We start from the raw sequence: 142523 nt of genomic DNA, 5'->3' as shown, positions 1-142523 counted from the left end.
GGAGCAGAGAGACTTGTTCACTCTGATGAATTGGTGAGCTCCCTTCCCTTTGAAGCCCCCCTACTATCAAGCAATCTTCTCAGCTAGAGAAGAAAGCACAAACTGAATTTGAGGGAGACCTTGAGAAATAGTGCTCCCATGTGCAGTAGTGTCTCTTGCTCTCTGTCCCATAAGGGCCATTCTAAACACATCAAGGGGCATTCCTCAGCATTGCCCAAACCTCCAGTGAGTCTTCCAGCCATTGTTGTGCTGTAATCCTCAGGGTTGTGGGTAGTGAAATCCTAGGGAACCCAGGTCCCAGAAAATGCAGTGATTCTGAATGTCCTATTCAGATTTCATATTCCAAAGGGAGTTTAGCTCTCATGTTGCCAGAAATCATTCAGGACAGAGAGCCAGGTAACTTTATTTCTCATTGTTTTGGAATTTCTGGATTTTTATTATTAAATATCTACATTGGAAAACTGAACAAAAGAAAAAAATTAGGGGAAAAAAAATCACTGGAGAGGCAGCATAACATATAGTTAAAAACATGACTCTGGAGCCAAACAATCTCAGTTCCATTTCTTAATAGCTGTGTGTCCTTAGGTAGGTTTCTCAACATCTCTGCCCGTTTCTCCATTTATAAAACTGGGATAATAATGGTACCTATCTCATAGAATTAAGGAGACTGAACAAGTTAATATTTCAAAAGCATTTAAAACAAAGCCTAGCACGTGATAAGTGCTGTGTTTGTAAAACTTTAAAAAAATCTTAAATTAACCAGGTTAATTTCTCCATGGGTCCTTCCAGTCTTTACCCATATACATTTTTTAGATGTTATAATAGCTATGTATGTACGATTTTGTGTCCTTTTCATTCCTTCACATTATGTATATTGATGCAGTGTCCACAGTTATAACTTATAGTGATTGCCTAAAACAAATTACAAATGAATTGTCCAACAATGCAATCATGAGTAAACTATGGACACTAACACACTGGGACATAAACTGTCACCTCTTGTTCCAACATCAGTCTCATACTTCTAGGTAACAATCTTTCCATCATTAGTAATCTCATTTACTAATCTCTTCTAAGGTTAATCTTGATCAACAGTAAATATCCCATTCAACACATTTTTTTTCTTAAATTCAGATTTAGTATTTGATATTCTGTTCCTTAAAGGGCACCCACCTCCTCCCTTTATAACAGCAAAATCTGTATTTCCACAATTATGCCCAAGATGTTACTATAAAGCTTCCCATCCATCATTCCAGCTTGATGCAAAACAGTGTATTTTAAGTTGAAAAACTTTTCCCAGAATGAGCTTTTCCCCTTAACAATGCACTTTGATCCAAAAATAGTTGAGATCTCTTACGAAAAGTTGTCTCATTCCCTACATTCATGTTCCTTAAGTAGCATTCCTGGTGGACCACTAGGGGAGTTTGGAGTTTTCATCACTGTAATTATCTGACGTTAAATAAAGGCTACATAACTGCTGAAAGCTTTTTCCAGTCTTTTCATTCATAGGTTTCTTCTAAGAAGTTATTTTCTATTGAATAATAAGTCTTCCTGAATTCTTACTAAAAAATTTCCCCTTTTGATTTATAGGTGGTTTTTTTTTTCCTTTTTCGCTGCATTACCAAATGTACAATAAAAGAAAAATCTATCAATTCAATTCACAGTTTCTCTTCACTATGATTCCTCTGATGTTGAAGCAGGGCTGAGTGACCACTAAAGGCTTTTCCACAGTCATTGCATATAAAGCGTTTCTCTCCACTATGCATTCTCTGATGAATTATAAGAGAAGAATTCTTACAGAAAGCTTTCTCACAATGATTACATTTGTAGGGTTTTTCTCCAGTATGGTTTCTGAGATGTACAATGAGGGAAGAACTCTCATTAAATGCTTTCCCACATTCATTACATCTATATGGTTTCTCTCCAGTATGAGTTCTCCGGTGTGCAATAAGGTGAGAGCTACAGTTAAAAGATCTTTCACACTGATTACATTTATAGGGTTTCTCACCAGTGTGAATTCTCCGATGAGCAACAAGGTGACAGCTCTGGCTGAAGGATTTTCCACATTTATTACACTCATAGGGCTTTTCTCCAGTATGAGTCCTTTGATGTCTAACAAGGTGAGCCATCTGGCTGCAGGATTTTCCACATTTATTACATTCATAAGGCTTGATTCCAGAATGAATTATTTCATGTTTAGTGAGGGCTGAGCGTTCTCTGAATGCTTTGCCACATTCCTGACAGTTATAGGGTTTCTCTCCTGTGTGAGTTCTCTGATGGGCAATAAGATGGGAGCTCCAGCTGAAGGATTTTCCACATTCCGTACATTTATATGGTTTTGCTCCAGAGTGAGTTCTTTCATGTTTACTAAGGGCTGAGTAATCCCTGAAGGCTTTTTCACATTCATCACATTTAAAGGGCTTCTCTCCAGTATGCATTCTCATATGGGCAATAAGATGGGAGCTCCAGCTAAAAGATTTCCCACATTCAGTACATTCAAAAGGTTTCTCTCCGGTATGAGTTCTCTGATGTCCAATAAGATGGGAGTTCCAGTTGAAAGATTTCCCACATTCATTACACACATAAGGTTTCTCTCCCGTATGAATTCTTTTATGTACAATTAGATGAGAATTCCAGCTGAAGGCTTTTCCACATTTATTACATTCGTAGGGCTTTATTCCAGTGTGAGTCCGTTCATGTTTAGTAAGGGCTGAGCGATTCCTAAACACTTTTCCACATTTATCACATTCATAGGGTTTCTCTCCAGTATGAGTTTTCTTATGCTGGATAAGGTAAGAGCTCCAGATGAAAGATGTCCCACATTCATTATATTCATAGGGTTTCTCTGAGGTGTAAGTGCTTGTATGCTGAGTAAGGAATGAGTCATACCCGAAGACTTTCTCCCATTCATTGTATTTATACGCTTTCTCTACAGTACCAATTTTTTGATGTTCCATAAATGATGAGAAATAAAAGATATTCTCATATTCTTTGTAATCATACTGGTTTTCTCCAATATGAAGTCGTGGATGTTCATTAAATGATGGGCTCTGGTTAAAGATTTGATGGCATTCCTTATATTCATAGAGTCTTTCTCCTGTATGCATTCCCTTATGATCACCAAAATGTAGTATATGATTGAAAGATTTAACAGCATCAGTACATCTGAGAAGATTATCTCCAGTTTGCATCCTTTCAGGCTGAATAGGTTGTATGGACTGGTGGAAGGCTTTGTCATAACCGTGATCTCCACAGGTAATCTTATCTGCATACATTATGGCTGAGTTACACCGCCAGCTTTCACCATTTGTATCAGGCTTATAGAAATGTTCTATTTGAGAAACTCTCTGCGATGGAACAAAGTTTAAGTTCTGGCTATACTCTGCTCCAAGTCCACAGAATTCAGAACCTCTTTGAGACAGTACTTGCTTTTGCATGAAGACCATTTGCCTCATAGCTGTACTCTGGTTCATGTGATACATTTCTAATTGGTCTTTACATCCCAAGACTTCTAACCTGGAGAACCAAGGATCATCCCATATGTATCTTTCCAACTTCATGCTATGGGATTGTTCTTCCTCAAAAATGCTTTGTGTTGGGATCAATGCTTTGCTTTCAAGATTTCTCATCCACTCTGAAATAATCAGAAAAAAAGCCATGAGAACACAGAGAAAAAACTTCTAAAAACAGAATGGAAAACGTGAGATTTACTGTCCATATAATTGAAAAGGCAAACGTGGACTTATTTTCAAATAGATTGGTAACACACAAAGAAAGACTGTAATAGGGAAGAGAATAGTAAAAAGTAAACAAAAAAAAAGAATGTTAACCAGAGTAAGTGTGTACTAGATGCCAGTAAAAGCCATTTAGGGGTATTTTCCCATGGAAAGGAAGACCTTGTGGTAAAGAGTTAACTGCATGGGGCACCTGGGTGACCAGGTCGGTGAAGCACCTGCTTTTGCCTCAGGTCATGATCTCAGGGTTCTGGGATCGAGCCCCTCGTTGGGCTCCCTGGTCAGCGGGGAACCTGCTTCTCCCTCTCATCCCCACTCCTGCTCTCTCTCACTAGCTCTGTCTCTCTCTCTCAAATAAATAAAAACTTAAAAAAAAAAAAAGTTAACTGCATGCCTGAGTTGTTCACACTCTACACAATCCCACAGAGGCCTGTTTCATGACTAGCCTTTGGCCAACTACCAGGAACTGAGATCTCAGAATGGTCTAAGAGTGTTTTGCATGCTTGAGGTCTTGGAGCACACCGTCTCAATTTCTCTAAATAGTTTGTACAAATGTCATTTTTGGTGAACACCTGCTGTCCTTCCGGGGACCTGGAGCTTCAGTGACTGCTGTCAGTTATGCAGGCATTTTATACCCACATGTTCAATCCCCAGCAAACACCCGGCACTCCTAGGCTCAGGCAAGCTTCTCAAGTAGATGACACTTCAGACATGCTGTCACAACTCACTGCTGAAGGAAGTAAATGTGTCCTTTGCAACTCCACTGGAAAATGACTACTGAAAGCTTGCACTTGGTTTTCTCCGGATGTGCTTCATGGGCCTTTTCCCTTTGCTGATGTTGCTTTGTATCCTTTCACTGTAATAAACCATTACTCTGAATATAATGATTTTTGAGTTCTCTGAGTATTTCTAGGGAATCACTGAACCTAAGGGTAGTCTGGGGGATCCCTGACAAAGGACACAATGAATACTATCATGTTGAAAAAATAAGAAATAACTTGCTTAAAAAATAAATAAGTATCTAGGCCTTTAACTAATGTTTAAATGATTAAAGTGTCCTAATTCATTTCTGTGTTATAATATCCTGACTCCTCCCTTATTTTGACACCTGCCCCCCGCAAAAGGAGGGGGTGGGGTTAAGAGAAAGTACCACCAACAAAAGTTTTAAGCAAGGATGTTATCTATGATAATAAACTATCATATTGTTTCCTATTCAGTTCAGTCAAAATTCATCAGCTCAAAAATCACCATGCTTTAAGGATACTCCTACAGTTACAACTCTTCTAATAACTACAGAATCATTTGTAGGGGAATGACACAAGAGACAGACTTGAAAGGCAACATATTACAACGAAGACAAGGGAGGTATAGCCTGATATAATCTGTACTTAAATGCTGACTCTGTGCTATCCTTAGAGGCTGTTTCTAACGGTTCCAGGAGATTGTGAATCCGGTGAAATGTTTGGGAAATTCAATATAAAAAAGCCACCCATCATCATTGCTGAGGTAACAGTCCTCCAACTGAAGGGGTTTGTATTAGTTTCCTATTGTTGCTATAACGAATTACCACACATGTTGCAGCCTAAAATAACACAACCTTATTACTTTACAGCTCTGGAAGTCAAAAGTCCAAAATGGCTTCTACTGGGCTAAAATCAGGGTAGCTTCCCTCTAAAAGCTCTAGGAGAGAATCCTCATTATTGCCTTTTTCTGCTTTAGACGCTGCCTGCATTCTTTGGCTTACAGCTCCTTCCTCCATCTTCAAAGCCCATCATTCTATCTTCTGTTTCCATCATCACATCTTCTTTCTGTGTCTCTGACACTCCCGCCTCACTCTTACAAGGACCTTACGATTACCATGGGCCCACTCAGATAATACAAGATAATCTCTCCATCTCCAAATGTACTCACATCTGAGAAGCCCTTTTGCCATACGAAGTACCATATTCATAAGTTTAAGATATGGACATCTTTTTGCGGGTAGGAGTGGTGGGGTTGTCATTATTCACCCTACCACAGGGTCTAAAGCCACAGACACCTGACACGACCTAGACCCTTGTCCTCTTTCTCTAGGTTTTTCTTCTCTCTTCCCTATACACCATTTCCTTCCTTTTACTATCCTAGTCCATTACAAAAGGGGCTCTACTCTGCTCAGGAACTGGCATTTATTACCAATTTCAAGCTTAGCTCCTAGAAGTTAGGGAATGATCATCATATAGCTTTTGAATTCTTCCAAAAGAAACTTTAAGAAATGGTAGCTGACCAAATGAACAATTCTTGTCCAACTTTATATTCTGCACTTGTGGCCTGAGCATCCAGAACCAGAGACAAAACAACAAGTATAGTCTAACCTGAAAGTTAGAATCTCTGTGATGAGAGGACATACCAAACAGTTATGGACAATACACACAGTGCATTATTGAGAGACTGGAGAGACGTAGAAGCTGGGTGGGTGGGAGGCTGGAAAAGGAGATCAGCACTAACAGAAACAACCCAGGAAGGTTTCACACAAGAGAAATGACATAACTTGGTCTTCAAGCCTCATTTGAATACAGACAGCCTGCTCTTATACGGCATGAGCTAGTCAGAAAATGAGAAAAGTAATAGGAAAAAATTGGACAGTCTTGAAATCTAGTCAGTTATTTAAAAAGCTACTCTAATCACTATAGATTTACTGACAGAGACCTCATAATGGAAGATTTCAAGGAGATAAATCTAGAAATAACATCTGAGGTAACTAATAAGAATTTACTCATTAGGGGCGCCTGGGTGGCACAGCGGTTAAGCGTCTGCCTTCGGCTCAGGGCGTGATCCCGGCGTTATGGGATCGAGCCCCACATCAGGCTCCTCCGCTATGAGCCTGTTTCTTCCTCTCCCACTCCCCCTGCTTGTGTTCCCTCTCTCGCTGGCTGTCTCTATCTCTGTCGAAGAAATAAATAAAATCTTTAAAAAAAAAAAAAAAAGAATTTACTTATTAACTTGAGCTGGAATTTTGTAAGGAATCTGAGAGTGATGTTGGTAGAAGCTGAATGACACTGCAGAGGCAGCAAATTGTAGGAGGTAGAAGAGAGATTACTTCTTAGAGAGGAAAGAGTGGGAAGTCAGGATGACTTCTCAATTTCCAGCTTAGGGGACTCACAGAAGGCTGGTGCCAGGGATACGCATCAAGAAGAGGGGGAAACATCATCTATAAGGAAGAGATGAGATTCCTGATTTACTGAGATCAAGGAGATATTTGAGGTGGTTTCAAGATGGTAGAAGTGTGAGGATGGAGGTGGTGGAACCACCGGGCTCAGGATGGTGGCTCAGGACAGTAACTCAGAATAGTCGGCGCCAAGAATAGCAGAGTGAAAGCTACCAGAATTCATGAACCCTTGATGGAAGGTTTCGGATCTGAATGGGGGCAACTGATGAGACTCAAAAAAAACCCCAGTTCATTAGAATGGATGGGAAGACATCCACCTTCAGGACTTAAGAGCAGGCTACAGCACACTGTTAAATTGAAAACACCAAGATACATAATCTACTTTTGTAAAGGTGAAAATAATCATATCCCTATATGCTTGTAGTTGCATTAAAAAACTGGAAAAACACAATAGAAATTATTAAAACTGATTATCTGGGGCAAGATGTCAGTAAAAATGGCAAAATAAGGGCCTCTGAAATTTCGCCATTCTCTAAGAGCAACAACACTGGCAAAAACTGTCAGAATCAATTTCCTCAGAATTCTATAAATTAACCAAAGTCTTGAAGAAGCCAAGGGAAGAGTTTATTCAAGAAAAACAGCTGAATTTTTATAACAGTGACCTTGTGGCATTGTAAGTTACCCTAGTCCCATCTCTGGCTCCCCAGCTCAGTAGCAACCTTGGAAAATTACAGTCCATATTTCTGGTACTAGAGGGAACAGAATGAAGGTGGAGGTTTCCCAAAGCCTCATTCCCAAAGAACAGTCATTATTTGACCTATTTGGTGGTTCCTGGAAGACCTCCCTTGAAAGGTTGTCAGGGGCTAGAAGCCTCTAAGGAGCAGGTATTTGTTAAACAGGCAATGTATTAAAAAAGTCGCTACTGCCTGAGATGACGGAAAATAGCTGAGGCAAACAATACACAAAACCAAAAAGATTCTTAAAAAGCTGGGGAATAAGAGGTTCACAGGGCTTTGAAAAGTTCTAATATATTCCTGGGAATCTAGAACACCCATCATAATTAAACTATTAAAAGCCAAAGAGAGGATCCTGAAAGCAGGAAGAGAGAAGAAACTCTTCACATACAAGGGATTCTCCTATGATTAACAGTTTATTCCTCTTCAAAAACCAAGGAGACTAGAAAAAAAAAAAACCCTGTAAACTAAGAATTCTGTATCTGGCAAAACCTTCCTTCCAAAATGAAGAGGAAAGGAAAGCACTCCCAGATAAACATCATCTGAGAGTCTGTGGCTAGCAAACCTGCCCTAAAAGAAATGGGAGTCCTTTACGTTGAAATGAAAGGACACTAGACAGTAAGTCAAAATATAGGGCACCAATAAAGGTAACTACATAGGTAAATATAACAAGACGTTACAAATGCATTTTTTGTTTGTAACTTTTTTCCCATCTTATTTAAAAGACAAAAACAAAGCAATAACTATAAGTCTATGTTGATGGACACATGATATATACATGTAATTTGTGACAATAACAGCATAAAAGGGGGAGAATGGAGATATACAGAAGAAAAGTTTTTGTACACTCTAAAATTAATGGTATTATTCCAAACTACAGAGTTATAAATTCAGATGTTAACTATAATCCCCAGGGCAACCACTAAGAAAATAGCTCAGAACTTTATAGTAAAAAAGTGGTTACCTTTGTGTGTGCCCTGTGTGTGTAGGGGGTGTGAGAAGAATAATATAGATAACAGCAGCAAAAGTAAATGAGATTTTTCAGCTTACTCCTTTTATGTAGCTCTGGGTTTTTTGAGTCATGTGACTAGATTACCTATATAAAAACCTTTAAAAAAAAAAAGAAGAAGAAGAAGAAGAGTCTGTGGCTCCTCGCTACGAGTTTGGCAATAAAGGAAAGGAGAGCAACTTAAAAAGCAGGTAAGTGAATGAGAAATCACCAAGACAGGGGCAGCAGAGAACATGAGAATTATCAGGAGAGGGGATGGCAAGGAAGGGAAACTACAGCGCATAAAAACTGTTACCTTCTTAATAAGGTGGCCACCTTTGCTCTGAATCAACAGCTGCAAATAAGTCAATGCATGGGATAAAGCTCCTTGGAGGGAACTGTGAACGTCTGAGAAAGGTACCTCATCGTGGCCTCAGCCCATTTTCCAAACAAAGGAGGGCTTGGAGGAAAGTTCCTTGCTCCCCCTTGGGCCTGCTCTCACCTGGACAAGTGCTTTGAGGATATGCTTGTTCCACTGACCATGGCTCCTCTCCTTGCTCCAACAGAGAGATGACCTCCGGCTTGGCAATCTGATTCCCTATGCATGGAGGAAAAACATAGCTTTGTAAACTGCCCTTGCCTATTCTTCCCCGAGTTCTCACTCGGGCAGAATAAACACAGTCTCTCCCACTTCATGCTTTATAGGCATTAGGAATTAGTCCTTGAACATCGGGCTCAAGATCATCTCAGTCCTTCTGAGATACCCATGAGGTCTTTTTTTTTTTTTTAAGATTTACCAAAGAGTGTTATCGGTTGGTGGTGGTGGTGTTAAGCATTGCTAATTTCTTTGTAAATTGAGAAATAATTGACATATTACATAATATCAGTTTCAGGTATACACGATTCAATATTTGTATACATTGTGAAATAATAATAATCCTAGTTAATATTCATTACCACAGTTACATCCTGTGAGCTTTTAAACACAGAGTAGCAGAAAGTATTGCAATGAGGGCGCCTGGGTGGCTCAATCAGTTAAGCATCTGCCTTTGGCTCAGGTCATGATCCCAGGGTCCTGGGATCAAGTCCCGCATTGGGCTCCCTGCTCAGCCATCTACTCTCCTGATACTTCTCATATTCTCTGCTGCCCCTTTCTTCTGCTTCTCCATCTCCCACTGCCTGCCACCACCCCTGCTTGTGCTCACTCTCTCTGTCAAATGAATAAATAAAAGCTTAAAAAAAAAAAAAGTATTGCAATGGAAACAGCTTTATTTACTCAGGCAGCTCCACCTTACCCACAGACAGCAGATGCCCATAGGTCTCCAGCATCACATCACGGTAGAGGGTCCTCTGAACAGGGTCCAGCTGTCCCCACTCCTCTTGGGTGAAGTCCACAGCCACATCCTTGAAGGTCACTGGTTCCTAAAAGAGTACAGACGTTCCTCCTCAGCCTGCTGCCACACCCTCCTGTGGTCTCTGGGGATGCAGTGAGGCTGACTGCACTGGGGAAGAGACAGGATACAGAGGAACTGTCCTGGATATATTCAGTACTATAACTGATTTGGGTTAGGTCCCACTGGGAGCCACCCAAGGGCCCTGTATTTGCAATGTACTCTTAAGGTATGTGGCCCCATAATAACCACAACAAAGATGAGCAGGTCTCTCCTAAGGCTCTTACCCAATTCTAGTAATACTGGCCAGTACGGATGGGATTCCCACCAGGGCAATGCCTGCCTTCTTCTCTGGAGATGAAGATACTTAAGGCCAGGACCAGGAAGAAAGCAGACTACAAGTACTGGGTTGGAGTCTGCTCAGCATGTGGGTCTAGGACCTGGATGGATGATCGAAATATTCACAGGCCGTCTTCCTGGCCACTACTGGGAGGATTCCATTCCCAGGTCTTCTCTGTCCCAAGGACTGGAGCTAAGAGTGAGACAGGTTTGAGCAGAGCAGCCCAGGCCAAAAGGAATCAGCTCCAGCCGCCGTCAAAAAGCACCTGAGTTTTGGGGCACCTGGTGGCTCAGTTAAGCCTCTGCCTTCAGCTCCGGTCATGATCCCGGGATCCTGGGATCAAGTCCTGCGTCGGGCTTCCCCGAGAGGGGAGTCTGCTTCTCCCTCTCCCTCTGTTACTGCCCCTGGTTGTGCTCTCTGTCAGATAAATAAAATCTTCTAAAAAAAAAAAAAAAGCACTTGAGTTTTAAAATGTTCCAACTGAGCTTTTCAGGAAAAATAGAAGCAGGAATGCTCTAGAGAGGAAGATAAATTATAACCTAAGTTTGACTTCTGCAACGAACAAATCCCTCACAGTGCTCTCTTTTTAAGATTTTATTTATTTGAGAGAGAGCGAGCGCGCATGCACGTGTGCAAGTGAAGGAGCACGAATGGGGCGGGGGTGGGGGGGGAGGAAGGGGGAAAGAGAGAAGCAGACTCCCCACTTAGCAGGGAGCCTGACACAGGACTTGATACCAGGACTGAGCCACCCAGGCGCCCCCTCACAGGGCTCTTAAGCAAATCAACGTGAGCTTCAGTTATCTCGGCAAGTCCAGGGTACAATGGAGTACGCCCTCCCTTGTGGTGGTAGCGGGAGTGAGCTGTCCATCATGGGTAGTATGTTAGAATCCCCACAGGCCCTGACAGCTTCTAGGTCCTCCTTTCCATCTGGAAACTGGCTTTCTGATCTACCTCTGTGTCCGTGAATTTCCACTGAGTGTCCTGTGAGCCTCTACCATTGCCTTTCCCATGGCCTGCCTTTCTGCTCCTGCTAGTCAAGGCTCACAAACTGAGCTTGTTATCTCTGATCAGGGTCGGCTGTTGTGACTGGGTCTTCAGCGTATCAACTTTTACTGTCAGTCTCAACTGCTCCCCTTCCACCTTCATACGATGCTTGGCTTAAAACACAGAACTGATTCTGCTGCAGTGATTCCATTACTCCACAATGCACATAAAACTGCTGAGCACAACCTCTCTCAGTGAAACTATGCCTAACCTTGGACTCATCAGGGCCAATACCTTGGTTTTCTTCTACAGACCTGCCTAGGCCTCAGTTTCCTTGATGGGTGATGCTTTTATGTTTCACGTAACAAACTTTTTAACTGTAACATTTGGACAGAGACGTGCACAAAGCCTAAATGAGCTGAAATCATAAGCTCAGTGTCGTCTCACAGAGCAATCACACCCAGGGGAACAGCTGGGAGGCCAGGCTTTCTGACCAGGATGCTCCTGCTGTGCTCCCCTCATACTACCTCATCTCCCCAGAGGGTGGCATCTACTTGATGGCTTCCAAGTTCACCTACACTTCACAAGGTTCAAAGCCACGCCCTGGCAGTTATCAAGCTGGTGAACTGAGCCACAAGTCAACCACCAGGCTAACCACCCCTCCCAAGACCCTAAAGGAATCCCGGTGCACAAATTTAAAAAGGAACAGAAGAACTATATCTAACAGACACTGAAGGACTGAAATTATCAGGGAGTAATTCTGCAACCTTTCATCAAATAGTGGACGTTGACAATCATCAACGACGACCGCTAAATCACACATGAAAGGCAGACAGGGAACATGCCTAAATAACATGAAGACTAATGGAGAGGCAGCTATTGTTAGCCTAATACAGCACATCATCCGAAAACGGGAGCACGAGACATCCTGTGCCACTAATGCAACACAGTAGGAACGACTCAGCACCAGCAATGATGTACTCTTGCCCAAAATCTGGGACCTGAATCTACCGAGCCCTCCAGTCCAATCATCAGTTTACAGGAGACAAAGGGAAGAGGAACTCACCCAATGACATCAAGAGAGCAAAATCAGACAAACCAACACGACAAGTGACCTAGTTTCTTCAGCATATGAAGCACACATAGTGTGTGGTCCTTTTTTGGATTCTCATTTGAACAAACCAACCGTAAAAGGTATCCTGGGGACAAGTGGAAAAAACTGAACACTGCCTGGATATTAGCGAATAATAAGGAATTACTGTTAATTTTATTGGGTGTGATAAAGGTAGTGATAAAGGCATTATTTTCTAAAAATTATGTATCTTTTAGAAATATACACGTGTTTATAAGCAAAATGACAGAACTGCTCAGATTTGCTGAAAGATAGTCCAGTTTTCAAAAAGCGTCAGGATAGATGAGAAGGCAGAAAACTGAAGGCTGATGGCTGTTGTTACTGAACACGGGTGTTTGTAATAATGCCCTCCACCGAGAGATGTTCACATCCTGAACCCCAGAACCTATGACTGTTATCTTAATATGACAAAGGGACTTTGCAGAGATGTGATTACGTTAAGGATTTTGATTTGGGGAGATTATCTGGGATCATCCAGGTGGGCTCAGTGTAATCACAAAGGTCCCTATAAGTGAAGGAGGGAGGAGGCTCTGAGTCAACTCAGGAGATGGGACGTCGGAGGCAGAGGCTGGAGTGATGCACGGTGAAGACAGAGGTGGGGACCGTGAGCCAAGAAATGCAGGTCACCTCCAGAAGCTGGATAAAGCAAGGAAACAGATTCTCCCCTGGAGCTTCCAAAGGGAACACAGCCCTACAGACCCCTCCCCCTGCCTTTTTTTCTGTCTTTGAAAAATGTTACCATTTATTGACATCTGAAGGGGAGAAGAGATAATATATGCCAAAGAAGAGGAATCAATGGGAAGATGGAGCTGGCCAATTGCCAAGAGCCTACAGATCCCTTTTAGACTTCTGGCCTCTAGAACAAGAGAATAAATGTATATTGTTCTAAGCCATTAAGTTTGGAGTAATTTGTTACAATGGTAATAGGAACTAACACAAGGTCCAGATTCCACCTTACGGTTTAAAAATCCCCCAGTTTTGTAAGAATGGGAAATATCCAGAAGAGGCCATTAGTGATGTTCCACACATTGCTGCAAGATGGGGAACAGATAAAAGTGTGGCAGACCAAGGAAACAGCCCTACAGGTTATTAAGGGGCTACAGTGGAAGAAGTTCCCAAGAGAGGCTTTGGGCCCTGAGCTTAAATGATACATTGAAGGCAGAGTGAGAGCCAGGCTGAAAACAGGTGATGAGGTGAGTCTGTATTCAGGAGAGCTTTGCCAGTTGTCCCACCTCCCAATTGGCCACTCAACCTTGTGGGCAGCATGACCACCAACTACCCTGCACCTACACTTGGGCAACACTGCCTAGGATCCTTCCCACACACAAGAATGTATGAGGTTCTAAGGCTGCTTCCATGACCAGCAACCCCGGAGTTGAGGTATCTTCCACAGGGGACAGGGTAGGGAGGTCTGTGACCTGACAGCCAGCTGCATACCCAGGAAACCAGAAGCAAAACCAACTTGATGGTCCTGGCCCAACCAGGACCACGGAGCTTAGAGTGCGACTTGTCGGGAGGCAGATAACACAGACACACACATACAAAGGGAGGCAAATCAGGAACCAGACCTGCTCAGCCACAGCAAAGCAGGATGCTCAAAGATAGCCTCACCACTCTTTCCTGGCAAACACAAGACCGGAGGAGCCCTGGATACATGAGGAACCTGTGCAGCATAGGAAAGACCGAACTCAGGGGCCAAAAGGAGAACAGAATACAGGCAGCAGCTACACCCAACTTTCAGTGAACTGCAATTCCATTTCTCAGATTGGAGACTTCACTATAAAACAGGACAGGACGATACCAAAGGGGCTCTGAAAGAACAAGGATTCACTGAACATAAAGACACAGCACTAGCTTCGGACGGCCCACCATGTAATAGAAGGCCTCAGAAACAGAACAAATATAAAGGAATAGGACAGGTTTTTTTTGTTTTTTTTTTTTAATACAAGAGTTCTTAAAACAAGACATAAACATACTAGCCATAAACAAAAACAGATATGTTTGACAAAAATATCCTGGAAAACATCTGACTGGTAAGACACCACAAAGTGAAGACAAGCTACAGACTGGGAAAAGACAATTCATGTAAGGTAAAGAATCGGCATCCAGAATGCATGTAAAATGCCTACACATCAACAGGTCAGAGACTACACAAATCCAGGAATGAGAAAGAGAAGAAATATAGATGATCAGTAACGGTATGAAAAGATACTCAATCTCACTAGCAATCAAGGAAATGCAAAGTAATACGATATACCTTTTTGGTCTTGAGATAAGCAAAAACTATAAGACCTGACAGTGCCAAGTGGCAGCAAAAATGAAAGGTAACAGGCACTCTTCCAGAGCGGTGACAAGAGGCTTTGTACCTTCAAACAGCCACGTGGCAGCAACAGTCATCTTGAAAACACATAAGCACCCTAAAACTAAACGTAATTCTGCTTCTAGGAATATGTCTACATTAACAAATATATGTGTGCACAAAGTGAAATTACAAGAATGTTCACACGGCTTTTCCTGGAATAGCAAAAATGGCGGGGGCAGGGAACTTCTAAGCCCATGCATGAAAAGGATGAACAGAGGGCAAAAGGAATGAACTTATCTATCACATGGATGGACCTTAAAGTTGGCCTTCAATAAGCAAAGAAAGGTGCAGAAAAACTACAGGTAGGAAAAGACTGCTTTAAAAAAAAATAGAACAGGGGCACCTGGCTGACTCAGTCAATAGAGCATGAGACTCCTGATCCCAGAGCTGTGAGTTTGAGCCCCACGTTGGGTACAGAGAGGACTTAAAAAAATCTTTAAAGAACAGAATATTACTATCTATGTGTATCTATAGAAATAGATTATCTATGTATGAGTATGAAAATAAATTAGCTGCATACACACCATAAGCAGTTATTCTGCATAAGCATGGGAAGAGAATGTGACAGGACACTGTGTAAAAAGAAAACTAAGCAAGTATGACAAAACATTAATTGTTCAGAGTAATGGAGACCATGTTTGATTACTTTTCATACTTTTCTATAATTATGGGATTTGTCCAAACAAAACTTTAAACAAAAAAGTATTTCCAGGGGCGCCTGGGTGGCACAGCGGTTAAGCGTCCTGCCTTCGGCTCAGGGCGTGATCCCGGCGTTATGGGATCGAGCCCCACATCAGGCTCCTCCGCTATGAGCCTGCTTCTTCCTCTCCCACTCCCCCTGCTTGTGTTCCCTCTCTCGCTGGCTGTGTCTATCTCTGTCGAATAAATAAATAAAATCTTAAAAAAAAAAAAAAAAGTATTTCCAGATTTGTAGATGTTACCAAAGTGGAAAGAATCATGGACTGCCAAACAGGAAGAAAAAAACACCCCCAGCTGAATGTCTCCACGTTGGGGCCCGCAGTTCGTGGAGGCCTTGAAGATGCCGAAAATGCAAAACCAAGACTGGATGTGAAACAGAAAGAAGAGATGGGGAAGTCAGGACCCAGGCTCACCAGCTGTGGGGACAAGAGGGACCCTAGAAGCTAGGACAGGAAGGAGTGAGCTGTTCCATTCCCAGGAAACCCTTACCTGAACTCGTACTTTACAAACACCTGCTAGGATGACTTGAAAATGTCTCACCCAAATTTCCTGTAATCATTCTTGCACATTTCACCTTGTACATACGTACGAGCACTTACCGGGGCTCTCTAAAGCACTTTATGGCATCTGCTAACCAGCCGCACATCTAAACCATGGGAGGGTTTGAGGGAAGATGCCAAGGGTGCTGAGATGGGTCTCAGCTCCTGCATTATCTGAAAGCATGGACGGATGGCCCATTCATGGAATCTGGGGAAATTCAGATGGGTTCTTTGGCATCTTCAGAATTTCATTAATATTCTATCGCAAGATCTTTGCAGGGAAGGAAAACAACTACGTGCACGTCCTCAAGACAACCAGAGATGAGTGCAGAGTATAGATTATTGTTGTTTACATGCATGTTTGTCATGCAGAAAGCACTGATGGATTGTTACACAGGGGTTTGAGAGTTTCCATATTTGAGGAGGCTGGCTGGAGTTTTTTTTAGATGGGATATTATTATTTTCCCTGTTCTTCAAAATAATGGGATCTGGGCTCCCACTAGTTGAAACTTCACTATCCAATATGTTCCCCAAAATGGACTATTCAGATAACAAGGGATGACAGCATTTGACGTTTTCACCAGGTGAATGCTTTATTTAAGTATTTAGTTTGGAAGGAACAATAGAGGGATACGGAGCTCCTGTTAGCGTTCCTGAAGACCTCGCTTAATACGAAACTCACGATTCAAGTCTTGAGTTTCCCACAGGGAAAAATCCGAAGTGAGTGTGGGGAGGGGCCGGGAGCATGTTCTCAGAAATCACAACTCTTCAGACATTGGAGGGTGTTGTCATTTTAATTCTCCACTTTATTTTCTCAGCATTAACCCTAATAATTCTCAGAAACCCTCACATAACTTAACAGCAGAGTGCAGCCCAGTGGTTATTAAGGCTTCTTCACAGCATTTTATTACAACTAACTTCTGTTACCAAGTGACTGATTTGGGGCCCATCTTTCAGCCTAGCCTCACTGCTGATTCTGTTACAGAATCTAAAAAGGACTACATATCATAGCAGCAGTGAACATCACAGTCACCCACGTTCTGATGCCAGACAACCACCACTCTGCATGACGTGGTTCAGGCCCGTCTGCCTCCCCGGGACAGCATGCTGCCATGTGGGAGCAGCAAGCTTGTGATGCACTTCGCCAGTCAGCTTTGAAACTGTGGGAGATTCCATTACAATTTTTTTTAATTTGGGGGATGGCATAAAGTTGAAATTTTATTAATATTTTTATATCTCAGTATCTCATATTTGCTTGATCCACTATTTTAACTAGAAAAGAAAAATCTAAATATAGTAATGAAACTATTTTTCTTCATCTTTCATAGTAGGGAGTCAAAAGGGTAAATATAAAATTCATGAATCAGGATGAAAATCTCTCCTTTAGAAATATGGAGATAACCCTAAGGAACCAAAAACAGTAAGTTAAAAATGGCTGCCTCTGAATCATAAAAAGAAATAAAATGTTGATATGTACTACAATATAAAAGATCCTTAAAAACAGAAACCGGACATGAAAGGCCATATACTGTATGATACCTTTTATGTAAAATGTCCAGAATACACAAATAAATAAATAAAGAAAGTAAATTAGTAGTTGCCAGGGGTTGAGGGTGGTGGGAACAGGGAGTGACCACTAATGGGTACAGGGTTTCTTTCAGGGGTGATGAAAATGATCTAGAAGTAGATATTGGTAATAGTTGTCCAATTCTGTGAATATATGAAAAATCACAGAACTATACACTTTAAAAGGGTGAACCTATGGTATCTGAATAATACTTTAATAATGTTGTTATAAAAAAGTTTGTTTGTAAGTGGCTGCCTCTAATGAAGAGGCTGGGCAGGAGATAAGGGAGATGACATCTTTCCAATATCATCTACTCTGCTATCCTACTTCCTGCCACCTTTCCCTATCAACTCTGCTGACCTATTTCTCTCAGGAGCCATCCTTACGCCCTTACAGTCACAAAGTTCTAATGTTTTGACTCCCTTACACCTCTAAGGTCTTCTAGGCCGTGGTCATACTGTCACTTGAAATGCAAGCCTGCTTCCCACAGCCCCCTTTCTCCCCACACTCCTGCCAGGGACATCCTTCCAGCCACATTTTAGACACTGGCGCCTCCTGCTCCCAACACTTAATGAGGCTCTTTATTACGGCCAGGATGGAGCCCTGGCTCTGCAGCAGGCATTCAGGGCCCGGTAGAGTTCATCCTAGCCTTTCCGTCCTAAATTCTAATTGGGGTCAGCCTTCACCCAGTTGCTGGTCATGCAGTACCCCTGACCCCACACCCAACACACACCAGTGGTGCCATAAAAGGCCAGACCCCTGCTTACCAGGTTGATGAACCCCTTTCACCTTTTGATGCAAGTGTGTCATGTCTCCCGGGCAGCCTCTCTCCACACAGCAGAAGGACTCCAGCTGCTCTGTGCCCCAATGACTCTATGCAGACCAACCCACTTTCCAAGGCATTAGCTGGCCTCGGCTCCTATAAGGCTTGGGGCCTCCCTAAGCATCTCAGGCTCATGTCCTGAACCACATGTACAGCACCAGCAGGCCATGAGGTCTCGTAGCTGAGTGAACCATCTTGGAAAATAAGGGACTGAGAATTCCTCAGGACCAAGGCTTGAACTTGTCCATGTTCCCCTCCCAGCAAGCACAGCGCTCACAGGACAGCATCAAATTGAATCAGGCACTGAATACATGAGGTACAGTGGGAGGAGGAAGGGGGCGCTGCCAGCCAAAGGGGTTGCCCCCACCCCCCAAAACAACATAAAGCACAGCTGGGGCTCAGGAATGTGAATAGCCTGGTTAATAATGTGGCTCCAAATCATAGAAAACTGTTTAAATTCTTCCTGAATGCTCAGAAAGCAATAAACTTCTGGCCGATTCCTTCTCTACCCAAACTCTAGCTGTTATAAAGTGAGGAACACAAAGACTAAGATGGCGGGGGACAGCCCAGACACCTTAGGGAACAGGACAGCCCTTCTGGAAAAAGCAGAAGCCCACCTCACCTGGATCTGGGCTGTCGGAAGCCCAGTGGCCCTCTTCTCCTCTTCAGAGTTTTCTTCCACATGCCAGGCCGAGTCCTGAGGACACAGAGCTGGGGAGGAAAACAAAGTCACGGAGGCAGCTCTCCCTGCCAGAAGTATGCCCACATGAGTCCTTCCTCCTTGGGGGGCAGGCTCAGGGAGAGCCAGTTCCTGGCCCTCTCTGTTGGGCAAAGGAAAAGACTCACCTTCTACTTTTATAGTTGAAGGAAATGGGGCTCAGAGAAGATTAGGAATGTGCCTAAACATGAACCCTGCACTGCCCTCCTTTGGTCTGAGGTACTATCTCTGAGAAGTAGTGCCATTCCCATCCTTTCTGGGCCTGAGCCACAAATGGCCACACATTTATTCTCATGCACTCTGTCCTGGAAGTGTCACCATCACTTTATCTCCCAGTGGCATGTTCTGATCCTTCCCTGTTCCAGCTCCGCACAGAGACAGATGTGGACCAGAGTCCCCCAAAACCCCCATGCCCTAAACCCCCACCTGGCTCCCCAGCTCTGATTCCTGGCCAAGGAAGGTCAGTGCTGGGAGAAGCCAGGACATAGCAGCCAACATGGCCAATGGGGACACAGGCTCTTGACTCACCCCAGGAGGCCCATGGGTCAACAGCCGCCATTTCCCAGGACTGGTCTGTAAGGACACCTGCACCAGATCAGGTTAGGACAAGTAAAGGAAAGGCACTGACAACAATCCTAGTGACTAAAGGCAACAAAATGGGAAAAGCCCATCTGCCTCACTAATGGTGTAACAAAGTTCCATAAACAGAGCCCAAGGGCATGTGACAAATTCCAACCATAATAAGCTAGATTTATACCAGAAATGCATAGGTAAATCACTATCAGAAAATTTGATGTGATGTAACCACAGAACAATTAACAGAAACCCTTCAACAGCTAAGGAGATACCTGATAAAATGTTTAACATTACCTAATTTTGTAAAAATGTAAGTAGTAAGACACTCCTTCGATGTCTTTATTGATAGGTATATGAAACCTCACAAAAGATAGTGTACCACTGACATCACACTATTCAACACTGTTCTTAAATTACATGCCAATGCTATAAAAACCAGAAACAAAAATAAAGGTAAAATATGGCAGTGGTAGAGAAATTGACTGGATGTATGGCTGCCTAAGAAATCCCACAAATCACCAGAAAATCTCTTAGAACTAATGAGACATTTTAGGACTATAAGATATACAAAAATTACACCAACAAGTTTCCCTTTCCACCAACAACCAACTTGTTTTTTCTTTTTAAATGTCACTCAGTTCTAGTTCTATCCAAGACCAAGAGACCCCCTCCAATCCCCCAAAACCCTCAGCCCTTGCCCAGCTTTGACCCTTGGCTGCAGCAGACTGCTGCTGAGGCAGCCCAGAAGAAACAGAATTTGGACTCACCCCACGAAGCCCACGGGTTGATGGCTGCCATCCCACAGGATCAATCGACCAGGTGCCTGCCCAGGTGCACGGGATTCTGGTGACTCACGCAATGCAACTGCAGTACAAACCTAATGACAAAAATGGAAAACACAAAAGTGGTCCTTTCTCTGGAGAAGATCCACAGGAAACAAAGGCAGCCCATCCACAGAAGCAAGAGAAGACTTCTGGGGAGCATTGTAAGAAAACAATTTACATGTCAAAAACAAAAGAATGAAGAGTGAGTTGAATCAGCTGAAAAAAGAGCACAATCCAGGATGACAGCGTGGAAATTTGTCAATGACTCCTGAGACAGCCAGTGACAGCTTCAAGGTAACTTTTCAGTGATTTAAAAAATTACTGTAAAATCTACTGGCACCGCCCAGTAAAACAGCGGCTGCCTAGAGCTGGCGGGGAGGGAGGAATGCCAACTGACCGCTTAACGGGCGCAGGGATTTCTTTCGGGAGCTGATGAAAATGTTCTGCAATTAGATAGTAGTTTTTTTATTTCACAACTCTGTAAATATACAACAAAAACCACTGAATCGTAGTCTAAAATGGTTAATTTTATGTTATGCAAATTTTATCTAAAAGGAAAGGAGGGAGGGAAGCAAGAAACCTACCAGGCCCAACCTGTCTGTTTCCTGGTGTGGAGCCCAGACCACAAACTCCCTAAGTTCCAAGTCTTTGTGCAAGTCCCGAGACCTCCCTGAGGGTTCCAAGGCCAACTGGCAGAGCTCTGCGGATTCCTGAGTGTATAAAGCACCAGGACGCCTACTGGGCCCCAGGAACACCGGGATCTGTGCCAAAACTCAAAGTAGGCAAACTATTCTGCACCGTTGTTTGCAACTTAACAAAGTCAGCCGTCACTGCAAGCTTAAAGGAACCGAGGCCTGTTCCCCTCCCACGTTCGACGCCGTCCTTCTGCGCCTCCGGTGAACCCGCGGAGACGAGAAACACTCGCTGGGGAAAGAAAGGTGTTCATTCCCATTAACGGCGTCAGAGGCGTCCTCATCACCGGCTGCCTGGCCTCCCGCCCGATTTCCTCTGCAACCCCCGGGGCGGATGTGATGCTCAGGAGCCCGTACCAGCGAGCGGACGGCCTTACCTGGTTCGCGGCTCCCGGCCTCCCACCCCTGCGAGCCCGTCCCCGCCGCTCTCGGCAAGCGACTTAACAAGCTCGGGGTCGCTCGGCCGGGGGCGTCCGGCTTTGTTCCGCTCCAAGGTTCGGCCCAGCGGTGCACTTGGGATCCTCGCGCGCGGCGGGGGAGACAAAGGCGTGCCGGGCAGGCCGCCGCGATCCGGCGCCAGGCCCGACGTGCAGGGTTCCCCCGGGCCCGCCCAGCCGGCCCAGCGCGGCCGCGAGCCCGGAGACGGGAGGCAGGAGGGTGGGAGAACCAAGGGAAACCGGGGCGCGAAGCCAGCGCGAAAAGGGCAGGCGCGGGACCCGTTGTGGTGCCGTGCCGACCCCGTTGGCAGGCGCCGCGTCTTCCCGCTCGTTTTCCCGACCCTCCTAGTCCTCGGTGGCTGTAGCGGTAACACGACCACCGCCTGGGCGACCGCCTCACCTCGGCGGCGGACAATGGCGACCGCTCCCCCGGCGTCGACCAGGACGCGCCGCACGGGCTCCTGGGAGTTGTAGTTCCGGGTAGTACGCTTCCGGCTGGTCCGGAAGCGTCGCCATGGCAAGTACCGGGAGCAACTCCGCCTCGAGTCCCGCAACCGCGGCGTCCGGGACTTGGGCGACTAGTATCCCAGTCCCCGGCGAGCCGGAAGGTGCTGTCCCGGGCCTAGACCACCCTCTCCGCCACCGCTCAGCTCCGGAAGGCCTGGGTAGGTCGCGACCCCGTGAGCCTTAGTTTGCCTATCTGTGAAATGGGGGCTCACGGTAACTGCCGTTAGCGATGCGAACTTGACCAAGTCTCATCGTTTTCTGCGTCCCATACGCAGATCTGAACGCTTTCAAGGGGTCCTTTCATTTAACATTTACAATACTCTAAGGAAGTGCCTGTTCTGATCTCCCTTTCTAGATGAGGAGGCTAGTTTGAAGCTTCTCCTCGCATATGTATGAAGCCCTAGAGTTTAGAACATAAGGAATTGTTCCCAGATCTCTTTCTAGATGGCGAAGCTTTATGGGAGCCTAAATCGCCATCGACCTATGTTGTAATATTTCCTGGAGTGAGCATTTATTGCAAGCCGTTTAAGACTAGAGCAGGGAACGTGGTAAATGAAATTTCTGCCTGGCGGCTGTTATTCAAACCACTATTCAAGAGCATGGACCAGGATGACGAAAGGGCTCCTCACCCAGCTCAGGAAGGATTCCTGAGTCACAACCCCCAGCCTCCAGCTCTAGCTGAACCTGGAATCCCCAAGCCCATCGACAGCCTTTTGGAACTTCCTTCCCACCTGAGTTTGAGGTGACCCTCACCCCGACCTTCCCTGGCTCCACACCTTTTCCTCCTTGTTCCTGATTCATCTTGCCTGTGCATTTGTCCACCCTAGTTTAGACTGCTCAGTTGGGGGAACAGCACATTGGTCAGAGAGGGGCAGTGAGGGGCCTGATTGCAGACAGCCTTATGGGCATCGTGATGGCTCTGACTCTGGCTTCGAGTGAAATGGAAAGTTTTCGCATGGTTCGAGCAGAGCGCTGATGAGTTCGGACCTCACCAAAAGGTCACTTAGGTTTCTGTGTGGAGAATAGACTAAGAGGGTGAGGGAAGGAGCAGGGTGACCCCTGAAACCAATGCAGTAATCGAGGTGGGAAATGATGGGCGCTTAGATCAGAGTGATCAGTGTCCGGTTGCAGAGGTTAGTATTTTAAAAGTAGAGGCAACAGGTAGTAGATTGAAGGTTTTGTTTCATGAGCTGCAGTCCAGCCTGTAATACCCAGAGCAAGGCAGGCTCCTCAAGGCACAGCTGTTCACCAAGGGCCTTTTTGGGTAGAGAATGGGTTATAGGTGTGGGAGGATACTACTTTCTCTGACCCAAGCCCTCTCCCACTCCATTTACCCCAGTGTGCTGTGTGGCGCTCCGTTCTCTCCATGTTATGAGGTGGCAAAGGCTGGGCAGCACAGCCATCTTGGATGCCCCTACTATGGGGGTCTGAGCTATTTCTGAGCTGCCACAGGCTTCTGAATGGGAAGAGATCAGAGTAGTAGGAGAATCCAGGTTCTCCTGGGGCATGCCTTTCCTCTGGGAAATGCCTAAAGAGTGGTCACCCCATGCCACCTGAAGGGCTCTGGCTGGTTCCGTTTCCTCACAGCCGGATGATGAGAATGAAAGGTAAAGGAAGGGGAGTCCAGGGCACATTTCTTGGAACAAAGAAGACCTTTTATGAGCGTACAACCATAGGATCACCAATAGTAAAATAACTAGTGCAATTTAGACTTGAAGTTACCTATGCTCTCAAATCGTAGGATTAACTCATAGTCACCAGCTAGGAGCCCAGGAGTTATTAAGTTCAACATTCTGTGGGACCGTGAGACCTCCACATGGAAGTCAGCATGCCTCTCTGCGTCAGTGGCCATGCAGAAGCTTCCCCTCTCACAGCTCTTCCTTGCTGCTTCTGCCACCAGCACAGCATTCAGCCTGCAATTTTTCTCATCCCAGGGATTTAATGGTAAAGGTCTGCTCATTTTTCTTTTAAGAAAAACATGTAAAATATAATAAAGTTCTAAGGAATTCAGTGAAACCCTGTGAAAGCACTCATATACAGGTCTCCTTATGGACAGACGCAGGGTACTGACGGGCCATAGCAATGAATATTTATATCCAACACTGATAGATGTTTCCAAAAACGATTGCACCTTTTCATACGCCCCCAAGCAACGGTTAGGAGTTCCACTTGCTCCACATCCTCACCAATGCTTGTTAATGTCAGCTTTTTACATTTTTGCCAATTCATGGGTAGAAAATGGTATTTCATTGTGAGATGTTTGCTCTTCTCTTATTGGTGAGATTCAAAATCTTTTCACAGTGTTAGCCATTTGTGTGTTCTCTCTTTGAATTAACTTCTTACTTCATACATTTTTCTCTCAGGTAGTCTTTTTCTTACTGGTTTATAAAAGTTCTTCACGGAAATTTGACATTAATCTTTTATTAGGAATGTATCCTTTCCAAGTTGTGACTTACCTTTTACTTTATGGTATCTTTTTTTTTTTTTTTTTTTTTTTTTTTAGATTTTATTTATTTATTCGACAGAGAGAGAGACAGCCAGCGAGAGAGGGAACACAAGCAGGGGGAGTGGGAGAGGAAGAAGCAGGCTCATAGCGGAAGAGCCTGACGTGGGGCTCGATCCCAGAACTCCAGGATCACGCCCTGAGCCGAAGGCAGACGCTTAACCGCTGTGCCACCCAGGTGCCCCTACTTTATGGTATCTTTTGAAGCAAAGAAGGATTGTTTAAAATGTCTTTTCCGGGACAACTGGATGGCTCAGTCAGTTGAGTGTCTGGCTCTTGATTTCTGCTCAGGTCGTGATCTCGGGGGTCCTGGGATCAAGCCCCTCACTGGGCTCCGCACTCAGTGGGGGTTGGCTTGAGATTCTCCCTCTCCCGAGTCAAATCATTCTCTCTCGCTCTCAAATGTATAAATCTTTCTTTAAAAATAAAAATAAAATGTCTTTCCCAATCTAGATTTATTTTATTCCATTTTCTTGCCAACTGCCTTGGCCAGAACCTCCATTACAATGTTGAATAGAAGTGATGAGATCCGACATCCTTGCCTTGTTCTAATCTTAGGGGTAAAGCATTCAGTTTTTTACCAGTAAGTATATTAGCTCTGGATGTAGATGTCCCTTGTCAGGTTGAGGACATTGCCTTCTATTCCAGGTTTGGTGAGAGTTGTTTGTTTTTTAAATCAGGAATGACTATTGGATTTTGTCAGTTTTTTCTGCATGTATTGAGATAATCATATACTTTTTTTTAGCTTGTTAATACACTGAAGTACATTTATTGATTTTGGTTAAACCAACCGTGCATTTTTTAGATAAACCCACTTGGTCATGACTTTTTAAATTTCTATTATTTTATTATTATGTTATTGGATTCCATTTGCTAAAATTTTGTTTATAAAATATTGCAACATATACATTTAACAAAGGATTTGTATCCAGAATATATACACAACTCCTACAACTCAATAATAAAGACAATCAGCCTAACAAAAAACGGGCAAGAGGCTTGACTAAACAATGCCAAGCAGCCAATAAGCACATGAAAAAGTGTTAACTGCCATTAGTCATCACACCAGAATGAGATATCACTGAACACTCACTAGAGGGGCCCTGGGTGGCTCACTCGTTGAGCGACTCTTGGTTTTGGCTCAAGTCATAATCTCAGGGTTGTGGGATTGAGCCCTGCAACTGCCTCTGCACTCTGTGGGGAATCTGAGGGGACACCTCTCTCTTTCTCCCCCTCTGCCCCTCCTACCCCCCTGCTCATGTGCTCTCTCTAAAATAAATAAATCTTTAAAAAAAAAAAAAAAAAAAGAACAACCCTGGAGTGCCTGGGTGGCTTAGCCATTAAGCATCTGCCTTCGGCTCAGGTCATGATCCCAGGGTCGTGGGATCGAGCCCCACATCGGGCTCCCCGCTCGGCGGGAATTCTGCTTCTCCCTCTCACACTCCCCTTGCTGGTGTTCCCTCTCTCACTGTCTGTCAAATAAATAAATAAATAAAATCTTTAAAAATAAATACATACATACATAAATACATAAACATATAAATAAAAAACCCTCACTCACAGGAATGGCCAAAATGAAAAAGACAATGCCAGAATTTGGTGAGGATGTGGAACAGCAGGAATTCTAATACATGGCCAGTACTTGCATAAAGTATTTCAACCACTTTATAGAACTGACAGTTTCTTAAAAAGCTGAGCATACATCTATTCCATAACTCAGCCATGTCACCTCTAGGAATTTCTCCAAGAGAAATGAAAGCATATACCCATAAAAACAAAACAACCTTGATAAGAATGTTCATAGCACCTTTACTCATAGTAACCAAAAACTGGGAACATTCCAGATTTCCATCAATCTGAGAATGGGTAAATTGTGCTATATTCATCCAATGGAATAAATACTACCCAGCAATAAAAAAAAACAATTACCGATCCATGTAATGACATAGATAAGTCTCAAAAATTTTTTGCTAAGGGAAAGCAACAGACACAAAAATGCACAAAATATATGACTATAATCTCATCGTAGTTATTGCCATGGATAAATTGCAAAGGTGAGATTGCTGAATCAACTCATGAACACACTTTGCGTTTGGACGCTTCCAACCTAACTGTCCTACAAAGAGGGTGCACCTGTGGAAGCATCCATGCGTGCTGAATAACAGAATCCAATTCCTACTACTTTTTTAGTTTCCTTTTTTTTTTTCCTTAAGTAAACTCTATCCCCAACACGGGGTTTGAACTCATGACCCCAAGATCAAGAGTCCCATGCTTTACTGACTGAGCTAGGCAGACACCCCAATTTCATACTATTTTTTTTTTTGAAGATTTAATTTATTTATTAGAGTGAGAGAGACAGAGAACATGAGCGGGGGTGGGGGCAGTGGGAGAAGAGAATCTCAAGCCGACTCTGCACTGAGCATAGAGCCCAACATGGGACTTGATCTCACAACCCTGAGATCATGACCGGAGCCAAAATCAAGAGTCAGACACTGGGGCCCCTGGGTGGCTCAGTCGGTTAAGCATCTGCCTTCAGCTCAGGTTATGATGTCAGGGTCCTGGGATCGGGCCCCATATTGGGCTCCCTGCTGAGCAGGGAGCCTGCTTCTCCCTCTCCCTCTGCTGATCTCCCTGCTCCTGATCTCTCTGTTCATGCTCTTTCTCCCATGCTCTCTCTAATAAATAAAATCTTGGGGAAAAAAAAAAAAAAGGACACTGAACCAGCTGAGCCACCCAGGCGCCCCTCCAACTTAGTCTTTTTATTTTTTATTTTTTTAAGATTTTATTTATTTATGTGACAGAGCGACAGCCAGCGAGAGAGGGAACACAGCAGGGGGAGTGGGAGAGGAAGAAGCAGGCTCCCAGAGGAGGAGCGCGATGTGGGACTCGATCCCAGAACGCCGGGATGACGCTGAGCCGAAGGCAGACGCTTAACGACTGCGCTACCCAGGCGCCCCTCCAACATAGTCTTTTTAAATCTTTGTCCATCTTTACCTTCCAGTTAGCCTCTCTAGACTGTGTTTTCTGCATCTATAATATGGAAATAATAGAACTTGCCTCACCAGGATCTTTGTATTAAATGAGATAATGTAGACTGCATGCTTGGGGTACTGCCCACCTCATAACAGCTGCTCAGTATTAATTTTCATCATTTTTATTTGCATCTCTTTGATGACTGATGAACTCATGTACTTTTTAAATGTATTTATTGTCCATTTGTATTCCTTCTGTGAATTTCCTGTTCATACAAAGGACTAGTGAGCAACCTTGCCTTGGTGCTCCCTGAATGGAATGGAGATGGCTCTACATCTGGGACTGGCAAGGCTTTTCTGGTAAATATTTTGCCTTTTCAGGCGATGCAATCTCTTACACAACTACTCAGTTCCACGTCAGTGTTAAAGCAGCCACAGACATATGGGAATGAGTGGGTGTGGCTGTGTTCCAATAAGACTATTTACAAAAACACATGGGCCAGATTTGGCCTGTGGGCCATAGTTTGCCAACCTCAGTGGTAGTGTCACCATTTCAGTCTGATACCATACAATAAAAATATTTTTTTCCTGTTAACCAGGTTTTTTCCCCTTCATCTTTAAATATTAAATTTTATCAACTTCTTCCTCATTAATCATTGAGATGACTGGGTTTCTCCATTGATTGATTAAAAATGGGGTATTACAGTTATATATTTCCTAATACTCAGTAGGCTGATTCCTGGAGTGAATGTTCCTGAATTCAAATGTACTAGCTATACTGTCTTTACTGGCAGGATCTGATCTGGAAATTTTGCATTAATAGTCCTGAGAGATATTGGCCTTTAATTGTTCTTTCTTTGAGTTTCAACAAACCGGTATCACAAGAGAGGTAAATATTCAGCTTTCTACATGTTCTGGAACAGTTGTGTATCAGTGCAGAGCCCGTCCTGGGACTCAGTCTCACAACCCTGAGATCACGACCCAAGCCAAAGCTGAGCGTCGACGCTTTAACTGACTGTGCCACCCAGGTGCCCCACTCCTCTTTGTCTTTTTATTTACTGTAAAACTGTAGCAGTTTTTTAAAAAAAGACTTATTTATTTGGGAAAGAAAGAGAACGTGTGAGCAGAGGGAGGGGCAGAAGGAGAGGGAGAGAATCTTGTGGGACCCGACACAGGGCTCGATCTCATGACCCTGAGATCATGACCTGACCGAAACCAAGAGTCGTGGATGCTCAACCAACTGAGCCACCAGGCGCCCCATAACATTGTTTTGAACATAAAAAGAAAAGGAAAGTTTTGAACATAAAAGGAAAGCCACACGGTATCCAACGACTTTTATTGATTAGCTATGTTCATCTCTGTTTTCTTCTAAGCCCTTCTCCAAACGCATATATAGGGCAACGCAGTCACAACAGTTCACATTTCACTACAGTTGACCCTTGAACAATGTGGGGGTTGGGAGTGCTGATGCCCTGACTCTCCAAGAACTTGACCAATAGCCTCCTGTTGACTGGCAATCTTACTGAGAATAAAAAGTCAGTTGATAAACACATATTTTATATATTATATATATTATATACTGTATTCCTATAATAAAGTAAGCTAGAGAAAAGAAAATCATAAGGAAGAATTATAAATTTACAATACTGTACTGTATTTATTGAAAAAATCCACGTATAAGTGGACGTGCACAGTTTAAAACTGTGTTGTTCAAGGGTCAACTGTATTATAGGCATTTTCCATGTTTCTACACAGTGTTCCTAATTATAGTTTATAATGAATTCCTGAAACAAACTAGAAGCAGCCTAATTTTCTAGCACTGGGAGAACAATGAAGCAAATAATGGCACTCTGGCTCTTTGGAATGGTTCATCAGTCATTCAGTCAAATATCATCAACCTATTTTGACTTCTGGGCAATAGTCCTTCCCACACTGGACAATCACATTAATTAATGTTACCAAAGAGAGTTTTGATCACACTAATTAAAAAATTTTCCTAGGTACCAAATGCTACGCATATTCAGCCCTTCTCTGGAAATGCGTCAAAAAACCACAAAATGTAAATGTATGTGTACAGTTTTTATATATTAAAATGAAATATGTAGTTTTTTCTCTCTGGTATGAGTTCTTTGGTGCCCAATAAAATTAGAACCTTGATTGAAAGCTTTCCCACATCGATGACATTTATATGGTTTCTCTCCAGTGTGTGTTCTCTTATGTTGAGTGAAGGATAAATGAAAACTGAAAGTTTTCCCACATTCATTACATTTATATGGCTTCTCACCAGTATGGATTCTCTTGTGAACTGTAAGGTGAGAGCTGTGACTAAAGGCTTTTCCACATTCATCACATTTGTATGGTTTCTCTCCAGTGTGCGTCCTTTCATGTTGTGTATACGAGGAGCGATCACTAAAGGCTTTCCCACATTCAGTACACGTATAGGGTTTTTCTCCAGTATGTGTTCTCTTATGCACATTAAGATTAGACCTTCCACTGAAGGATTTTCCACATTCATCACATTTATAGGGTTTCTCTCCAGTATGAATTCTCCGGTGTACATTAAGGTGAGAATTTTGGCTAAAAGATTTTCCACATTTATTACATTCATAAGGTTTCTCACCAGTGTGAGTTCTCTGGTGTAAAATGAGGTGAAGGCTCTGCCAGAAAGACTTCCCACATTCATTACATTCATAGGCTCTCTCTCTATCATGATTTCTCAGATGGTAAGAAAGAGATGAAAGTTTCTTAAAGGCTTTCCCACATTCATTACATTCATAAGGTTTCTCCTTAGTATGAGTTCTCATGGCCTGAGAGAGGGGTGAACTATAGGTAAAAAAATCTCCAGTTTCTTTACATCCATAGACTTTCTCTCCTACATTAATTATCTCATGTGTAGAAAGGTGTATGCTCTGGTTGGTATATTTTCCATGCTCGTTCAACTTAGACAGTTTTTCCAAGGCTTTTCCACATGGATTGCCTTTACAAGGTTTCTTCCCTACCAAGATTTCCTGAGGATTTTTTAAAATAAAATTATGCTGTAAGCTTTGAATTGAGTCAATTTGATGGAAATATTCTTTGACAAGAAATCTCTGTGAAGAAACAAAGTCTGAATTGAAGCTGCATTCTCCCACCACCTCAGCATTTCCCCAATCCCCATCCCGGGTCACTACTTGCCCTTGTTTATGTTCCACTGGCCCCAAACTGCGACCGTGCATCTCCTGCTTCTCTGACTCATCCCCGGATTCCCAGTCGTCTGCTATGGTAGAACGCCAGCAACCATCCACTGCGGATCTTGTCAGGTTCATGCTGCTGGGTAACTTCTTCCCAGAAAAGGCCTCTGTTGGTGGCAACTGCTGGCTTTTAGGTCTCTTCTCCCATTCTAGAAGGAAATTAAAAATAATTTGGGTGCTTAGAAGAAAACTCCTAGTGTGAGAATGTTGAGATAAAAGCAACAAGATGTGCACATCATGTGTAGACGTTTTAAAGTACCAACCAAAAAAAAAAAAAAGACGGAACTTTTAGAAGAGAAGCCGCGGAGGGTACACGCAGAACACAAAGAACCCACAGGAAGACTGACCAACCTAAAGAGTGATCAGCACAACAGGCAGAGGGGACACCATTAGGAGACAGGTCATGGAACAGGCAGACATTCCTGGAGATAAGATGTTCAGGACAGCCGCCTGTCATTTATGCTTGGACATCCCAGAGTTCGGATTCATTTCTCCACTTAACGTCTTTTCTGCCTGTAATCAATACCAAATTAACCTTCCCAACAAACCAGTTTCATGACACCAAGAACACTTCTTTTGATCCAGTCTTCCAAAGCATCCAGAAGCTGGGTCAGACTACCTCAGTTATCCTCGATCCTTCTCATTCTGGATTTCTTTAGTTCTCCCTAAGCAAGACCATTTCCACCAACAGCACAGAGTTCCTCTGCTTGAGGACCTTCCTTTGGTCTTCAAAGTCTTCAGCTTCAGCAACCCTTCCCCTTTTCATCATGCAGTTCTCAAGTCCCAGGTCACCTCCTCTGAGAGACCCTTCCCAACCTCCCAGCCTGCATGGGTCCCTCATCACTTTCCACCTCACTGTCCTATTTTATTTCCCTCATACCACTGTTTAGCATTAGTCAACATCACCTTGTTCTTTTTGTTCTTTATTGTCTGCCCCTCCCCAGACATTATACACTAGAGGCTTTAGGCTCCACAGTGGTGGGAACCTTGCCCGTCCCATTCACAGTGTGTCTCCAGTGCCCAAATTGTACACAGAGAACAAGAGGACTCCACAGACAGACAAACAAAAAAGAGTGATCAGCACATCCCTGGAGCACCGGGGATGCTTGGGACGTGTCTGTGAGGTGGACAAACAGGGTACCTGATCATGCTCCCTAGCAGCCTGCCCCCATCGGGGGGGTAGGCCTTATGTTTCTGACATGGGCGGAGGCTACGGAATTGAAGGTGAGGAGGGCTTTGCAAGGTCATGCAGAGCAAAAAGGGGTCTGGAAACCTACAGAGGGTTCCTCCTTGAGTCCTTGACTGGAGTCCAGCTGCAAATGCACAGAAGGCTAAAACCTGACAAAGAACAGCTGTTACAGGGCTGAGCAGAGGTTTCAGAAGTCACCCAGTGTTGGGAGACATTAGCTCTGACCCAGTAAGCACCTGAGGCATTCAGGTGAGACTCTAGAAAGTTGTACCTTAGGAGGAAACACCATGCCCTAAGGATAAGGACTACATCCAAGGATTAAAGCAAAACCGAAGTTATATCACCTTAATAAATCCTAAAACTGAGGCTCATCAGGATTAGGGTGATTTGTAGTAATTTAACTGCCTATCAGGAAAAAAACCTCATACTCTTAGTAGAAGATAAGAATCCATAGTCTCTCCAATGCCTCATCTGCAGCATCTGCACCAGTAGACAAAAACTGACTAGACATGTAAAGGAACAGGAAAATGTGACTCATAATCAAGAAAAAAAAAGTCAACGGAAACAGATATACCAAACATTAGAAGTAGCAGGAAAAGATTTAAAAGTAACCATTATGGCTCTTTCTCTTCAACTTGGTGGCCAAGCAGCAAACACAGAGAAGTAGATCTTCATGGAGACCCTGACAAGCAAGGCCATTACCCTCAAACTCAAGCCCAGTGATGCCACTGAGAATGTCAAAGCCAAGACAATGAGGGCATCCCACCTGACCAGCAGTGTCTGTTTTGGGGGGCAAACAGCTGGAGGATGGCTGCACTCTCTCAGACTACAATATCCAGGAAGAGACCCAGCACTTGGCGCTTGGCCTGGAGGTGGCATCACCCAGCCCTCCCTCTGCCAGCTTGCCCAGAAATACAACTGCAGTGAGTGTTGTGCTCCCACCAGACGTGTGGCCAAACCAACCATCTGCACCCCCAGAAAAAGGTCAATAAAGCCCCTCCATCAGCTCTTCCTTTCTTTGCAGGGTGGCCTCCTGCCCAAGCCCCATGGCCCTGGGGCCTCAATAAAATTTCACTTACATTGACTAGAGAAAAAAAACCAACCTATCAAAACACAGAATTTCATGGAAATTTTGAAAAAAGAACCAAGTAAAAATCCCATTCTGGAATTAAATAAAAATACAGTAGCTGAAATAAACCATGAATAGACTTAACAGCAGACTGGACATGGAAGAAGAATCTGTGAATTCAAAGGTAGGAAAGCAGAAATTATATGATGATACAAAGGGAAAGAAAAGAATTTTAAAACAGAACATCTGACAAAAGGACTAATGTGTAGCTGGAGTTACATGAGAGATCAAAGCAGCAGAGGACACATTCGAAGAGATAAAAACAGAGAGTTTATCTAGACTGGTCAAAGGTACCATCCTAGGTGTTTAGTGTTCAAGGGCAACAATCTGTAGAGAAAATCTTATGATTTTGACATCTGATATCAAACTTCTTAGCACTTCATTACATACTTCAATGTTATAAATAAAGCTAGTAAAACCATTCTAAATGATGGTCTCTGGGGGGAAGATATACATGAGACTCAATTCCCACTTTTAAAATGTAACTTTTCACTGGGTACATATTAAAGACTCACCCCCAAAAAGGTGAAAGTTCACAGGCAGTGTGGGCTTAAAGCACCATACCCAGAGATGTAAGAACTAAACCATCAGTTCTGATTTCATTCATTTGTTCCCTGTTAAACCCTCTCTGCTCTCTAAACAACAGTTGGTAAACGGTGCTTGCCTTTCAGAGAGAACTGAAACACAAGTGGGAGCCTCATCCAGCAGGCCAGAATGACAGAAGTCTAGAAGGATTCAAGACTTTAAAGTGATGACAGATCTTTATCAAACACCACACCCAACAGTAGCAGAATACACATTCACCAAAAAGACCACATGCTGTATCGTAAAAACATTTCTCAATAAATTTAAAAGGACTGAATTCATACAGAGTATGTTCTTCAACCACAATGGAAATAATCTAGACATCAATAACAGAAATCCCCTCATATTTAGAAATTGAACAATTTACTTCACAAATCAAAGAAGAAATCACTTTCATATGTTGTGTTTTCATTACAATTCAGTTCAAGACATTTGGAAAACAAAAAGAATAATGAACTGAACAATAATGAAAATACATGTGAAAAAGTGCAGGAGGCGGTTGAAATAAGACTTGAAGGAAAATGTAAAGCTATAAATGCAAACATTAGAAAGGAAAAAAGCATTAAAATCAATGACCTAAGTTTCTGCCCCAAAAAGCCAGAGAAAAGGAAAACAAGTTAAACCATTGTTGGGGCTCCTGGGTGGCACAGCGGTTAAGGGTCTGCCTTCGGCTCAGGGCGTGATCCCGGCGTTATGGGATCGAGCCCCACATCAGGCTCCTCCGCTATGAGCCTGCTTCTTCCTCTCCCACTCCCCCTGCTGTGTTCCCTCTCTCGCTGGCTGTCTCTATCTCTGTCAAATAAATAAATAAAATCTTTAAAAAATAAATAAATAAAATAAAATAAAGTATTGTTGGCAAAAAAATAAAAAAATACCCATTTTCTTCAAAGTAACAATAATAAGATGGAGGCTGACTTCTCAACAGAAACCATGGAGTCTAGAAGACAACTGTGTGGTGTCTTTAAAGTGCTGAGAAAAAGAAAAAGAACAAAAAACAAAAAACCTGACAACCTAAAATTCTCTGTTTACAGTATCTTTCCAAAATGAAGATGAAATAAAGACATTTTCAGGCAAATACAAAATGAGGGCATTTTGTCATTCTAAAAGAAATGATAAAGGGAACTCTAAGAAAAGGAAAATGATCCCAGATGGATTTATGGAAATGCCAAAGGTAATGAAAAGCACTAGAAAAGGAAGATATGAAGGAACATATAAACAAACACTGACTGTAAAGAAAATTTCCCCATCTCACCTAGGCAGGAATCTTGGGTGAGCCCTCTGCCCATCATCCATTGGTCTATTCTGAGTTCCAGGTGGGCAACAATATCTGGCGTGGGGTTCCAAGGTCCTGTGTAAATGAGTGATCAAGCTGTGAGGTTTGGGTTTTTTTCATATGCATTTTGTGACAACATTTTGTTTTATTTATTTTTAAGTAAGCTCTATGCCCAACATGGGGCTTGAACTCACAACCCCAAGATCAAGAGTCACATGCTCTACAAAATGAACCAGGCAGTCTCTCAGGCTGTGAGGTCTGATGAGGAGAAATCCCCCAGTGACTCACACTCCCAGCTAAATCAAACCCACTCTGCCAAGACCCCAGGCAAATAGAAGTTGACATGGGGAACAGCCTCACCCACAGTGACCAGGTGTCTTAAGGTCTCCAGCATCACGTCATGGTACAGAGTCCGCTGGGCAGGGCCCAGCAGGCCCCACTCCTCCTGGGTGAAGTCCACTGCCACATCATCGAAGGTTACCTGCCCCTGAAATGTCACCCACATGTCTGCTGAGCCACGACCCTTACCCCTGCAAAGTTCCCAGACAGCAGGGAGGGGCTATGTGGGAATGTGAAGATGCACCCAGGTGTACAGGAGATGTCCTGAAAGCGTTCTGGCTTCTGAGGGATATACCTGAGCCTTCCTGCCGGGCATCAGGTGTCTGCATCAGCCATTTCAGAGGTGAGCCCCCATTATACTAAAACGTTTACCCTCTACATATCTCACCCATTTCTTGATCAACTTGTGATCTTCTACAAGACCAAATGAACAGTTCCCTTTAGGGTTCCCCTTCCTTTTTTTTATACCACCAGGTACATAAAAATGATAACGTTAATATTTGCTGATAAAAATGCTAACGTTTGCCAAGGGTTCTCTTTCCACGTTGGGCGCTGTACTTATTAAGTGAGCACTTTACCTAATGGAAATTTTCTTAATCCTCACAAGAGTCTCAGGAAGCAGTTCCCACTTCCTGGGGTGGTTTTTGTTTTTTCAAATGAGGACCCTGAGCTCAGAGTTTACACGTCTTGGAATCATGGTTATGGTGGCTTCATAAAAACGAACTGAGAGATGTTCTCTCTTTTAGACAATCATTCCAGATGATGGAAAGACAGATACAGTTTGTCCCTTAAATGTGTGGTAGCTAAAGCCATATGGAATCTGGGTCTGTAACTTTCTTGCTGGGAGGTTTTGTTTCCATCTCTACGGGTTACGGGACTTCGCGGATATACCTCAGGACTTCAGGATTACTGAGGTTTTCCGCCTCGTTCGTTCAGAACGACGGGCTGGGGCACCAACTCCCACCCAAGCCTCGAAAGCAGGGTCCAGACCCCGCCCGCAAAGGGTGGGCGCGCGGCCACTCACCGGGGGGTGGTCTGCCAGGGGCCCCGCGGCCATCGCTTCTTCCGACTCCGAGGTCCTCAAGCAGCCACCAGCAGCCCCACCCGCTCCCTCCGGCGCCCACTGGCTGGGGGCTCCGGATAGACCGCTCGGGGAGGCCCCACACCACGGAAGAAACCCGAGCGGTCCGCCCAGCGCAGCCTCGCAGCCTCTCAGCGCGACGCCGGCGCCGTGGCGAGGCGAAACTACCACGACCAGAAAACCCCGCGCTGCAGCCCCTGACCAATGGGAGTACTCGGCCCGGGACCCGGAACGCCGGACCTCGCCGCAACGGCATTCCGGGAGTTGTAGTTCTGCCGCGGGAGCCCTAGCCCTAGTCCAGCCGTCGACACAACTCCGCGCCCAGAGAGTCAGACTACGTTTCCCAGAAGGCGCGGCGGTGGCGGTGTCCGCCCAATGGGCATGCATGACTGGGCCTGGGCTGGGGAACGGGGCCTTCCCGGCCTAGGAGTTTAGGCTCCCCGGTCGGGCCCAGTCGGCAATGAAACAGATTTCTCTAACCGTAATTCCCGGAAGCTACCGTTGGTCAGGTTCCCAAACTCCAGAAGCGCTCAATCGGCGGCTCCGGAGAGTCCCAAGAAGCCGGAGAATTCCAAAATTATAGGGAATTTATAGTTACACTAGCTTTGTCCACCAGATGGCGGACGTGGACACCCTGGGCCTGTACTACATCTCCCAGAGGCTCCGCGGGGCGGGTCCTCCTCCCGAGGAAGGAACTTGCGGGCGATGCCGGAAAGTAGGTGTCACCCAGGAGCGTGGCCTTCTGGGAGTTGTAGTCCATAGTCTCACTCCCTAGCCTGGTCCTGCCCTCAGGCTTAGACTACAGCTCTCAGAAGGCTCTGTGGCAGCGCGGGGTTGGGAGGGTCTGGGGGCCGCCCGCCCTCAGCTCCAGCTGTCAAAGACTTTGTCTTCACAAATACACCTTCTTGGGGACGAAGTAAAAAGAAGTGTCTTGATGTCCTTTTTATGTGAGACAAAGACATGTATTCAAATGTTATGTCCGTGCCCCGGTGTTTCCGTTCATCGGGTAGGTAATGAAGGCAGGCATCCCTCATAAATCATCAGATACTTCTTCCATAAAATGGAATGTTTGGTCTTACCTAAAACACGATGTTGTCATAACCGAGATTTTCACCCCGTTTATGTTTCCTTGACAATAACGGAAAATGAGAAAATCCTGGAGGTGGTTTTGTTCTCTGTTTGGAGAACTAAAATGTGGAGAAACTTTCCTGTTCGGGACAACTGGAATTGTCAAACTTCTGAGAGCGAAACCTAGGTTTCGGAAGGGAGGTGCAGACAGAGCCTTGGGTCACCTTTTCTTGTAGACAGACCGGCACTCGGCTCTCCCGGCTGGCATGTGTGAAGTCGAGGTGGGCATTTCTTCCAGGCCAATCTGAGCCCTGGCCCATCTTGTGGAAGATGTTTCCCACGCACTTTTCACGTCACAGCCATTTTCTGCACAGGGCAGATTCACCAATCCATGTTCTCTATGCTCTTCTTGGTGGTTCTTTAAGGAATTTTCAAAACCTCTCTTTTTAAAAAATATTTATTTGTTTATTTTGGAGAAAGAAAGAGCGAACGAGGGGAAGGTCAAATGGAGAGGGAGAGAGAGAATCCCAAGCATCCACACGGAGCGGGAGCCCAACTGGGGGCTCTATCACAAGACCCTGAGATCACGACGTGAGCTGAAACCATGAGGGCCACGTTAAGCGATTGCACCACCCAGGCACCCCAAAAACCCGTGACAGTCTCCACCCCACTCCCCAGCCACTCTGCCATTTTGTGTCATTTGAAAGCAAATCTCAAACAGTGTTTTGGTGTCCTATTTTAACTATGATATGTAATGTAAAGATAAGGACCATTTTCTAACATAATTAAAATTCCATTATCAAAATTTTAGAGAAAACAACAACTTTCGCACTAATGAATATTCAGTCTTCCAACTTAAAATTATCTCCACGGTTTTAAGTAGTTTGAGGGATGCCTGAGTGGCTCAGTCGGTTAAGCCACTGACTCTTGGTTTTGGCTCAGGTTGACCTCAGGGTTGTGAGATGGAGTCTGATTCTAGCTCCAGGCTCAGCGGGGAGTCTGCTTGTGTTTCTCTCTTTCCCTCTCCCTCTGCCCCTACCCCCACTGCACTCACTCTCTCTCTTTTTCTCTCTCTCAAATAAATAAATTTTTAAAAAAATTTATTTGAGGGGCGCCTGGGTGGCACAGCGGTTGGGCGTCTGCCTTCGGCTCAGGGCATGATCCCGGCGTTATGGGATCGAGCCCCACATCAGGCTCCTCCGCTATGAGCCTGCTTCTTCCTCTCCCACTCCCCCTGCTTGTGTTCCCTCTCTCGCTGGCTGTCTCTATCTCTGTCAAATAAATGAATAAATAAAATCTTAAAAAAAAATTTGAGAGAGACAGAGATAGCAACAGAGAGCATGAGTGTGGAGGAGAGGGAGAAACAGCTGAGCAGGGAGCCGGATGTGGGGCTCAATCCTAGGACCCTGAGATCATAACCTGAGCCACCCAGGCGTCCCAATAAATACATCTTTTTAAAAAATAAAAATAGTCTTTTTTTTTTAAAGCAGGATATAACAAAGGGCTATGCTTTGTAACATATTAATTTCCTTTCTTGTTTTTTGGTAACAGCTTTATCGAATTATCATTCACATACCATGAATGCACATATCATTCACATACATATTTACAGTGTAGAATTCAGTGATTTTTAGCATATTTACATATTTGTGCAACCTCACGAAAATCAGCATTAGAATATTTCTTCCCCTCCAAAAGCACCACTCTTCTGACCCTTCACCTACCAATCCATCCTCCCCCAGCCCAAGGCAACCACCACTGACTGTCTGTATCTAAGCATTAGCCTATTTTGGACATTTCATATAAATGAAGGCACACAATATATGCTCTTTTGTGACAGTCTTCTTGCACTCAGAATAATATTTCAAGGTTCACCCATGTCGTAGTTTCAGTAACTTAATTCCGCATTCCCAAATCACATTCCATTGCATTGATATGGCATATTCTGTCCACTCGTCAGTTGAAGGGCATTTGAGTTGTTTCCATTTTTTGGCTGCTTTTAACGTTTGTGCACAAGTTTTTCCATAGACATATATTTTCATTGCCCTTGTGTATCTATCTAAGAGTGGAATTACCGGGTCATATGGTCATTCTATGTTTAACCTTCTGGAGAACTGTCAGACTGTTTTCCATTTTACATTCCCACCAACCGTGGACGAGGGCTTCAACTTCCTCACCAGTACTTGTTATCTTTAATAGTGTTGTTGTTGTTGTTGTTGCTATTGCATCATGGGCCTTTTCCAAAGTTTTTTATTTTTATTTTTTGAGTTTATTTGTTTATTTAAGTTTATTTATTTAAGTAATCTCTACACCTAACATGGAGCGCAAACTCACATCCCTGAGATCAAGAGTCACATGCTCTTCCGACGGAGCCGGCTGGGTGCCCTGAAGCCCTTTTATTTGTGAGGATCTTGAGCAATGCCTACAGAGAGAATAGTCCATGACCATCCCCATACCCATCATCTTGATCTAGCAGTCATTCATGTTTTGCTCTATGTACTTCATCTCTCGATTGCTTCTTTCCAGCCACGGAAAAATAATGAGCCCAAATCCTGTGGTACCAGCGTCTTCAGTGAGGACTGACTTCTGAGGCTCATGAGGCTCTGTGGCCTGGACCTGGGAGATGCTCGCTCCGGGGTTCCTCACCGTGCCTTTTCCACTGAGCCCAGCATCCATGCCTTAACCAGGCTAGAACATTCTGTTCGGGTTTCCACAGGATGATGCAGCACTTGGGAATGAAGATGCCAGCCAGCAGCCCTGCAGTTGGGGCCAGGATGGACAAGATCCCCACAGGCACAGTGGCCTTCCCCAGGTGCTGTGGTACAGGGGCGAGAAGGCCTTCCAGATGCTGCAGAAAAGCAGCATGCTGAAGGTGAAGAACTTGGTCTCATCAAAGGCATCAAGCAAACCCCTGGCCAGGAAGGCCAAAGAGAAGCCAGATACACAGAGGAGGGATCCCATGACCATTCCACATATCCCATTTATCAATTCACTCATTTATTCTTCTTTCTTTTAGCTTTACTGAAGAATAGTTGACAAATTAAATTTAAGATATTTGAAGTGTACATCGTGATGATTTGATACACATATACATTGTGAAAGGGTTCCACCCACTGAGTTAATTAACATATCCATCCCCACACGTATTTTCTTTTTTTTTTCTTTCTTTTTTTTTCCTTTTTTTTTTTCCTTTTCTTTTTTCTTTTTTTGTAAGAACATTTAAGTTCTACTGTCTTGGGAAATTTCAGCTATACAGTGTTATCAACTATACTCACCATGTTATACATTTGACCCTTCATTGACTGACTCGTGAATTATTTGCAGTCACCAGTGTCCAGATGGGCCACATCAGCCTCTGAGGCACAAGGGAAAATGCACACCCTAAATACCTTTTTATGGGTTTTTTAAATGGTTAATTTTTTATGGTTAATTTTTTTTAAGCAGTAGCAGTAACCGTTCTTACTAGCAGTAGTCTGGGGCTGAATTGGGTTCCCCCCAATTTTGTATGTTGAACTCCTAACCCCCAGTACCTCAGAATGTGTCTATATTTGGAGACACGGCCTTTAGAAAGGTAATTAGGATAAAATGAGGTTATCAGGGTGGGCCCTAATCCAATGTGACTGGTGTCCTTACATGAAGAGGAGTTTAGGACACAGGTACACACAGAGGGATGACCACGTGAGGACACAGGGAGAAGGTGGCCATCTACAAGCAAAGGAGAGAGGCCTCAGAAGAAACCAACTCTGCTGACACCTTGATCTTCCAGCCTCCAGAAATGTAAGAAAGTAAATCTCTGTTGTGTGAGTCCCTCAGTCTGTGGTACTTTGTTATGGTGGCCCCAGCTGACTAATATGGCAATGCTTACCAGTCCTGCCACTCTTCCTTAGAAGATTACTTTAAATCACTATTCTGAACCACAATGAAAGGGCACCACACTCCCCCCAAAATGTCTGGTGAGAACGGGCATGGGAGGAGGCAGAATAATGCCGCTTTCCCCCAAAAACGTCCAGACCCCAATCCTCAGAACTTGTGAATCTGTTACCTCACATGGCAAGAGAGACTTCTCAGATGTAATTCAATTAAGGATTTTGAGATGGGGAGATTATCCTGGACAGTCCAGATGAATTCAAAGCTATCGCATGAGCCCTTAAACGTGGGAAAAGAAGGAAGAAAGAGAGAGCAGAGAAACATGACTGAAAAAGGTGGGAGAGATCTGAAGCACTGTTGACTTTGACAGCGGAGGGAGTTCCTGAGGCAGAGAATGGGACAGTCTCTAGAAGCTAGAAATGACCTTCTGACTGACAACCCAGAGGAAGTGGGGTCCTCGATCCTACAACTACAAGGAGCTGAATTCTACCAAGAACCCGAAGGAACTGGGAAGCAGATTCTTCCCCTAGAGCCATCAGCAAAGACACAGCCCTCCAGACACCCTCATTTTAGCCTGCAAGACCCTAAGCAGAGGACCCAGCTGAGGCGTGCTGTACACAGACTCTTGACCAATAGAAACTGTGAGATAATAAATGTGTGTGGTTTGAAGCCACTAAGATTGTGGTAATTTGTTACGGCAGCAAACAGGAAGCTAACACAGAGAGCAGTCAGGGCTGCCAACACGTGTAGTCTACCAAAGCCACGCAGGTGCCCCTCCCGCCGTGGCATGATGATGCCATGCCTGACAGAAATGCACTTGCTTGTCCCCAAGAGACACGGACAGCGACGTTCACAGCAGCACTGTTCATTACTGCCCCTGAACAGAAGTCGTGATATGCCCGCACACGGGATCCTACCAGGCGCGAGACCCAGAGAGCCACAGCCACACACGACCATCAGGACGAATCTCACAAACGTCACGTGTAGGGAAACGTGAGACAAAAAAGAACATTCACTGTGCGATTCCACTTACAGGAGTTAAAAAAATAGGCAAAACCCATCAACATCAACTGAAGTCAAGACGGCAGTGCTGGGGAGAGACAATGATGAAGAGAGGTACCACAGGCTTTTGGGGGCAGGCCACACTCTGTTTCTCCATCTGGGGCCCAGGCACATGGGTCTTTGCTAGGTGAGGATTCATTGGACCATATCCAGAGGAGACCTGCATCTCTCCATCCTTTATAGCCCAACAGTTCCACAGAAGCCAACAGGCCAGGAATCTGGAGGCTAGAGGTGCATTGCTGGCCTCTCTGAATTCAGCCTCTGCCAGTCCTCACCTCTTTGGTCTGCAAACTGTAAGGACAGGGGCTGCGCTCAAAACAGTAGTGGGGGGGTGTCCCTCTCGGGGGATCTGGCTGGATCCTGGAAGTTGTGCTGCAAGCAGAGGATGGGTGAGCAGAGGGTGTTGTCAGTGACCAGTCTGTGTCCGGGAGCAGCCCAGGCAAGCAGTCCCAGTGTCCTTCCCACACACACAAGAAGACAAGGCTCCTTTCACCAGAAAAACACCTTGGTTACCATGAAGTCAGATTGGGGAGGCACCCACAGATTCAGCAAATGAAATATGCCCCCCAGTGGGTCTGATGGTGGCAGGACTGGTAACACTGTGTTCAGTGGGGCCATCAGTCTTTCTGAGGCATCTACATAAAGAACGTAGGTGCTCACCTCCCCCCTCCACAACCTCCCCTCAGACAGCCAGTGGGTCTCCTCAGGACTTGCAAAGGGATGATCTGACTCCCTGAGCCTATCTCCCACCTCCAGGCAAGTCATGCGGAGGGGGGCGCCTGGGTGGCTCAGTCAGCTAAGCTTATCTGTCATCAGCTCAGGTCATGATCTCAAGGTCCTGGGATCGAGCCTGCATCAGGCTCCCGGCTCAGTGGGGAGTCTGCTTCTCCCTCTGCGCTTCCCCCCGCCCCCCGCCGCTCATGTTTGCATTGTCTCTCTCCCCCAAAAAATAAATAAATAAAATCTTTAAAAATAAATTAAAAAAAATTTTTTTGGGGGGGCGCCTGGGTGGCACAGAGGTTAAGCGTCTGCCTTCGGCTCAGGGCGTGATCCCGGCGTGATCCCGGCGTTATGGGATCGAGCCCCACATCAGGCTCCTCCGCTATGAGCCTGCTTCTTCCTCTCCCACTCCCCCTGCTTGTGTTCCCTCTCTCGCTGGCTGTCTCTATCTCTGTCGAATAAATAAATAAAATCTTTAAAAAAAAATTTTTTTTTAAAGGAGGAAAGGACCCACAAAAGTCATAGTGCAGTTCTGGTGCCAGGAACTGGGGCCATGCACTCCCTTCCTCAGCCTCCTCATTACCCCCCAGTAGAGTCCAAACCCCTCTAGGCCTACACAGATCAGCCTTCGCCGGCTTGCGATCCTGTGTCTCCCACGCCCCCTCTGCCCCAGCCATGTGGCTGCTCTTGCCCATCCTCTCTGAAGAGCCCCATCTCTGTCCTGCTTTCCAGGCATGGGCAGACTGAGCGTCCTGCTCTGAGCCTGTCCCTGAATCGTCCACACTTGACTCCGTCACCTGCCAACACTGTAAATGCCGAACTCCGTCCCTGTGCCCTGCAGGGTGTGGGAGATGTCCCCAGTACTCACTTCCTAGAAAGGGTGCTCCTGGCCCCTCAGACTCCCGTTTCCTGAGCAGAACCCCACTAGCCCGCCACCCTGCTGTTCCCCACCAGCCCTGGCTCCTGCAGGGCCACATGTGCCCTAAGGTGGCCTCCCAGACCGCTCCAAGAACAGATGGACCAGGTACAGATGAGGTGCAGGTGAGCACAGAACTCAGGGACACCCGGGCCTGGCTGCTGTGCTGTGGAAGGAGGACCTTGCAGGGCCAGCAGGAAGCGCAGTGATCGCAGCTGACAGGATCTACCCCAGACCAGGTCCAGCAAGCCCTGCAGATTCCAGGAGATGCCAGGCTGGCTAGGGCCTCTAGGTGTGGGACATTTGGGTCCTTACCCAGAGCAGCCCCGAACCTCCAGACCCAGCCAGTGCTAAAGGTTCCAGGAGATGTCGGAGGACCAGGGCTGGCATGGTACTGGGTTTGTGCGGCCTGACCCAGACTGATCTCGGTCCATAAGCTCCAGAAAGCCCTGCCATAGCCAGGAGAAGCTAGAGGGCCAGGGCCAGCATAATGCTATGCTCTGTTGTGGGGCCTGACTTGGACCTTCCCCCATTTTCCAGGCCCAGCCAGCCCTGCAGGTCCCAGAAGACACTGGGGTGGTGAGGGCTGGCGTAGTGCTAATGTAGCGGCCTCACCTGATTCAGTCCCCAGCCTCTGGGCCCACCTAGTCCCCCACGATCTGGGGGTGAGCGAGGCCAGCATGTGCTGGGCTGTGGGGCCTGACCCTGACCTGCCCCAGTCACTCAGCCCAGCAATTCCTGCAGGGTCCAGGAAATGTTATGCCTGACCTAGGCCTGCAGAGTCAGGGTGTCTGGGTCTTGACCCAGACCTGCCCTGGACCTGGCCCAGGCCACCCCGCCCAGAAAGCCTGGTGAGGTTCTGGATACTCCTGGGGTCACCTGGTCCGGCATGGTGTGGTGTGTGTGGTGCCTGACTCAGACCAGCCCTGGCTTTGCCCTGGCCCACCAGCTCCAGCAAGCCTTGCAGGGTCCAGAAGACACTAGGGGTGGTCAGGGCCCGTGGGGTGTGGGTGTGTGCAGTTGCCATGGCCTGCCACTGGGCCTAGCAAGCCCTGCAGTGTGAGAGGGAGATGACTGGGGTGGGGGGTAGGGGTTAGGGCCTGGGAGTGCAGGTTGTGCGGTACCTTCCCCGGAACTGCCCTGGGTGGCTGGCTGCAGCAAGCCCTGCAGGGTCTAGGAGTCGCTGGGGGAGCCCAATGATGAGGGAAAGGCAGAAGAAAAATTATTAAATTTCCTTACTATCTATAACCCACTGACAAGTCCTTGAAACAGGCAGAGTGACATTCCTCTAGGGACTCAACTGCCTCCATGTTAATACTTTGCGAAGGGCAAAAGGCAATCCTAGCCCGACACCCAGGATCCTGTAAGTCTACTTTAACATATAAAAATTCCTTCGGAAACTTCCTTTATCTCTACCCCGCAAGATACATGTTGGCAATCATCCCCCAAGAATATGGCCCACCGATAAGACACCTGAAGGGTCTCATGACTCAGGTTTTATTAGACGGTAATAAATGACTTTTCCCAACAATAGCTAGCCCCCTCAAGGTCCTGGAAACCTTGTTTCCAAATTCCTTAGAGACTTACACTACCCCTAACCCCTTCCCAACTTGAAAATACATAATCAGCCACTCCTCATGACCCCAGTACAGCTCTTTCTGCCCACGGGTCCTGTCCCTGTACTTTAATAAAACCACCTTTTGCACCAAAGACATCTCAAGAATTCTTTCTTGGCCATCAGCTTTGAACCCTAATGTCTTTCCTACATCAGCCAGGGCCTGGGGGTGCAGGTGTGGAGGCTGATGCCGACCTGCCCCAATTCGCTGGGCCTAACAAGACTTTCATTGTCCCAAAGTCAGTCGTTCAGGAGGGCCAAAATGTTAGTGGGTGTTTGGACCTCTGTCTCCCAGAAGACAGCTTCCATCTTCTCTGGGAGAGACATGGAGGGGGCTCAGCGCAGATGCTGGCCTGGTTTAGCCCCAGCTGGCCAGAGAGATGCCCAGCTTCCCATGGTCCTCATTTGGGCCAAGATGTTCACTCAGGGCCACCCAAAGTGGACCACCAGCTGGGCTGCGGGAGTACATGAGGCCACTGGCCAGGGTCTGAAGGAAGGAGAGGAACTGGATCTTGTCACCAAGGTTGGCAGGGGAGCGTGAGTAACTGACCTGGGCAGGGAAGGAAGGAGTGAGAATGAGGGAAGTGCGGAATGGGTGCTCAGGCACAGGCTGCTTCTCGGGTTTACATGAGCCAGGACACAGCTTGGGGACTGACACACCCAAGTTCCATCACATTCCACGGACACCCTCAGTCCTGGGCCAGCAGCGGGGTGGCGGTCACCCTACTTAGCAGAGTTTGGGACATGGTCATCTTGTAATGGCACTACACCTAGTCTAAAGGGTTAACTTGCTTCAAGCTTTTGCACCCCTTGCTCACTGACCTAAGTCCCTCAGACTTTCCTTGAGATTTCCTTCGGACCATTGATCTGGAGAAGGGAAGGACCAAACTTTCCAAGAAGATAAGGCCGGACCACATTTGAAAACAGCCGCCACTGAAACCAGCAAGTTTGTTCAGAATCATGTCACCAAACAAGGAACCAGCTCACCTCCTGGGCACCAGCTTCTGCGGCACATAGTGCCCCACCCCCCATTCCCAAGACTTCCCCTTTACACTCTCTGGCTTCGCCTGGACAGGGAAGATGGTCTTTGAGACATCTGTTTGCCATCTTCCCAGGTTGCTGGCTTCCTGGATAAAGCAATTTTTCCTTTCCCAGCATCACTCATCTTGGAGTATTGATTTTTGAGGGGCGCGCAGTGGGACCAGTGCTCTGCTAACAATCTATCAAGAAACGTCAGAGTGCCAAGCCCAAAGCACCTCCAGTGTTAACAGGGGACCCCATGGAGGCACAGGGGCGGGTTTGGGAGGTCATTGCTAACACCCCCAGGGTGATGAAGATTCTCGGTCAGGTCCGCACTTGGCATGGCGAGATCCTACCCAGTGGGGGCACCGTGGGATCACTAAAAACCTGTGATGCTTGAACCAGCCTCACTCTCCAGTTAGATAAATCCTTGCAGTGGGTTCAGTCCATCTGTATGAGAATCATGTTTTATAATCCTTTTACATGTTGCTGAGAGTTATGGAGGTCCCCAACCGGGATGCCCAGGGGGACCCTCCAGTCTACGTGCACTTCATGGGCCAATTAAGCTCAGACCATACTTTTTTTGGCTCCTGGAATGAAACCCAGGGAGCGGAGCTACTGAACTTTGTCTTCATTCCTCTGCCTTCCTCTTTTTGCTCCCCACCTTTTGTGTTTTATGTTTCCGTTTCTGGGCCAGCCTGGGCTCTGACAGATCTGATAGATTCTTCTTCACTGGCAGTGGCGATGTTCTGGTACCTGGTTGTGTGGTGTGAGCGAGAGGCATCTTTTGAGAGCTGGGCTGCAGGGTTTGTGTCTGTGCTTTCTCTGGACCCATGACCGGGGCACAGAACGCAGCCGCTCACTCCTGGGTGTCCACGATGGAGGAAAGCTTTTAATGCTCCTTGTCTACTTACAGAACATTCTCCATTCTGCCAGATGGTAGTAGTAAATTAGGTGATAGAGTCACCTGGGTGGCTCAGTAAGTTAAGTGTCTGCCTTCAGCTTGGGTCGTGATCCCGGGGTCCTGGGCTCAAGCCCCACATTGGACTCCTTGCTCGGCAGGAAGCCCGCTTCTCCCTCTCACACTCCCCCTGCTTGTGTTCCCTCTCTCTCAGTCTCTCTGTCAAATAAATAAATAAAATCTTTTTTAAAAATAGATGCTAAGTACGACATACTGTGTTAATGTAAAGGTACTCTGGTCTCAGTGGCTTAGCTGATCCGCCACCTTCTCCACCAACTCCTGAAGGCAAAAGCTGAGAGTGACCTGGAAAACCCACCAGAATTCAGTGTCCCCCTGTGTTTTGGGCTCTCTATACAACTCTTCCTTGCCCCTGATCTGGTCTCCTCCACAAGAGACCTCCTTGTGTAGAGGAAAGTCAGTAAGACAAGTCAACACAAAAATAACCTAAAAAGTAAAAGATGTCAGGAAGAACATAAGCAGAGGGGACTTGAGAGAGCTATCAGAGCTGCTTTAGCTGAGGGGGTTGGGGAAGCCTCTCCGAGGGGCTGATGTCAGAGCCGAGGCCCCATCTGCCATCTGGGGGAAGGATGTTCTAGACAAGGCAAAGATTCACCCATGTTGTAATTCAGGGTCCATAAACTACAGCCTGAAGGCTAAGTATTGTCTATTTTGATAAATTAAGTTTTACTGGAGGGGTGCCTGTCTGGCTGGCGCAGTCAGTAGAGTGTGCAACTCTCCATCTCAGGGTCAGGAGTTCAATCCCACGTAAAGAAAAAAAAAGTTTTAATGGAACACAGCCAACCCTGTCTTTCTGAGTATCGTTTAAGACTGCTTTCGTGCTACAACAGCACAGCTGAGTAGCTGTGACAGAGACCATATGGCCGATGAAACCAAAAATATTCACTGTTTGGCCCTTTGCAGAAAAAGCGCTCTGGTCTCTGTTGTAGACGAAGTTTTTTCACTGGTGTAGAATATCCCACTGTGTGAACAGAGCATCACGCAGCCCTCCTTCTCCAATGAGCGTTTGGCTTTTGTGACAGTGGTGCCTGAGCAACCCTAGGTGGGGAGACGCTAGGTCCCGGGGTGTGCAGATGGTCAACTGAACCAGAAGCTGCCAAAATGTTTTTCAAAACTCAAAGATCCTCAAATATTTCCACAAAAAGTCTTAATATTTTGTGTTTGGTTTCAAGTCCCAGATTCATCTGAAGTTGATTTTTGAGTGTGATATGGCCACACCAGATCTTCCTACAACCCAAACAGTTCTCCTTCTTTCTAATGATATTTTTTATCGATGTATCATTCAGACAGCATAAAACTCAACCGTTTAAAGTGTATAGTTCAGTGCTTTTTAATATATTCACAGGGTTTTGCAACTATCACCACTAATTCCAGAACATTTTCGTTATTCTAAAAAGAAACCCCATGCCTCTCCATTCCTCCTCCTTCCAGCCCCTGGCAATCACAACAGTACAGCTTCTAGCTAACTTACTTGTAAAATTGAGATTCACCTCAGTGTCATTTGGAACAAAAGTTTCTGCTGCTTACAAAATGTTTGGAAACCTGTGTCTGGTACCAGACTGCCTCCCAGTGGATCTAACATTCAAGCTGCCTAATGCTGATGATGTCTTTCACTCTGGCTCTAGAAACAAACTAAGTGAATGTTCTCTCAAGGGCAATTTCCTGAGGTGCATCGCAGAATTATAAATGCATAAATAAGGCCAAAAGGTCAGGCCAATTTCAGCTACCAAGAAAATGAGCCAGGGAACTCATGTCACTCTAAGTGCATAACTTGCAAGAAGAATAATAAGCCCCCGGTACTTGGGTTTTATTGTCCCGTCTGTGGCTTCTGCACATAGCAAGCACGTGCTTGAATACAACACTCCAGGGACCAGCAGCCAGCAGGAGATGAGATAGAGGCACAGCCCTGACCACTCAGCTAAGTAGCCCCATCTTGCCACACCTGAGACTTTATATTTCCATGCCTAGTTTTATTTTCTCTAAGGCACTTACACTTCCGGCAAGCATCTACTTACTTGTTTACTGGTGGGCCCTCCAAGGCCAAAGCCACATCAGTCTTGCTCACTGATGTGCTCCCCTCACCCCCCACCTAGAGCAGCACCTGGTAGGCACTGCTGTCCAGCGGATAAATGGCATTCAGTCCAAGGCTCCTGGAGGTGGAGTTCCCATCTCCTTTGTTAGGTCGCCAATCCCATTCACATCCTCCTGCTACTGCATCTCAGCACTGGGCAGCTACAGCCACCCTGAGCCCAGTCCCAGAGCTGTGAAACCCCCTTGAATCATTACCTTACCCCCAATCTGAATTCCAGATAAATAATAAATAACTTTTTAGTGTAAGTATATTCCAAACATACTATTGGAATGTGTTTATACTAAAATATAGCATTAGTATTTAGAAGAATATTTGGTATTGGAATTTGGTTTAAATAAGTCCCAAATATACTATTGGGACAATATACTATTGGGACTGTTCATCATTAGCATAGTATTTAGTATTATTAGTTAGTATAAGTATGTCCCAAATATATTATTGGGACATATTTATACCAAAAAATTATTCATCTAGGGGCGCCTGGGTGGCACAGCGGTTAAGCGTCTGCCTTCGGCTCAGGGCGTGATCCCGGCGTTATGGGATCGAGCCCCACATCAGGCTCTTCCGCTATGAGCCTGCTTCTTCCTCTCCCACTCCCCCTGCTTGTGTTCCCTCTCTCATCTGAAATTCAAATTTAACTAGGACTTGTCCTGTATTTTTATTTGCTAAATTTGGCAACCCTATTCTGACACAAAAATATATCAAAAATTAATTATACTAGATATAATTATAGTAAAAAGATTTTAAAATATAATAAATATGGGACACACTTATACTAAAAAGGTATTTGTTGTTTACCTGGAAGTGTTTTTTCTTTTAAAGATTTTATTTGTTTGACAGAGAGAGACGCAGCGAGAGAGGGAACACAAGCAGGGGGAGTGGGAGAGGGAGAAGCAGGCTTCCCTATGCGAGCTGGGATCCTGACCTGAGCCAAAGGCGGAGGCTTAAGGACTGAGCCACCCAGGCGCCTATTTACCTGGAATTTAAATTCGGGTGGGCATCCTGCATTTTATTTACTAAATCTGGCAACCCTACTGTGAGACATAGCTACACTGAAAATTACGTCTACTACTATACATACATTTTCTAGGTTTTAAAAAATACGCTAAATGTGAAACACTAATACTAAAAAACACCGTTGTTATCTGACATTCAAGTCTAACCGTGCCTCCTGTATTACTTATTTGCGAAATCTGGCAATCCTATTCTGGCACATATTCTACTAAAACAGACTTATATTTTAAAAATATTTTAACACATTAAATGTGAGACACTCCTACAGTAAAGCAAAAAACACAAAACCACGTTGTTTAAATCGAATTCTGGCTTGCGGTCTGGCCTGGACACTGCAAAGAGAGATCCTAAGCGCCGCGCTCTGGCAGCCCCGCCCGTCCTCGTACCCATTCCCCGCCCCCCCGTCCGGCTCCGCTCCATCCTCACCTCACTCCCGCGCGGCGTGCCCCGTTGCCATGGCGACCGAATCTGTCCAGGGTAACGCTGGGGCCCTGCGGGGGCGAAGATACACGTTCCGGGCGGCTTCCGATTGGGCCGCGCAGCCCGGCGCGTTACTACCCGTCCCCCGCCGGGGAGTCCCGCGGCGCGTGACGCTCGGGGACGACTCTGCGCGCCTCTCCGGGCCAATGGCGGTCGCCCGCGGCGCGCGGGGTTCTGGGAGTTGTAGTCCGCGCGGCGGCGGCTGGGCTCGCTCGCAAGCCGAGGCGCCGCCATGACGGAGCGGCCCTGGCCGGAGCGGAGCCCGCGCGCGGTGAGTCCGCCGCGGCCCGTCCGGCCGTCCCGCCGCCTGTTCCTCGTCCGTCAGTGCGCCCACCGGGCTGGCCGGCCGCGTGAAGGGACCGCGGGGCGGGCCGAGGGTGCCGGAGTCGGCGGGCGCTGGCCGGGATCGCGTTAGAGGAAGCGCGGGTGGAGACGAGTCCGGGCTCGGGCGGGAGGTGCAGCCCGAGGCGGGCGGCGGGGCCGAGCCGGGTCGGGGGAGCCGTCGCGGGGCCCCGAGGTACCCGGGGATGAGGGAGACGGGCGAGCCTTGCAGGCCTCGCGGGGGGGCTGAGGTGGAGGTGGGCAGGGGGCCGGGGCGCGCCGTTCCGCCCAGCCCCGGCCCAGGTGGCATCTCCCCTCCCCATCAGCCGGGGCAGAAAGCCCCTCCACCCTCGTTTGTCCACTCCAGACCCCACTCGGCCCAGCCCAAGTTGTCCCTCCCCCCCACCAGCCAGCAGCCCAGAACCTGACACAGTGTCAACGGCAAATCTCGGTGCCCACCGCAGGTAAGCCTGGCCTGTCCACGTGGCTTTCAGCCCTACAAGTGACACTCAGAGACACCCCCCCCCCCAGCATCAATCCAGGTTACCCCCAGAGTGGATCTCCTAGACCCCAAGACCACGGCACCCCCCCCATGTAGATCTCAAACCCCCCCCCCCATCAGCTTAAGACCTCTACATCTTCCAGGCCCCCTCATCAGCCTGGGTTCCCCATTTGGTCCAGACCCCGACATGAGGACATCATTTCCCCCAGCATGGGCCCCAGTCACCCGCCCATAGGCCTTAGGTGCTTTCAGCTAGGAGCCCCACTTGACCCCCCTCTAGATCCCCCATCAACTCAGCTTCTCCCCACATAGACTTCATCCCAGGACCCTGGAGGGTGCTGAGGGGCTGCGGTTCTTCACCCTGGAATCTGCCTGGGGCGCACTTCCCTGCTCACCGGAGAGAAGGGTAAGGTCTGAGATCCCAGAGCAGAAGGACTGTTTGAACCTGTGAACCTGCGAAACGGGCCCTTTTTCTTTTTCAAAAATACACATATGAAAGTGTTACTACAGCATAAGAGTATTTTTGCCTGTGGTCTCAGCAGGGGTGACGGAGCTTATAAACGCCCAGTCAGGCTGCCGGCGGCAAGAAGCAGGCTCGAAGATTGCTGGCAGGGCACAGCCCTCGTGAGTCGCCCTCCCTGCGTTTGTACATCTCGCCTTCCTGATTGTAAAACCCACACACGTGCACATGAAAAGTTCTCCAGAGTCTCAAGAAGGAAAAAGTCACGTGGAATACTCCTCCACTTTTCACTTGTCATAAGCATTTCCCATGTCATTAAAAATCCTTCCTAAATGTTTTTGTTCTTTTTTTTTTTTTTTTCTTCATGATGAAGGTCGAACATGATCAAAATACCATTTGGGGGAGATTAAGAGAAGTATGAAGAACATAGCATATGGCTGGCTGCCCTTGGGCCTCTCCTGGCGGCCCTTTTTGGGACCCTCATATATCATTTTGCATCCCACTTTCCCCTGTACCTCATATCATCTGTATGTCATGTCTGCTTCCCTTGAGCATGTTATGTTACCGTGTATTTCGCAGTCATAAATGCTCCGCCATGTGATGGGAGGGTAGTTGATCTCACCAGGCTTGACTGTTGGGCACTTTTGTTGTGATTCTTAGTGCCTAAATCTTTGTCCCAATTTCAGATAAATTCCACAGCATGCGAACTTCCAGAATGGTCTTGATACACAAGCTGCCACAGTGCTTTCCAGAAAGGTCGTGCCAGTTTGTACTTTCACCATTGGATCAGCGCAGAGTACATGTGTTAAAGAAAAAAAAAATCTGCTCATTTTTATTTTTACAACTTTAACGTTTTCTTCAGTTACATGTTCACTATAGAAAGCTTGGAAAAGGCACAAAATGCTATTTTTTCACTGCCCTTCCCACTTTCCCTCTGTTTTTAAAGTATCTTTCCCCCCTTGTCCTCCTCACCGCCTCCTCCCTCAGCCTTAACTTAGAAAAGGCAAGAAAGACAGCATAGGCAGGGCAGGAGGCCTCTGTTGTGCTATTACGTAGCATATCTGGCTGTTATCATTTAAAGGGAATTTAAAAGTCCAGTTTCTTATTTCAAGTGCTCAGGAGCCACATATTAGCCTGTGGCTACCATGCTGGATGGCACAGATGGAGAGCATTTCCAAACCCATAAGAAGTTCTGCTGGGCAGTGCTGGCTACTCCACCAAGGCAGGAATCCCATTCCCCTAGATGCTCAGTAAACCGTGTGTTGAATGACTAAATGAGTGAAGGAGGCAGATGTATGCTAAGTAAGGAAATGAGGTATGCTCATGATGAGGTAAGAGTTGTGAAGACAGCACAGTGAAGATGAGACAAGGGTGATGGCCTGAGCCAGCACGTGGTGACATCCTGCTGTGGTGACAGCTGGGCTAGGATGAACATCAGAGAGTAGTGTGGGTGGGAACAGTAGGTACAAAGGCCCTGGGGTGACCAGTGCCTTGTCTTCAACACAATGTAACCCATGAGGGTCATATGGAAGGAGATTAGGTCAGAATGAGATGGGGAGGGGTCAGGTCAGTTCCTTGGGAGCTAGAGGTCAGGGCAAGGAGGTGGGGAGTGAGGGGAGTCCTGAGCAAGGTGGTGGCCACCATCTGATGTGGCCACTTTGCGCCTGCCCCTCTCTGCAGGCCCCTGACTGCTGACTGCATCCGCCTGCTGCCACCTGGGTTTGTCTGGAGCTGCTGGGACTGTCCTGGGATCCAGCCTGCTTGCCCCCTGAGGCCGGAGAGATGCTCCCATTGGCCAAAGCCCTCGCCTCCCCCAGGAATCCCCAGACCCCGGCTCTGGGGGAGCAGGACGGGGCTCCTCAGCCAGCCAGTCCTGGGGATACCGAGGTTTGGCGCCTGCGTTTCCGACAGTTCCAGTACCGCGTGGCAGGAGGGCCACACCGTGCACTGGGCCAGCTCTGGATGCTGTGCCGCCAGTGGCTACGGCCCGAGGCACACTCGAAGGAGCAGATGCTGGAGCTGCTGGTGCTGGAGCAGTTCCTGAGTGCGCTGCCCAGCAAGATGAGGACCTGGGTGCAGTCGCAGGGCCCCCGCACCTGCAGGGAGGCCGCTAGCCTGGTGGAGGACCTCACACAGATGTCGCAGCAGGAAGGTGAGGGGACGGGCCTCACCCCTAAGAGCGAGTGGCTGCCGGGGGGGAGCAGGTGCCGGGTTTGGGTTCTGGCCAATGTCTCCGTGGCCCGGTGCCCAAGGATCGCGCTTCTTTTTCCTTTCGGACTCGGAGTGTCGCATCCACCCAGCCCTGCTCCCACCCACCCCCCACCCGCTCCTGTCCCGTTCCCTCTCCCGACCAGCAGCGCCCCAGGCCATCTGAGCAAACCCCTGCCTGCACATGTCCTGCCAGTGCACATTGTCGTATCACACACCTGTGTTTTTCTTTGTTTTACATAAATGTCATTGTGCTGCACGCCTCTGTCTGCCTCACTTCTCTCGCTCAGTCGGTAATTGAGGGTTTCTCCATTTTACCATGTGTCCATCTGGCCTGTGGCTTTGCATTTGTCTGCTCTCTCTCTCAGGACCCCAGGTCTCTCAGCCCACATGAGGTGCTGTGGACCGTGTCCCCGCCCCACCCCAGGTCCTGTCCAGGAATCCTGGAGGTTACTAGTCCTCCCCCGCATCCAGGCTATGGGGCACAGACCCATCCCAGAGGTCCACGGCTGGTTATGGAGACTGATGCCTAGGTCCACAGTTGTCACAGAACGGGTGTTGGAGAGAGCTCAGCAGACAGAGGGGTCTCAGGTAGCTGCAAGGTCTGCAGGTGAATCTGATGCCACCTCTCTCCCTCAGCCCCCTTTCCCCTGCAGGGGCTTTGTCCTCATGCTTTCTTGCCCCTGTGACTCTGTAGAATTGCTATCCTCCCAGGCCCCAGTCCCATGGAATGGGGCTCCCCTCTTTCCTTGTAATGTCAACAGAAGTGCAGACCCCATCACATCTCGAGGAGGTCAACCCTCAGGGCCTGGCACGGGTGCTGTGATCCGGGTGTCTTCAGGCCCTAGGTTCAGAAAAGCCTTGAAATCTACAGAAAACAGGGTTCCCAGGTATCCACACTGCCCACAGGAAGCTGGCTGACTTGCTCGGGAAAGTTTTGCATGTTGCATTTTGCAGAGGCAAGAGCATAGTCCAAGTTGGAAGGCACTGAATGGCATCATGGAGTCTTGTTCCCAGGTTCCTGTGGAATCATGAAGATGTGCAAGGCAGATAAAGTGGTCCTTGGAACTCACTGTTCCAGGGACTAAGGGGCCAAAAAGCTTTTGTGTCTGGCCATTGGCGGACCCATGCAGCCTCCAGGGCCTCAAGCTTAGGAGGCCCAGGCTGGTGTTAATGTTTTGCTGTCGCCATCTTGAGGTTCCCTATCATTTTTTAGCAAGGGGATCACGTACATGTTTTGCACGGGGCCAGGCTGTGGTCCTGTGGACAGGGACATAGTTGGAGCAGCAGGTGGTTCGGCCTGATAAAGCGTCTCTACCTGCCATGTGAATGCCTGGAAGTTAGGGACACAGGCAGGAGGCATCTGCATGCTGCTGCCTCAAGACCGGGATTCATTCCTTGGGAAGGGTGAGGAGCGGGAAGGGGCAGGATGAGATGTGCACTGAGGGAAGGGAGCCTGGGGACTGGCTGGGGCAGGGCTGTGGGTGGGGTGCCTGAAGCCCAGATGGAATCCATCAGGAGCCTGGCTCTCCTCTTTTCTGTGGGTGGCCCTCTCCAGTCACCGGGGTGCAAGTGCAGGGTGAAGACAGACCCAATATTTCCACCTGAAGCCCCTGATGGCTGGTGTCTGGAAAAATAACTGAACAGAGTAAGTCTCTCCCCGTCTTAGTCCATGGTGTATCCCTCCCTCTGGCCCAGCAGTGAACCTGGGTGCCAAGGACTGTTGTCCCCGTTACAGCCCATATATTGATACTGATGCTCTCGAGCACAAGAGGGAGAGCACTGGGATAGGGAGCCTGCCCCGGGGGCTCTGCCTTTATTGGAGGGAGGCTATTTTAGGGTCTCAGAGGTATAGTCTTTATTGGCTAATTTAAAGCAGAAGAGTGGGAATTAGGATGTGAGTAGGAAGTAGTGGGTCACCCAAACTGTCAATTATCTAGACCACCCAAGGCTTTCTGAATGAGGACCTCCATGAGTGGGGGCAGCCCAATTCCTTACCTGGTTTTTTGCTAGTAGCTGTGTCACACAGCTGCAAATGTTTATTACAGATGGCAGTCTTTGAAATGGAGGCCTCAGAATTTAAAAGTTTAATGTCAGGCCCAGCTTCCTGCTCTCCCTACACCCATCACCCTATCCTCTGTCCGCACAGCAGCAGAGGGAGTGGTCAGCTCCTCCCATGCCAGCCCTGCAGTGGGGCTGACCGCAGATCCCTGTCCTGGCTGTGTGCCTTGATCTGCCTCCAGGGCCTCGCCTCCCTATAGCCCTGCAGCCTTGACCCTCACTGGATCCAGGGATAGCCAGCTCATCATCTAGGCCTGGCTCAGACATCCATCCCTCTGAGAGGCTACCACGCAGGACCCCATTCATGTTCTCCAGGGTCCTCGCCTCTCTGCGATGTGTATAGGGTTTATCCTTTCCCTGCATGTTTGTTCTCTGTCCTAGTTGATGTGAGCTTCGTGAGAGCAAGAGCTCTGCATGCACCTTCAGGTGGTTTCTGGACAGTGGACAGTACCAGACACCTAGTGGGTGCATAGACGATACAGGAGGGGGAGGCGTGGGTGAACAGAAGAACCAAGGATGGGCATTTGGCAAGTAGCAGGCACTGTTGGGTATACTGCACAAAGCAAGGCTCCGACTTTGGTCTTTTGCATGTGAATTACCAGTTGTCCCAGCACCACTGTTGAAAAGACTCTTCTTTCCCCTACTGAACGGTTCTGGTACATTTGTGAAAAAACCAATTGGCCACAGGTATGTGGGCTTAGTTCTGGACTCTCAATTCCTTTCAATTCTGTATGTCTATCTTTATGCCAGCACTGTAGCTCTGTAGTTAAGTGTTGAAATCAGGAGGTAGGTGTCTTCCAACTCTGTCCTATTTTAGGACTGTTTTGGCTATTCTGGGTCCCTTGCAATTTCATATAAATTTTAGAACCAGCTTTTCCATTTCTGCAAAAAGGAGGAAAAAAGAGTGTTAGGGTTTTGATAGGGATTGCATTGGACCTGTAGATCACTGAGAGTGTTGCCATCTTAACAATATTAAGTCTTCCAATCCGTGAACGTAGAATGTGTTTATTAATAATAATGATGATGATGTTATTTATTCAGATTTTCTTTAATTCCTTTCAGTAGTAGTTTTCCAGTTTTCAGTGTAGAAGTCTTGTATCTCTCAGGCTAAATTTATTCCTAAGTATTTTATTCTTTTTGATTCTGTAAGTAGAATTGGCTCTTTTTGTTGTAAATGAAATCTTCTGAGTTTCCTTTTTGGGTTGTTCACTGATGTTTTATAGAAACACAACTAATTTTTACATGTTGATATTGTATCCTATAACTTTGCTGAATTCACTTATTAGCTCATGCCGTCTGTGAATAGAGATAGTTTTTCTTCCTTTCCAATATATTTATTTTTTAAGAGATTTTCTTTTTTTTTTTTAAGATTTTATTTATTTATTTGACAGAGAGAGACAGCGAGAGAGGAAACACGAGCAGGGGGAGTGGGAGAGGGAGAAGCAGGCTTTCCACTGAGTCGGGAGTCCGATGCGAGGCTCGATCCCAGGACCCCAGGATCATGACCTAAGGCGAAGGCAGATGCTTAACAACTGAGATACCCAGGCACCCTAAGAGATTTTAAGTAATCTCTACCCCAAAGTGGGGCTTGAACTCACAACCCTGCGATCAAGAGTTGCATGCTCTACTGACTGAGCCAGCTAGGTGCCCCTACCTTTCCAATGTAGATGATTCTTTTTTTTCATTTTTCTTGCCTAATTGCTCTGGCTAGAACTTCCAGTACAATGTTGAATAGAAGTGGTAAAATCAAACATCCTTGCCTTGTTCTTGATTGGGGGGAAGCTTTCAGTCCCTCAGAATTATGATGTTTTTATCATTAGAGGGCATTGGATTACATCAAATGCTTTTTCTGTGTCAATTGAGATGATCATGTGGTCTATTAATATGGTGCATTACATAGCTTGATTTTGATGTATTGAACCACATAACAGTTTGATTATAGTGTGTCTCGGTGTGGATCTCTGAGAGTTCATCCTGTTTGGAGTTTGTTCAGCTTCTTTGCAGATTCAAGTATTTCATCTATTTTAGGAAGTTTCCAGGCATTGCCTTCTCAAATATTTTGTTTCTCTGTCTTCTCTTTCTGGGATTCCCGTTATGTGTCTGTTGGTATGTTTTATGATGTCCCACAAGTCCCTTAGGCCCTGTTCATTTTTCTTCTGCTCCTCAGACTGTATAATTTTGATTGACTTACCTTCAAGTTTACTGATCCTTTTCTCTGCCAGCTTAAATCTGAGGTTGAACCCCCGTAACAAATTTTTCATTTTAGTTATTGTATTTCTCTACTCCAGAATTTCTATTTGGCTCCTTTATATAATTTCTCCTTATAGATATCCTTTATTAGTTAAGAACATCATTCTCCTGATTTTTGGTAGGTCTTTGTTCATGGATTCCTTTAGCTCTTTGAGGGTATTTAAGACAGTTGATTTAAAATCTTTGTCTAGTAAATCCAATGTCCGGGCTTCTTCAGGGACAGTTTCTGTTAATTTATTTTTATTCCTGTGAATGAGATACACTTTCTTGGGTCTTTGCATGCCTCTTAATTTGTTGTTGGGAACTAAGCATTTTTAATATTTGATAATATAATGTGATAACTCTGGAGACCAGATTCTCTTCCCTCCCCAGGGCTTGTTTATGCTGCTTACTGTAGGTTGTAATTGTTTATTTTGGAAACTTTTTTCTTTTTCTAAGATTTTATTTATTTATTTGAAAGAGAGAGTGAATGCTGAGCAGGGACCCTGAAGCAGGGCTCAATCCCAGGACCCTGTTATCATGACCCAAGCCAAAGGCAGATGCTTAAGTGACTGAGCCACCCAGGTGCCCCATTTTGGAAACTTTTCTAAACTATTTTTGTAAATACTACATTCTTTGTTGTGTGTGCTCACTAAAGTTTCTGTTTCATTAATTCAGTGTTTGGCCAGAGATGTGACAGAAATTTCCTTTAGGGCCTGGAGCCAACAAAACAAAACTCTCCTGATTTTTGTAGGTTGGCTCTGAGTTGAGATACTCCTTAGCCTCTCCATTTACAGCCCTCCTGAGCCTTCGCTTTCTGGTTACAAGGGGCCTAAAGATCAACCAGATATGAAAGCTTGGGATCTTCTCATTTCCCACCATGTGTTTAGTCCTGATCATACGCATGGCCTGCTAGACTCTGTGGTAAAGCCCTTACTCCCACATGTACCTCTTTCTCCAGACTCTTCTTTCCTAGGCTCTTTGGTCTCTCTGCTGCTTGCTCCATCTGTTATCCCTGCTACAGGTGGTTGTGGCTAGTATATGCCTTTAAATGCTTTTGACAAATGCTGCTCAGGAGGCCACTCCAGTCCTGACAGTTCTGAGAGGGCATAACAAAGGTAAACCCCTGAACTAATCCTTCAGGGAGTCACCAGACAGGTCACCAGACATACAAATGCAATGCTTTGGGAACAAGATCTGTCTTGCCCCCTGTGGCTACAGCAAGCCACACCAATAACATAGACTGCCATTCACACAGCCCCTCCTAGCTGCAGAATGGGGTTGGTAGGCAGGTACACAATACCTTCTAGTGAAATTTAATAGCTTCTTTCTTCATTAAGCATTCCCTCATCCTTGTTTGTTTTGTTTTGTTTTTAAAATCAGATTAAAGTTCCCAAAAGTTAACTCTGAAAGTTTTTGCTGGCTTGATTGTTGCTTCAGTGGAGGGACTGATTTTGGGAGCTCCCTATTCTGCCATTTTTGGCAATGTTACCTTCCTGTTTGCTTTTTAAAAATAATGTTATTGAAACATAATTCCCATACTATATAATTTTTCCATTTAAAAATATGCAATTCAGTGATTTTTAGTATATTCGCAGAGTTGTGCAGCCATCATTACCATCTAATTCCAGAACATTTTATTCACCCCAAAAGGAAACCTCAGACCATTAGCAGTCACTCCCTATTCTCCCCTCCCCGCAGCCCCTGGCAATCACTAATCTACTTTTTGTCTTTATGGGTTTGCCTGTTCGGTACATTTCATATAAATGAAATCATATAATATGTGGCCTTTTGTGTCTGGCTTCTTTCACCTAGCATAAGGTTTTCAGAGTTCATCCATGTTGTAAAATATATCAGTACTTCATTCTCTTTATGACTGAACAATATTCTACTGTGTGGATATACACAGTTTGTTTCTTCATCACTTGACACACATTTGGGTTGTTTCCACTTTTTGACTCTGATGAACAATGCTGCTATGAACATTCACATATAGATATTAGCGTGGACATGTTTTCATTTCTCTTGGAAACACATCTAAGGAAGAGAAGTATGGGGTCATATGGTAACTCTACATTTAACTTTTTGAGGAACTGCCAAATTGCCTTCCAAAGCAACTGTTTGCTTTTTATATGACATATTTTCAGCCTACAAAACTGTATGAAAGGTATTATAACGAACACCCATGTAATTGCCATGAAGCCATCTCAGAGCCTAACTGAAAGGCAGCTTAGGGTGTTACTTAAAGAAATGACACACTGTGGAGTTCTCTGGGCCCACAGTGCAGGTCTCCCCACATTCCTCTTGTCCTGCTCACCTTGCTGCCCCAGAGGGGGACAAGGCCTTGAATTTCTCATTGCATGTGCATGTTTGTACTTTCTCCTCTTATTTTGCATCCATAACAGTGTATGGCTCTGTTTCCCATGTCCTAAACCTATAAATGGTGTCCTTTCTGTAACTGTTATCCTGCCCTGGCTTTTGTCCCCCTACAATGTGTTTTGTGGTAGATCCATGGGGCCCTGCTTCAACTATCTTTGCTACCTGACTGCATTCTGCCTCAGAAAGATTCCAGTTGTGGGATGAGGCCCCTTTCCAGGCTTTCCATGTTAGTCAGTGCTACAGGAAATGTCCTCATGGGCCTCTCAGGGGCACACATGGGGGTGGAGTGCTAGGTGAGAAGACCTGTCCTCAGCTGCCTCTTGTGTCATCGTGGCCTCATGACTGGCAGCCATGGAAAAGTCTGGAGCAGGGGGGTGGGGCTGCATTTAGAAGCTTGTTGGAAGGATAAAGGCAGTGGCATACTACTGTTCCTGCCTTGGCCTCACTGGGGTGCTCCTGGGATTGGCTGCTCTCCGTGTGCAGGAAATCTGGGGATTTAGGGGCTCTGGGTCACACAGGCCTCTCACCATCCCTTTCTCCCGCCCAGTTCTGGTATCTCTCACCGACCACCAGGACAAGAGCATCAGCGAGGAGGAAGACAGGAAGAGCCCGAGGTCCCAGAAAGACCCATCCCAGGTGAGCCCAGGGCCCCTGGCTCCATGCTCCTACATTCCTGGGGCACCATGAGCATCAGTGCTGTGACAGGCTGAAGGACATCCCATCCAAGCTCTGTGCAAGGCTGTCCCAACACTCCCAGGAAGCCTGAACTCCACACCTCTAACCTGTCCCACAAATCCCAAAACTTGCTGCAGCTCAGTGCTGGGCAAAATACAGTTAACAGGGTTGTGCTCTGTTGCAGACCATCTTCATCCCCCTCCACCCAGGCCCTCTACTAGTCCTTCACCAGGCAACAGCCAGATGCTGAGGTCCCCACCCTCAACTACCTGCTGGGTATGTTGAGAGATTTCTGGTGCTGCCACTCCAAGTGCTGCCACATAGGAGCTTGGGTGCCCTGGCCCAGATGCCATCCATAGTATTAGTACCTGTAGTGGTCTCATACCAAAGAATCCTGTGGATTCTTGGAGGGGCTGGGAAAGACTCCAAGAGCGCATCCCCGACAGCAAGATCTATTCTTGCAAAGGCCCCAAGTGAGAGGGGACCATGACATATGTCAGGGACCAAGGGAAACTTGGTGTGGCTGGAGATCACAGAGTGAAGGGGACAGGCCCCCAGCAGGGACTGGAGTGATTAAAACAGTGGGGGCCAGACCACGTAGATTTGTTAACAGGTAAAGCACGAAAGAAACAAAAACCAAACCACATTCCCTTCCCTCTGGCATCAAGCAGATTCACAGCCCCTTGCTCTCACCTCCCATCACCTCTGTGACCTCCCGCTTCTTCAGACCACAGGCCCCTTCTGTCTCCCACTAATTTTCCACTCTCTCAAACGTTAACCTCCAACGCTAAGGCCCTGTCAGGACCTTCGTGCCCTGCACATGACTGTCAGACTGGGTGTCCTTGAGACATCGTACCTCTCTCTCATATGGGGGTCGTGTGGCCTCCCTCAGTCACGACCAATACTGCCACCTTCTCCTCCCAAGCCCCTCCACGCCATTCACAAGCGACCTCGAAGCATCTTTGGTTTCCTTTTGTTTTCTAAGTCCACGCTCAGAGAGAAAAAGCACAGGAGTCATGCCCTTCCCTTTTCAAAATGGGAATGTTACAGTGAGCACATGGAAAGATGCTGAAGATCAGCAGCCATCAGGGAAATGCAGATTAAAACTATGATGAGATATCACCACACACCTACTGGAATGGCTAAAAGTAGAAAGAGGGACAGCAGCAAGTGCTGACAAGGATGTGGAAAAACGGGAACTGGTTCATTGCTGGTAGGAATACAAAGTGGTAAAACCAATCTGGAAAACGGTTTGGTTGTTTCTTACAGAGTTAAGTATATACGTGACATATGACCCAGCAATCCCGCTCCTGGGATTGGATGTTTACCCAGATGAAACAAAAACTTATGTTCCTATAAAAACCTGTACACAAATATTCATAGCAGCTTTGTTTGTAATAGCCCCAAACTGGAAACAACCCATGTGTGCGTGTGACTAGATAAACAATCATTTATCCTGCACACCATGGAATACTATCCAGCAATATAACGGAAGAAACTCTTGATCCACACACAACTTGGATGGATCTGAAGGGCATTATGCTGTCAAAACAGCTAATCTCAAAAGGTACATACTATGAAATCCCACTTATATGACATTCTTGAAAAGACAAAATGATAGCCACAGAGAACACATCAGCGGTTGCCAGGCAGGGGTTCTGGGTGGAGGGAAAATGTGACTATACAGGGGTAGCACGAGAGGGTTTCCCTGGGTGGTGGAACCATTCTGGTCCTTATGGTGGTGGTAGTTTCACAAATCTATATATGTGAAATTAACAGATTGTACACGTGCGTGCACACATGCACACACACACACTTTTATGTGATTAAGCAAAATTAAGAAAAATTAAGTTAAATTAAGGAACCATTAAAAATGATATTTCCCATCAAGCCAAAGTCCAGTTCCTCCTGCATTCCCAGAGACCACCCCCCTCTTATGATGCTGGGGTCTAGTATCATTTTGAGGTTTTTTGACTTGCATGGCTGATTTTTTTAAGGACCCACTAGTCTGTATCTTGTTTCTTCTCTGGCTACTATGCTCTGCCTGGAGACCATTTTCATTCTTTATTTAATTCATAACAACAGAAAAAAAGACATCTAAAGAAAAACATGAGACAAAAGATGAATAACGCACCCACCGCTCTGCAAAAGAGCTCCCCCCACCAAAGAAACACCTGTGTACCTTTGCAGACATCAGCAGCAGATCATCCCCGTCCTTGAATTCACCTGCATGAATTTCTCTACCTCTGACCTGCTTTTGCTGGGGGGAAAAAAAAGAGTTATTCTTAATTGTCTTGTTTTAGGCTTGCAGGAGGAAATATCTTTTTGTATAACCTTTTATTGTGGAAAACTTCAACCACACACTGTATGGTAGGCTGAATAATGCCTCCACCAACCCCCTCTGCCCACCAAATGTCCATGTCCTCATCCCCTAGAACCTGGGAATGTTACCCTAGGTGGCAAAAGGGACTTTTTGCAGGTGTGATTAAGGTAGGAACATGAGAAGAGGAGATTAGCCTGGATTATCTGACTGGATTCTAAAGGTAATCCCAAGTGTCCTTGTAAGAGGGAGGCAAAGGAAGGTTTAACTACAGAAGACAGGACAGTGACTGGAGCACAGAGGTAGTGAAGGTGGAGTAAGGGCCGCAAGGCAAAGAAGGTGGGTGTGTCTAGAAGCTGAGAAAAGGCCAGGAAACAGACTCTCCCCTGGAGCCTTCAGAAGCAACGGGCCTTGGCAGACACTAACTTTAGCCTGGGGAAACTGACTGCAGACTTCTGGCCTTCAGAGCTGTAAGAGAAATTTGTGCTGTTTTCAGCCACTAAGCGTGTCATAGTTTTGTTACAGCAGCCACGGGAAACAAATACACATTATATACACCAAAATAGAGAGAACAGACTAATGGACCCAGGGTTGTATTAGGACTTTCCTGGGCCCTAAAAATTTTTGTCTGATAAGAATCGTATCAAAGTTATACTCATGAGCTTAGACAAAATAGTAAGTTATATTTTATGACCATTTGGTACAAAGATGAATATATTCTAGGCTGGAGTATTCACTACATTCATTTTTTTTTTCTGACTAATTTTAAAAGACATTAAAACATTATTGCAAGAAACTCCTTTTTTAAAAAGCTTCATGGTCCCTGGGCTCTGTTTCTGGCACATGATGGAGAAGTCAGCCCCAGATGGGCCACAGGTGTCTGACACACAGCCAGATGTGTTGATGGAAACCCCTTTTCCATCCTGGATTCTCCCCTCCAGAAATCACTGACATGCTCACACCCCATCTCCATGCACTACAAGTAGGGCCTGGGCTTCAAGGTCTCATTTTCCCCCCAACTGTATCTATAATATCTTTTTATTTTTAATATTTTATGGAGATATAATTGATGTGTAACTTCATGTTAGTATCAGGTGTACAATATAATGATTCGATATATATTGAGCAACGATCAACTACAGTAAGTCTAATTAACATCTATCACCACAAAAAGTTACAAATATTTTTTCTTGCGATGAGAACTTTTAAGATTTGCTCCCTTGGCAACTTTTAAATATGCAATACAGTATTATTAACTATAGTCTCCATGTTGTACATTACAAGCCCGGGGCTTACTTGTTTTACAGCTGGAAGTTTGTAGCTTTTGACCCCCTTCATCTATTATATCCCTCCACACCCACACACCCACAACCTCTGGCAAAGCTGCCAGACTCTTCTTTTTTTAGACAGAAACCCAGCTCCACTGCCTCAACTAGAACCATTAACAGTAATCCCCCAACAGCAGTAAATAGCTGGTTGGCAGTCACATTTCCCATTGTTCTTATTTTCTTTTTCTTGGCTGATTAGACGACAGATGTGGGTCCCCGCATCCCACTCGCTGCCCTGCACTGTCCGTGGAATGATCAGAGCCCTGGTCAACAAGACTTTGGGGACATTTTTTGTGTTTAGAGCTATCAACAAGGCTCAGAAATGTCCTGGTTTCTGTGCCTGGCCCAAGTGTGTTTGTCAGTATCTTCAGACGTCTCTGGATGGTGGCCCACGCTTCCAAGTCAGGGGAACTAACATGCCCTAGCATGCCCCCCCCAAACACGTACACATACACACACGGGTCCTGGGCCTCCTCTCCCAACCCCTCACTCTCCATGGTCATGGTCTCGGGCCACTGAGGAGGAGGCAGGACTCTCAGCAGCTGAGGGTCTCAGGCGGTCAGGTACCAGAAAGAGGGAGAGGGACTCCTGTCTGCCCCCTTGCAGATGGCAGACCCTCTGGTGACTGTTACAGAATTCAACAGGTATTTGTTCTACAATGAAAATTAGTATTTAGTAAGAAACAGAAAATCAGTAATTCAGCCAAACACAGGATCCACACTTTCCCAGTCTGAAAGTGAAGAATCTCCTAATTTAATTCTCTCCCACCACACCCCATCCCCAGCTCCCTCCCTCTGGCAGTCCCTAGTGCCTAGCAGTCACTGCCTGGGCCTTTGGGGGGCCTTATATCCCCACACCTGTACCCCAGGTGGGTGAGAGCAGCAGAAAGCAGAGACCGACCCAAGACAGGCCTTTCTGACATGTGCTTGACCTCCTGGTTGAGTCTCACTTCTTGTTTTCCCCTGCACATTTTCTCGAATATTGTCCATTTGTACTGAGGGGGTCACTGTGCTCTTCCTCTAGCCACAAACCCTGAATGATCCAGCCACTGCAGTGCAGGTTTGTCAAGCCCTGGCCGGGTGCCTGGCTCAGAACATGTTGTGCAGATATCCCCTTTCTGGACCAGAGAGGAAAAGCCCTTTGCCCAGGGCCACACAGTAGGGCTAGCCCAGATGCAAAGCCAGGGCCATACATTTCAGATCCTTACTCTTCAGTGGCAAGCTCTGAGAGACTCCGCTGCATGCCTGCTGGTGGGATGGGTGACAGGAATGCTTTGGTGATAGGTGAGACCTGGACCCCCACTGCTGCTCATCACCCTCTGGGACCTTGTTCTCAGGGACGGGGCAGCTGTGAGGGACAGTTCAGAGCCCCACAGGTAATACTGACCTCAGTCCTTACATAGGGCCCGGTGCTCTGTTTAATGCCATGTTGCTGCTGTGAAATCATCAGTGGTTTTCAAGTGAAGGTGTACTAGTCAGGGTTTTGCACGGAAGCAAAACCGGTAGGATTTATACAGACATACAGAGATGTATTACAAGGAACAGGCTCACACGATTAGGGAGGCCAAGGAGTGCCTGATTTGCTGTCTGCAAGCCGGAGACGCCAGAAAGCCATCTCCAGGGCAGGGGACTCTTATCTCAAGGCCAAAGGTCTAAAGACCACAGGAGTCTCAGTCTGAGTCCAAAGCCCAAGAATCAAGGAGGGTCCGATGTCTGAGGGCTGAAGGTGGCTGTCCCAGCTCAAGCACAGCTCAAGCAGACAGCACAAACGCACCTTTCTGCCTTTGTGTCCAACTTGGGCCCTCAACGGATTGGGTGAGGCCCACCCACATTGGTGAGGATGATCTTTACTGAGACTGCCTGCACAAATGCTAGTCTTCCCTGGAGATGCGCCCCCCCCCCCCCCCCCAGATACCAGAAATGATACTTTACCAGCTACTGGGCCATCCGTTAGCTCAGTCACATTGACTCCTAGAACTCACCATCACAAAGGGGCCTTGAGTTTTCATTTTGCACAGGGGGGCCCTCAAATTATGTCTCTAGTCCTAGTAACAGCCCTCTGGGAATGTGCATTTGGGGTGTTAAAATTAAATACAAAATGGAGACCAGACTTGAACATTCCCTGAGCAGACAAAACCACTCACCACATAAGTGAGACTTAATTTAGTGTGTTCTGCAAAACAAGCAAAACATAACCTGGGCCACCTCGTGCAAATGCCTCTGACGATCAGTAAAGAAAGTTAAGTCATCTTCCTAAATGCGGTGTAAGATAATCACTTTGAGCCACCCCTGCTGTCTGGAAACCCCCTCTGTAATCACCATCATCAAGAAGGTTAAACGACCTCCTCATTTTCACTGTATAAGCCTCCAGGCTTCATATCAGTCTTCGATTTGAAAGCTCCCAGTTCGTAGACTATTCTTATATGTACAATAAACTCTTACTAAATACTGTTTATTGGTTTGGTGGCTTTTTTTTTTTTTTTGCACCTTTTTTTTTGGGGGGGGGGGAGCGGTGGCTTTAGTTTTACTATTCCTGGATTTTTGAAAGGAGGCAATGCTGTCCCTCTCCTGTGGGGGCATTGGGTAGATGGCTCTCTGGTGGCTGCTCCAAGCCCTGGGCGGCGTGGGGCAGTTGCTGAGCAGGACTGTGTTTGCCATTCCAGGCATCGGAGCTGGGGCTCCCCCAGGAGGGCGAGTGGCTGCAGCCTGCCCAGCCCCAGCGGAGTCCCCACACCAGGGCGGGGGCCGAGGCATCCTGCACCCTGGGCTCACTCGGTGAGTGTTTGGGTCCGACGGCAATCCTGAGGGCTGGGAATGGGTTTAAGGTCTGGCAAGGGTTTGACTTTGCTGATGGCAGTGTCGGGGGGCTTTGGTGATGAACTCTATACATTCCCCCAGAAATTGTGCACACCAGGAGTGGGGACTGATATCGCGCCTCCCCCCTCCCGAAACAGCCACTCAAACGTTTCCACCCCTTGACCAGGGCTTCAGCCTCCTAGCATGAAGGCAGACAGACAGAAGACACTGCAGCATGGGGTCCCCTCAGCAGCCTGCCCAGGTGAGGACAAGGGGGCCCAGGGCCTTGGGATCTGCCCCCCAGCCCCCCCAGCCCTTTATCTTAAGAAAGGAAAGGATTGCGGGCACTAAGGCCCTACTGAGTAAAGACAGCTGGCTGCCTGCTCCTCTCTGCAGTCCTGGGGGGAGGGGGGCAGGGAGATGCCCAGGGTGTGGCCTCCAGCCCCGGCCCCTTCACTAACAATTAACCCTTTCCCTCACCCTCCCCAGGCCTGGGCTGCTCGCCTCTGAAGCCTAGTATCTGGGATGAACCTCCCTGTGGGCAGGTTGGGGACAGAGCCCCAAGGAACAGACACATCCTCCCCAGGCTGGCCCAGGACTCTCCCCAGGCAGAAGGGGGTGCCTGGCAGGCAGGGGCTGCCCCAAGGGACGCTGTGCTTCAGGGCACTGGAGGCCAAGGGCCTGCTCCCGAGGGGCCCCTGCACCCGAGCCCTCAGCCCGGCCTGGTTGCAGACCCCACCCTTCCAAGTGCTCAGAGCAGCAGTCCCCAAAAGAGACTTGGGGACAGCGATGCCAGCAGCACCCACCTGCCCTTACTCAAAGACACCAAAGCCTCCCCTGAAGAGGCGGGGCAACCGGCTGCTGCCCTCTCCTCGGGGAGCTCAGCGGCGACCCAAGTCCCCCCAGGGGCGCGGCCCTTCGCTTGTGCCGAGTGCGGGGAGGTCTTCACCTGGGTCACCCACTTCATCGAGCACCAGAAGCGCCACCTGGAAGAGGGACCATTCTCGTGCCCCGAGTGCGGCAAGGCCTTTCTGCACGCCTCCGTCCTGGAGGAGCATCGGAAGATCCACCAGCTGCAGCCGCTGCGCAAGAGGCCCCGGCGGGGCGGGGGCGAGGGACCCGGGGAGGCCGGCCCGTTGGAAGCGGCGGATGGAGGCCCCTGCGCCCAGGACGCGGATGGAGACCGGCGCGCGGAGCCCTCCGGCCGCGAGCGGCCCTTCGAGTGCGGCGTCTGCGGGAAGGCCTTCCCCTGGATGGTCCACCTCCTCGACCACCAGAAACTGCACGCCACGCAGTGAGCGGACGCGGGCCCCGGGTGACAGCGACCCCCGGCGGACTCGTCCTGCAGGCGACCCGGGACCCGCCACCCCCGCCGCGTCCCCCCGGAGACAGCGACCCTCGGCGGGCTCGTCCTGCGGGGCGACCTGAGACCCGCTGTCCCCTCCGCCGGGTCCCCCGGGTGACAACCGCCCTCGGCGGACTCGTCCTGCAGGCAATCCAGGAGCCGCCACCCCCGCCGCCGCGTCCCCCGGGTGATAGCGACCCCAGGCGGAGTCGTCCTGCGGGGCGACCCGGGACCTGCCGCGTCTCCCGGGCGTCGCCGCGCCTGGCGCTTACCCCGGGTGACAGCGACCCTCGGCAGACTCGTCTTGCGGGGCGACCCAGGACCCGCCGTCCCCGCCGCCGCGACTCCCGGGTGTCGCCCCGCCTGCCACTTACCCAGGGTGACAGCGACCCTCGGCGGGCTCGTCCTGCGGGGCGACCGGGTACCCGCCGTCCCCGCCGCCGCGTCTCCTGGGTGTCGCCGCACCTGCCGCTTACCCCGGGTGACACCGACCCATGGCAGACTCCCCCTGCGGGGCGACCCAAGACCCGCCGCGTTTCCCGGGTGTCTCCGCGTCTGCCTCGTTCCCCGAGTGACAGCGACCCCCGAAGGGCTCGTCCTGCGGAACGACCCGGGACCCGCCACCCCCGCCGCCGAGTTCCCCAGGTGACAGCGACCCCTGGCGGACTCGCCCTGTAGGCGACCCAGACCCGCCGCGTCTCCGGGTGTCGCCGCGCCCAGCGCTTACCCCGGGTGACAGCGACCTCCGAAGGGCCCGTCCTGCGGAGCGACCCGGGACCCGCTGCGTCTCCCGCGTGTCGCCGTGCCTGCCGCGTCCCCCGAATGGCAGCGACCCCCGAAGGGGTCGTCCTGGGGGCGACCCGGGACCCGCCACCCCGCCGCCGCGTTCCCCGGGTGACAGCGAACCCCGAAGGGCTCGTCCTGCAGACGACCCGGGACCCTCAGCGTCTCCCGGGTTTCTCCGCGCCTGCCGCGTTCCCCGAGTGGCAGCGACCCCCGAAGGGCTCGTCCTGCGAAACACCGGGCCCCGCCACCCCCGCCGCCACGTTCCCCGGGTGACAGCGACCCCTGGCGGACTCGTCCCGCAGGCGACCCGGGCCCCGCCGCGTCTCCCGGGTCTCGCCGCGCCTGGCGCTTTTCCCGGGTGATAGCAAACCCCGAAGTGCTTGTCCTGCGGGGCGACCCGGGCCCCGACGCGTCTCCCGGGGGTCGCCGCGCCTGGCGCTTACCCCAGGTGACAGTGACCCCCGAAGGGCTCGTCCTGCGGAGCGACCCGGGACCCACCGTCCCCGCCGCCACGTTCCCCGGGTGACAGCGACCCCTGGCGGACTCGTCCTGCAGGCGACCCGGACCCGCCACGTCTCCGAGTGTCGCCGCGCCTGCCGCGTTCCTGGGGTGACAGCGACCCCCAGCGCCGCGCTTAGCTAGGCGGTCGGCCGTCTGGGTTCCGCAAGCTGCAGAAGAGGGGCTTCGCCAACGCTACCCGTTCTGGGAGCCTTTCCCGGGGGCGCCAGGTCGGCCTCCGCGCCCTCGACCTGGCGGCCCTCCTGCGCTCCGCGGAAGGAGGCCTGCTGCCTGCCCAGCCCCTGGGAGCCTGGCACACGCTTGGGGTCCTTTTATGTGGAACTTCCTCCTCTTTTCTTTCTTTCTTCTTCTTTTTTTTTTAGTCCCCGCCCCCCATTCCTTTTTCACTCCTTTTTTAATGATAAAGTACACACAACATAAAACTTAACAAGCATTAAGTCCATGCATAACGTTGTGCAGCCATCACCACCACGTATTCTGGAATATTTTCACCACTCCCCAAATGGGTTCCCCATACCCATTAGCAGCCACTCCCCATCTCCCCTCCCTCAGCCTCCCTCAGCCCCCCACACCTACTAATCTGCTTTCTTGCTGGATGGATTTTGGGCAGGGTTTTTAGGTCTAACCAAATCTGACCAGCATATGATTCTTTTTGATTCACAGAATGACTTTTTTTGTCGTTGTTTTTGAGATAAATGCCAACATTTTTCAAATCATAGATATTACCTAAAAATCTGGCATTATGGTCACCCTGGATTTCCCAAGAGCAGGTGTAGGGTCTCCCGAGCACCTCAGATCACCCCACCACTTGTGGGGATAGCCTGCACACACCTGGATTCAGCTTTTCATCCATCCCCAGCTCTTCACTGCTGGGCACCACTTGCCCCATGTAAACGAAAGCCTTACAAGTTTTGTTTTTTTTTTTTTCATTTCTTTTCTTTTTTTGGGGGGGGAGGGACTTTACTTGGAAATAGTGTTAGATTGACTCTGACCATATGTAAGCAAAGACCTTCTCCTTTAAATCATCCATAAGTCGCCTTGCAACTGGAAAAGCCTTTGGATCTGCCCTGCCCAGTCCACTGCTGCTTCTCCACCAAGCTGCCTCGTGCATCCCACTTGTAGCCTCTGTGCCCTAGCACCCTCCTGGGCCATGCAGATCCCTCCACTGCCTTCGCACCCTTCGCCGCGCTTGCCTTCTTGGAACTTGCACTCGCTGGGCCTCCAGACCTTGCTCGTGGCTCGCTCCAGCATCCCGGCTTACCCTCGAAGTCCTCACTGGGGGCTTCTGGTTCTACTCCATGCCTTAATTTCTTGTGGGCTCCTGCTCTCTTTCTAAGCACCTTCTTCTCATCCTGCTGAGGCAGAGTTTGTTCCTTGGAGCTCAGGTGGCAAGAGTGGGGGTCTTGGCCCCACAGTCAGCCTCTGATCTTTCAGGTACAGCACACATGATGAACAGGTTTAAGATGACAGGATATGTGGACAAAGAAATCCCAGTGTCCCCACTTGTTGGGGACCAGAGGTTTATTCCAATGCAGTTTTCATCCCAATCCCCCTAAGCCAGAGGCACATTCACAGCTCTCTGGGTTGGAGTAGGATTGTATGAGAGAGTTGGGGCCGCTGCCCACGTCAGTCAGGCCCCTCACTGCCATGGGCCCCAGCCATCCTCATGCTAACAGCTCCAAAGATGGGGTTCACGGAAGATGTCTGCCTGGGCATCCCCCAGACCAAATGCCCTCCAGAGACATCCGCCTGGTGTCCCTCAGTCCTCCAACTGAGCTCGTCCAAAGAATCCTTGATCGAAAGAAAACCCACTGCCTCCCCTATGCCAGCCCTCCACATTCCAAGGCCCAAGGATCACCCTGTTCTCTTTTCTCCTCTGCACTGAACTGTCCCAGCCTCCCTTTCTTCTATCTTCTTTTTTACATCTTTGGATGTCTGCAGCTGCCTCTAAGCAAACTCTGCCTCCAGCCCATTCCCCTCCATCCCATCCAATACCAGCAGCCAGCAGGATCCCTCTGAAACAGACACACTGAGATGACATAAAGCCCAGCTGACCAGTTCCCTCGAATTCTTTCCTGCTTCAGTAGCCCCCAGCACTGGGGTGGTGTAGGCTGGTCTCCTGCACCCACTCTGTCCCTGCCTGTCTCCACAGTGACTTCCATGCTGGGCCTCCTCACCTCCTCAAGGGCTTCACTACAGCATTTTACCAGCACCCAGCACAGAGCAGCCCTTTGCAAGTGAGGATGGGTGAATGGTAATCAAATGAGTGAGCTACAGCCACTGCCAAGACCCCACCACAGGGCTGCAGTGATCAGCCAAGGAAGCCTTACTTGGACCCCTGAGGAGATGGGGTGGCAGCACCATGGAAGGCCACCCTCAACACTCTCTGCCTTGGCTGACACAGGCACGGATGTGACCCAGGGTCCTGGGCCTGGAGAGTCACTCCTCAGAATCCCGATTCACCAAAGCTGCCAAATTGAGTTAACTGCCCAGCCTGCCTAGTCCCAGGATGCGGCTTAAGCTGTAGTGAGATAGAGCACCAGCCCTCCTCTTCTCTTTCTGCTCACTCCATGCATGCTTGGCTCACCCTGTACCTTCGTCTGCCAGTGTCCCCTGAAAGACCCCAACACCTACCCATTGGGACTCTTCCCAGCCTCCTTGTCTGTCTTCCAGTGCTTGTCACAGAGCATCTGCTGGGCCAGGTACTGGGTGCTGTGATGCAGTGCAAGTCCTCACCATCTCATGCTCCAGAACCAGAGGCAAACAGACCACCCTCCTCCCCACAGCAGCCAGGGCCTTTGGGAGCAGAGGCCTGGGCATTGCTAGGTTTTGAGGCTCCCAAAGTGATTTTTTCTTTAAGGATGAAATATATACACAAGGCTAAACACTGTAATATATTTAAGTGTATATATCAAATAATTTAACAAAAATAGAGTGTAATGAAGTTGTGCTATCCATGATGATTATAGAATTTCTTGAAACCTACACTGATTCTTAATGCAACTACTCCTGGTGCCGTCCTGTCACAGCCAGGTGGAGGCGACCCCTGTGGTTAGAGAAAGCTGAGATTGGCATGAGTGGGGCCCAACATGGCTTCAACATGGTCTGGAGGAGTGAAGGCAACACAGAGCTAGCCTTCAGATCACCTTGTTTAATTGACAGTGTTCTTAAACCCTTTGAATTTCCTGTGAATCAAGAGATTTCACACACAAATCCAAATCTTTGGTTTCTTTCCAGAAGTACAGACCTGGTACACTGGGCTTACCTGTCCACATGGCATCACTTGGTAGAGACCATCAGCACTCATCCCTTTAGAGCCCAGCCCCTGCAGGCGTTTGAGTTTGTGAAAGCTGGCTGGAAAAAAACAAGGATTAGGAGGGTAGAGGAAGGTAACAGAGGGGCAAGTCCCAAGGGAGCTGGGCAGGGCAACCTGGCTCAATATTAGGGCTGGGGTATGTCCCCATGAGCAGGCAAGTCTGTGTAGCACCATCGACAACTCATTACCAGGACTCTGCCCAGGCCTTTTGGGGAAAAGATCTGGTCATGAGAAGTGTATACACACCTTTTGATACAGTAAAAGGAAAATAGGGGGAAGAGTACACATTTTGTGGAAGAAAAAAACCAACAGAAAAAAAAATTATCTTTTTGATTTTGGTTTGCAGGTGAGAGAACTGATAATTGACATTTTATGTATATTTTAAAGCCTTCATACACTAGTACAGAGAAGAGAAGGTGGGCTTTCAGTATGACAATCACAAATGTGGGCCTTTATAGTCTGAATGTACAAGACACTTTAAACAAAAGCCGATAAGCTTGTCTTTGCCTTGACTACATCAGTGCATTCTGATTTTGAGCCATCCATCATATTTTTTCATAACAACCACTGTTGTAGGGCTTATGAAATTTAAAGTCTTTTACTCATGTGAGAATCAGCCTAATCTTTTCAAGTGTCTTTATGTGTAAAGAAAAGGTACCCAGCTAGGTTCTTCCCTAACGTGAGAATTCCTACTGTCTTTTCTGCTGTTTTCAGAGCTGTTTCAAATAAATTGTTCCAGTCAAAGAAAAAATGCCCTTGTCTTGACACTTTTTCTCAGCTTCAAATCCAGCATGCAAGCCCTGACTTGAATCAATTAGTCTTTCTTAAAGTGGCAAGAGCACGTGGCTCAGCCCTGGTTAGATTCTTTTCACCCCCTGCTCCAGGGACGGCCCGTGCACATCAGTGAAATAAAGTCTGGCTTGAGTGGTGAATGGCAAACGTGCACACCTTGTCCACTGGCGCCTGGTCCACTGTTGGCTGCTGTGCCCTGGGCCCAGCCCCTAGCAGGCCTTAGTCAATGTTCGGCCAATGACAAATTCTGTGAGGACACATCAGCTTTGAATATTATGGTGTTGTTCATGGGATGCCTGGGTGGCTCAGTCAGTTAAGCATCGGCCTTTGGCTCAGGTCATGACCCCGGGATCCTGGGATCAGCCCCTCGTTGGGCTCCCCGCTCAGTGGGGAGTCTGCTTCTCCCTCTCCTCCTGCTCCTCCCCCCTGCTTGCGCGCGCTCTCTCACTCTCACAAATAAATAAATCTTAAAAAAAAAAAAAAAAAAAGAATGCTGTTCAAATGCACACATCTGACGATGTAAACCAGTTTAAAAATGTGTCTACCATGGGATGTTTCCTACAACCACGTCCTAAATACTGCAAGGCAGGGTCGGCGTGGTAAAACGTAAACGGCTCTTGTATTTGGCATCTTAGTGAATGTATCTGTTTTAATTTTTGTGTGTCGTTTTTGTGTCTTGCACTTTTTGTTGTTTTGGGGAAACACCAGTTTGTTTTACAACAATAAAGTTTACGGCAGTTTCCAACATGAAAGCAGTATGTCCTTGCTCCGAGAAGACTCACCTGACTCACAGGCCCTGCCCACGCGGCCTCAGCCTGGCTGGGTCCTCCTTGCGGAGATTGCTTCTCGGGATCTTCCCACGGCCTCTGCTCAGCGTCCTCCCTGACTCCCCTGACCCCCCCGACCACTCTCTCTACACTAGTCCCCGGCCAGTTACAGCTGTAAAAGCGCGGGGGCGACGTTCGCGGGGCCCACGACACAGCCCGCGGGAACTGGACACTTGTGACGGCGCCATAAGCACCCGCGTCGAAACTCGAACTCGGTTCCCCCAAGACCTGACGGCAGGGGCCGATGCGCACGGAACCCGCGCATGGGCCTCCGGGAGTTGTAGTTCGGCGCCTGCCTGCGCAGGCGCTCTCCCGGTCAACGACGGGCGTGGTCTTCGACCATCAGACAAGAGAATGCGGCGTGGAAGGTTTTTGGGGCGGTGAGGCGAGGCTAAGGCCGGCGGGGGTCCGCGAGGCCGAGCTCGTACTCGGAGCGCAGGAGCCACTGCCCTGGGTGGGGGCGAGGCGAGCACGGAAACGACAGGAAATGCGCGCGCCGCCCTCTGGGAGATGTAGTTGGGCGCCCTCCTGCGCAGGCGCAGACCCGGCTGGTGGCGGCCGCGGCCTTTGTCCTGTCGTCCGGCTGGTGAGTGAGACTGGGGTGGCCGGAACGAAGGAGACCGAGGCGGGCGGGCATCCGGGGTCTTCCCGCGTGCGTCTGTGGAGAGTCCTTTTTCCTGTTTTGGGCCCGGGGCTGGTCGCTATGGGTGCGGTGGGGGCGGAGCCGAGTGGGCGGGGCCCGGATTGAGGGTGGGGGTGTCTCCGGGTCCGAGAGGAGGAGTTGGGGCCAGGGTGGGGCCCTGGCTCTGGCAAAAGGGGTGGGCGCCTCCGGCTTCGGGGTCACAGTCAGAGATGCTAGCTGGTCCGACCCTTCAGAGACTGGAGCCATCCTGACCTGCATCCTTCCCCTGCTTTGGTGGGACGTCCGGGGTTTGGAGGGTGGGGAGGGCCGAGGCCCCCCTGAGAAGTCATCTCTGGAGCTTCACCGTTACCGGGCGGCTTCTCAGGATGATTGTGAGGGAGACCAAAAGCACAAGACTTTACTCCCAGCCGCCTGGGACCCAGAAAACAGACTCATTATGTTAAAGTCATCGAGTACCATCCAGGCTCCTTTATTAATTCAGCAAGCACGTACGTATTTGGATGTCCTGGGTGCCAGGCCCTATCCTATACCCAAGAGCCCAGAATATTGTCTTGGCCCCCAGAGCCCCCAGGGGAGTCAGGGAGATGATAAGAAACCTGTCAACACATCACTAAAGAAGATAACTCCCATCTTGGAAACTGCTGTGAAGACAACAGGGCACAAGTGGGATGGGACAGAATCAGGGGTGCACAGGAAGCGTATCAAGGGGAGGTACAGAGAGACAAGGGAAATACATACTACCTTTGGCCTGACTTTCATTTGGGGCGCTCAGCCAGGGATGAGGGCCCTGCATGTTGTGGATGCTAAGCAGGTGCTCGCTGAAGCAAGAGGCTTTCCTTCCAGCACCGATTGCCTTCACGTGTATACTGCTGTGCCAGCCTCCATTTTCAGCCCTTGCCACACCTTAATTCCTATAATCTCTGTGCTGGGTCACCAATCTCATTTTATAGGAGGGGGAAACCAAGGCAAACAGTGCCCAAAGACTCCATAACTGTCCAGCTTTCTGTGATAGTAACAGAAATAGTCACCATCCATCTGGGCAACTGGGGATGTGTCCCTTGCTCGCCATGGCCTCAGTTTTCCTATTTGTGAAATGGGGTAGGAAAATTCAAGGTAATTCGCCAACAATGCCTGGAATAGCACCTGGAAAATGCCAAGCTGAGGTTTTACCGTTGGGTTTAGCCTGGGTGCAGGGCTCCAGGCTCTAGCAGCCAAAACCCTTCCTACTTGCACACAGACTCCAGGGTGTGGGGTTTCTGGTCACCACAGTCACTCGCCCAGTCTCTCACATCCCCTTTCCCCCCAGAACTGCCTGCTGAGGAGCTAGCTGTTCCTGCAAGAGGCCAGAGGAGGAGGGAATGACTGCTGGGCTCCTCGCTGCCGGGGCCCCGGTGAGTACACCACCACCTTCACATTCGGGCCTCCCAGGCCCTGGCGTCAGGTCCCCACCAACTCATTCTGCTCTCAGGGCCTTTGCCCTTACTCTCCCCCCTGCCAGGAATGTGCTTTAGTCAGCTCCATCTTCCTCCAGATCTCCCACCCCCCACCTCTGAGAGGATCTCCCTGATTCCTTCACCTGCCCTAGTCTACTCTGCCAGACAGCACTCATCCATTCCACTGATGTGTCTGGCACTTTCTCGACACAGGGTTCCAGTGTGTACTCCCAACTCACTCTCTCCATCCAGTCCCTTAGGCGACAGGTACTTAGTACCTGCCATTGACCAGGTGCCCTTTCAGGCACTGTTGTAGGAACTGCAGCTGTAGGAACAGACAAGCAAAAAATTACCATCCCTGTGGGGCCTACAGTCCCTATAAGGACTACAGATGTGCCAAGTGTTGTGCAGGGAAATGAGGCCCAGAAGAAGATGGGTTTGGGCACCAGGCATTAACCAGTATAGCCCAGAAGGCCTGCCTGAGGAAGTGGCCCCCAAACAGAGACCTGCTTGGGGGTAGGGAGTGAGATCAAGGCCCACAGGGATAATGTTCCAGGCCGGGGGAATACCATGAGCAAAGGCCTGGAGGTGGAACCATGCCAGGCACTTTCCATAAAGGGCAGGCACACACGTGTAACAGGAGGACCGAGAACAAGTTCTCCTAGGCTGGCTGCAGGGGGCCTAGGGCCTTGGGAAGCAGTTCTGACCATCTTTGCCACGTGCAAAGGCCCAGAACACAGTAAGCACTCAGTGAATGGGTGGAAATGTGTCAAAGCCTGTGGTCAGTGCTGGACGCACTTCACCTTATCCTACCCCCACATCAGCCCCATGAGGTTGGAATGAGGAAACTAAGACACAGAGGCACGTCACAGCCCTGAGGACACACAGCTGGGAGTGGCCGAGCCAGGCCTGAGCTCAGAACGCCTGGGCCCACCTCAGACCACGCACCCCCACCAGTGCCCCCAGTGCTTGGCACATATCCCACTGCCTTCGTGGCTCTTCTTCCAGACCTCTGCATGGCTATTCCAGCAGCAACCCTCCCACCTTCTCTAGAGCACTGACCCCTCCTGGAATTTCATTTTTTGTCGGCTCCCATACCCTTCAGCTAGCACGTGAGCACCACATGGCCAGGTCTGTGTCTCTTGTTTCCCTGGCATCTGCGGTGCCCAGAACAGTGACCTGCACTCACTAGACTCTGGAGATAACTACTAAGACCTATTGAGTCTGGAAAATGTAGCCGAAATGGGGAAATTGGTGAAAGAAAATAAAACATCCCCAAGCCCCCCCAGCACACCTGCCTGAATGATGGCTCACACAGGTAAAGCACTCACTATGTGCCAGGCCCAGGACACACACATCATGTGAATTCTCTTACTCCTCCCAACAGCCTTCTCAGGGAGTTCTCACTAACTCACAGATGAGGGCAGAGCGGCACAGAGCACTTTAAAAGATGGACCTGGGGCTGGAGTTTGAAGCCCGATCATCTGGGTCCAGAGCCAAATCTTGACAGCGCCACCCCCAGATATCTAGTTCATACCCGTGTTGCCCCACATCTCCCCTCTGGTGGAAGAAATGTTAGCAGAGGCAGATGCTGCCAGTTGGGCCAGGATCCAGTATTTGAGTACCTGTGTCCCTCACTCCCCTCACGCAGGGCAGTGACACCATTGTCAAGGTGAGGCCCTGGACTTTACCTCTGCTCCCCACCTACCCTCCCCCGCCGGCCATCCACAGTACTTGATTTGGTGAGATGAAACCGCCTTTGTGGATGTCTGCCCCTGCCCCTCACATGCCTTTAAGAAAATCGTAAATTCCCCACCCAGTCGTGGAAGAAACTGGCATCGTGTGGGAATTTCAGAAAACACACACAAGTGTGGTAGTGACGGGAATCACCCCAGGAGCCACCATTAGCCTTTCTCCTTGGGGATTGTGTTTTTACCCCAATATGTAAATTTCCAAAATTAAAGACGAGGAAATGGTCCCCAGGGATCCCATCACTGGATACCCCCCCCAGTCGGGATCATTTGCTTGTTCCCACCATTCCACTGGCTCTTTTCTTTCTCCCCACTTTGAATTCAGGTATTGTTAATGCACAGTGCAGATTTACATGAGTGTGTGGCTTGGTGCCTGCAGCTATGGACACCAGTGGACATTCTAGCTGATGTGTGGGAGGTTTTCAGTCTCCCAGGGATCCTTCGTGCCCCTCCCTTGGTCACCGCCATGATGGCATCTCAGGGGCCCTGTGTTTGCACGACTGGGGTGTATCCCCTTATATCTTAAGACCCCCTCTCCTCCAGCAGAGCCCTCAGGCCCCACAGGAAAACCTGGCCCAAATCCTCAGATCTGAGAAAACCCCTCCCCCCGCCAGCCTCGCTGTCCCCGTCCACCAGCTGCTCTCACTAGCAGCCATTGCCAGGCTTGGCCTGGGTGAGGACATTCGTGTGTGACATTTGTTTCAGGAACAAGTGACTTTTGAGGACATAGTCGTGGACTTCACCCAGGAGGAGTGGGGGCAGCTGGAGCCTGACCAGAGGACCCTGTACCGCAATGTGATGCTGGAGACCTTCAGGCTCCTGGTCTCCGTGGGTAAGGCCACAACTGAACCCCCAATGTTCTGCCCCAGCACAGATTCTAATTCTCCTGGGTTAAAAGTAGGAGTAGGTCTAGGCCTTAAAAGCAAATACCTTGGATGAGTTTCTGGCTTTAGAGACCTGATGTTTGGTTGCAAATTACAGATCCCACTTGAAAATGCCAGAAGCAGAAAATCATGGGGTAAGAGGGTCACAGTGGGTCCCATGACTGCAGAATCCCAGGGTTGACCTGAGTCTTCCTGTGGTCTGTCAGGAGCCCCTCACTTCATACCTCCTCCCTCTGGGTCCAGGGCCAAGTCTTGACAGTGCCACCTCTTTCTGCCTTCATTCACGGATGGGACTTCTGGAGGTGAGAAGAGAGCTGCCAGATGCCTCTTCTGTGTCTGAGGCCTGCAGAAAAGACAGGATCTGTGTCCTGGGCACCCATGGAAGGCCCATGGGTTGTCTTGTGTGGCAGCCAGATCCCCTCCACACTGGTCATTGTTGCCAGCGAGCAGGGGAAGCAGCAGAGCTCTGATTGGCTGGGGCTGGGTCACACGTCCCCCCAGAGCTAGGGTTGGGGTCCCTGTGGGGCCTGACATCAGGGCCTTTACCACAACTGTGGCCTCTGGGGCCTGCAGCCAAGTGGGTCCCGGAGGAAGGAAGGTGCAGTGGACAGAGGGGTGAGGAGGGTCCTTGAACACAAACACGCACTCGTGGGTCTCCACTTGAGCAGGATGCTGGCTCCCCAGGCTGGATGTCATCTCCCTGCTGGAGCAGGAGGAGTGGTGGGCAGCGGATATGTGCTTAGGTGAGGGGAGAGCCCTGCAGGGCTGGCAGGAGCCCATTCACCCCTGTGGCACTCTCTCTCCATATCTGTTCTCGCATTCTTCAGAGCAAATTGACTATTCAGTCTTTCGGTAAACATGCACCAAGCACCTGTTCTGCTGTGAGTGAGACCTTCAGTGAATTTACCTTCTTGGTGAGGGAAGGGGCACGCAGTAAACAGGTGGAATAATAGCTGCACAAGACGCTCACGGCGTATAACGAATGCTGAGGAAGTGAACACAGGTCATGAGGCAGGGGCCAGGTTGTGGGGAGGACCTGAGCCGAGATAGGCCAGCCTCTGCAGGGAGGCGACATGTGAGCTGAAGCCTGAGTCATGGGAACAGTGCCGCCACGAAATAAGCTGGGAGAACAGAATTCCAGGCAGAAGGAACAGCAAGTGCAAAGGCACTGGGGTGGGGCAGCAGCCTGCTCTTCTTATGTAACAAACACTCCAGCCTCAGTGGTTTAAACCACAGAATCTTACTCATGTATCTGTGGGTCGGTGGATCCAGTCTGGGCTTTTCCACATGCCCGTGGGGGCTGTGTTCTTCAAACATCTTATTCAGCTCCTGAGACCAATACCAGCTCTGTAGGAAGTGGGGCTGTCCCGGCACTGGTGTCGGACCCTGACCCAGGTTAAGCAGTGGCCCATCACCAGGGCCCAGGAAGAATAGCCAGTGTGTGGGAGGGGGTCACAAGAGAGTCCCCAGCTTCAGGAGCAAGCAGCCTTCACCTAGGGTACTTGCTTTCTAGGATTGCTTTAACAAATGACCACAAACTTAGTGGCTTAAAGCAACACGAATTATCTTCCAGTTCTAGAGGTCAGAAGTCCAAAATGGGTGTCACTGTGCTACAGTGCAGGTGGCAGCAGGCAGTGTTCCTTCTGCAGAGCCTGGCGACAACCCATTTCCTTTCACTTTCCAGCTTTCAGAGGTGCCCGCAGTCCTTGACTCACAGCCTCGTCCATCTTCCAAGTGAGCATGGCCCTGAGGTCGTCTCACATCTTTCTCACAGATCAGAACTCTTGCGACTGCCTTGGGCCCAGCAGGATAACCCACGGTAATCTCAGATGATGAGCTAATGTCAGAGGGTTAGCAACTCTCACTCCTCACTGGTTAGGAATCAGAACATGGACATACTTGGGAGCCACTACTTTGCCAGCCACACCTGGCTTGACCTCTTCTTTTTCCCCTGAACACTTCATTAGAGCGTAATATAAATGGGCAGGTGCTCACCTCACACCTTTAGGCCAATCCAGTGTTGGGGTGGGGACGGCATGCACTGAGGCCATGGTTGTGCAGGGCAGACTGGGTACTGGGGCCAAAAGGCAGTCCTGCCGCATTTGTTTGTTCATTCAGCATGTCTGCTGGCCTCTGCCGTGGGCAGGGGTGCCGTGGTGACCAAGGTGGACAGAAGCCCTGCCCTCAGGGTGCTCCCAGTGGGTGAGACAGACTCAACGGACCAGGTCCAAGTCCTCTTGTTCACCTCAGGTCATTTATCCCTGCTTCTGGCAATACAGAGCTCAGCTGTCTCTGGTCTGGGGAAGCTGGTGGTTTCTTTACATCTGGCTGAGGTGAAACAGCAGCAAGAGACCACCAAGAAGAAACTGGATCTGAGCAGTGGGAGGACTGGGCTGGCTAGTTCTTAACCTGTGAGAGGCGGCTCTTCCTCCGTCACCACCTGGCACTTGGAGACTGCTTCTGGCCATTGCTCTGCCCTTTCCAGCCTGGGGCATCTGTTGACGGCTTCCCTAGATGCTTGCTGTCTGCCCTGCATCCTCTCCCTGCCCTCATTCTCTGTGTTCCCCTTGCAAGCTCCCTTCATGTCCCTACACCAGCTTCCCCACCCTGACTATTCTCTGTGCTTTCTCTCTGCTCCTGTTCCTTCCCTGATTTGCAAAACTGAATTTTTAAGTGGTTCAAAGCCACTTGTGCCTTCAGCCTTTCAAGACCATCAGTTTTATTCTTTAGCCACACACCCACCACAAACTCTTCCCCCTAAACTGAAATAAGGAACATCTCCATTTTTTTTCTTTCAGATTTGGAAACTCAACCCAAAACCAAACTGTCAGCTCCAAAGCAAGACATCACTGAAGAAAGAGCAAGCAGTGTCCTGGTGGAAAGGTTCCTGTGGGATAGTCTGTGGTACTCTGAGAGTGACGATGCCGAGGGCCACTGGGGACAGAGTCACGAGAGCCGAGATGGCCATGTGGTGCGGGCAGCATTCACGCCTGTGAAGATACCCATGCAGCAGCAGCAGGTGAATGGGTTCGGGGAAAACTTGATTCTGAGCCCCAGTCTCCCAGCTCAGCCAATGACTCCTGAAAGACAAGACCTCCACATGCTGGGGACACGTGGGAAGAGGGGGAAGCCAGACCCAGGGTTAAATGCTCAACAGAAAATATATGCAAAGGAGAAGCCCTACAAATGTCAGGCATGTGGAAAGGCCTTCAGTCACAGCTCAGCACTTATTGAGCACCATCGAACACACACGGGAGAGAGACCTTATGAGTGTCACGAATGCGGAAAAGGCTTCCGAAACAGCTCGGCACTTACCAAACACCAGAGAATCCACACTGGCGAGAAACCTTACAAGTGTACTCAGTGTGGGAAAACCTTCAACCAGATTGCCCCACTGATCCAGCACCAGAGAACTCACACAGGGGAGAAGCCCTACGAGTGCAGCGAGTGCGGGAAATCCTTCAGTTTCAGGTCGTCCTTCAGTCAACATGAGCGGACTCACACTGGGGAGAAGCCCTACGAGTGCGGCGAGTGTGGGAAGGCCTTCCGGCAAAGCATCCACCTCACCCAGCACCTGCGAATCCACACGGGGGAGAAGCCCTACCAGTGTGGGGAGTGCGGCAAGGCCTTCAGCCACAGCTCTTCCTTAACCAAACACCAGCGAATCCACACGGGGGAGAAGCCCTATGAGTGCCACGAGTGTGGGAAGGCCTTCACGCAGATCACACCACTGATTCAGCACCAAAGGACCCACACGGGAGAGAAGCCGTATGAGTGCAATGAGTGCGGGAAGGCCTTCAGCCAGAGCACGCTCCTGACTGAGCATCGGAGGATCCACACAGGAGAGAAGCCCTATGGGTGCAACGAGTGTGGAAAAACCTTCAGCCACAGCTCATCACTCAGCCAGCATGAGCGGACGCACACAGGAGAGAAGCCGTACGAGTGCAGCCAGTGTGGGAAGGCCTTCCGGCAGAGCACACACCTCACTCAACATCAGAGAATCCACACAGGAGAGAAGCCCTACGAGTGTGGCGATTGTGGCAAGGCCTTCAGCCACAGCTCATCCCTCACCAAACACCAGCGAATCCACACTGGAGAGAAGCCCTATGAATGTAACGAGTGCGGCAGAGCCTTCAGCCAGCTCGCCCCACTCATTCAGCATCAGAGGATCCACACAGGAGAAAAGCCTTATGAATGTAACGCATGTGGCAGAGCCTTCAGCCAGAGCTCCCTTCTCATAGAACACCAGAGGATTCACACCAAGGAAAAGCCCTACGGGTGCAATGAGTGTGGAAAATCCTTCAGCCACAGCTCATCGCTCAGCCAGCATGAGCGGACACACACTGGGGAGAAGCCCTACGAATGTCAGGATTGTGGGAAATCATTCAGGCAGAGCACCCACCTCACTCAGCACCGGAGGATCCACACAGGAGAGAAGCCATATGAGTGCAGGGACTGTGGGAAAGCCTTCACACACAGCTCGTCCCTTACCAAGCACCAGAGAACTCATACTGGGTAGACCCACTTCACACTCCCTGGGACATGGGAAAGCCTTAAGTCATAGCTCATCCCTTACTAGACCTGACCCAGTCTTTCTCAACAGAAACAATACAAGTATATGCATATGCAAGCCTTCGCACATAGTACGTGCCTCAGACACCCTCAGAGAGAAGCGACGGAAAGGACTGTGGGAATATGGAGCTCTAGGGCATCCATCCCCGGACAGCAGATCATCCAGACAGTAGTAAGGACATGTGGAGTTAATCAGTGTTGAGGACCTTCAGTCACGAGTGCCCACTAATGCTACATCATAGAACCTACAAAAAAGAGAAATGGAAAAAAAAATGTAGCAGATCTGGAGATGGCTTCTGTCCAAGGATTCACGATATTCCAAACTAGAGATTTTCAAAGTGGTGAGAAACCCAACAAATGCTTTTTATATACAGAAAGCAGATATACTCAGAATTTATCATCATTGCACATTCCATTCTTGGCACAGGTACTTATGAATGGTGAAGGTGACTCTAAATTTCTCTACAGGACTCACAGGCATTAGAAACACAGATGTTGCTGTTTCACAAAAAGGAAGATTTTTCCTTTGTTAAGCCACCATCTTAGGAACAACAGCACCTCCACATTGGAACCTTATGTTTTGCAAGGCTTCTCTCTTTTGAGAAATGTACAAGTTAATCTTCTTTTGATTGTTTTCATTGATTCTTCTTGGTGTTTAAGCTTTTGTTTTTGTATAATTTATCTTGAAGATCCATAGTCTTACATTAAATCCTGAATCCACTAACAGCAGTCTCTCCGACAACCACAACCCCTGAATGGTGACTTGCCATCCTCATTAGAACCCATATTTAAATTGCATTGGCTGGATTTGGTCACCAACCATCAGGGTTATATTGGTTGATTTGGTTTTCCGATCACAATGCCAGGATGTAAGTTTCCAGTTAACTTGAAATTTCTCCCTTTGGGGAAGGATATTACAAATAGTCTTCCAATAGTCCCCAGTATGCTTATGCAATGCCTCCCCTTCCTTTTTTTGGAATTAATTTCATAGTCATTTATAAGCCACTTAAGAAAACAGCCGTCTCCAGGAGAAACAATGCAAGCCACATCAGTAATTTTAGCTATTGTCACAGTCCCATTTAAGAAGCAGAACAGGTGAAATTAATATCTGTCCCTGTATATCCCAAATGTTACCATTTCAACGTGTCACTATAAAAGACCACTGATGAGATGTTTTGCTTACTTTCTGTATAGTACATCTTTGAAATCCAGTGTATACTATACATTTGTGGCACACCTCAGTTCCCTGTAGCCTCCTTTCTGGTGCTCATTTGCTCATTTCCAATGGCTGGACTGGACTGGCGTGGGCAGCTCAATAGCCTCGGCCCTCGGATCAGCTGTTTTGTCCTCCTCCCTTTCCCTGGGCTTCTATCCTTGTGTTGCGTCTTGTACTCAAGGAAACCAGATGTACTGAGAAGATGAGCTTCTTTAAGTAAATGGCATGACAGGCTCCTACCACTGAATCTCGTGTAGAAAATAGGTCATGCCAGTTGTGCACAGTTCGGACTCTCTAGGATGATACTTCTTACTGGAGAACACTGCATTTGGAAAACATGTTAGGGCTCCTCTATTCCAGTTCAGTTCAGTAAAAATGGAACCCAGCCACACTCTTCTGCAGTCCTTTGAAAATGCCAGATGACTGAGAAACAGAGTCACGCAAGCTCCTGCTGTCCCGTGCAGCCCTGCTCCCCTGCCCCCACAATGACACACACACGAATACGGCACAGAACTGGGAACCATGGGGAGGTGCCCACAGTATCCCTTCTATCCTCCATCAGGGAGTGGGAGGCGAATTCCCTCCCTAGCAGGGCCACACCCCTGGAGGGAAGTTGAAGCTACACCCAGAGTATCAGAAAAATGGCAGAGGCAAGTACACTCCTGACTAGAGGTCCTCACTTACCTGGAGAGTTGCTGCTATGTCTCAATTATTGACACAAAAGTTGAAGACCAACAAGGAAAAATGAAGGGTGTGAACACAGGCTCAGTAGAGGCCGTGCTGTTTCCACCTTGTTCACTGGGGTGCTTGTGCTTGGAACCCTGAGACGCCACGTAAGAAGACCAACTGCCACCAGGCCACCATGCGGTTTCCTCGATACTTTACTTGTAATATCCCACCTAGGGCCAGAAAGGATTTCAGCATCTCATTTTATGTAGCTTTTCTCTTTGTTTTAATTTTTTGAGGAAAATCACCACGCCTAAAACGTAAGACTCAAGGTATACAAATGTCATAGTGGCTCTTAGCATGATTGGGCTGTTTGCTTTCCAAAGCAGTCACACTGGTTGACACTGGTTTACAAAACTCTCACCCAGATCATGACGGAAGGCCTGTATTAGTTGGCTCAGGCTCCCACAGCTGGATACCACAGGGTGGGTGGCTTAAACCACAGAAATTTTCTCACAGTTCTGGAGTTCTTCACTGGAAGTCCAAGACCAAGGTGCTGTCAGGGTTGGTTTTTAGTGAGAACTCTCTTCTCGGTTTGTAAATAGCCACCTTCTCACTGTGTCCTCACACAGCCTTTCTTCTATGCACAGGCGATGAAGGCGATGACTCTTCCTCCTCTTACAAGGATATCCGTGCTATGGGATTATGGCCCCACCCTGATCACCTCCCTACAGGCCCTATCTCCAAATATAGTCACATGGGGGGTTAGGGCTTCAGTGTATAAATTTGGGGTGGGGGACAATTCAGTCTGTAACAGAGGGTATTTAAGCATCTTCTTCCCATTGAAATTTATTCCCATCTTGCCAGGTTTCCATTTGTGGGATTTGCCCTTCCCTGACCACTCTGAACAGTCATCCTCGGACACCCTGTGGAAACTAGCCAGGAACTCCATTCTGTTCTTTGTGCCAGTGCATCTGGGGCTCTCTCTTGCCCTCTAGATATTATGTCCTTTTTGAGTCGTGGCTCAGTGCCCCATGATCTGTACTTTCCAGCCCTTCCAGCTCCATTGGAGAGACCAGGGCTGACTTCTTGTGCTTTCCATCTGCTACATCTTTCTCAATGGGCCACATCCCTACCCCTTTGGATGGGGGATCCTCAGCACAACCCCAATGCCCCTAATGCCTGAACTAACCCAGCTTCATCTGAGATTAACAAGTGGGAACATCTGGCTACATTTTTTGTCTCTCTGTAGAATAAATCATCCAATGCCTTGGTCAGAATGATGGTGGCAGGGGAAGAGCAAACAAATCCTGACATCTTTTCAATAGGTTTGGTTTTTGTAGTGAGAAAAGCAATTCTGAAATGATTTTGAGAGGTATTTTAGAATTTAGTATACTAGTAAATATGCTGATTTTAGAGTTCTCACTTGATATAAAAATATCGGGGAGTACTAGAATGCAAATAGAGGTCTTGTTGTGTATGTATGTGTATATGTGTGCATATGAGCACACATAGGCCTTTTTGTGTGTACCTATGTGTGTGTGTATCTACATTTCCCAGCTCACTGGAAGATACTCTAGTAGCAATGAATACACCTGACACTCGGATTTGGTCTCATAGCATCCCCACTGAAAGGAACCAGTTCTTTGGAACTGGAAAATGGCTGATTTCAGGGTAGAAACAATTTGGGCTTGGAATATCTTACTATACTAAAAAGAAAAGAATTGTTCAAAAAGTGGAGGCATGTCACAGGGATACAGGAGCCTTCTTGAAGGGACTCTGATTGGCCACATCTGCGACAACTTGAGTGCCAAAATAACGAAGGATGGTCATAAGTTATAAAACTTGAAAAAAAACATTAAAAACACAGGAATCCATAAGTCCATTCTGATTGTAAGGACAAATAAATGGAGAGAAAGGAGGTGCTGGCTTGCAGCAGAATGCCCAGGGCTGGGTGGTGAGCCTGGAAGGAGGGCTGGTATTAGTTAGATAACCAACAACTCTAAAACCATCATGGCAAGAACCATCAATGGAGGATAAACTGGGAGGGGGGGGCATTTTGGTGAGAAGCAATGTATTTGCATTATCTTAAAGTGTCTCCCCACAGACTGCTTTATTAGCTAAGGGAAAAAGTAATCATAAGGTGGAGAAATTGGACAGCACTTTGAGCAAAGGAATCATCAACAGTAGTAATGTGGACCTCAGACACTCCCAGGTGTGTGTGGCGGGGGCATGAATCACAGGCAAGCAGGGGGAAATGTTCACATAGGTGGGGTTGGATAATTTTTCTGTAAGTCTGAAATCATTTCTAAATAAAAATTTAAAAATATAAAAAGGAAGTTAAAAATTGAGCTACCCTATGATCCAGCCATTGCACTACTGGGTGTTTACCCCAAAGATACAGACGTAGTGAAGAGAAGGGCCATATGCACCCCAATGTTCATAGCAGCAATGTCCACAATAGCTAAATTGTGGAAGGAGCCGAGATGCCCTGCAACAGATGACTGGATTAAGAAGTTGTGGTCCAGGGGCGCCTGGGTGGCTCAGTCGTTAAGCTTCTGCCTTTGGCTCAGGGCGTGATCCCAGAGTCCTGGGATCGAGCCCCACATCAGGCTCCTTCGCTGGGAGCCTGCTTCTTCCTCTCCCACTCCCCCTGCCTCTGTTCCTTTCTCTCGCTGGCTGTCTCTATCTCTGTCAAATGAATAAATAAAAAAAAATCTTAAAAAAAAAAAAAAGAAGTTGTGGTCCATATATACAATGGAATATTACTCAGCAATCAGAAAGAATGAGTTCTCAACATTTGCTACAACATGGATGGCACTGGAGGAGATAATGCTAAGTGAAATAAGTCAAGCAAAGACAATTATCATATGATTTCTCTCATCTATGGAACATAAGAACTAGGATGATCGGTAGGGGAAGAAAGGGATAAAGAAAGGGGGGGTAATCAGAAGGGGGAATGAAGCATGAGAGACTATGGACCATGAGAAACAAACTGAGGGCCTCAGAGGGGAGGGGGGTGGGGGAATGGGATAGGCTGGTGATGGGTAGTAAGGAGGGCACGTATTGCATGGTGCACTGGGTGTTATACACAACTAATGAATCATCGAGCCTTACATCGGAAACCGGGGATGTACTGTATGGTGACTAACATAATATAATAAAAAATCATTAAAAAAAAAAAGAAAAATATAAAAAGGCACCACCATCTAGCTGTGCACTAAAGGAGACCTCAGATGGGAAATGGACAGATGGAGAACCAGGCTTTCCGATAATGAAGGACCCATCAGCGGCCCTGAAGCTGAAAGCAGGAACACCTCAAGTGTTACCTCCCTGCGGCAAGAGAGGCAAGCTCATGCGTTAGGCTGGGAAGAAGAGTTCAGAGGGCAAATGTAGGTTTTAAAGAAAAAATTACCAGAGCCACACCCAGCTTAGGATGGGAGTGCTGAGGGGCACGATAGTCCCAGACCGTCACACGTGACTGGGGCCACGAGATCATGGCCCTCCAAGGACACACGAGTGGAACTGATGTGTGTCGTCTCCCAGCTAAGCAACTGCAGCTTTCCCCCACGCGCTCCAGTCCAGTGGAAAAGAGAGCCTCCACAGGGACATAGCCTGGATCCCCACGTCACTGCACGGAGCAGAGCTCCCCTCCCATCCACACACAGGCAACAACAACACATACGAGACTGTCATGTGAGTGCAAGAAATAAATCCTTTATTACGTTAAGCATCTGTGATTTGGGCATTGTTACAACAGACTGCCTGCTCTGACACCATGACAGAAAGAGGCACCAGTTTATCTACAAGAAGCAGTTAAGAGTTTATTATGCTCAGGCAACAGAAACAATGCTGTAATCTGAGATTAAATGCAAAAATCGAGAGATCACCTTATGTAGCCCAAGGAGTCACGTTCCGCTTGCCCAGGCAGACACATCTCATCAATCTTTACTGGTGTTTTCAACCTGCTCTGATCGTGACCCTCCACCCCCTGAGTAAGAGATGCATCTTCCAGCGCAACCAGCTCTCGCATTTAGATATATAGCTGAAAAGTTTCACAAAACAATATCTGCCTTTACTACATGACGAATTTTTACCTATTTAATTCTATTTCATTGTTTTGTTATGCTGGTGGCCACCCACTAATTTGATTTCACAACTCACTAATGCGCTGAGACGCATGGTCTGAAAACACTGCGTTACTAGGCTCCAAGCATTTCTGTGATCTTTGTTAAGCCGCTCCACACACGTACACACGTGCGTTAACTAGGAAACAGTTGGATAATGAGGATTCAGAAGTGAACTTAACATCAGGTGTTTACGAAAGGACCAAAGAGCTTCAGCAGAAGCTCTGGAGAGCTTGAACAGACGGAACAGAGACAAGGCTGACTTCGGCAAGAGCTGGCAGGTCACACACTTTAAGGCAACTCTACACTTTGCACAATGACAGATGTTCCAGTGCGCGGGTGGTGCTAAAATGGCTATGGAAGAAAGGGGAATCTTCGTTCACACCTGACAGCTCGAGCTTGCATGTGGGCATCTGCATGGGTGTGTTTACAAGGAGACGAGGGCTTCCCGAGGTTCTAAGTGCTTTAGCCACATTAGCTCATTTAGAAAACACAGACTCACGTCCACACAGACACTGCAAGAAGCCACGCAAGGGTTTCGAAGGAGCGGGATACGTTACTCGGGAATCCTGGGCAGGCGAAGTTGTCCTCTAGGGACACTGAGAACAAAGTGGCTCATCTCTGTGCCTCCGAGTGCGCAGGGAAAACATCACCTGCCACACAGCCCGTGCGCCCACTGAGCCTCCCACCGGCATGGGCTCCACACGCAGCAGGGTGGGGTCCCAGGGCCCTCCCCAGTGCGTAGATTTTCTCTTTCTCATGGGTCTTCTGGTGCTCAGCAAGGGCTAGGCTGAAGTGGAAGGTCTTCCAGCAGCCCTGGCATGCATACAGCTTCCTGCCACTGTGGCTTCTGAGATGATCAATGAAATGTGAGATCCACGCAAAGGTTTCCCCACACTCGCTGCACGCGTAGGGCTTCCCTCGGGACAACCCAGCCTCATCGGCAGCAGGGCAGCCTGCAGCAGAGCTATCCTGGTCCTGCCTGGCCAGGGACCCTGCGCTGTCGCCAGCTGCACCAGGCTCCCTTACATGGCACGGCGGCTGGTTGCTCATACTGGAGACACACTCGGGGCCCTGCCCACCCACATCCTTTGGGCGGGGCCTCTTTCTTCCAAGGCCTTGGTGTGGGGTGGCTGACGTTCTAGGCACAGTAAGGTTCTCCCCAGCTGTGCCCCTGTCGTGGGCTGGCTCCCGGATGACAGACCGCCTGTGAGCTATGGTGACAGGGCTTGGTTCCCCCTCCTGAGGATCCAGAGCTTTCTGCAGCTGCTCTTCCTCCTCTGGGGCAGCACCCGTTAGGGGGCAAACGAGAATTTCCCTCGTGATCCTCTCCATCAGTGTCTCACACATGTTCTCTTTACCTTCCTGCCACCTCCTGCCACCTGAAACGAGGTCATGATGTGAGCAGTCCCAACTCCCGGGACTCAGAAGGAACCTGCCAATGTGGGCAGTAAAACTAACAAAAGGCGCAGACCAGCGACTGTGAGACGGGGGAGGATGGAAAGCCAGAGCATGGGGGAAGCGGGTGACGACACGGGGAGTGCCTGGCATAAACACCATCGGTCAATTCCCTCCACAAACCCAGGGGCAATGGATTCAAATAAGATCACTCAGAAGACTGCCATGTGTCCCCCATCTGTTCTCCCTTCTTTGGCAGTCCCTGAGCTCACGCCTGCCTGCCTGAAGACAGTCACTCCCAGCCTGTCTTGCAGCTGAAGTGGCCATGTGACTGAGTTCTGGCCAATGGGATGTGCGTATAAGTGTGAGGGGTGGGGAGAGGTCTCCTCCTTCCTGCAGCTGGGGATGTGAGCTGCAGCAGCCACCCTGAACCATGCGTGAGAAGACACTGGCAATGGACCCATGAGCTGCGGGGAGCCTGCATCCTCACCAGGAAGGGCCAAATGAGCCCTTGTGCGGTAAACTAACATGTTACAATGGGGGCCCGCAATGAAGCATGTCTCCTGGGATTCAGGCCCTTGGGAAGTGCCCCCACCACACACACACACACACACTCTCTCTCTCTCTCTCTCACATACAACCCATACACCATGCACACTGGCTTGACCACGTGACCTACTGGGGCCTATGGAACAGGAAGCACTTGTGATGCAAAGGCTTACAAAGCACCCAGACGATGGTGCTTACCCTCCTGGAATGCTCCCTCTACGAACCTCACTGCCATGCTGTGAAGAAGCTCAAGTTAGCCTCTTGGAGAGGCAACGTGGAGAGTCCAGACTGATGGCTGCAGCTGAGCTCCCCCTCAAAAGCCAGCACTAACTGCCACTGGTTGAGTGAGACCACCCAGGGCATTTCGGCCTAGTCAAGCCTCCAGATGACTGTGGCTGCTACATGGCCCAGCAGCCACGACTAAGTTTTGGGGTTGTTACGCAGCAAGAGATTGTTAAAATAGCTGGATTCCTACGTCCTGCTCTGACATTTGGGGTGGGGGTGGCAAAAGTATGGGACACAGGGTAGGAGAATAGTGACGTCAAAGTTGAGGTCTTTGCGAGACCAGTGGAGCTGTGAGGAGCTTCCATCAGCCTCTGAAAGAAAGGCACACCCTCCGCCCTGGCCTGACAAGAGCTCTGGGACCTCACCTGAGAAGCTGCCTTCTGGTGGTTCTGTTTCAACCAACCGAAGTTCCTCTGTCTCCAGCCTGCAGGCATCATCAGGCTGGGCAAGCTGAAACCCTGAGTGGGATCAAAAAAACCCAAAAACTGAGACATTGAAACCAGACTAGAAACAGACAACACAGCATCCTCAAGTCTCACAGCCTGGCCAAGGTGGGTACTGCAGCCCCGATCCTTTCCTCTGCCTTAGGACACCCACCAAAGCTGCGCTGCTTGGAGCCCTGGAGAGCTGGGGGCTCCCAGAACACTGGGGAAGGGGTGAAGAAGAGGGTCCACTGAGGAAGAGCTGGAAAGGCCAACGGGAAGTGGGGACAGTCAAGGGAGAGCAGTCGGGAAAGACCATAAAAACACAACCATAAAGAGCTCAGAAGTCTGTGTTGGGTGGGGCCTGTGCTGTGGGCAAAGATGTCCACAAAAGAGGGAAGACCCATGAAGGCCAAGAGGCTCCATGTCTGCACCAAGGAGGATGGGAAAGTCGACACACTGGGGCCAGGAGGCCTTTTTACATTTAGAAGTTTCAGGGCCTAGAGCAGAGGCTGCAAACTCAAAAGGCTAGGGCTCTGGCAGGCCTCAGATGTGTACATCGAGAAGGGTGGGGCCAAGGTGGGGACCCTGGCAAACTTATTCATGGTCAAATACGTTTAAAACACTATGGGGCCTTAACCAAAGCCCCACGTGGGAGTCGGAAACCCTTAGGCCAACGCTTTTGGAAGACGGTGGAGGGTCCAGCATGAGGCCCTGGGGACAGGTCTCACCCCACAGAAGCAGCTTCCGGAAGGTCTTCAGGTTTTCCTCCGCCGGGTCCAGGTGGCCCCACTCTCCGAGGTACAGAGGCACCTCTGGAAACGTCAACTTCTGAAACGGCAGCACCACCACAGCTGAGGCTTCCCATGCAGTGGAAGGGTGGACCCTTGGTCCCACGATCCCAGTGAGCACAATGGGGGTAGCACTATCCTGGGGGTACCCCCGACCACCATGTAGGTCCTAGACCTGGATCCCGGGTTAACACGAGGGCAGGGTTTCTTGGCCTCACAACTACGGACTTTTTTTTTTTTTTTTTTAAGATTTTATTTATTTGATGAGAGAGAGTGAACGAGTGAGAGCACAAGCAGGGGGAGCAGGAGAGGGAGATGCAGGCTCCCTGTTGAGCAGGGAGCCCGATGCAGGGTTTGATCCCAGGACCCTGGGATCATGACCCAAGCCAAAGGCAGATGCCCAACTGGCTGAGGCACCTAGGCACCCCAGAACTATGGACTTCTTTTGGCAGGGCCTGTCCCGAGCACTGCAGGATATTTCCTGACCTCTTCCCTCTGGATGTCAGCAGCACCTCCTCCCCCACAGAAGTACTGACAACCAAAGCTCTTTCCAGACACCACCCAATGTCCCCCGGAGGGGCAAAACCACCCTGCCTGAGAACCACCGCTGTAGAAGACCCCAAAGGCTCCTATTTCCTCCAACCCTGTACACCACACAGGCCCCAGGTCAGCACCCAAGGGACAGGGGGGACCAGGACAGCCATGCTCACTGCCCTCAGGAGAAGCAGTCACCATGACAAAGGCCACGGGGTCCATAAAGTCTCAGGGATGTGTCTCCTGGGCAGAGGAAAGGGCATGTCCAGGCCCAGAGTGCCAAAGGGCAGGAGGTATGGGAGTGGGGAGGAGAGCCGTGCCTAGCAGCAATGGTGCACCCCAGAAGACGTGAACAGTGCCCTAGTCACGGCTGGAGGAACAAGGGCCGGGGAGTTGCCACACACTGGGTTGGCGGGGAGCTGACAAAAAAAGGGAGCACCCGTCCGGTACTCCCAAGGAGGTAGTGGCAGCACTTGGGCCCCTCACTCTGATCCCAGAGACCTCTCCTTGCCTCATCCCTACCCACTGTCAGCCAGGCTCATCTCTTGGTTTCCTGGGGACGAATCAGCCTAGGTGTCCAGCCCTGGAACCTCAGCCCACCCCAGCTCCTCCTGTGGCAGCTGGTGGCATGTTAATATGGGGGGAGGCAGAGAGCCTACCAAGCTAGGGTGACAGATCCTCCTCCTTGGGAACAAGCCCTGTGAGCCCCTGGACAAGACAGACCCCACCCACCTTCGGCTCAACCTTTGCGGGCTTGGCCTCTTCAGTCTTCTCATCGCCAATGCACCCCTGTTCCAGAAGCACAGGGTCTGGAGTTGGACAGGCTGGGAGAAGGGGAGACAAAGCTGAGGAGACTGGTTTTACACAGCTGGGCAGCCCAAACCAATGACGGAGACCCACTGCCTCCTTTGCACAGGCCCCAGAAAGAGAGTGAAGAGTTCTCAGACTCAGAGGGAGGCCCGAGTGCTCATGTCACAGCAGGTCCCAAGCTCAAGGGACCCCATGACTGTCCTCAACTGACAGAGTGGAGCAAACCAAGAAGAAAGGAAGAAGCAGCTCAAGGTCAGTAGTGGCCCCAGCAATTCAAACTAAAGCCACAAAGTAGGTCACACTTTCATAGCCATTCGCTTGGTGGAAACCTTAAATAGCAATGACACGGTGCTGGCGCGGATGTGGGGAAACGGGCGCCCGTGTACACCGGCACCGTATGTGCTACAAAACTTGTACACCACCATGCAGAAACGTCCTTTGTCCAGTAACCCCACAGAACCCACCTACACAAACAAAACCTCCCACACCAGATAAAGGCCTGAGGACGTTTCGCAGCACATATGTAGAAAGAGGCAGAAACCTTCACGGCAGTAAATTCCAACTCCAGGACAAGGAAGGGCAGGTCCTGTGAAATGCCACGAAGGTAAGAAGGAGATGGCACTGGCTATCGGGCCACCGCCTGGAGGGGCCTGGGTGGGTGAAACGTTGCTCCACACACACAGTGTGAGCTCAGGCACAAATACATCATCTCCAGGGACAATGGCCACAAACCCTCTGAGCAGGCTCCTGGGTGAGACGTGTGTGCACGCTAGACACGTGCAGAAACACATGCCAGGGGCACCAACTGGTTTAGTTTTAGATGGCATGTGGGGTGGAGAGATTAATACTTTTTTCTTTATATCTCAGTGCTTTTCACTGTTAATAGTAAAGCATGTACAATTTGTATCTTTGAAAACAAAATTATAAATACTTGTCACATTCGCCAGAGCCTACAGAAAGAAATCAGCACAGACTTCCAGGCCTTGGTTACCTGGCCTCCCTCTGGCTCCCATGATAACCTGCAAGGAGCCTCCCTCCCACCCTCCCCCAACCAAACCCTGGCCCATACCCGCCCAAGGGCTAGCTGGTCACTCACAGGTGTCGGGGGGTGCCTGGGTCTCGCTGGGTTCCAGGTCTTCACTGTCCCTCATGGGTCCACCTGGTAATAACAGACAACAAAGGCTCAGCATGTGTCCCACCCTCCCCCTTGCTCAAAGCTGTGGACAGCCCCATGGAAGACTCAGCAGCACCCCTGCTTATACTTGACAGGACACTGTGCCCAAAAGTGAGATGTGCAAACAATCACCAGTAAACCTGCAGGGGGTCGGCATGGACATAGGCTTCTGACCCTGAGCCGAAGGTCCCCATCACCACCAGTCTGTAGGGTCCTGCCCTCAGATGTGGTAGAGACTCTGTCCACCCAGCCCCAGTGCTCCTCTTACCACCATACTGAGGAGGCAGAAACAAATGCCCAGAACATTTACTCAGTTTTTAAGGGGCTGGTTCCCCTCTGCTTCCTTATATGTGGAAGGCAGATGTGAGGGCAGGAGCCCAAGCAGCCTTCCTGGCCCAAGAGGCAACTCTGAGGATGATGCCACTCGTCAGGGTAGTGGGGCTGTATCCCCCACCAGCTCAGGGCTCCTCACCTCTGTGCCTCTTATACACAGGGGAACTCAACTCTCAGGTAAGCCACTGACTGGTTTGGGCTCCATGCTGTCAATTTTACTACTTCCACAGCTGACAACCCCACTTCCCATTTCTTCTACGGTCTGCTCTCCTCTGGGGTGGCTGCCTCACCTGGCTCATCTAGGGCCTTAGTAAGGTCCTTCACCAGGGAGGCTGCCTTCTTGCAGCTCTCAGGATGCTGTGCCACCACCCAGGGCCGTACTTTGTCAGGCAGGACACTCAGGAACTGCTCCAGCACCAGCAGCTCCAGCATCTGCTCCTTGGAGTGCACCTCGGGCTGCAGCCACTGGCGGCACAGCTCATATAGCTGGGCCAGGGCCTGGTGGGGCCCATCTGCTTCCTGGTAGATGAAATTCCGGAAATGCTGGCGGGAGAACTCAAGGTCCTTCCCAAGGACAGTCTTGGGGTCCTCCTGCTGCTCCTCAGCTGCTGATCCTAGCATAGGCAGTTCTGGGGGAGTTGGGGAGCTCCTGGGGGTGGCAAATGCCTTCTCCAAAGGCAACATCTTTCCAAACCTTCACTGGGAAATGTGACTAGCCAGGGACAGGGCACGTGTTGTGGAGGGCGAATTCAGGTAACTGCAGCTACAAGGGAGAGACAGCAGGAACAGCGGGATGCTCTGGGATCTCAGCCAGAATCCAGACCTGCACAGGACAGACAGAGATGCCCACAGAGTGAGAGCAAGCCATGGGGCATCCATATCAAAGGAGAACAAGCAGGGTCCCCTGAGCTCATCAGTCCCACCCACCACACCCAGAGTCCGTGCAGAATTATTTCCAAACAATCTGCTTGTTAAGTACCAGCAGGGTTCTACACTTGTATAGGTAAAAATTTACAGAAAAAATGGGAGGCAGAAACTCATTTTGTAAGAATGGTATTACCAGGATAAGAAAAAAAATCAGTCACAGCTAAAAGAAAAGTTATAGAATCACACTTTCAAAGATGTAAAGATCTCAAAACATTATGAAACTCATTCCAACAATGTATACTCAAAGCATGTGATATCATGCCAGATTTGGGTGTATACCAGACTTCCTTTCACCTTTGGAAGGGCTAGGTATGATGACTGTTTCTCCTATTAAAACAACTAAAAATTCAAAACACAGCTGACCCCTGAATCCCAGTTTGAACTGCATGGGTCCACTTAAGGTGGATTTTTTTGATAAATACAGTACAATACTGTAAATGCATTCTCTCTTCTTTACAATTACAACATTTTTTCTTCTTACCTTATTTTAAGAATACAGTATTTAAAAGGTATAGTATACAAAATATAAGTTAACAACTGATTATCAGTAAGGCTTCCAGTCAACAGCAGACTATTGGTAGTTAAATGTTTGCTAAGTTTGGGAAAAGTTATATGCAGATTTTTGACTATGCCCTAACCTTCAACTTGTTCAAGGGTCAACTGTAGATCAGTGAACAACCAGTATCTATTTCTGGAAATGGCACAGGACTGCAGACCTGGCCTGACCGACCAACAGAACCAGGTGGGAAGTATAAGAACTTGGCCAGGAGCAGAGTACCATGATGGGGGAGAGGAGAGACTGTGGTATTTAGGTCCTGGGAGTTCAGAGTCTGCTCGGCCCTCTCCTCACCCCCAGCTGATCCTGATGAGCGGTGGCATCATTGAGAGAAGCTAGATTCGGGATGTTTAGGTAAAACAAGCTTAGCGACAGAACCCGACAGGCCACAGCTGGCCAGGCCTCCAGCTGTTGGCTTCGGGCTCCCTGATGCTTTCACTGTCTGTGAGCACACAGGGACATAACTCCAGCTCCTCCCAGAACCTGCTGAGTCTGCACTTTTCCCTGTGTAACCAGAACATCCAAAGACCCCTCTGGGAGGGAGACATCCCACACAAAAGCTGCACCCAAACCCAGCGGGAATGCTCTTCTTGGCTCAATCACAGAAACCAACATTTTCTTCCAAACACGTCTGAGGAATTCAAGAAAATGTGTGTGATCACAGCTATGGTGAGGATGTTTTCTCAGCAACCCCACTTTTACAGAGAAAGCTGCAATGCAGGACCGGGCATCAACGACCTCCTCCAGGGAAAGTGAAGATGTGCTCTGACATTTCACCAGGGCATGGGGCCCAAGGACGTTGTAGCTGTGGGGGTATCTGATTCCATTTATATGGAGTGTCCAGAACAGGCAAATCCACACAGATGGAAAGTAGCTCAGTGTTTGCCAAGGGTAGAGGGGGTCAGAGTCGGAGTGACTGCTGATGCGCCCAGCATTTCTTCCTGGAGTGAAAAAATGTTCTAAAATCAACTGTGGTGTTGGTTGTACGACTCTGTGAATATGTGAAAAATCAATGAATCACACACTTTAAACAGGTGAACTCTTTTGGTATTTCAATTATATCTCAATACAGCTGTTACAAACAGAGGAACAAAACAAACAAACAAACAAAAACAGTTGGCAGAGGCCCCAGGGCCCACTGCTCCCCTCTCTCTGAGGCCAGACTAAGGGTCCGAAGACATGCCATGCAGAGTTCCGTTTCCCTCAAGGAAGAGACAGCTATGCTGCACCATCATTACCACCACCCCCACATACTCCCCTCTCCATTTCCTTTGTATACCCCTAACCTCAACCAACCCTGCTCCCTACAGCCCTCTTTTCTTGTCCAACACAGGTCTGGACTCTGAAGGGGCCCACCACAGAGACCTTCCCTCCATTCACACTTCCTCACTCCCTCTTACTTGCATGTCACCTGCCTCCCCCACTGGAATGTAAACCCCAGGAGAGCAGAGGTTATTCACAGGGAAGTCTCTGGGCAGTGCCTGGCTCAGTATTTGCTGACTGCATAAATTATTATTTTTTCCAACTTATTTTAGAGACAGAAAGAGCACAAGAGGGTGGAGGGGCAGAGGGAAGAGAATCTCAAGCAGACACTACCCACTGAGCATGGAGCCCCACGCAGGGCTACATCCCAGGACCCCGAGATCATGACCTGAGCCAAAATCAAGAGTCAGAGGCTTGGGGGGCGCCTGGGTGGCACAGCGGTTAAGCATCTGCCTTCGGCTCAGGGCGTGATCCCGGCGTTCTGGGATCGAGCCCCACATCAGGCTCTTCTATGAGCCTGCTTCTTCCTCTCCCACTCCCCCTGCTTGTGTTCCCTCTCTCGCTGGCTGTCTCTGGCAAATAAATAAATAAAATCTTTAAAAAAAAAAAAAAAAAAAGAGTCGGAGGCTCAACCGAGCCACCCAGGCACCCATGCATACATTATTTTTAAATGGGTCCAGTTCTCTACTGAGAGGCATTCTGGCTATTTCTAGTTTGTGTTGGCCATTACCCTCATATCCGTGTATCTGGGATCAGGTTGGGCATATGTTTGGAAGGTAAAAGTAGCAGTGGGATACCTGGACCACTGGGCATGTGCTGTGACCCATAGCAGCCCACAAGAGGCAACCCAGCACCTGCTACCCATTTTAGCAGTTCTCACCAGGGTGCTCCTTCCTCATACCTCTGCACCAGGGGCCCTCTGACCACATAATCTGCTCCTTGCGCTCTGTCGGTCGGCTGCCTGCTTTTTCATGGCATTTTTCTTATAGCTCCCTTTCTATTAAGTAATTAAAGCGGTCTCTCTCTGGCTTGGTCTTGCCAGTGTCCCAGTCCATGGCTTGTCTTTTCAGTTTATGCTCTTTTAGCTAAAAGGTTCTAATGTTTATTGACAAATTTGCACTTTTTCCCCCCCCAAACAAATTTCTGAGTTCCAAAACTTGATTATAAAGAGCTTCCTTCCCTACCTCAGGATTAGAAATGTACTCTTGCATTTACTCTGCTAGGGCCATGAGTGGCAAATGCAGGACAGTCTCAGTTGTGGCTACTCAACTTTGCCTTATGGCTAAAGCAGCCAGAGGACCTGTATGCCCTGGGCCTGGCAGTGTCCCCGTTACAAAACAGGCTGCTGGTTGGCCTTCCAGACTCTAGTTTTTTTAACCATGTTGCTGCCGTTAACTGATCTAGAGCCTCACTGGCAAGAGAAGTACTGCCAGCTCCAGCCAGCGGCACAGCCACATTTGTACCAACAGGCACAGGATACATGGAGCTCTATGCGGCATACGGGCAGATGTGTGGTCACAGAAGCAAGTAAGTTTCATTTTCTTAGGGTACCAGAGGCATGACAGCTCTTTTTTTTTTTTTTTTAAAAGAATTTATTTATTTATTCGACAGAGAGAGAGACAGCCAGCGAGAGAGGGAACACAAGCAGGGGGAGTGGGAGAGGAAGAAGCAGGCTCATAGCAGAAGAGCCTGATGTGGGGCTCGATCCCAGAACGCCGGGATCACGCCCTGAGCCGAAGGCAGACGCTTAACCGCTGTGCCACCCAGGCGCCCCAAGGCATGACAGTTGTGTGTGGAGTCTGTCTCCATAAAGTTACCTTGAACTTGCTAATATCTGCGTGCACAGATCTCATCTTCCTTCATCGGAGCCTCACAAACTGGTCATGCTGCCGCAAGGATGTTCTTGTTAGGTAGAGGGACCACCAGAACTGTTTCCTGTCCCCAGCTTCCTTGAGTAAGAAGGCCATTCCCCATTCCTCTTGGCTCAGTTACCAGGCAGCTACCCATCCCCACCCCCATCACACACACACCTTGGGGCCACCCAGGATTTGCCTCAGATGGGGATGGAAATTTCACAAATAAGTCCTGGAATGCAGAGAAAGCCATGGGCAGAGGGGCAGGTGAGCTGAGAGGTCTCCAAGCCCTGTGGGCCTCCTGCAGGCAAATCCCTCTCACACTGGGCTAAGCAGAGCTCAAGCTTGGCTCCTACTGCTCAACTCTACCTCCAGGCCCCTGCCCACTTCCCCCTGTCCACATATGCCCACCTCAGGTTACTCAAGATATTCACAGGGTCTCTTGGCCTCAACCAATAATTACTGACTCATTACAAAGTGGGGAAATGTGCCTTTATAATGAAAAAATATGGATCAAGGGATCATCTTAGTATCTGTTGTCTTCTATGGTCCCTGCCAAGAGTGCAAACTCTGGATCCACTCCAGAGGACTGACAGACCCAAATCAAGAAACGTCCTGCACAACTGGCCTGGGCTTCCCAAAAGTCTCAAGGACAGAACTCAAAAGCCAGGAACTCACAGACCCAAAGAACAATACACATGTGGCCCTGGACCAGCAAAGGTACAGGACATTGTTGGGGTGTCGGGGGGCAATGGGGGACCAAGCCCTAGTACGGAGAAGAGGATGGTGGGGCTGTCCAGCTTAGCCTCCCGGGAGTCAGCCAAGATACACAAAAGATACGTGAGAGAGGAGTGGAGGAGGAGGGGGAGGGGGGAAAAAGGAGGGGGGAGAGAGCAGGAGAGGAAGTGGGAAATGAGGAAAGTGACATACATACAAAATATTAAGAGGTGACTCTGACCAAAAGACATGCAATTCTAAGATCTTTCCTTAGAACACTTACGATTTTTTTTTTTTTTTTTTTTACAAAAGGTCCAAACAATACCCTCAGTCGTCCCCACTCCCCCTTGCCGGCTCCTCCAGCAGCAAGAAAGGGAGACCCATTCTGGCCCTTCTCTTGGGTTTCGTCGCCCACCAAACGGATCCTAGCACAGGAACAGACAATCCATCCCCGGGCGACTGGGAAGAGGCAGGGCATCCGAGGGCGTCAGGGAGCCTGGCAGCAAAGACAACCCCTTATCCCCAGGCCCCACCTCGGGTCCCACCCCAGGGCGGCTCTGCATCTCCCCTCGCTCAGCTGAACGCAGTCGGGGAACCTCGGCCCCCTCCTGCTCCCACCCAGGCCGCTACAGACTGCCGCTCCTCCCCCCTAGGGACATCCTCAATCGTTAAGTCCCCTCTCGTAATCCCCTCCCTCTCCCAGGCCCCAGGAGGGTGCCCTGAACCCTTCCCTATTCTCACACTGAAGACACGTAGCCAGGCCCCCTCTAACTGCGGGCTCTCAGCCCCGTCCTGCACCGCCCCACATCCTGGGGAATCGCACCCCCAACCTCACTCCCTCTTCAGGGGCTCCCAGCCTCCTCCCCTCCCCCTCCCCTCCCGGCCTCACACCGCAGAATCCCCTCCTCCCCTCCACCACCCGGGGTCGCTCCCTGCCCCCACAGGTCACCTCGGAACGCAGCTGCGCGGCGCACGCTGGCGGGACCGCTACGATCCGCTTGGGAAAAGCACGTCGTAGCGCCCCCCGGCCGCCGGCCAGACTCACCTCTGGCGTAGCGGTCCCAGGCCGGTTCCAGCCGCCAGGAGGTCGGCGCGATGGCGTCAGCTCAGACTGCGCGTGCGCGCCAGACCTCCGCCGCGGACTACCACGCCCAGAACGCAGCGAGCCGTTCCCCAGCGGGGCTGAATGGACAGCCAATCAGAGGCAGAGCTAGCCTCGCTCAGCGTCTAGGCCCCCCGTGCGCCTGCGTCATTTTCGATCCATGGCAACGCGGTAAAACAAGAGGAGGAGGAAAAAACACCGCCCTGAGAACCAGAGATGAGTAGAGACTGAGGCAGTGAGAGACAAGAAGACGCAGAGGCAGGGAGTGAGAGAAACGCGAGAACCCAGAGCCATGCCTACCCAAAGATGGAGAGAGAGCGACAGGGAGACCAACAGTCCCAGAGTATCAGAGATAGCGGGATACATAGAGGAGGGGAAAGAGACAAGGGGAGGCCGACAGACAGAAGCACCGCAAAAGGAAGAAAGATCAAGAAGGGGAGGTCCAGAGAAGGGGAGACTCAGACATGGGTAGAGCCAGAGACAGCGCCAAAGTCAGGGACAGACAGAAATGGGTAGACCCACAACTGGGAAAACAAAAATAGAGACCCAAAGACGGGAGACCTTGACATAAGAAGAACCAGAGATGGAGACAGAGATGATGAGAAGCAGAAACGTGGAGACAACAGAGATGGAGAGACCCAAAGCCTGAGACAGAGATATGGAGGCACTGAGACCCAGGAACGCTGATTCCCTAAAAAGGGAGATTGGTTCTTCATGTCCAGGAACTGATAGAACTGGAAGACTAGCCATGCTGGGGGCTTCGGGAGTTGCTGAAGTGGAGGAAAATGTAACAGAGAGGCAACTGGGGTGAGTGATATGCTGAGAAGCGCAAAACAGATGTCGCCACTTCACGCGACGGGACAAACAGGGCAAGGGCTAGGACGCTGCTTCCCATTCTAGAATTTTCTAGATAACGACAGTTTATAAGGCTCACATTTTGTGCAAACTGATTTTTTTAATGGGGGGGGGAGGGTCAGACAAAGTGGAAAAGAGAGAATCTTAAGCAGGCCCAGGGTGGAGCCTCCTGTGGGCCTCCATCTCAGGATTTTGAGATCATACCTGAGCTGAAATCAAGAGTTCAAGTTTAACCGGCTGAGCCACCCAGGACCCCCTGTGAAAACTGATTTTTTAAAACGTTTATCTGAGCGGGTCATTTTATGTATTTTATTTAAATACAACAACATTCACATTTTTGGGTATTCAGTCCAATGAATCTTAACTTGTATAACCACCAACACAAAACAAAGAATAGATCCACTGTACAACTAACTCCTTCCTGATGCTCCTCTCTCCCACCCACAGCCCTGGCAACTACTGATCAATTTTCCATGGCTATAGTTTTGCACCTTCCAGAATGTCACATAAATAGAATCTCAGACTAGGTGGCCTTTTGAGATTTGCTTTTTTCACTGAACATAATTCCTTTAAGTTGTATCAATAGTTTGTTCCTTTTTATTGCCAAGTACTGTTCCATGGTTTCTATATACCACAGTTTGCTCAAACATTCGCCCACTAAAGGACATTTTGGTTGTCTCCAGTATTTTGCTATTACAAATAAAGCCGCGATGAACATGTTTGTGTGTGAACCTTCACAAGTCTTCATTTCTCTGGGATAAATGACAAAGAGTGCAACTGCTCGGTTATATGGCAAGTAGATGTTGTAAGATACTGCCATGCTCTTTTCCAGAGTAGTAGTACCATTTTATATTCCCAGGAGCAATGTATCTGTGAACAAGTGTCACCACATTCTTACTAGCATTTGGTGTTCCCATTTTTGTTTTATTTTTATTTTAAGTAATCTTTACATCCATCATGGGGCTCCAACTTACAACCCTAAGATCAAGAGTCGCATGCGTCACCTACCAAGTCAGCCATGTGCCCCAGTGTTTTTTTATTTTAGCCATTCTGATAGATGTGTAGTGACATCTCATTGCGCTTTTAATCTGCATTTTCCTAATGATTAACAATGTTGAACATACTTCCATATTCTCCATCTGTATATCCTCAGCAGTGAAACGTCTGTTCCTGTCTTTTGCTCATACTTGAGTTTTTAAAAAACTGTTGTGTTTTGAGAAATATTTATATATTCTAGATACGCTCTTTGTCAGATATATGGTTTGCAAACGTTTTCTCGCAGTCTGTAGTTTGTCTTTTTATTCCCTTAACAAAGTCATTAGCAGAGCAAATGATTTTAATTTGGATGATGTCCAGTTTATCACTTTTTCCTTTACTGGGTCATGCTTTTTGTGTCAAGTTTAAGATCACTGCTTAGCCCCAAGGATTTCCTCTTATATTTTTTCTAAAAGTTTTATAGTTTTACTTTTTACATTTAAGTCAATCATCAATTTTGACTTAATTTTTATATAAGAGGTGAAGCTTATGTTGAAGTTCATTATTTTCCTTATGGATGTTGGGCATCTTTTTTCTGACACGAATTCTAACACCAAATATGTAGGTTTTTTCCAACACCACCCAATTCTCCAACCCAACAGGATGTCCAACAATTCAGTTCTGAGACTACCCAGAATTAAGGCAAACTGCACAGGTCAAGGGCGTAGTTGCACAAGACTGTTCCCACTCCAGATGCCAGCCATACGCTACACACACTTCTGCTCAGCTGACTACAAATTCAGTGGTTCCCCAGACCTCACCTCAGGTTTGAGAATTCACTAGAATGACTCACAGAACTTAAGAAAGCACTTCATTATGTTTACCAACTTAGTAATAAAGGATATGACTTAGGAACAGCCGAATGGAAGAGATACATAGGGCAAGGTGGCATGCACAAATCCCCTTTGCATTCTCTAGGAATGCCTCCCTCTCAGCACATCAGTGTGTTCAGCAGCCCAGAAGCTCTCTGAATCTCCTTGTCCACAAGTTCTTATAAACAAATCTCCAGCCCCACCTCCCTCCCTGAGGTGAGGGTGTGCGGCGGAAAGTTCCCACCTTCCTTCTAGTGACCATTACCCATCCTGAAGCTATCTATGGGACCCAAACCAAGTCACCTTATTAGCATAAACTCAGGTGTGGTCAAAAGGGGCTCTTTATTAATAACAAGACATTCCTATCACTCAGGAGATTCTAGGGGTTTCTTTCAGGAATGAGGGACAACGACCACATATGTTTTGTTATACGACAGATACCCAACTGCTCCAACACCATTCATTAAAAAGGCTATCCTTCCCCCACTGAATAGCTTGCACATTTGTTAGAAATCGGTTGAGCATGTTTTTGTGGGTCTATTTTTGGGTTTTCTATTCTGTTCCATTGACCTATGTGTCAGCCAAAACCACAAACTCTTGGTTACTGTAGCTAAATAGTAAAGCTTAATATCAGTTATTCCTCTCACTTTTCTTCTTTTTCAAAAATTATTTTTGGGATAGTTTCTTTCTATTCTACGTCTAGTGCTTTGCCATATAAATTTGAGAGAAAGCTTCTCTATGTCTACAAGCTTATTGTATGTCTTATGTCTCTTACCTATGTCTTCCTGGGAGTTTGATGAAAATTGCATTTAGTATCACTCTGTAATTCTTTTGTCATTGTCTGGTTTTAGTATCCAGGTAATGCTGACCTTAGAAAATCAATCAGGAGGTGTTTCCTCCTCTTATTTTCTCAAAGTGTGTAACTGGCATCATTTCTTCCTTAAGTGTTAGATAGAATTCATCAACAAAACTATCGGGGGTCTAGAGTTTGTTTTGAAAATAAATAAACAAACTACTTCAGGGTGCCTGAGTGGCTCAGTCAGGTAAGCATCTGCCTTTGGCTCAGGACATGATGCTGGGGTCCTGGGATCAAGCCCTGCGTTGGGCTTCCTGCTCAGCAGGGAGTCTGCTTCTCCCTCTCTCTCTGCCCCTCCTCCTTGCTCGTGCTCACTCCCGCTCTCTCAAAATAAATAAGTAAAATCCATTTAAGGATCCAACTACTTCAATAGATAGAGGCCTAGTCAGTTTACTTGTAGAGTGAGTTGATTGTCTGTCAAGAAATTGGGCCACTTTACCTAATTTGCTGAATTTATGAGCATGGAATTATCCAAACAGGACTATCTTCTTTTCCAACCTCTGTGGGATGGAAATGTACTACAATCGAATGAACACTGGGCAACATCTTCCTTCTCATCCCAATATATGCCATTACTCTGGGGCACACTAAGTGCTCAACCCACCAAGACCTCGTCTTCTCAGTGCCTAGAGCCCTGCCCCCACTTGGGTCAGGTATTCATATACACCCCAGCTATCATCATCAACATCCTGGAGATTCTGGCCCTCTTGTCCTCTAGTGCTCTCCCAGCTAGCTTCTTCAACTCTGCCCACCTTAGGAGCCCTTCAGCCAGTCATGTACACTAGAGTTTGGGAAGCAATGCCATCTATGAACTACCGGTGATGTAGTAGTGGGGAAGGCTGCTGGTGTTCCTTCTCTTTCAGCCTCCTGAGTCAGAGAAGAGTAACGTCAATGCCATCACCATTCACAGCAACAATAATAACGAAACATCATCAACAACAAGAGCAGCAATGATAACGGCAACAAGGATGGGAGCAAGAGTGCAGGAGCAACTAATACACACCGAACACTATTACACCCCACGCACGCTCCACACCTCACTTCTCTTAATCCTAATGAGGTGGGGCTTGTCCACATTTTAAAAGAGAGGAAGTAAGGCACATAGAGGTTCAATAATTCACCTAAGATCACACAGCTTTTGAGATGTAAACCCATGAGAAACCCAAAGCTGACTGAAGTCAAAAGATGGACTGTTAGCCATGACACTAACACTTACGTGGGCCTGGTCCAATGTTTTTTGTTTTTTTTTTTTTAAAGATTTTATTTATTTATTTGACAGAGAGAGAGACAGCCAGCGAGAGAGGGAACACAAGCAGGGGGAGTGGGAGAGGAAGAAGCAGGCTCCCAGCGGAGGAGCCTGATGTGGGGCTTGATCCCAGAACGCCGGGATCACGCCCTGAGCCGAAGGCAGACGCCCAACGACTGAGCCACCCAGGCGCCCCTGGTCCAATGTTTTAATGCAATTTCATACAACTTTTCTTTAATAACTGGGTTTCTAGTACAGGCCTGAGTAGTCAAGGATTTACTACTTAAATGAGTACCTATTCACTGTCAGGCACGGTGTTTTCTTTTATAAACAAAAGGCCCAAAATGCACACTTGCATACACACACAATACTGCACATAAGGCTATTTCAATATATAAGCTAGAATCGAAGCCCTATGAAGGCAGAAATTTTTCCATTTAACCAGCTGTTAAGAGCCTATGCATACTTTCGCATATCAGTTCCCTCCACATTATAGGAATTTTCAATCTTACAATAAAATATAAGTACAGCTGATACAGGCCACAAGAAAGAAATCAGATGACATTTAACATCCAGTAGTATGAAGGCGGACCTTGTTACCATCTTTCGCTCCCACAAATATGTTATCACAGTAACAGCCATTTCCTTAAAAGTTCTAGTCTTTCTTCAAAAGGATAAATCTCACTAGTCAGTTCTTCATTTTTGTTTTTGTTTTAAAGATTTTATTTACTTATTTGACACACAGAGAGAAAGAGAGAATACAAGCAGGGGGAGCGGCAGGCAGAGGGAGAGGGAGAGGGAGAAGGCTCCCCGCTGAGCAGGGAGCCCAATCCAGGGCTTGATCCCAGGACCCTGGGACCATGACCTGAGCTGAAGGCAGTGGCTTAACCAACTGAGCCACCCAGATGCCCCAGTTCTTCCTTCTGATATTGCTCTTATCGAATCAGAGAACCAATTAATGGTAAGATGCACATCTTATATGCTAAGGGGAAAAAAGGTTGCCAATTAAACTATAGCATGCCATTGATTACTCTGATATCTGAGATGTCAAAATGTGAAAAGAACATGTATATTAAAATAAATTAAATACAGTGACTTTCAGATTCTGTGTCAGGACTAACTTCCAGGCACATACATTTTCTGCAATTGTGTTAAAAACTTGAATGTGGATTTGTAATGGGGCAAATGTCCTATAAGGGGGGTTTCTCCAGAACTCATTCTCTGACACACTAGTTGTGCTGCCCCAATAAAGTTATTACCAGATGTGCAGAGGATCTAAAATGTAGCAGTGCCATATGTTTAAATGATAGTATTTGGGATATAGGTGGGTAGAATAAAATGCTATTGACATTAATTTCATCTGTTCTTTTTTCCTTTTTAAAATATGTGGCCACTGGGGCGCCTGGGTGGCTCAGTCGATTGGGCATCTGCCTTTGGCTCAAGACATGGTCCTGGAGTCCTGGGATCAAGTCCTGCATCAGACTCCCAGCAGTGGGGAGTCTGCTTCTCCCTCTCCCTCTGCCCCACCCCCCACTCGTGCCCTCTCTCAAATATATAAATAAAAATCCTTTTTAAAAAATGTAACCACTAAAAAAAAAATGAGCTTATATATGTGGCTCACGCTATATTTCTATCAGACAGCACGAAGATCAGATCTCCAACTGGAAGCTTTCCCCACTAAAGTATATGTTTGCTGTCTCAGGTATGAGCTGATAACATAAAGGTTAGCATCAATTTAAAGTACTTTTCAATATAATCACTCTATACTGGCTAATCTAAAAACTCATTCTTTTTACTCAAGTTTTGGCAAGAGTTCTTACCAAAACCTCAAACTCATCACATTAGCCAAATCTTCTGATACAAGGAAAGGCAAGAATTCCAATTTAAAAGGAAACATAGCAAAAGGATTCTCCCAATTTGGAAAAGAGGAAAAAATGAAACAAGATGAAACCAGAGAGGGAGACAAACCATAAGACTCTTAATCTTAGGAAAAAAAACTGAGGGTTACTGGAGGGGAGGGGAGGGGAGGGGAGGAAGGGGTGGCTGGGTGATGGACATTGGGAAGGTATGTGTTGTGGTGAGTGCTGGGTGTTGTGTAAGACTGATGAATCACAGATCTGTACCCCTGAAACAAATAATACATTATATGTTAATAAAAAAAAAAGAATTCTCCCAATTTCTTATACAGACACAATGTCTCCAAAGCTTCTGTTCCAAGGAGTAAAGGATGAACTCCATTGTTTTCAAAGAACTGCTCTTCGATACGAAGTCTCTGACACTAAGTAAAGAGTCTGACAGAGCCACTGTCACATTCACTGAATCCCCATAGGTGTCTCTCTAGTGTGCTAACTCGGGTGTCTAATAAAAGCAAAGCTATTCTGGAAATTTTTCCCACACCTGAAACAGTGGTACAGGGTCTCCTGAGAACGTATCTTCTAGTGCTTGGCCAGACAGCAGCTGTCCCAGAAGCTTTGCCACACTGGTAACTCTCATAAGGTTTCTCACCAGTATGAGTCCTCTGGTGCCGAATAAGACCAGTGATATTCCTGAAGTTTTTGACACTCCTTACAGCCCTAGGGTTTCTCACTAGTATGAATTCTCTGGTACCAGATGAGGTTAAGAGCTCTCAATGCAAGTTGTCCCACACTCTTTACACTCATAGTGTTTCTCTCCAGGATGATTTAAGATTTTAAGTAATCTCTACACCCAGCGTGGGGCTCAAACTCACAACCCCAAGATCAAGAGTTCCATGCTTTAACAACTGATCCAGCCAGGTGCCCCAGAGTGATTTTTTTTTTTTAATGCATAATGAGTTGACCATTGCAGTTGAAGGATTTTCCACATCCATACACTTACAGGATCTCTCTCTGGTGTGGCTTCTTTCATGTATAATAAAGCATGAGATATTAAAAAGGGCCTTTCACACTCTGTACATACATAGGACTTCTCTCCTATGTGAATTCTCAGACAATAAGGTGGGAAACTTTGAGGAAGGATTTTTCTCACTCTACATCTATATGGTTTTTCTCCAGCATGGATTCTGTGATGCAAAACAAGGGAAGAGTGGTGGTTGAAAGCCTTCCCACACTGTTGCACTCATGGGGCTTCTCTCCTGTGTGTGTCCTCTCGTGCTCGATAAAGGCGAGAGCTGGCACTGAATGCTTTCCCACAATTATTGCATTTATAAGGATTCACTCTGTATGGATTCTTCGATGCACAATCAGGATGTAATCCTTAGAGGAGGATTTTCCACGGTCGTTACAGGGATAACGTGTCTCTCCAGTATGAGTCCTCTGGTACCCAAGGAGGTGAGATTTTTGTCTGAAGGATTGTCCAAATTTGTTGCATTCATAGCATATACCTCAAATTATTTCTCCTCTGCTCATGAGAGCACACACCTGATCAAACACCTCCTCACACCCCACCCCTTTGTGTGGCTGCCTTTCCCCGACAGTTACATCCTGTTCACTAAGAGGTGCAGCATGGTTATACAATCACCACTCTGGTACATTGGGAGGGCTTATCTCTTGTTAGATCTCTACCAGGGTGGCCTAGTTGACCAGCTTGGCTGATGGCTGTTCTATAGTCATTTTCATCAAGTGTGTGACCTTCACAGCTTCTCCAATGTAACAGGAATGCTTAACATCTTGAGTCATGTTCACAGAAAGCTTTTGTTGTAGGACTTTTTTGAGATGGAACAAAGACTGAGCAGAGACTCATGCTTTCTCCATATTCACAACCACCACAGCCTTTCACCCGAACTTCGTGTTCTTTTGGGTGGATGCGTTTCCCTCAAATGCTTCTCAGGGGTTTTTATGCAGCAGTTCTACCTGTTCCTCACTTTCTCTCAGATTTTTCCTAATGTATATAAACAGGAATCATCCCTCATGAATCTTACCATTTTCATGAAATTAGATAGTTCCACCCCAACAACATCCTGACTTGATGTTTCCATTTTGACCTTTGTTTCCCAGACTGGAGGGAAAGAGGGAGAAAATAATTGAATCCTTAAAGTTTAAAAAAAAAAAAAAGGAGTTAAAGAGGTGGCATGTAGATATTAAAATTGGCAAGGCACAAATCTACTAAAAGTGACCCTCTGTCCACCCTATGACAGCAATTTCACTCATAGGTGTATAACTAAGAGAAATGTGTTCATAGATTCACTGTAACATGGCTCTTAACAACCCAAGACTGGACACTACCCAAATGTCAAAAAAAAACTAGGGTGCAGATGAATAACTTGTGGCTTATTCACATGATGAAATACTATACGTCAACAAAAGTAAATGAACTACGAGTACACAAAACAATATGGGTAAATACCTCAAGCATAACGTTAAATGAAAGTCAGACCAAAAGTATGTTTACGTAGTGAAAATTTTAAGCTGTACACTTATATTTTTCAGCATCTATATTTCCACGGAAAATTTTCAAAAATCAAACACACACCCCAAAATAAGCCAGGCATACATGGATTTTGTTCAGGTATAGACCGCCAGGGTGGGGAGAGCTCATGATGATGATAAATGATGGAGCCATTTACATAGAATAAAAATAGCTTCAGAGATTTTTTAATCTTAGCGGAGAATGAAAAAGATCTCCCAAAGAGGGCTGTCTTACCAGAAGAGGAGTCAAGGTGGGGTGGATTGTAAAGGAGAAACCTCCCCTCCTCCCTCTCCCAAGGCATGAGTAAGCAGCAGCCTGGCCATCCCTATCATACGTCAAGAACTCTAAGGCCATTTATTATGATCCCACCAGCTGCCATATGCACACTTGCCCATTTGTGCCACCCATTCACAACCAACAATCCCATTTACAGCTCAGTTCTTAATGACTGATCAGGCAGTTCCTAACCCCCTGGATCCACACACAGACCTCAGCCATTACATGCTTCACTGAAAGTATAACGTGTGTGACAGTGCAGGTCATGATTCTAATTAGACCCTGGCGCCACCACCTTGCAATAGTACTAGAGAGCACCCTGCAATGCCCCTGCAGGTTTCCTATGACCACAGCTGTTATAGAGCTCTCAAATAGGTGAAAGGATTCACAGCTTCTGGGGAACATCTCACTCTAGATAACTACCCCATTTTCTCTCAATTCTCAGGATTCCTGGCTAGACCAGATCTACATGCAGGACAACAGAGAGCCCCCTCTGCTCCAGACCCTCATGACCACACATTTGTGGCTCTTGTCAGAATCACAATCTCTCCATGTCTGCCCATAAACCCATGTCCTCTTTTCACATCACATTTGCGTCACACATCCATAAACTCAAGCTTACTCTGGCCTCTGGGCTTCTTCCTTACGCACCAGCCTTTGCTTTAGGCCAAAGATACCCAATAGTTGGTTATGATGTATTTCAGGCTGTGGAGACAGAATTCCAGATGGGATACTGTGTTGTATTTTTTTTTAACTGAAATTTTTATTGAAGATGACTGTGGATTCTGATGCATTTGTAAGAAAGATTAGGGAATGGCACCTTGCACACTTTATCTAGTTTCCCCCAAAGGTAATATTTCTCAAAACTATAGTAAATATCACAACTAGAATACTCTCATATGATCCACTGATCATACTCACATTTCCCCAATTTTAGCTGTACTCATTTGCTTGAGTGTGTATCAAGTTTTGTACAGTTTTATCGCTGTGGTAGACTCTGGAGCAGTTCCAACACCAAAAGTATCTCTACCACATGTTGCCCATTTATAACCACACTCACCCTCCTCTAGTGCCCAGAATAATGCTTTTAATACCTTCTTGGTCTCCTAAGGATCATTTCTAGTAAAGGGCATCATGGAAGGACAGACATCTGAAATCTCCCCTCTGATGATTACTCGTATTCCATCCAGGGTTCCTCCTGTTGCTTTCGTCTTTCATTCATCCTCCACGTTTCTTTTTCCTTTCTGTGTCATCAGCTCAGAGCACAGAGATGCTACAACTCACCAAATACCTTTTTATGCTTCCGAGTGACATATTCTCTTAATTATGAAAAACAAAGGGTCCTCTCTTCTGAAGAAAACAGGGTTCTTGACAACCGCTGCTTTCTGCCATGTTTTGTTTTATTTTGTTGCTATGTTGATTCTTAAACACTGGATCATCACCTTAAGCAAGAGGCAGCCCAGCTATGATAGTAACTGTCCTCGGGCAGCCATTCTTCTCTCACCAAGAGACCCATCACTGCAGCGGCCCCCAGCCAAGAGCTTATGCTAAGGATATAACAGGAAAACATGTTTGTGACCCCACGAGCTTTAGCATGAACATCAGAGCACGAGCAGTTGAGAACACCCGGCTTGCTCAGGGTGGAACACTGCCCTTCCTGAAACCCCCTCAGATAACGAGCGGCCAGGAACGCCTGGTCTGCTAAGGGTGGAATGCCACCCCAACCGAAACCTGATTGCGTGACAATAGCGAGAGGGGTCCACAGAAACATGTTTAAGAATAGGCCTCACTTGCTTAACGTTACATCATCCACTCCCGTGACCTTCCCCACGATGCACTACTATTCACTAGGATGTGCTACAGATCACGAGACTCCCCTTGATTGTCTTTGATTGTTTATCGCCAATAAATATGCGAGGTTGCAGCTGTTCGGGGCGACTGCACTCTCTGCGGTCGTCCCCTGCACCCACGCTGTCTTTCGCAGCTAACCTGTCTGTGCCTTGTCCTTCACCGAATCGCGCTGCGGCTCCGCGGGTGGGGTCGCAGCACATCACCTCTGATTAAGTCTTTAATTTTGCATTTCCAAGATCACACATTAAGAGAAACAAAAATCTGAAGATGTTTTTGACCCCAATTTAATTCTATACTAATGAAATGTCAATAATATAAATATGTTCCAGAGATTGTTCATAGGAAAGATAGAAAGACTGTGGAAATTTGCCAAGGGCCTCACTGTGCAGAAGTGTCTGTACCCTCTGGGGAGAGGTGACTCCCACCATCCCCAAACAACCCTGCATCATATGCCAACAGAGTTATTTCTTCTTCTCCATGCTTATATTGCTGGTTCCTGGAATAAATCACCACCACTCCATTTTCTCATTACTACCTGTGGTTTCAGGTTTCCTGCCTAGACACTCTGCTAAAAGCCACGGAATAGAAACTGGGTCTTCTGCAAAGGACAATCTCAAAGATTCCGTGGAAATGAGTGAACCAAGTACTTCTAATTATAAATACGTTCATGGATATGGGATTTCGAGCTGATATCCCCTAGGAAAGTGTCAGATTGAACTGAGAGATGGAGTCAGGATCTCCAGGATCATTTTTAGTCCCAAAGAAAGTGATGACGTCATCAAAATGGACTGCTGCACTAACAGCCAGTGAAATAAGAATTAACTAAGGCTGAACAAGTGGGTGGAAGAATTCTCCTGGTGACTATTTGGAATATTTAGCATTATTTTTACTATTTTATATTCTGATGGTTATGTGATCTACTTCCAATCCTTAGCACAGTAAAATATTGTTTAAATGGTTTCTCATTCTCACTGACCTCTCAGAATCCAGGATTAAACACTTTCACCAAACCTCTTTATATGTAACAGCATTGTGGTTCTTTGCAGAGGTTCTGAAAGAATTGGTCTTCATTTTTTTTTTTAAGATTTTATTTATTTATGTGACAGAGAGACAGCCAGCGAGAGAGGGAACACAGCAGGGGAGAGGGAAAGGAAGAAGTAGGCTCCCAGCCAAGGAGCCTGAGGTGGGACTCGATCCCAGAACGCCAGGATCACGCCCTGAGCTGAAGGCAGACGCTTAACGACTGCGCTACCCAGGCGCCCCTGGTCTTCATTTTTAACAGACAGGCTGTGCAGTCAAGCACGTCTGAAGTGTCAAACTTCAGAATGAATCCTACCATACATCAATGCCATTATGTGACATGCCCACCATAAAAGACAAGGGCTAAACCTCCTTTGGCACTAACTACCACAAAGCTCACAAGGTACAGCCTGAAACCTGTTCTGAGGCTTATAGCTTTGTAGAAAGAAATGAAGGTCCCTCCTGGCAAGCTGGGAAAACTAGCATATTTGGGATGTTCAAGAAAAGAGGAATTGACCCAAATGTCTAGGTATTACACATGCAGTCTACATGAATTTTCGGGGTTTTTTCACACTCAGTATAAAAACGCAAACCAGAGTGAACAACAAAAACCACTGGAGTGACTGAGGCTAGTGAAAGCATGGTCCTAGATCCTTCCTAACCTGGGGGCAGTTCAGAGTCACTGAAGAGAAGCGCCATAACCAAGGTGGGGTTTACTTTGGGTACGAAGTACCATTGAAAAAGGCCAGGAACACACTTCTAAGAAACAAGAAATCAAGAACTAGCAATTGTGCAAACAGCAAAGCTGTTGGTTTCTACACATAACTACGCATCATATGTGACTCCGTTTTCAGAGGTTTCGGGAAAGGATCTAGCCATATATCTGACATCCACTCATGAAGGAGATCAAGTCCAACTGTCCAAGATGCTGATTTGATGACTTGTAATGCCCTGGATCTCCTTCTGTCCAAAATCTTTCTTCCCCACTCTGTACCTTGCATTCCCCAACCAGCACATTACACTAGGCTCTCGTTTTTATACCTACTTTCCCTCTCCCATCCACCTGGCTCCTCTGAATCTGCATATTAGACCGCTGACTTCTTACCCTCTCAGAGCTCTGCCAGTCATTGTACACTGAAGAGCCAAAAAGCTGAATGCCGGGAGTCCTACTCTGACAGTACCCACCCACCCGTGTTGCTCCTCCCAGTAAATGGCCACTTCATTTTCCCAGTGGAGTGGGCCAGAAACCTGGGCCTTATCCCCCAATCTGTGTCTTTTCTCATTATTCCTGTTCTCTTCCTAGAGAATCACTTTGGTATAGATGAAGTCAAACTGTATATACAACTTTGGGTCCTTTTTTTGGTTTTTCCCAGTTAATATTATGGGTAGTTTCCACATCATTAACATGTCTTTATTAGCACAAAAAAAATGGTGCAGCCCCTTTGAGGAACAATTTTGGGTTGAAATCAAAATTTAAAATGCAAAGCATGTGGCAGATCAACATTAAAAATTCAAAACTAACATAAGAGGACCTTGTCCTTAGTGTTATTTCATCAAACTTTTGTTCCAGTTACATATGCATACAAGTTATGAATGTAAGTGTGTTTCTTATAATGCCTGGGTCAAAAAGACAAAAGAAAACCCCAGGCTGGAGAAACCCTTACCCTTTTCGCAAGGGCACATGTTCAAGATGCCCACTAAAGCACTGTCGGGAACACTGAAAAACTGCAAACTTCGCAGCTCTGCATCAATAGTGGCGGGAAGGGGAATAATTTGTGGCATCTTCACAAGGTAGAATATTGTACAACAGTGAAAACAGTACATGTAGAAACCAAAGCCTGGTGAGAGAAGCAGACTGCAGAAGTTCACATATAAAGCACATCAATCCCCCTCCACACACCCCACACCTCATGTTGCTCGAGGCTACAGATATTATAAAGGGAAAAGCTCTAATAGCCTGAAGATAAAGGTGAAGTGTCTGCTACATGTGTCACAAACCCCTTCTGTGATCTTAAGTCTCTTGGGGAGGGCCCGCTCCCTCCTGCGGTCACACTGGCGTGGCCCTTTTTCATTCACTAAGCAAATGTTTACTGAACGCCTACTGTGTGCCAAGCCCTGTTCTAGGTAGGGATAGATCAGCAAGGGATGAGACAGATGAAGACCCCTGTCTGGTGGAGCGGGCTTCCTAGTGGTGAAGACACAAAGAGCAAAGTGCAAAGTGTCTCCATCACTCACTCTGCAAATGCAGGATGCACACAGACGTGGGTCAGTTTTCTGAGTGAGCACTGGTGTCCCTGACTGCCCCCATCTCTGCCCACTGTTCAAAACCCAGAAACCAAGCAGATTCAGGGAACACACTGCTCAAGGACGGCGACAGGACCAAGCTCCTAACCATCTGCAACCCAGCAGCGAAGTTACTGGGCCAGCAGACCCTGTTCTAGAGCTCCCGAGGATTCTGGCTGTTCCTGAAGGGAGCGGTGGGAGACGGGGCAGAGAAGGGGCGCGATCTGACACGCGACCTCCCCGGCTCCCACGGGCTAACAATGAGAAACCGATGGTGGGGAGGGCAGAGGCAAGGGAGGAGGTGCCTGTCAGAGAGAGGAGCGAGTGGCGAAGCGGTTGAATTCCAGAAATACCTTAGAGTTAAAGACGGAGAAGATGTGGAGGTTGGGGCAAGATCAAGATTAAGGTGGATGTTGAGGCCTGTGCGCAGGAGTCGCCATTTACGAGACCGGAAGGACTGAGTTTGGGGGAGACCAGAGGCTCAGCTGAGGACCCCAAAGTCCGAAGTGTCTGTCGCCAGGTGGGGGACAGCATCAGGGCATTAGCATCCTGCGGGGAGGGGCAGGCCAGTCCACGACCGGAGACTGGAGGTGGGGGTGAAAACTGGGAGGGCGGAAACATTAACAGGCACCCCAAAGGCGCAGTGAGGGAAACCGGTCTTTGGAAGGGGAAGGGGGGAGGAGACACCAAGAGGAGAAAGCACCCTTGAGAACCGGACCAGGGAAACAGGAAGGCTGTGCCAGCCCAAACCTCGAGAGGAGCGAGAGGAGAGGGACGTCCACCCGGACAGGGAGGGAGCAGGGAGGCGCCGCCCGAACAGCGGGAGGCGGTGGGGGGGACTCCGCGCGCCGGGGGAGGAAAGGAGGGGCCCCCGCGGAAGGACAGAGGAAGAGATCAGAGGACCAGCGCCTCACCTCCGGCCACCGCCAGCTCCTGGTCTCCGCGGGGCGACCTGAGGTCAACGTCGGCGCGCCGGCCGATGGTGCGCGTGCACGCGCTCCGGATTCCCGGATGAGGCTTCGCCAAGCAGGGCGCGTGCGGCCCGGCGCGTTCATGAGGGGGCGTGCTCAAGTCGTTTGCCAGTTTCTCCATTGCATTTTCTTTCTTATTGAGATGCCGAGTTCTTCATATATTTTGTCTCTCAGTCCTTTCTTGCGTCTATGAGCGACAGTTACCTTCTCCCGGCCTCTCGCTTGCCTTTCCACTTGCATACTACTGCTTCCTAATGAACACATTTCTTGATTTTAATGTAGCCGGGCTTATCAATTAACCTTGGTTTGGTTAAGAAACGCTTCCCTACGCCAAGAGCACAAAGATGTTCCGTATTTTCATCTGAACCCTATCGTTTTGCCTTTCACATTTAGAGCTACACTCCTTAGGAACTGATTTTTGTGGATAGTAGGGGTCAGCAAACCACAGTAAATCCACCTGTTTTTGTTTAGTTAAGGATGGTTTTTAGATCTTTGAATACCGAAAAAATAAAAATAATAGTATTCGTAGCACATGAAAATTACATGAAATTCAAATTTCAGAATCCATGAATAAAATTGTATTAGAATGCAACCAGGCCCATTTGCTTACAAATTGTCTGTAGCTGCTTTCACACTACAACAGTTCAGTTTAGTACTTGTAGCAGAGACCATATGATGTGCAAAGCCTAAAATATTATCTTACCCTTTACAGAAAAGTTTGCTGACCCCTGGCACATAGTGAGATATGATCACTGGATTTTAACTATTTAAAATGCTTGCAAAACCAGAAGATATTACTTCATACCCACTAGGATATCTATAATCTAAAAGACGGGCAATAATACGCATTGAAAAGAATGTGGAGAAATCAGAACACTTACACACTGTTGGTGGGAATCTAAAATGGTACAACTGTGAACAAGTTTGGCAATCCCTCGAAAGCTCCCTCAAACCATGTAACCCAGCAGTTCCAATCCAGTTATCTACTCAAGAGTGTTGAAAGCATAAATCCACACAACTTGCACATGAAGGATCATAGCAGCATTATTCATAATAGCCAAAAAGTGGAAACCCAACCATGTCCACTGACATATGAAAAACAAAAGGTGATATATCCACACAATGGATTATTATTCAGTCATAGAAGGAATGAAGTACTGACACGTGCCGCTACATGGATGAACACTGACAACATAACGCTAAATGAAATAAGTTAGTCACAGAGGGCCACATATTTTATGATTCCATTTATATGAAATGTCCAGAGTGCTCAAATCTGTGGAAATAGAAAGTAGATTAGTGGCTGCCAGGGCCTGGGAGGAGAGAGAGGGAAAGGCAGGCTCCCCATGAGCAAGGAGTCCAACAGGGGGCTCAAACCCAGGACCCTGGGGATCATGACCTGAGCTGAAGGCAGACATTAACCTACTGAGCCACCCAAGGCGCTTTTTTTTTTTTAACTTGAAAACTGTCTAATCTATTTTATCAGAAATGACCACTGATTCAATTCAATTCCCTTGGTCACTATAAGCTTAGATGTCTGTATACTTAATGTCTTTGCTATTTTTTTCTCCTGGGACTTGGTTATATACACTCTTGATCTGTTTATCTTTTGGGGTCTCAAGTGTTGCCCTTGTAAATGTGGATTTTTTATTTGGCAAAGGCAGCCTGAACCCCACAACCACCTTTTCTCCAGTGAAGCAATTTCCCCAATTGTTTCCCATGACAGGATTCCAATGGCTTTGTTGCCCCTGCCTGGTATTTAACAAGTGGAGGGAGTCTCTCCTCTCTAAATCCTGCTCTCTCTTGGTTCGTAATATCACCCACCCTGGCTTCCCTCCTCCCTCCTAAGCCATTTCTTCTTCATCTGGCTGCCTCCTTTGTTTTTCCCATGATCAGCTGCTTCTTCGGTCACCATTCTGAGTTTTCACTTAACACAATCAGGTCTACAAGGCTCTAGCCTACCTCATCCTGCCTGCTCCCCTCATCTCTTCCTCTCTGATGCCCCTACAACCCCTCCTGCGTCAGTACATACTGTTCTCTCTGTGAGGGAGTCTTCCTCCCCTACCCCTTAGTTAACCTCTCCTCCTCTTACAGCTCACGTTGATGTTTTCATGATTGATAAATAAATGTCCATCTTGGTCTCTAGCTGGACAGCTCCTTGAGGCTGGACACGTTGTCTGTTGTCTTCCACAGGGGTTCAATGTGCCAACACCTGAGATACTCACCAAATGTTTTCTGATTTGAATGAACTAGAAGACATATTCCAAGATATTAATAATGACTGCTCACCAAATAATGAGTATTTGATGAATAAAGATACTCACCAAATGTTTGCTGATTGGAATGAATTGGAAGGCATATTCCAAAATATTAATAATGATTGCTGGTAACAAGGGAGATTCTGGATGCAATTTCTTAAATTTCATATTTTTCTGTACATCCCGAGTATTTTTTTTTTCAGTGAGGAAGAATTACTTTAGAAACAGAAAACAATGAGGCGCCTGGGTGGCTCAGTCGTTAAGTATCTGCGTTTGGCTCAGGGCCTGATCCCAGGGTCCTGGGATCGATCCCTGCATTCAGCTCCTGCTCTGCTGGAGCCTGCTTCTTCCTCTCCCACTTCGCACTTCCTCTGCTTGTGCTCCCTCTCTCGCTGGCTGTCTCTGTCAAATAATAAATAAAATCTTCAAAAAAAAAAAAAAAAAACAAGAAACAAAACAACAAAGGTATGCACCCAAGATTTGGCTGCCCACTGTTCACTAGTGCTGGCTCACCACCATCTAACTTAGTTCAACAAACATTTACTAGGCATCTGCTGCAGTATTCTAAGGGCCAGGGATACAGCAGAAACCAAAACAAGATGTTTAAACTCCGGCAAGAGAGATAAACAAGTACAACGCATCATGTATCAATCAGTTGGCAGTCAATGCTTTGGAGATACATAAAGCAGGGAACGAGGATGGGGGAGTGAGTGTGTGTTGGGAGGGTTTCTCTTAAATAGAAAAGTCAGGAAAGGGCTCACTGAAAAGGTGACGTCTGAGTAATGAATTGCAGGTGATGAAATGATCCCAAAGGTATTGGGGGAAGAGGATCCCCACAAAGTGAACAGTGATTGCAGAAAACCTGAGATAACATGCCTGGCATTTGAGGAATACCAGGGAGGCCACCGAGACTGGAACAGAGTAACTAAGGGGGAGAGCAGAGAAGGGGCCACGGAGGTGACAGAGGCATCAATTAAAACACTGCCAGGCCATGAGGTACCTGGGTGGCTCAGTTGGTTAAGTGTACAACTCTTGATCTCAGCTCGGTTCCTTTTTTTATTTAAGATTTTATTTATTTATTTGAGAGAGAGAGAGCAAGCACAGCAGAGACAGCAGAGGGAGGACAAGCAGACTCCATGCTGAGCTCAGAGCCCGATGCAGGGCTCAATCTCAGGACCCCAAGATCATGACCTGAGCCGAAATCAAGAGTCGGACACCCAACCAATTGAGCCACACGCTTGCCCCTCAGCTCAGGTCTTGATCTCAGGTTTGTGAATTCAAGCCCCAGCATAGAGCCTACTTAAAACCACCACCACCACCACCACCCCCGCCCCCACACATTGCCAGGCCAAATACATGATGAAGTAATACAACTGAGATAACCTGTATTATGGTTAAAGATATGTGCTGCCTCTCCCCCAGGGAGGATTCTACATCCTGCCCCAGTGACTTCAGGCTTGGTTGTGGACTTGCTCTGACAAGGAAAGGTGAGTGGAAGTGCAGGTGTGCTATTAACGAGCAGCTTTCAGAGCTTCTGCATGAGGCCCCCTGTCCTCCTTTCCCTCTACCATGAGGCCAGCAGCTCCCCAGAAAGAGAAAGGCTGCTCTCCAACTGAGTGAAGGCAACATGGAGTAGAGCATTGGGTTGCAATCCCCTAAGATTTTTGCTGCCATTTGTTAATGTAGATAATATACCTTAAGCTGACTAATATAACCAACCATCAGAAGTATTGCTTTTTTAAAAATATATTTATTTTAGAGAAAGAGAGAGAGCACGTACACAAGGAAGCACAGGGAGGGGCAGAGGGAGAGGGAGAAACCCCAGTACACTCCCTGCTGAGCTCGGAGCCCAATGTGGGGCTTAACCCCAGGACCCCAAGATCACAACCTGAGCAGAAACAAAGGGTTGGGTGCCCAACCGACTGCACCACTCATGGGCCCCAAAAGTACTGCTTTAAGGTTAAAATTCAGAATGACAAAAATAAAAATAGAATTAACATTTCAAGGGCTGGCAAGGATGCTGATCAACAGAAAGTCTCATCTGTTACTGTGGAAAAGCAAAATGGTACCACCACTCTGGAAAGGAACTTTGCAGTTTTGCACAAAGTTCACGATAGACACCATATGACCCAGCAACTGCACTCCTAGGTATTTACATAAGAGAAATGAAAACCTGCTAGAGACTGAATGTTTGTGCCTTGCCCGAACTCATGTGGAACTCCTAACCCTCACTGGGCTGGTATTTGGAGGTGGGGCCTTTGGGAGGTGATTAGATCTGAGGGTGGAGCCCACACAAAAAGGATTAATGCCCTTATAAGACACCCCTGAGAACTCTCTCACCCTTTCCACCATGTGAGGACATAGTGAGAAGACAACTAATCTGTGAACAAGGAGGCAGGCTCTCACCAGACACCAAATCTGCTTGTGCCTTAATTTTGCACTTCCCAGTCTCCAGCCTGAACAGACTAAGACACGTATAGACAACACTGAACTTTTACTTCAGACCTGGCCTCCTGGAGAAATTCCCCCACCCTTCTGTGTTCCAAGAAATGGCTAACCATGCAAAAGGCCACCCTGCTCTCACATATTCCAAGATAAGACCCAGATAGACAGGAGCTCCACACTTCCTCAATTACTCCATCCTTCCTGTCACCCATAAAACTCCTGGATGACTCCTTTCTGACTCTCTAAGACCCAGGCCCCCTTTCTTTTCTTTGAAATGTTACACATTAATGAATACAAAGACGGGTGTGGATTAATAGAAACTAGAAACATGGTGGTAACCATCTTCAACATCCCAAGCCTCCATACTGAATTAGCACATCTGACCTCCCACACACATTCTTAGGCTATGGACTTCTTTTAGGATGTTGAAAAGTGCCCTTCCCCTCGGCCAACCTAGGGGACAGGAGGTGTAAAAAGAGGTAAGGGGCCTCTTTTCCGTAACTTTTCTGAAACTTCCTTTCACTAAGGGTGTTCCTTAACTGGACTTAACTGTCCAGAGCAGCTCTGACGATCAGGGCTGTGTGTATGCCCAATGGGCACCTGGCTGAGCAGCCATGCCTACTCTCAAAGTAGACAAACACCACCAGAGGCTTGTTTGTTTTTAATCTGTGCTTATTAACTTGCTGGAAAAGCAACACACACTGAATACCTCACCAAACAGGAGCAGGGAAGGTTAAAGGTCTACAAGAACTAGAAAGGGAAGTGTGTTAGTTTCCTACGGCTACTGTAACAAGTTATCACAAGCTTTGTGCCTTAAAAATATACACATTTATTCTCTTACAGTTCTGGAAGCCTGAAGTCCAAAATTACTTTCACCAGGTGAACAAGGTGTCAGCAGGGCTGGTTCCTTCTGGAGGCTGTACATGGAGAATCAGTTTCCCTGCCTTTACCAGCTTCTAGAAGCTACCCACAATTCCTTGCCTCATAACACCTCTCCATCTTCAAATGCATCGATCTAACTTCTGGTTCCATCATCACCTTTCCTCTGACTCTGACCCTATAAGGACCCCTGTGATGACACTGCCCGCCCCATAACCCAAGATCATCTCCACATTGCAAGATCTGGAGGCCATTTAGCCTTCCAACAGGAATTCCTGATTGTTGTATTAAAGAACTGCAACCTAGCCTGTGGGAGGATGAAGGAGGTCTTGGGTCTGCACATATGGTTAAAACAAGTCATACTGGGGGCACCTGGGTGGCCCTGTCAGTTAAGCTTCTGCCTTCGGCTCAGGTCATGATCCCAGGGTCCTGGGATTGAGCCCCATGTAGGGTTCTCTACTTAGCAGAGAGCCTTCTTCTCCCTCTCCCCCCTGCTTGTACTCTCTCTCTTGCTAGATCTCTCTCAAAGAAAATCTATTAAAAAAATAAATACTAGTCATACTGGTCATGAGTCAGGCAGGGCTTTTAAGGGGTGATGCACCAGACTCCTCACAGCCCACTGACCTCACAATTTCAGCTGTTAGCCCTGCTGTACCCAGGTGTAGTATCTCCAAAGCAAGTGAAGAGTTTTCCTTCTATACTGCCCCAAGGAGCTCCTGTTCCTAACCAGTAGGGAAGGGAGGTGTAAACTGGCAGGAGCTCTGCTGGAGTCTCAGGAAGGAACAAGTGGAAAGAGCACAAGAAGAGAGAAAAAGTGCAGGTGAAAATTTTCTGTAATGCTTGTGTGTGTTTTCTATTGCTGCCATAACAAGTTACCACAAACGTAGCAGCTTAAAACAACACAAATTTATTACCTCACAGCCTTTATCCAGTGACTATCAAAGGGAGTCATTCCCAGGGCTTTGCAGTTCTCACTTGGCCGTCACTGTTTCCACAGGTGGGAAGTTCCCAGATCACCCTAGACCTCTCTGTAGCCTCCTACTCCTCATTTTCTGAGACCCATCTTCTCCTCACAATGACCTCCAAGTCCCAAAAAAGTAAATTATTCTTATGCTCTGGGCCATGGGATGCTCTCACTCGAAAGACACTTCTTCCTGGATGCTCCCCATCTGTGCTTACAGTTGCCCTGTGACGCTGATCTAGCTCCTTGGTTTAAAAAAAAAAAAGTCGAAAGAAGCCCAAAATTTGCCTCCCTCTGGCTTCCTCTTTCTATTCCTTATCAAATTATTATAGCAACAATGTATGGCTTATAATAGAAAAGAAATCATACACAATTGTAGGCCCCTAAGAAAACCACATTTATTTCTCCATGACCAACATCCAATCTACATCCGTATGTGCACATACCTTTACACAGCTGTAATAACAGGAAGTCTTCTATTTTATGCCTCTTTTATCGTTGTTGTTGTTGCCTGCCGTATTATAAGCATTTTTAAATGGTAACAAAACCTTCACAACTCTGGTTCAGCATGACTGCATAGAACAAATCAGAAATGTCCTAGATGAACAATGGCGGGAGGTGATAACAGAAACATAGGAACTCATTACATTTTTATTTCCACAACTAAAGTAATGCATCACATTTCCCAACAGCAGCCCTTTCCATCTTAGTATGAGCCAGCTTCAGTCTTAACAGGGACGATTTCATTGTTCATTCACAAGCAATGTCCTCATCCAGTTGCCCCTTCTGAAACACATCCTCACCATCTGACAGGATTGTAACATAGGAAGACCTACAAACAGTAAAATCTAACTACAGTTCTGTGGTTGCCATGGGGTGGAGAATTGTGTGCAGTCTATCACCAACATGTCTTCACTGATACAGAGTAGACAGTGACAGTAAGAGCTGCCAAAAGCTTTTCTCACTGATTATACTTGATCCTAATAAGAGTTTGCTTATGTACAAGGCAGACATTCCTTATTAAATAATTCCACATACCAGTTACTTACTGAATACAGTCACAGGTTCTTTCCTGTTTAAGCACTCTGATGCATCTCCAGGGAAGTATCTTCTTGACGTTCACAGATTTTATTCCAGTGTGTGTGCTATTACATTTGATATTGGCTGCATCATTCCTGAAGCCTTTTCTACACTTATTACCATCCTGTTTTCCCCAGGAGTTCCTTATTGTATAGATTTAGTAGTATGGCTAAGGAATGCCTCACATTCATCAATTCACTGGATAGCTTAAAGAATTCAGGGAAAAGTCACCCCTGAAGACATTCCTCCTTCACACAGCTTTTTGAGACCAAGTCAGGAGACGAATGTGGCCCACATTATGTTTCCATGGGTTGCTCTCCAGAGTGTGTTCTTTGATGTCGGATGAGGGACGAGCTCCTTCTGAATGTTTTTCCACACTGAGGACAGTGGCTGGGACCCTCCCTGCTGTGGAGTCTCTGATGTACTGCCAGGTGAGAGTTCTGCTTGAAGGACTTTCCACATTCAGGACACTGGTATGGGGTCTCCTTTGTGTGAATTCTCTGGTGCTTGGTCAGACAGGAGCTATCCCTGAAAGCTTTACCACACTGATTACACTCATAGGGCTTCTCACCAGTATGAGTCCTCTGATGCCGGATGAGGCCAGCAATGTTCCTGAAAAGTTTCTGACACTGGTTACAGCCATAGGGCTTCTCACCAGTATGAATCCTCTGGTGCCGGATGAGGTAAGCACTCTCAATGAAAGTTTTCCCACACTCTTTACATTCGTAGGGTTTCTCCCCAGAGTGGATTTTTTGATGTACAATGAGGTGAGAGTTGCGGTTAAAGGACTTCCCACACTCCACACACTCAAAGGGCTTCTCTCCAGTGTGAGTCCTCTCATGCTGGGTAAGGTATGAGCCATCCCGGAAAGCCTTTCCGCATTTGCTACATTCATAGGGCTTCTCCCCAGTGTGGATTCTGAGATGCACGGTGAGATGGGAGATGTCGGTGAAAGGTTTCCCACACTCATTACATCTATATGGTTTTTCTCCTGTATGAGTTCTTTGATGCAAAATCAGAGATGAATTTCGGTTGAAGGTTTTCCCACATTCTAGACATTCATAAGGTTTTTCACCAGTGTGAATTCTCTGGTGTTGTGTGAGAGCTGACCCATCACTGAAGGCTTTCCCGCATTTATTGCATTTGTAGGGCTTCTCTCCTGTATGGATTCTTTGATGCACGATCAGGTTGTAGTTCTTGGAAAACGATTTTCCACATTCATTACAGGTATAAGGTTTCTCTCCAGTGTGAGTTCGGTGATGCAAAACAAGAGAAGAGTTCCGTTTGAAGCATTTACCACACTCAGTGCATTTATACAGTTTCTCCCCAAGGTGATTCCTCCTGTTTTCATTAAGAGATGAACTCAGGGTAAAGATGTCCCCAAAGTCCTTACCTTCATACAGTTTCTTCCCTCTTTTTGCTATTTTTTGTTCACCAAGAGGGGTAAAATGACTGAAAGATTTAACACTTTCAGGGTATTTATAGGGTTTCTCTCTCATCTGATCTCTTCCAAATTGAAAAACTTCCATGGAATGGTTGAAGGCTTTTCCACATGCATCACTGTCACTATTTCTCTTAGCCACGTAATTTTTCTGACAACTGTGTAAAGCTGGGTCACAATCCAAACTTTTAACATCTGAGTCACATATATGAAAACTGTTCGTAGGTACTCTCTTAGATGGCAGAAGGTCTGAGCTTGCACTCAAACGCTCTCCGAGTCCAGAATATTCACAAATTGCTTCCTGAGCCCCTGGCTTCTCCTGAGTTAAAGCTGATTGCCTCAAATGTCCCTCCCGGTTCTTACAGTCCCAATTATCACCTAGAATGGAAAGATGGGGACCCTCTCTTGTAAATCCTTCCATTTCCACGTCACAGGATGGTTCTTCCTCAGAAACATTCTGTCATTTTCAATCTCATGTCTCAGGCTGAAAAGTAAACAATGAAAAAGACTTAAGTACATAAAGCTATACCTGGAAGAGGAATAAAAAATGATGACAGGACAGTTGTGTGGATCGTATTTTTATTTTTTTATTAATTTTTCCCAGCTTATTTCTTGTATTGGGATATATTTGACACGCAATGTTACATTAGTTTCAGGTGTAACACATAGTGATTTGACAAGTCTATATGTTATGCTAAGTTCAGTACAAGTGCAGCCACCATCCATCACTGTATAACACTACTACAATACCACTGACTATATTCCCTGTAAGGTACCTTATAGGACTTATTCATTTCATAACTACAAGCCTGTACCGCCCAATCCCCTTCACCCATTTTACCCATCCCCCACCCCCTCACTCTGGCAACCATCAGTTTGTGCTCTGTATTTATGGATCCGTTTCTAGTTTTTGTTTGTTCATTTGTTTTTTTAGATTCCCCATGTAAGTGTAATCACATGGTATTTGTCTTTCTCTGCTTAACTTATTCCACTTAGCATAATACCCTCTAGATCCATCCATGTTGTCACAAATGGCAAAAAAAAACCCTCATCCTTTTTTATGGCTGAGTAATATTCCATCATCTATACATACCACATCTTTATTCATTCATCTGTCAATGGGCACTTGGGTTGCTTCCATATCTTGGCTGTTATAAATAATGCTGCAATGAACAGGAGGGCATATATCTTTTTCAATTAGTGTTTTGTTTCCTTTTTGGAGGTAAATACCCAGCAGTGGAATTACTACATCATATGGCATTTTTATTTTTAATTTTTTGAGGAAACTCCATACTGTTTTAGACAGTGGCTGAACCAACTTACATTTTGGGTATTTTGACTTTTTCAAAAATTAACATCTGTACAAGAGGAAGGTAAAGTGAAAGTCAAGGGATGGAGCCAAAAACAGTTTCAAAAACCCACACAGCATTTTCACCCTCCTAGAGAACAAGCAGGAAGAACAGGACAGACGAATATCACCAAAAGAATGAAACTGAGATGTAGGAGACCAGAGGTCAGGTGTCACTGCTCACACCGGAACACCATCTTGGTTACTGTGTGCTAGTCTCTACCACCCACTGCCCATATCAACAATCAATACACATTTTCAAAGCCCCAACTTCACCATGTGCTTATGACAGTGCTGAAGGAGCACTTTTCACCCCAGATTTATAGTCAGAGTTCTGTCTTAGGGATGGGACAAAGCACAAGCTTGATAACCCAGAAGTTCTGAAAGTCCTAGATCTGTCAATGACCACCTGACAGGGTTACTATGAGAGTTAGATCATGTCTGATGCTGCCTCTGACCTGGGGAATGGACTGCATTCTGTAAGTGGCTGCCAGTGTCTCCACCATTATTGATCTTCCTCTAATCATTCCCTACCCCTTTGACTTCATGATATCAAGACAACTGGCTCCTCATTTCTCTTAAACAAAATGAAATTAGATCCTTACCTCAGAAAGAAATATTTTTCTTAAAAACTCTAAATAGAGAAAAACCCCCAAAATCAAAGTTTGAATTATGTAGGACGCCTTCATGATCAACAAACAAAAACCATACAGATAAGGATTAACAAATTTAATATCAACATTTTACATTTCCATGCAACAAAAACACAATAAGAGCCAAAATGCAAGTGGCAAATGAAGAAATATCATAAAATATAAGAGAAACAAAGGTACAGTGCCCAAGATCTATAAAGAATTCTTACAGAATAGCACAAAAAAGGGGAAAAGAGAAACAAAAAGGCACTTCAGAGAAAATACAAATATTCTGATAACATGAATATCTGCTCCTCTCACCATCGTTCAGACAATTACAAACTGAAATGTTAAGAAAACAAAATGTACACTTTTCATATGAGTAAAAATAAAACAAGGCATGAGAATATAAAGCTGAGGCATCTCATGGAAGAGTGCTGGTGGGCATGTGAAGTGGTCCACTCAGCAGTACAATACGGTAGCAGCATCAAAACATAAAAAAGGCACATTCTACTATCCAGCGATTCCACCTGGGGGCACCTCAGACTCAGAAAATATGAGTCCCAAGCATAAATGGATATCAATCTATACCTAAGGAGACAGTCTTAAAGACCAACAGAGAGAAGACAGAACAGGTGAAGGAGTAAAAACTATCATGACGGATCACTTGATAGCAAAAGTAGAAACCTGAAAGTAATGGAAGGTTATTTTAAAAGTGCTAAGAGGGAAAAACTCTCAGATACACTACTGCTCAAGAGTAAGGGTAACACAAAGACAACTTCAGAAAAGCAAAAGAGTTCATCTCCAAGGATACTAGCCAAAAGAATCGGAAAAAGTTGTTCTTCACAAAAAGAAAAAAAAAATTAGAAGGAATGGAAAGAGAAGGAAATGGTGAACATGTATTTAAATCAAATCCAACATATAAAATGCAACAATATCACATAAAATACAGCAATAACAATGACTGGGAGTTAACAACAGGATGGACTAAAATATCAAATGGCAGTGGGTTTTTAGATGAGAATGGCGTAACAAAATTAAGTGTCCTGACATCCTTTCATTGCTCATAATTCACATTAGACCTAGTCAAATCAGAAATAAGAGAATAAATATACTGTAAAACTTCCAAACCCACAGAGCAGTAGTTTTCAACCAGAGTCAGTGTTACTCCCCAAAGGACATTTGACAATGTCTGAAGACGTTTTTGGTTGTCATGAATGGGGGGGGGGCAGATGCTACAGGCATCTAGGGAGTAGAGGCCAGGGGTGCTGCTAAACACCTCTCAATACACAGGACAGTCCCCCAAAACATAGAACGGCCCAGCCCCAAGTGTCAATAGCGCTGAGGCAGAAAAACCCTGTTGTAGTAAGACAGAATAAAGAAAAGAAAATCAGAGTAATCCAGAAGAAGGTGGTAAGGGGGAAAGCACAGAAAAAACAGGTTAAAAAGAAAGTATAAAACAGGATGTCATCAATAACAATAAATGTAAATAGCCTTGAGAAGCCAGATAAAGATGCCACGTCGAGTGTACTAGAGCGTGTGTATGCGCAGACACACCTAAAGCAAAAGGACACAAAAGCAGAAGTCTGGAACAGACAAATCCAACCAAAGATTTTATGGTTCTTTGCCAACCAGTGATAAACTTCAAGTACAACAGGGCAACAGAGCAATGGCAAAAAATGTCCATATTAACAGCATGCCTCAAAACGCAGCCAAACCAGCCAGGACTGTAAATCAAAATCAGCAAACTCAACTGTACTGGGAGGTGTTAATGAACCTCTTTCAGAAATGAAAATTCAGAAAAACTGACAGAGATAAGCAGGAGAGATGTAATTAGCTAGCCTGATCCAACAGTTGGATGAAGAGCCATGAAACAACTAGAGCCAAACAAATGCTTTCTAAGTGCAAATGGAACATTTGCTAATACTGATAATAAACCAGGCCAAAGAACAAGTTCAACCAAGACCAAACCACAGTATGACATAGACCACACAGCCCTTATTATTTTTTTTAAAGAGTCTTATTTATTTGAGCGAGAGTGAGCGAGAAAGAGAGAGAGCACGAGTGGAGGGGAGGATCAGAGGGAGAGGGAGAAGCAAACTCCCCTCTGAGCAGGGAGCCCAATGCAGGGCTCAATCCCACGACCCTGGGATCATGACCTAAGCCGAAGGCAGACACTTAACCGACTGACCCCAATCACCCCAGCCCACAGCCTCTTAACTAGAAAAGTGGTCAAGTTAAGAACCAGTAGCAGATACGCAAGTAATGAATCAGGGAGCTTTACATCGAAAAGTAGGTATGTACTGTATGGTGACTAACATAATAAAATAAATAAATAAATAAGAACCAGTAGCAGAAAGAAAACCAAATACAAGAAAAACATTAAGTAAAACAAACTTCTATTTATTGAGAAAACAGAAACCTATTTCTCAGGATCAGAGATCAAAGAGAAATCTCAACAGAAATTTGAAAATACCTAGAACCAAACTGAACAACAGAAATGGTATATCTCAAAACATGTGGCAAATGAGGATGCAGCTAAGACAGTTCCTCAGAAAATGTTGGACTTTAATGCTTATGTTAAAAAAAGAAGACGGAAAGTTAATGAGTCCCATTCAACTTAACACTTAAGGGAAAGAACAAAGGAGTAAGCCAACAGGAAGCAGAGGTAGGTGATAATAAAGGTAACAGTAGAAATTAAAGAACAAAATAAAGAACATCCAAGGAGATAAAACCAAGTCTGTTATTTGAAAGACGTACTTTGACAAGAGTGACCCCCCCAAAAAAAGAGAAGGCACACATTAGTGTATTGGTCATGAAAACGGGATTTTTTTTTTTTTAAGACTTTATTCATTTATTTGACAGAGAGAGAAAGAGAGAGAGCACAAGCAGGGGGAGAGGCAAGCAGAGGCAGAGGGAGAAAGAGACTCCCCGCCGAGCAAGGAGCCAGATACAGGACTCGATCCCAGGACCCTGGGATCCAAACCTGGGCCGAAGGCAGCCACCCAACCAACAGAGCTACCCAGACATCCCTGAAAAGGAGATTTAACTAAGAAACAAGAAAGTTACCAAAATGGCAACAATGGATTTATCCTAAGAATGTAAAGACCGCAAAACATTAGAATGTCTATTGATGAAATAACCCATATTTTCAGATGAAAGTAGAAAACAGTCCCCTACACCCTGTCTCAATAAATTAAGAAAGTAACTTGAGGAACTCTCACCCAGACTCATGATCAAACTGCTCTCAGGTTCAAGTAGCAGACCCCCTTAACCTGTATGAATAAATTTTAAAAAATTTTCAGAAAGTGCTTTAAGGAAAGCTCCAACTCTTGACGAAAATTCTTAACAATTAGGAACACAAGGAATCAAAGTAAATATCACACCTAATGTGAAAACATCGATTTGTTCACTTTGAAGCCAAGACCAAGACCCTAGAAGCCTGCTACATCCACAGCATTCACCAGTGATGTGACCCACGATGTCACTTCTGAACACTGTGACTTCGTCACCTACAGAAAAGGCCTCCTAAGGCTGCCCTGCCACCATACTGCATGTTTCCCATACTGGGTCTTCTGGGTACACTGGGGCCCGGGTGGCCTGTAGTTGTCCTGTGAAGACACAGAGAGCACCTTCGTACAGGTCTGTAGGGGAAGGATGCATGTATGTACTTAAAAGAAATGAGTCAGACATATATACACCATGCTACCACTTGGGGAAATTTTTTAGACACAAATATTCTGGAAGTAATGCCCTGGCAAGACACCTACCAAAGCTGTGATCATGACTGTCTTGGGGATATGGACACTGGTCCTTGAGGAGCAAAGGGAACATCCATTCAATCTATACTAGCCATTTCCTCTATTGCAGTAAGAATTAGATACCACTAAGAAAGTGAAATGACAACCCATCAAATGGGAAAAAATATTTACAAAGCATACGTCTAATAAAGGACTTATACATAGAAGATATAAAAAACTTACAACTCAATAACAAAACAACCCAAATTTTAAAAATAGGCAATGGATGTGAATTGACATTTCTCCAAAGACTTACAGATGGCCAATAAGCACGTGAAAAGATGATCAACATCATTGTCATCAGGGAAATACTAAGCAAAACCACAGTGAGATACCACTTCATAACCACGAGTGTGGCCAATATAAAAAACAGACAATAACAGGGTGCCTGGCTGGCTTAGTCAGTTGAGCATCCGACTCTTGGTTTCGGCTCAGATCATGACCTCAGGGTTATAGGATTAAGCCCCACGTCTGGCTCCATGCGGAGTCTGCTTGGGATTCTCCCTCTCCCCCCCGCCACTCTCTCAAAAATAAATAAATAAATAAATAAATAAATAAATAAATAAATAAATAAAATCTTAAGGAAAAAAAAAAGTTAAACATAGTTACGTGACCCAGCAACTCTATTCCTGGATATCTACTCAAGAAAAATGCAAAGGTGTGTCCACAAATTTGGACATGAATTAAGAGTTCGCAGCAGCACTATTCATGATAAACAAGTGGAAACTGAAATAAATGTCCATCGACCGAGGAATGGCTAAACAAAATGTAGAAATCCAAACAATGGAATATTCTTCAGCCACAAGAAGGAACAAATTACCAATACACGGTACGACAACATAGGTGAACCTTACAAACATTATGCTCAGTGAAAGAACTCTGACACAAAAGACTACGTATTTTATGATCTCATTTATATGAACTGTCCAGAACAGGCAAGTTCATTTAGACAGAACATCAATTAGTGGTTGCTAGGAGCTGGGAGAAAGGGGGAATGACTACTAATGTGTATGGGGTTTCTTGCTGGCCTTATGAAAACATTTTGGAATTACAGTGGTGACGGTTGCACAACTTCGTGAATATACTAAAAGCCACTGAATTGTGCACTCTGGATGAATCATATGATATCATGAATTATATCTCAATAAACCTATAATAAGTAAATTTACACCTTCAAGAATGATGCCAGTGATCCTCAGCATAGATGTGTCCCCCATAAGGGACAAGTCTCTTCCACCCTGAACCAGAGCTCTTGACCTTGGTAGCACCTCCACTGGCTGCATCTGGAAATCCATGGGTGTTAGGTTGTCACAAAGATGGAGGCAGCAGAGAATGCTAGCGTCACGCCCGACTGGGCTGGGGATGCAGATCTGCTACCATGCTCAGGACCACCGCATGATGCTTGACCACCTCGTGTACCAAAGTCCCTGCAGGTATCAACCTGGGTACCTTAGGACAGAATAGTACTTCATGTGTTACAAGACATTAAGGTAAAGGTGCCTTCATTAAGGAAAAGCAAGCTAAAAAGAAATCAGGACAGTCCCCTGAATTTATGGACTCATTCCCTATTCTGCATCTCCGTGACAAAAACTGGCCATTCCAACTATACCCTTTGTCAATGAGGGCCTGAGGGCCATAGTGAGATTACTGCAAAAAAGAACAAATGATCTGGGGCACCTGGGTGGCTCCATCGGTTAAGCATCTGCTTTTGGCTAAGGTCTTGATCCCAGAGTCCTGGGATCGAGTCCCTCATCGGGCTCCCTGATTGGCAGGGAGTATGCTTCTCCCTCTACCCCTCCCTCTTGCCTGTGCTCTTTCTCTCTCATGTGCATGCTCTCTCTCTCTCGCTAATATATAAATAAAATCTTTAAAAGAAAAATGATCATCAGTATATAGGAAGACATTAGGGCAGACTTTGGAGAAATATTAGGGAATTTAACATAGGAATCACACTGAATTTTGTTAAGGTTGTTTTTAAAACATCTCAGATGGGGGCACCTGGCTGGCTCAGAAGAGCATGCAACTCTTGATTTGGGGGTTCTGAGTTCGAGCCCCACACTGGGTGTAGAGAGTACATAAATAAGTAAAACTTAAAAAACTAATAAATAAACTAAAATATCTCAGAGTACTGCCTTCCTACATATTCATGTACTACTTTAGTAGTACAATACAAAATCTATGCTGTGAAACATTCACCTTGATGCCATTCACATATTTTGGGGGTCCCCTGTGTCTCCCCCACTCTTCTTCTGACCCTGTCCTCAGATGTCCACCATTCCGCTTGTCTGAAGCTCCAGTATTACCAATTTTCCCCAGCCTGTCCTTCTCTTCCTCTTCTTCTTCTTCCATCAAAGAAGGTGGTCTCCAAGGCTTTTTTATACACTGAATGTTGCCCCAGCACAGGCTGAGACTTCAGGTCTGAAGAACTCTTTTCTGTAATAAATTGTCCTGATGCTGTTCCAGGCCATATCACAACGGGTGACTGATCCTTGGCTTGTGACTAAAGGCCAGCTCATCTGAACAGCCCAGGTCGCCTTACTGCGTAAGTGCTTAGAACCTGCTTTCAAAGTACTATCTTTTTCCCTTTTCTATTTAATACACTTGGTCTGGGTCCACTTCCCCAGCACTCATCGTTCCAGCAACATCCACATATACCTCACCTCATTCAGTTTCACTGAAGACAGAAAATTCTTACTGTCCCTTCTTAATTCAAACCTTCAGCACTGAACTGCTTCCTATGTCTTCTAAAGTACCGTGCCCAAGTACTTAAATATAGAAATATATATTTTTATATAAATGCCTTTTCTTTTAAAAAGAAAAGATTTTATTTATTTGAGAGAGCGAGCAAGAGCGAGCATGAGCTGGGGAGGAGCAGTGGGAGAGGGAGATGCAGACTCCCCACTGAGCAGGGAGCCTGACGATGGGCTCAATCCCGGGACTCTGGGATCATGACCTGAGCCAAGGGCAAATGCTTAACCGACTGAGCCACCCAGGTGCCCCTGCCTTTTCTTTTATTGATTCTTTATACACACATAAGACTGAAGGATTTTTAAGTCACATGGATATTTAATATTATCTATAAAATTCCTTTTATTGAATTTGAACTATTGATCACAAAGAGTGAGCATTACACAAAAATTAACTCAAAAGAGATCACAGGCCTAAATATGAAGGCTGAAATCATAAAATACTTAAAAGAAATACAGGCATAGATTTTGGGAAACGGTACAACACAAGAGCATAAGTCACCAAAAAAAAAAAAAAAAAGATAAAACTGACTAATCAAAATTAAAACATTTGTGCTTCAAAAAACTTCACTAAAAAAGTGAAAAAAAGTAAAAAACAAACAAAAAACAAAACAAAACAAAAAAAACCCACACAACCCTTGGAGAGGCACCTGGCTGGCTCAGTTGGAAGACCGTGTGACTCTGAATTTCAGCATCACTAGTTAAAACCCCACATGGGGTGTAGGGATTACCTAAATAAATAAAACTTTTTAAAAAACCCCACAGAATAGGATAAAATATTTGCAAATTATATATGTGATGAGGCACAGGCATCCAGTATAAATAAGCCTTTTTTCCTTTAAAGATTTTATATATTTATTTGACAGAAGGAGAGAGAGCATGCATGCGGGTGTGCGCATGCGCTCACAGGCACACAAGCAGGGGGAGCAGCAGGCAGAGGAAGAGGGAGAAGCACGCTCCCTGCTGAGCAAGGAGCCCAACTCAGGGCTCAATCCCAGGACCCAGGTGGCTCAGTTGGTTGAACATCTGCCTTCAGCTCAGGTCATGATCCCAGAACCCTGGGAAGCAGTACCATCAGGCGCACCCTGCTCAGCGGGGAACCTGCTTCTCCTTCTCCCTCTGCATCTCCCCTCTGCTTGTGCTCTCTCTCCCTCAAATAAATAAAATCTTTAAAAATATAAAAGATCAGGAACCCTGGGTGGCTCAGTTGGTTAAGTGTCTGCCTTCAGCTCAGGTCATCATCTCGGGATCCTGACATAGAGCCCTAAATTAGGCTCTCTGCTCAGCGGGGAGTCTGCTTCTCTCTCTCTCTCATTCTACCTCTGTGCATTCTCTCTCCCTCGGTCTCTCCCAATTAAATAAATTTTAAAAATCTTTAAAAAAAATAAAAGATCAATAACCCACTTAATGAAGAGGCAAAGGATCTGAATTGATAGTTCTCCAAAGAAGATATATAAACAGCCAAATAAGCACAATGAAAAGATGCTCAACACCATTAACTTTTACGGAAATGCATACCAATACCACACTGAGATACCACTTCACATCCAGTAGGATGGCTATAATCTGTTCCACTCCTAGGTTGTGATCCAAGAGAAATGAAAACATACATCCACCAAAAAAAAAAAAAAAAGCAGCAGCGTACATGAATGTTTACAGAAGCATTATTTATGATATTCAAAAAGTGGAAACTCCGAAGTCCATCTACTGATGAACTGATAAACAAAATGAGGTATGTCCACATAACCAAACATTCTCATCCATAAAAGTGAGCTAGGTACTGATAGATGCTATTCTACTACACAGATGACCCTTGAAAGCATTATGCTAAGTCAAAGAAGCCTCCCAAAAGGACTATATATTGTATGGCCACTTACATGAAATGTCTAGAATAGGCAAATACATAGAGACAAAAAGTAGATTAATGATTTTCTAGAGCTTGGAGGGATAAGAGACGAGGAGTGACTGCTAATGGGCATAGGTTTTGTTTTTGGGTATGATGAAAATACTTTAAAATTCATATGGTGATGGATGCACAACCTAGTGAGCATTACTAAAAAACAATGAATTGTATACCTTAAACAGTAAATTGTATAGTATGTGAATTACATCTCAATAAAGCTATTTTTTTTTTTAAATAAGGAGGTGGGGCACCTGGGTGGCACAGTGGGTTAAGCATCCTATTCTTGCTTTCGGCTGAGGTCATGATCTCAGAGTCCTGAGACTGAGCCCCACCTCGGGCTCCATGGTCCGTGTGCAGTGTCTACCTGAGATTCTCTCTCCCTCTGCCCCTCCCCATCATGTGTGCACGCTCTCTCTCTAAAATAAATAAATCTTAAAAGGGGGGGGGCGTTGAGTTGGCTGGGGTCAGAACCACTAGTTTAGACCAACAAGAATGTTTCTGATACCTTAAAACTTCACAAGAGAAGTAACAGTTGTATAGGGATGTGCCAAACTTGTGTAGAATTCTACTCCCAGGCACTGACCTCTGAAGGACTTTACCTCAGTTTCCATGACCCGGCAGAAGGATCACTTGGGCTGGATGCCTGGAAGTTTGATATCAGTGGTGCCAGACCTCAGCTGTCCAACCCTAGCCAAATGGTTCCTGCCACCTCTGTGCAGCATCCATAATAATGTGTACTTTGTTTTAGTGATGCATCCTTTAATAAAAATAGTTTCCCACCAACCTTAGCTCTGTTCTAACAGTCACCCACCTGACTACCAATTGTGATAAACTGTGACTCCGTTTTGATGAACGACTGCTATGAGTTCTCAAGCCTCCCCCTTCTCCTACTGCCCCACACATAGGCAAGCTAACTAGAAAGCCTGGGTGCTTTCTTGTTGTTTTTAGCAGGACATTCACACCATGCAAGCCCCAGTAAATGGTAGGCCACCCTCACTCCAGTTCCACTCTCTAATCACAATTAAATCCCAGCCAGTCTCCTTTTCCTGATCTCTCAAGCTATTTTTGGATCACCATGGGAAGTCTGCCCTGCTCTCCCACGAATCTGAATAGGTAATAAACCTTTTACTCTCTTGGGAGGTGGGTATGTGTGTAAAACGTAAAAAGAGAACGTATGTGCACATGTTTTCGGCAGGGAGAAAAGAAAAGCTAATGTGACGAAGTGTTAATAACTTGAGAATCTGGATGGTTTTACAAGTGTTTATTGAACTACTTTTCTGTGTGATACTTTTCAAAATAAAATCCTGGTTGGGAAGAAAGAAGCAATAGAATGGAGGAAAGTTCTGCTGGAAAAAACAAACAAACATAGGCTTCGTATTCAAAACAAATTTTTACAAGCTCAAGTCCCTAAAAACCAAAAATTGTTTTAAAGATTTATTTATTTTGGAGAGAGAGAAGGTGCTCACATAGGGGAGAGACAGAGGGAGACAGACTATCAAGCAGACGCCCCACTAAGCACAGAGCCCAATGCTGGGTTCCATTTCGGGACCCTGAGATCATGACCTGAGCCCAAATCAAGAGTCAGTCGCTTCCAGGCCCTGGTGGCTCAGTCGGTTAAGCATCTGCCTTCCACTCAAGTCATGATCCCAGGGGCCTGGGATCCAGCCCCACACCGGGCTCCCTGCTCAGCCGGGAAGCCTTCCCCCTCTCCCCGCTCCTTCTCTCTCTCCCTCTCTCTCTCTCCCCTAAATAAATAAAATCTTTAAAAAAAAAAAAGTCGGTCGCTTAACCGAACCACCCAGGAGCCCCCCCCCCAATTTTTTTATTGACAAAGAATAACAGACGTTTCTGGGGTGATGGTAATTTTGATAAAGCTTTGGATTCTATTTGTCAAAACTCATCCAGTGGTACAATGAAGAGCTACACATTTCACCCTTTCACTGTAAGTCAGTTTTGCCTCAAAAATTTCAAAAAGGTGTTTGGGGGGGAGCTCTGTAAAATCTGCAACTTCCTTTAAATGTTCCCCCCAAAAGATTAATGAATGGTTGAAAAGATAGAGGAAAATACATGGGATAAAGCAAGTATACCAGATGTTAATGGGTCGGTATAAGGTCGCACAGGTACTTCAACTTCTCTATATGTATGAAACCTTTCCCCATGAACTACTGGGGGAAGAGGCGTTGAAAAAATGAATCACTACACCAAGGAATCGGAAAATCAAACGGCCACTAAACGGGTGGAAAACGCGGCCCTCATTGGGAACAGCAGGAGCTGACTTTGCAGCTATTAGGTGGAGAGAAAAAAACAAGGGATCTGACACCTGCGGGGCTCCGTGGGAAATGGCACAGTCCACAGGCACAACGCGGCCACTTTGAACTGAGACCCACCGACGGCGACCCACCCACTATCCGGCAGAAGAGCAGTCGACCCGGGGTTCGCCCCAGCGGCCGCGCCAGGACACCCGACAGACCAGGGCAAAACGGTCCCTGTGAAAGGACCGGCCGGATACGAGCGCGTAACCCCTGAATGACACGAAGGAAAGAGCTGAGGCGTCCACACCCGCAGTAAAGGCTGCGTCCTTAGTCTCTGGGGCAGCCGTGCCCGGGGCCGACCCGCGCCCCTGCGAGCCGGACGCGCCTACTCCCCTCGTGAAACCCGCCCGTGGACGCGCCGCACACGCCACGCCAGGATTCGGCGGACCCCTCCCCCGGCCAACATACCCTCCTACACACACACATCACCATCCCAAGGGAAAGTGAGGCACCGAGAGGTCGAGGGGCGAGGCCGGACTCACCTCGGCCGGGGAGTCGGCTAGACGCGAGGCGGCGGCCATGTTTGGGGCGGGTGCGCGTGCGCGCGCCGGGACCCGGACGTGTGCGTCCCAGGAGGCTCCGCGGTTCCCCCCTGCCGCGGACAGTGGAGACGGGTGTTTCGTAGCTCACGCCGCTCCTGGGGCTGCGTGAGGCTGTACTCCTCCGCCCGGGCCGGGATTGGCGGGGGTTCCAGACTCGCCTCCCCCCGCCCTGCGTCCACACCTCACTTAGCGCTGACCCCGCACTCGTCCGTCGACCGAGGGAGTTCTCCGGTAGAGCCGTCCCAGCTCCCTCTTTTATTTATTCACCCAGTTATTTATTGACATGAATAGACTCACGGTAATTTTTTTCTCCTATGGTTTTAACCCGACGCCATCATTATTGTACAGCCTTATTTTTATTTATGGCATATTTTATAACTTTAAATAAC

At 47.3% G+C, this 142523-nt stretch overlaps 5 protein-coding genes and 1 long non-coding RNA gene across 10 annotated transcripts in view; 2 read left to right on the top strand and 4 right to left on the bottom strand.

Moving 5' to 3' along the window:
- The window catches only part of ZNF606 (zinc finger protein 606), a 37003-nt gene extending 343 nt beyond the window's left edge, over positions 1–36660 (bottom strand). Inside the window, exons 1-7 of one of the 2 annotated variants that reach the window (XM_057313889.1) lie at positions 21626–27471; positions 20500–20609; positions 19685–19741; positions 19061–19149; positions 9897–10023; positions 9104–9199; positions 1–3634 (exon numbers count right to left, since the gene is read on the bottom strand). The exon at positions 1–3634 is cut by the window's left edge and continues 343 nt beyond it. In XM_057313889.1, the coding sequence (XP_057169872.1) occupies positions 1659–3634; positions 9104–9199; positions 9897–10023; positions 19061–19149; positions 19685–19741; positions 20500–20530 (2376 nt within the window). In that variant the 5' untranslated portion in view covers positions 20531–20609; positions 21626–27471 and the 3' untranslated portion in view covers positions 1–1658. Of the gene's footprint in view, positions 3635–9103; positions 9200–9896; positions 10024–19060; positions 19150–19684; positions 19742–20499; positions 20610–21625; positions 27472–29831; positions 31047–35052; positions 35149–35433; positions 35561–36436 lie in introns of those variants that run through there. The other variant, XM_057313890.1, reaches the window with a different exon arrangement.
- Positions 36661–51849: 15189 nt separating this feature from the next.
- ZSCAN1 (zinc finger and SCAN domain containing 1) lies at positions 51850–70396 on the top strand. Its single transcript, XM_057314647.1, has 7 exons — positions 51850–52111; positions 52462–52555; positions 54290–54761; positions 62034–62122; positions 68472–68583; positions 68792–68944; positions 69094–70396. The coding sequence occupies exons 3-7, from the start codon at positions 54392–54394 to the stop codon at positions 69900–69902; spliced, it is 1533 nt and encodes a 510-aa protein (XP_057170630.1). The 5' UTR covers positions 51850–52111; positions 52462–52555; positions 54290–54391; the 3' UTR covers positions 69903–70396.
- Positions 70397–71903: 1507 nt separating this feature from the next.
- On the bottom strand, positions 71904–76643 carry LOC130544078 (uncharacterized). The gene is made up of 2 exons (XR_008960034.1): positions 76145–76643; positions 71904–74608 (listed from the first exon to the last, which is right to left on the bottom strand). It is a non-coding gene; the product is annotated as an uncharacterized LOC130544078 (long non-coding RNA).
- Positions 73971–86193, top strand: LOC113248039 (zinc finger protein 135). Of its 2 annotated transcripts, XM_044380425.3 has the most exons (4): positions 73971–76775; positions 78139–78223; positions 80722–80848; positions 83699–86193. In XM_044380425.3, exons 2-4 carry the CDS (start codon positions 78191–78193, stop codon positions 85417–85419), a joined length of 1881 nt encoding a protein of 626 aa, XP_044236360.1. In that variant the 5' UTR covers positions 73971–76775; positions 78139–78190; the 3' UTR covers positions 85420–86193. The 2 variants fall into 2 exon arrangements, with proteins under 2 accessions (XP_044236360.1, XP_044236362.1); XM_044380427.3 differs by lacking the exons at positions 73971–76775; positions 78139–78223 and adding an exon at positions 82585–82719 and having other exon boundaries at positions 80746–80848.
- A 4856-nt stretch (positions 86194–91049) lies between these two features.
- ZSCAN18 (zinc finger and SCAN domain containing 18) lies at positions 91050–142132 on the bottom strand. Of its 3 annotated transcripts, none has more exons than XM_026489429.4 (7): positions 142075–142132; positions 98068–98600; positions 97367–97429; positions 96193–96284; positions 94867–94966; positions 94079–94171; positions 91050–92863 (listed from the first exon to the last, which is right to left on the bottom strand). In XM_026489429.4, exons 2-7 carry the CDS (start codon positions 98459–98461, stop codon positions 92097–92099), a joined length of 1509 nt encoding a protein of 502 aa, XP_026345214.2. In that variant the 5' UTR covers positions 98462–98600; positions 142075–142132; the 3' UTR covers positions 91050–92096. The 3 variants fall into 3 exon arrangements, with proteins under 3 accessions (XP_026345214.2, XP_026345211.2, XP_026345213.2); XM_026489426.4 differs by lacking the exon at positions 142075–142132 and adding an exon at positions 104139–104237; XM_026489428.4 differs by lacking the exon at positions 142075–142132 and adding an exon at positions 104043–104196.
- ZNF329 (zinc finger protein 329) lies at positions 126706–129326 on the bottom strand. Its single transcript, XM_057313903.1, is given in 3 exon segments — positions 126706–126901; positions 127368–129308; positions 129310–129326. Coding segments are annotated over 2 exon segments (1620 nt in total). The 3' UTR covers positions 126706–126901; positions 127368–127705.
- Positions 142133–142523: the final 391 nt, after the last annotated feature.

Source organism: Ursus arctos, unplaced genomic scaffold (assembly GCF_023065955.2).
Source record: "Ursus arctos isolate Adak ecotype North America unplaced genomic scaffold, UrsArc2.0 scaffold_19, whole genome shotgun sequence".
NCBI lineage: Eukaryota > Metazoa > Chordata > Mammalia > Carnivora > Ursidae > Ursus > Ursus arctos.
The sequence above is the reverse complement of the archived record's forward strand: the minus strand, read 5'-3'. Positions and strand labels throughout refer to the sequence as shown.

Excerpts from the sequence above, each read along its gene's own strand:
- LOC113248039 (XM_044380425.3), top strand. The coding sequence starts at position 78,191 with ATGACTGCTGGGCTCCTCGCTGCCGGGGCCCCG. Across the intron at positions 78,224-80,721 it reads TCCTCGCTGCCGGGGCCCCG|GAACAAGTGACTTTTGAGGA; the intron begins GTGAGTACACCA and ends CATTTGTTTCAG. Across the intron at positions 80,849-83,698 it reads CAGGCTCCTGGTCTCCGTGG|ATTTGGAAACTCAACCCAAA; the intron begins GTAAGGCCACAA and ends TTTTTCTTTCAG.
- ZSCAN1 (XM_057314647.1), top strand. The coding sequence starts at position 54,392 with ATGCTCCCATTGGCCAAAGCCCTCGCCTCCCCCAGGAATCCCCAGACC. Across the intron at positions 62,123-68,471 it reads CCCAGAAAGACCCATCCCAG|GCATCGGAGCTGGGGCTCCC; the intron begins GTGAGCCCAGGG and ends TTGCCATTCCAG. Across the intron at positions 68,945-69,093 it reads TCTTAAGAAAGGAAAGGATT|GCCTGGGCTGCTCGCCTCTG; the intron begins GCGGGCACTAAG and ends CACCCTCCCCAG.
- ZSCAN18 (XM_026489429.4), bottom strand. The coding sequence starts at position 98,461 with ATGTTGCCTTTGGAGAAGGCATTTGCCACCCCCAGGAGCTCCCCAACT. Across the intron at positions 97,430-98,067 it reads TAAGGCCCTAGATGAGCCAG|GTGGACCCATGAGGGACAGT; the intron begins GTGAGGCAGCCA and ends TGTTATTACCAG. Across the intron at positions 94,172-94,866 it reads CCGGAAGCTGCTTCTGTGGG|GGTTTCAGCTTGCCCAGCCT; the intron begins GTGAGACCTGTC and ends GATCCCACTCAG.